Source organism: Carassius auratus, chromosome 6, assembly GCF_003368295.1.
Source record: "Carassius auratus strain Wakin chromosome 6, ASM336829v1, whole genome shotgun sequence".
NCBI lineage: Eukaryota > Metazoa > Chordata > Actinopteri > Cypriniformes > Cyprinidae > Carassius > Carassius auratus.
The window spans coordinates 13,527,313-13,661,444 of NC_039248.1; the positions used below are offsets into that span (position 1 = coordinate 13,527,313).

Genomic DNA, 134,132 nt, shown 5'->3' on the forward strand with positions numbered 1-134,132 from the left:
TTTCCAAATGAAATGCTAAATTTACTTTCATCTGAAAAGAGGACTTTGAACCACTGAGTAACAGTCCAGTTCTTTTTCTGCTTACCCCAGGTGAAATGCTTCTGATAGTTTTCCTGAAGATGTCTGAGTGTGGTGACTCTTGATGCACTGACTCCGGCTTCAGTCCACTTCTTGTGAAGTTCTCCCAAGTTCTTGAATCAGCTTTTCCTGACAATCTCCACAAGGCTGTGGTCATCCCTGTTGCTTGTGCACCTTTTCCTACCACAATTTTTCCTTCTAGTTAACTTTCTGTGAATATATTGTGATACAGCTCTCTGTGAACAGCCAGCCCTTTCACCAATGACCTTCTGTTGCTTACCCTCCTTGTGGAGGGTGTTGATGATTGTCTTCTGGACCATTGCCAATCAGTAGTCTTTCTCATAATTGTGGTTGCATCTTCTAAACTAGCCCGAAAGGTACCCAGTATTTATACTCAAAATTAATCAAACGAATCAAGCTTGAATATTTAAATGTTATTATATTTAAAATATTTACATTTAAACTGATTTTTTTTTTATTATTATTACTAAGCTGTAAATTGTAACCATCAAGATTAATACAAAAATATTTTGAAATATTTCAGTTTGTGTGCAATGAATCTAGTATATAAGAAAGTTATATATATATTTTTTATTAAATTACAAAAAAAAAGACCTTTTCCATGATATTCAATTTTTTTAGATGCACCTGTATATAATTAATATATACAAAATGTATTTATAATGTATTACTCACATACTTTTATAGATTAAATAATTAATTTCAATTGTAATTATGTTAACATTTTATATGATATACTTACATATTTATGGTGGCTTTATATAGTACAATCAAGTACACTATTACTATGTCATTAGTAGCACTTTTTCACATAAAAAATATAGCACTTCAAGTACTTTATGCTAAGTTTACTTGTATACAAATATACTTGTTTTAAAATTTTGAATTTGGGTACACATCTAAACGCATTCTAAAAGATCATGTTCCATGAAGATACTTTGTCAATTTCCCATCGTAAATATTTCAAAACTTAATTTTTGCTTAGTAATATGCATTGCTAATGACTTTTTTTGCTAATGAGCTTTAAAAATGAGTTTCTCAATATTTTATATTTTGATTATAATTATTATTTTTTGCACCCATATTCTAGATATTCAAATAGGTGTATCTAAACCAAATATTGTCCTATCCTACCAAACCATACATCAATGGAAAGCTTATTTATTCAGCAGAAGATGTACCTCAATGCAATCTCACTTTCAAAAGATAGACCCTTTTGACTGGTTTTGTGGTCCAGGGTCTCATTTGCTGGTAGTAACACCTGATTGGAAGTTTCTAGTGATCCTGAAGACTTTGATTAGCTAGTTCAATTTGTTTAAATAGGTTTAAAGCTAAACTCTGCTGAAAGGTTGGCATCCATGAACAGAACTTGACATCCCTGCTCTTCCTTCTTCTTAGCTCTCCTCATATTCCATTCCATCATGAACAGTTTTCCCCAAATCTGCCAATGGTTATCATTACTTGTTCTTTCCCTAATCTCCTCTCTTTCTGCTTTAACTCTCTATTTAACCTGCTACATCTTGTTCACCTGCTCTTCTCTCCACTCCTTTCTTCTACTGCGCTTCCTCTACCCACTCTACCTCTTTTAAGTCTTATCTCTTTTTACAAGTGTTTTTATAAGTCCACCTTGTTTTTACAGTTTATTCACAGTCAGCCATTGTTTCTTTCTTTGCTCTGAATATTCACAAGTTACTACTGCTACACCATCTATTCTATGTAAACTTTAGGTTGGGGAAATATATGTGTAGTGCTTAGAGAAAATAATTTATACATTTTATTTATTTATTGAAAAATGTATGAAGGATCAAATATGCAAAAATGAAAAAAATAAATGCATAAATATATGAATCAATGAGCTAATTATTTTTTGTCATATTTCATTTAATTTTTATACCTTTAATATGTTCAATAATTGGTATGAATTGACAACACTTAATATACTTAAAGGGACATGCAGTAGTTCCCTTTCAGTCGGTCACTTCAATCCCACTGAAACTATTTCAGAAGCTCCTGGGGCATATGGTAGCTGCAGCTGCACTTACACGGCTAGGGCTATTGCATATGAGACTGCTTCAGCACTGGCTTTGTGGCCGAGTCCTGAGGTTGGCGCGGAAGCACGGCACTCACTGGGTCAAAGTTACACCGGCCTGTCACCAAATCTTCACTCCGTGGTCATATCTTACATTTCTGCGGGCAGGTTTGACCCTGGAACAGGTCTCCAGGCATGCTGTGGTTTAAACAGATCCCAATGGCTGGGGGGGGGGGGGGGGGGGCATGTACAATGAGCACACAGTGTCGGGGGTATGGACAGGCCCCCATCTGCACTGGCATATCAATTGCCTAGAGTTGTTAACAGTGCGCCTTGCTTTGAACCATCTCAGAGGGTGCTTCTTTATATGGCAATCACGTGCTGGTCTGAACGGACAACACACCGACCTTTTCGTACATCAACCGACAAGTCGGACCTGGTTCCCTGAACTACTGTCAACTCTTCCCTGGAGGATTTCTCTGAAGAAGGATCTTCTGACTCAGAGACGGGGCACTCTATGGAAACTTCATGTCTGGTCCCTGGACAGGCCGGGGAGGTTCTTGGTGACCTACCCCAAGAGGAAGTGGACACCATCACTTCAGCGAGAACACTGTCTATGAGACATGCTTACGCCTTGAAGTGGAGCCTGTTTGTCGAGTGGTGTTCTTCATGTGAGATTCCCCGGAGATGCCCAACCAGGGTCATAATTTACTTTGTAATAGCTGCAAACCATGGCCCCATAGAAAGGAATTAGATGGGTAAGCATGGCCTGGTCATCAGGTTCCTTAGAGGGGCCAGGAAGTTAAAACCTTCCCGGCCCCCCTCCATACCCTCTTGGGACTTGTTTCTAGTGCTTAAAACACTACGGCAGGGTTGGCTTTGTTGTGTTTGTTTGTAATTTTGTAGTTTTTCTTACTGGTCAAGAGAAAAAACAAAGCCCCATTCTGCAAGATATGTGGCCCAGTTGTAAGTGCTTAGTGACATTTTACCATTCAAATAAGATTGGTATCATGGTTCAGATGTGATCATGGAGTCAGAGTGACCATTCAGTCTAATCAGTTATTTGGTCTCAAGTGGCATTGCCAGGAAAGATAAGCAAAGAAATGTGTAAATACAGCTAACCTAAAATTTGGTTTAAAACATATCCCACAACGGCTTTTAAACAGGGAACAAAAAACACAATGGGAGATGGAGACAGGTCTTCCAGACAGTGAATTATTATGGATGCCTTTGCCTGACTGTGCAAATATGAATGAAAGTGGTAACATGAAGTGGCGCATGTTCACAGATAGCATAGCCAAAGAAATTCTGCCATTCAACACTGTTTAAAAAGAAACATTATTTACAAATATGCCTCAAACAAATGTACATTCTAGCCTTGTATGACAAAGTGAAAGATGATATTCTGAAGGAGATAAAAGACATCTCCTTTTACTCTGCCACTACTCTTTGGTCAAGCTTAAATGTGATACTATATATGAGCTTGACCATACATTACATAACTGTTGACTAGACTGTCAGTCCAGACAGACCAGATACAACCCCCAGAACCATATACTACTGATGTATTTTCCAAAGCCATGAGCACTGGATGAGGGCGCAATTACCTGAATAACTACAGTCAGTGGTGCCAACACTGTCTCTGCAGAATGCCTATGTCAACATCATTGCCTCTTTCGCTCTGCCCACAGATTTCACACATGCCGTAGGAATGGGGGGGGGGGTACAAAAGACATGCAAACACAGGGTACTTGAGTGCTACTTGAGGATTACTTGCCCCCTTCTAATAGCAGTGTTCCAAGCAGGATTTGAACTGGTGTCTCTGGCATCTGAAATATGCACATTAACAAAGACGATAAAGATCACAGCCTCTAATGCCTGTCACTAGCACACCTCTTGAGATCAGGGGAGTGAGGTTTACCTTCACAGCGCTTATTAGCTGACCTCCACTACACTCACCTGCCTAATCCTCACTCACATCCTGGTCATGGCTCCAATGTAACCCCTCCAAGTCTATTTGTCCCACTCGGAGCGTTTCCAGCATGGGAGGCAGGCGTGCTAACAAGGATGCTAAAGACCACAGTCTCTAACATCACTATGGTTTAAGTGCACACTTTTTTCGAATCTTAGCCTGACTGTTACGCCAGCAAGTTTTGTGTGCTTACTCTACTAAGTTACTTTACTCGCACCAGCTGTTGACTTGTGGTGCTTGTGGTAGACAAGGCCAGTGGTTTGCAGATTGTCCCTGATTAAAAATTATCATCAATCTACTAGCAGAATTTCCTTCAAAAGTGGGAGATGAACTGGAGCCCCTGGACACCACATCCTCTAAGCCCTTGAATCCAGAAATGCATGTCTATATCCACTGGGGTATCTTGTCAAGATAGTCTTCACAGTTAGGTACTTCTAACAGTTCCCTAAGCATCAACCACTGACAAATGACAGAGGCATTTTAAATGGCAAATGCCATTGTAGGAAACTGTAAGGTGTTATAGGGGCAGAGAACTTTCCAGAGACTGGGACTTTTGAGTACTTCTCCAGAAGATCCAACTTAATAATGAAACAAGCTGACCCAACCATAACATCATTATCCTCAATTTAAGTAAATGATAAGGGATCAGGCTCACATTATTCACTTTTAATTAATGTTTGACATGGTACAGCACAGAATACTTCCTGATTACCTACTTTATCATATTGTTCTTTGGAAGCAATGGTAGCAATGAACAAACTGTCAAAAAAGGATGTCCCTTCAGCATGCTTATATGACATAGACACATTTTACATCAATTGTAAGGGGTCCAAATGGCATCATTAGCATTACTCAACTTTTTAACAATATAAAGACCAGAAAAAACTTACCTCATATGCAGTGTTGGGTATAGTTACTTTGGAAAGTAGTTAGTTAGGTTACAACGTTACCATCAATTAAAAGTAATCAGTTATGATACAGCGTTACCTATTCATAAAAGTAACGCGTTAGAGTACTCATGCGTTACCAAAAATTAAAAGCAGTTAGCAGCGGCTCACACACGACAGACACAGCCTCCGGCCCCTTTAAATGCACCTAGAAGTCGTGACTCCCGACAATGAATAACGTCAGTCATCCGACTAAATTAACACTGCAGAATAACAATAACAGGAAAGACAGTCAGCGATAGGCTATTCCACATGGCGTTTTATTTATTTATTATCACAGAACATATTATTAATCAAAATTCGCACCTAACGTTACCCAGCCCGGGTAGCCTAGGCTACTGTATATTATGAGCACCACAAGATAACTCCTGATTTTTCTTTAACTTTAAATAATGCAGTTATCAAAGTACAAGTATGCTTACTTGTAAACACAACCTTAAACAGGCTTGCAGATTTAAATCCATTTAGAAATGATGAACAACCAGCCAGCCAATGATCTAACAGAAATTAACAGCTGCCTGTCAAACAAAAATGATAACAAACCGAATTAAATCCTTCACTGCCACACAGGCAAATGACAAATCGCTTAATAGCCGAACTAATTATTATTAAAGTGTCACTCACAGTCACAAGCCTAAATTCGCTTGAACACAGTCCTCTTACATTTACTCTTCAAAGTAGTGATTAAAACGTAGCGTTAAATTTGAGGTAGAATTTTTGCCGGTCGACAGAAGCTTTTCACCAAAGCAGAGTGTGCATTTTACCGTTATGTTCTTTTCTTTTTCGTTGACACATTGAAAATAATGTGCGTACTTCCATAAACCAAACGCTGTCCTCTCTGCTATCTTGCCGGGAGTTCGAAAAAAAAAAAACCCCACACACACACACAGGGTCAGGCGCAGGGCACAGACGCATCACAGCCATTGACTTTACGATCACAGAGCTTCGGCTCCGCTGATACATCCGCAGGTAGCACAGTAGACCTAGGACTACTGTCTGACAAAAAGCAGGCTGCAGTCGGCATTTTCCTTTCCTTAAAATAACGGATTACTTTTTTAAAAAAATAACGAAGTTACTGATTACTTACGCACGAAACTAACGCGTTAAGTTACACATTTCAGGAAAAAAGTAATTAGAGTACTCTAACGCGTTACTTTGTAACGCGTTACCCACAACACTGCTCATATGTGTACCAGGAACAGGAAGAAAGACACATTAACACAGACTGAATTACAAGATTTCAGATGAGACCAACTCTTAATTGCTTTACTGAGCTCATTGTTTCTGCTTAAGTGATCACTTGATGTTAATTAACTGCATGATTACTATAAACTTAGAACTGTACATTTATACTATATGGATTTTACTTTGACACAGCCACATCTGATAATAGATCAACATTAATGTTAGGTAAAGTTATTTTAAAACAATATGTAGCATGAAAAGTGAAATGTGAAATTTGAGACAGTAAAAACATACCGTTTACCTTAAAGGGGGGGTGAAATGCTATTTCATGCATACTGAGTTTTTTACACTGTTAAAGAGTTGGATTGCCATGCTAAACATGGACAAAGTTTCAAAAATTAAGTTGTACAGCACAGACATTTCACTGATCAGAGCGATTCACTGATCAGAGCGAGAGCGTCGCGAAAAGTCACAAAAGAAGTGTGTTTTTGGTTGCCAGGGCAAAACAACCCTGAACAGATTAGCAAAAAAAAAAAAAAAAAAAAAAAAAACAGCATTAAGGGACCAGTGGATGGAGTTTATTTTTACAGAGCATCAACGGAGTTGTGCAAGTGTTTTTGTTTGTTCCCTGCATTTCGAAGATGCTTGTTTTACAAACAAGGCCTAGTTTGACGACGGACGTATCGTTTATTTCTTAAGGATGATGCAATCCCAACGAAAAAGGGTCACGATCGTGTGTTGGAACCGCAGGCGGTGAGTAAAACTGCTTAAAATATCTCTGCCTCCTTGTTAGTGCGTCCCCTCCCATGCCAGAGACCCGGGTTCGAGCCCCGCTCGGAGCGAGTCATTGCTGTTGCTCCTCTCGTTCAGTTTCAGCCTCGGGATCTGATTCTGGATCATAAATAAACGGCTGAATCTGACTGTAAGCCATGGTTTGTTTTGGATGATGGATGATTCCCTCACGGTAATGTCACAGTTTCCACATGCTCTCAACACAAAAGCCTACTGGCGCTCGTGATTTTTTAGCTCCGCCCACACGTCACACCTCCAGCGGCTCGTGTTTTTCCGGGAAAAATCAGTACAGACTATCTTTCTCTTATGAATATAATAAAACTAAAGACTTTTTGGAGTTATGAAGGATGCAGTACTACTCTATAGGTACTCAAGATTAACAGGATATTGAGTGAAAACGAGCATTTCACCCCCCCTTTAAAATATATTGTGATATATTGTAATATATTATTTTCCCTTTTTATTTTCTAATATTTTATATATTTGAATACATTTAATAATATATTGATGATACATATATTATATAATATATTGCAAAATATACAAATGATTGCTGCTTTCAATATATTGCAATATATTGGAAAAAAAAATATATATATAAGAATATATGCCTAATATATTACATGATATTTTCCAATATACTGCAATATATTTTTGTTTCATAAGGGTTGCCAGCAATATTGCACTGGACCATATATCTTATGGTAAGTTTAATTTAGTTACAATACACTCGAAAGCAATGTAATATGCATCAACCTTCCCTTCACAAAAAAAAAAAAAAAAAAAAAAAAAAAAAAATCAGTACCAATTTTAAATACTTACGTCAAAATCTGGCTCAACTGAAACAGGAACACTAGCAGAGGGAGAGCAAGACTGAGGTACCGGAAGCACCTTAGCACCTGGACACTGTGATGTAACCTCTCCAGCTTAATATCTCAGTCTGCCTCTATCTAGCTCCAGTCTCATGTTCCTGTTACTTCAGCTCCAGGTCTTTAATACCAAACACAATCAGGATCACAGTCTGAACTGTCCTCTATTGGAACCTGCTTTTCCTAATGCCTGCTTCCACAAGTTTACTGTACAATTTTTTTTCTCTACAGAAACAGAAATATTTAAAAAGTCTGCAGTATAATCAGATATTTTTTCAACAACTGTTTAATTACTCTATGTTGGAGAAAAAGGAAACATTACCAAATCAAGCCACACACTTTACTCACCAGACAGGTTTGAAGCTAAGGCAGAGCAGACTGGAAAATGATGGCTCTCAAGCAAACCTCTGCAGAGAGAGATGGCATGAGCTCAGGATACAAAGGTTATCACAAGACATGACAGACTGACAGGGAGAGAGGTATAAAAACAATGAGCAGCTGCCTCATGAAGAAATGAAAACAAAAACAACTGGAGAACAGATGGAAAGGATAACTAACAAACTGATTATGCAGTTTATACACAAGATCACAAGTCGACAAATAATGTGTCATATAAATATGCTAAAATAACATATATATATATATATATATATATATATATATATTTATATTTTATTTTTATGGTTATCTGATGTTCTACGCGAACACCGTTCTAAGCTTAGAGCTGCTGAAAGGGTGTGGCACAAGTCCAAAAATACTACTGACCTTATTGTGTATCAGTCCCTCCTATCTTCTTTCTCTGCTAATGTCTCCACTGCTAAAATGACATACTACCATAACAAAATGAACAATTCATCTAACTCTTTCATGCTTTTTAAAACATTTTCCTCACTTCTTTGTCCTCTTACTCCCCCTCCTGCTTCATCTCTAATAGCTGATGACTTTGCAACGTTTTTCATTAATAAAATTAAACACATTAGTGCACAATTTTCCACACCACAATCAGTCAAGCTCTTATCACCAGCAAACTTACATCCATTTACATCCTTCTCTTCACTCTCTGAGGCAGAAGTCTCAAAACTCATCCTTTCTAATCACCCTACTACTTGCCTGCTTGATCCTATTCCATCTCATCTCCTTCAAGCCATTACTCCTTCAGTTGTACCTGCACTCACTCACAACATCAACACTTCCCTCCACACTGGTGTTTTCCCCTCATCATTTAGACAGGCACGTATAACTCCACTGCTTAAGAAACCCAACCTCAACCCATTTCTTTTAGAGAACTACATACCAGTTTCCCTTTTTCCTTTCATTGCAAAAACACTTGAACGAGCTGTGTTCAAACAAGTCTCTACATTTCTCACACACAACAATCTCCTTGACAGCAACCAATCTGGCTTCAAAAGTGGACATTCAACTGAGACGGCCTTGCTCTCGGTTTTTGAAGCTCTAAGTCTTCACAACTTATCCTGCTTGATCTGTCCGCTGCTTTCGACATGGTTAACCACCAGATCCTCCTATCAACCCTACTGGCAAATGGCGTCTCAGGAACCACACTTCAATGGTTTGAGTCTTACCTATCAGACAGGTCCTTCAAAGTATCTTGGAGAGGTGAGGTGTCCAGATCTCAACATCTAACTACTGGGGTGGCTCAGGGCTCAGTTCTTGGACCACTTCTCTTCTCTGTCTACATGGCATCATTAGGTTCTGTAGTTCAGAAACATGGCTTTTCATACCACTGCTATGCTGATGACACTCAACTCTACCTCTCATTCCATCCTGAGGATCCGACGGTAGCTATTCGAATCTCAGCTTGTCTAACAGACATTTCTTCCTGGATGATGGACCATCACCTTCAACTCAACCTTGCCAAGACAGAACTGCTTGTGATTCCAGCAAACCTATCGTTTCATCACAATTTCACCATCAAGTTAGGCACATCAACCATAACTCATTCAAAAACAGCTAGAAGCCTTGGAGTTATGATTGATGATCAGCTGACTTTCTCAGACCACATTGCTAAAACTGTCTGATCCTGCAGATTTGCTTTATTCAACATCAAGAAGATCAAGCCCTTTCTTTTGGAACATGCTGCACAACTCCTTGTTCAAGCTCTTGTTCTGTCCAGGCTGGATTATTGCAATGTCCTCTTGGCAGGTCTTCCAGCCAATTCTATAAAATCTTTACAATTAATTCAGAACGCGGCAGCAAGATTAATTTTTAATGAGCCAAAAAGAATACACTTCACACCTCTGTTTATCAATTTGCACTGGCTTCCAATAGCTGCTCGCATAAAATTCAAGGCATCGATGTTTGCCTACAAAACTACCATTGGCTCTGCACCCATTTACCTAAATTTGTTAATTCAGGCTTATGTGCCCTCTAGAAGCTTGCATTCTGCAAGTGAACGTCGCTTGATTGTGCTATCCCAAAGAAGCACAAAGTCACTTTTACGGACTTTTAAATTAAATGTTCCCTCCTGGTGGAAGGACCTCCCCAACTCAATCCGAGCAGCTGAGTCCTTAGCCATCTTCAAGAATCAGCTTGAACACATCTCTTCCATCTTTATTTGACCCTCTAACTTTAACACTCACTATTCTAATTATATTCTTTAAAAAAAAAAAAAAAATCTAACTACCTTTCTAATCTTTTTGTATTCTATTTTCTTTTCATTTATTATGCAATTGTATGTGTGTGTGTGTGTGTGTGTGTGTGTGTATGTGTAAAGACCTCTAACTAGCTTGTTCTATTCTTTTTTATTTTTATTCTATCCGTTTTCTTTTTATTTATTATATTATTTAAAATCCCATGCTACGTGTACTGTGTTACCCTAACTGAGACTTGTTATAGCACTTATATATATCATTGCTCTTTTTGTTGTTTTTGATTGCTTCCACTGTCTTCATCTGTAAGTCGCTTTGGATAAAAGCGTCTGCTAAATGAATAAATGTAATGTAATGTAATATATTTAAAACCTACATAACCATCATATGCCGTTTTTTTTTTTAACAGGGCTGGCTCTTTGTTCCGAAGACTAATGACATGACTTCTTTCTGCACTTTCTATAGAAAGGTCAATGCAGTTAAAAAGATTCCCTTTCCTTTTCCTCATTTGGAGGACTGAATAGATAGGGTGGCATCTGCTACTTTTCATTTAGAAACTTGACTTAGATAAGGGCTACTGGCATACAATCTCAGTCTTAACCCTCCCATACAGCTGCAAAATCTGCTTTTGTTACACAAAGGCTCTTCAACTCCAGTACAGACAGGCCAGTGTCTCACTCATTTTAGATCTAAAGTTAACCAAACACACCAAAACAAGCTAAACCACGTGTTAAACAGCTGGGTTAAATTGACTGTGAAAGGGGGGGGTGAAATGCTATTTCATGCATACTGAGTTTTTTACACTGTTAAAGAGTTGGATTCCCATGCTAAACATGGACAAAGTTTCAAAAATTAAGTTGTATGTTTGAAGGTGTCACGGCGCTGTAGGGACAGTGCCGTGGAAAGAGCAAATTCTGGGTCCAAATGCAGGGAAGAGACACTTTATTATAAAAAGAACAAAAAGGCCAACAAGGCAAAACAAAACTGGCATAAACACGATCACTAGGAAACCACACACAACTCGAGGAACAAACACTAAAGAAACACAGATCAACATTTGCAAGTACAATTAATCCAGGCAGGCCGAGTGGTGGGAGAGAGGAGAATATATGTGGGTGAACAAATGGGAATCAGCTGTGTGTGTCTGAGTGAGTGAGCGGATGTAAAACAGGTGTACCGAGTGAACCAGGTGTGTAAATGAATGTGTGAGTGGGTGAAGGTGATGAGTCCGGGAGAATGGAAGTGGCACCTGCCGCCTCCTCCTCGAGGGACTTGTGGACGGCACCCTGCGCCTCCTCCTCGAGGGACTCATGAGCGGCACCCGCCGCCTCCTCCTCGGGGGACTCGTGAGCGGCACCCTGCGCCTCCTCCTCGAGGGACTCGTGAGCGGCAAGCCCCGCATCCACTGGGGACTTGTGAACGGCACCCGCCGCCTCGCTGGGAACTTCCTGGGTCAGCACCCCCACCCTGACAGCTGAGCCACTCAACTCCAGAGCCAGGTTCACATAGTCCTCCAGCGTCTCGTCGGGGTGCCAGTATGGCATGGAAGATTTAAAGGGCTCGGCCAGTCCTCCCCAGAAGAAGACCATTAGACAGGTCTTCTCTGTCACTGACTGCCGAGCCGACCCCACAAAGTCCCAAGCATAATCCTCGATACTCCAAACTCCCAGGCGGACATCGAGGATCCTCCCTGCTGGACCCATCTTTGCTGCCTGGATTCTGTCACGGCGCGGTAGGGACAGCACCGTGGAAAGAGCAAATACTGGGTCCAAATGCAGGGAAGAGACACTTTATTATAAAAAGAACAAAAAGGCCAACAAGGCAAAACAAAACTGGCATAAACACGATCACTAGGAAGCCACACACAACTCGAGGAACAAACACTAAAGAAACACAGATCAACATTTGCAAGTACAATTAATCCAGGCAGGCCGAGTGGTGGGAGAGAGGAGAATATATGTGGGTGAACAAATGGGAATCAGCTGTGTGTGTCTGAGTGAGTGAGCGGATGCAAAACAGGTGTACCGAGTAAACCAGGTGTGTATATGAATGTGTGAGTGGGTGAAGGTTGTAGCAGAAATGAGTCGAACCAGACAAATCAAAGAGTCTATCAGAGCTGTGTGCATTGAAACGAGAGCAGAACTCCTCAGGAAGTCATAAATCAGTTCTAGTGCCACAAGAACCAAGCAAGATAACCAACCAACCAACTTGTTCACACAACAGCTTTCAACATTAACACCAATAGAACAATTATTGACAATTTTAATTCGAAGAAGACATTGTCAAATTTATTGTTCGTGATTGAAATGCAACGCTGGACATCACATGTAAACCCAGGAGATCAAGTTAAATACTTGCATTGACTTCACCCCAGCCAGCAGAACCAGACTGAAATTCCTAAGGGGGAAGGGCTTTAAACCTTTATAAAGAATGGCAAAAGAAACTGCTTTTTGTACATTATATATGGACCAGAATGAACTCAAAAAGACTTATAAATGAACCGTTCCATTGCTTAACTCCATATTCATTTATGTGTAACCCACACATTTGACTATCATGTATAATCACTTATTGTGTATGTCTTTTGATAACTATAGGATACATAGTAATGTCTAGTATTGATATAATCGAATTTTCTTGCTTGATGTTGTCCTGACAATCATTTATTTGTAAAATATATCATAATCATGTTATAGGAATCATGTCCAAAATTAGACCCTGTGAGGCAAGAACCACATGCTTGGTAAGATAAACAAATGATTTATGATATCCCAGACCCAAGACCATATCTGATTGGTCAAGGCAACATTTGAGGGGTGGCCAACAAGGAAGTTTAAATACTTTGGACACCATGAAATTTTGCTTTTAGTTCTAGCATTGCTTGTGCTATCAGTCATGCCTTGCTTTTAGTCTGCTTTTAGTCCCTTGCTGCTGCTATTAGCCATGTCTGTTTCTAGTCTCTAGCTATGCTTCTGCTAGCTTGTAGCTTGTAGCCATGCGGTTTAGTCATCACTGTTTGAGCGCGGTTCCTGCGTGCTTCGGCCTGCCTGCTGCTACTATGCCACGATGAGAAGGAACACAACCTAGTCTCGTCAAACTTTATTTCTTTTCTTTTCCGTTTGAGAGTTTCGTGTTCTTAGTTAAGTTTTGTAACGTCGACCTCGTCTGCGCGTTTGAACTCAAACCAGCCACACAACTCCAGCTTCAGCCAACGCCCAAGCACGGGCTCCCCAAGACGTCACTTCAGCCAACTGAACTTCCAGCCAATCAGCGACACCGGGATACCCCTTTCAACGGGAGTCCCTTTCACAGCAAACGAAGGCAACGTATTCCCAGATATTTGTTGTGCTGGTGTATCTAATATAAATTTAACCCCATTGAGGAACTCAATGCGAGCGCTAATTACGTGATTGATGGTTGTTCATGTCTATGCAATTTAACGTATTGCTGTAAACTTGGGACTCCATATTTCCATTCTCTTAAACTCATCTTTTCCTAACTGTTGATCTTCCTGCAACTTGTGTGAATGTGTGAGTGCGTGCGTTTATGTGTTAGATTAGTTTATATGTCTTAGATTTATCTAATAAAGCCTTATATATATTGAAAAGAGAAGTATATTGTGTTTTGTGCTTACAAGTTAATGTCTTAAACTGCCGATCTTGTTACTGTGCTAATTGATAGTGTTTTCACTATAGTTTGGATATTAGTATCCAGCGCAGATTTGATGTTAAACGGCTCGTTCACTGAACCGCAGGTGCGTCTCCGTGAACAGCCGTGAAACAGTGATTCTGTTCAAATTCCCTTTAAAATCTTAAATGATTCCCTTTGAGCTAAATTGACCTGTTTCCCTTACATTAATGGTGGAGAATGCGGGCAGTTTAATCTAAATTGTGAGCATAAACCAAGTTATTTAATCTTTGATTTTGCTAAAGGAATGGAAGATGAGAAGCTAGTGAGACGTGAGTGTGTTTGTGTGACCCGTGACGTAAGCAGCGCACGCCCTCCCGCTTGAATGAAAGGAGCTAGAGGAGACAATGTTAACAGCAGTAAGTGAACTTAAAAGTAAACATCTGAGATCGTACAATAAGGTAGAAATTGAGCGTGTTCCTCATTTGTGTAATGCCTTGTTTTATAGCTGATTTGATTTCACTGCGAGTTCCAGTGTCTCAAACGCTATCTCAGTCACTGTTTGCTGAACGGAGCTAAACTGTTAGTGTTTCAAAAGGGATATAAATCGGTGAATAAAGAATAGTTTTGAGCGTGTTCCTCAATCTATTTATCAAAGCCCCCGTATTCATATTTCATATAGTTTGATTGCCAGTGCGTGTTCCACTGCCAAATCAAATTTGATATTCGACTCCCCTAAGTTAACGTTAAACATTAGAGAACAATGTTTGCCCATTTGTATCCGTTCACAAAGTGAATGCAATCTGAGAGTTTAAGTGCCACATCACAAAACCAACTGAAAGGCGGTGTTGTTATTTGTACAGTGTTGAAATGAGCCGACATTTCATGTAACATGCTTAACTGTATTTGCAACAATGCAACGATTCATGTGCTAATCCACTAGAATGTGTTTTGGTTGCCATAGTGATGACCGTGACCCGGAAGCCTTAACATACTTCCGGAGCAACTCTGAACTGTGCACGCGCAGCGCACAAACTCCGCGGTGTCGCTAAGCTAACGAAACCATTGCATTTACATTGAAGTCTATACTAAAGCCACTAGCCTCAAAGGTTAGCCGTTAGCATTACCATCCAGTGGTAGAATAATGTGTGTTTGGGCAACGCTGACGTGATTTAACCATTTTAAACATCTTAACTAACACTTGTTAGTCTCTTTCTTTTTATCGCTCTCTTTTCTCACTAGACCACTTATTTTCATTTTACTAGAAAGGGAAATACTGACTCACAATTATTAATTGTCAAATTGAAATTTAATTGAAACATTAAATTTATTTTGAATCATTTAAAATTTCCCTCTCAGATCATTTCATATGATCTTTTATTTCTAGTATTCTCTTTTGGGCCTAATTATTTTAGGAATGAATAAGCCTTGAACTTTGGAAGTTAAGTAAACTTATTCTTCCTAATTTATTTATTACCCATCTGAATATATGCTATTCAGACCTTTACTTATTTGAATGCGTTTTACCCCTCTTCCTATTTTGGTTATACACTTAATTTCATTTTTGCATATTTTGCCCATTTATTAATTTTTTAATTTTACTTTTTCTTACCATTTCTTTACTTTGTGTATCCTAGCCTGGGAACGAAAAAACCTGAGCCCTAAAAGGAGACATTGTTATCCCTCACTACGAGTTCAAATAAATTAGAAAGACAACTCTCTTTCACTTAAAGTTTATTTTGTTTGATAAGTTGTGCAGCAACTAACACAACGCTCTCCTTGTAGTTCAGATAACCGCTACTGAGACTTACCATCTCCGTCCTCTCTTTCCTTTACTTTCCTCTTCTCTTTTTACATTTGTAGGACATGTAAGAACCATCAATCAATTCTAAGTGAATTAAATACACAATCGTGCCAAAGACGACGAATCATCCTTATGAATTTGATTGTAATCATCCTCTCCTTTGTTCTTCCTAACCTCCCTACATTTGGAAACGCAATCCAAGTTTTAGCATCTCATCCAAGGTTGAGATCAATTTAATAGAGATACGTGTTGAACAACTGTCGCCTTCGCAGCCTCCCTGGTGAGTGGTCCAACTGAAAGGTGTACGGTGTCAATCCTGTCAGACTAAGAAAAGAGATATCAGAATTATTATTGTATTCTTTTGTCCAAAGCAAGAAATATAATAATATTGTTTACGTTTTTGATAACATTTAATTGGAAAAAAATTTTTTCCTCATTTGAAAAACAGAAATTTTGCTTGTCATTTGAATTTGTTTTTCACCTCTGTCTCTCTTTTCCTCTTCCTCATTAGAGTGACAAAGTCTTCGCATCTCTAGTCTACTTAGACACCCTGAGACCAACACAGTCATCACCACATTTCACTAGTGGTTCACAATCACTGATACAACACTTAGTTGTCCCACCACACATAGGCTTTTACTCCACACAGATCTGTGTCAGTCTCTCTTCTCCCCAGCGTGCCAACATGCCGCAGACTGCAGACCCCATTTCCCATGGGGAAAAATGTGAACATTTGGCTGAGAGGCATGACAGACAGCCTCACTCCAAAGACATTTGAACTGTTATTATTTTTAATAATAATCCTAATCCTGAGAAGATTCCTGACACAAGATTCAAGCCAGAACAACAACCACGAGGAGCTAGTCAAGATCACGAGCTCACTAAGCTATGCCTTCACAACCTAGCTGAAACTGAGCGACAAGCACATCACCCACCTTCAAGAGGAGCTGACACGTGCTCAACGTCGCATAGACAAGCTGGAAGTGAAAGTTCAAAATCAACTCAAAGCACCCAGCGAGAGGGAGCAGGATACAACAGAACAAGTTATGAAGCTCCAAGCAGCCCTGGCAGCAGCTCAGCTCGACCAGCAACATGCAACGGCTGCTCAGAAAGACCTGGTAAACAGACTCCAGTATGCCGAACAGCTACTAGAGAAAGCCAAGCTGGACATCAGAAACAAGAACTCTGAAATCAGTGCTTTGAAAGACCACCTTGAAAGGTACAGAACTGAAATGGACAATCTGACCCAACAACTAGACGATACCAACGATGAGCTCTACATGGTCAGAAAAGAACTCCAAAATGCTTACAAGCACAAACAAGAGCCAAGGAAAGAGAAACCTCTCTTAGCCTCATCACTGCTGAGCAGAGCAGAGTCCCACGTCCAAGAACTGGCATATGACGAAAGGAGCGAAGGGCCACAACCCAAAACCTCACCTGCCTTCGCCACACAACCCGTTCCTGCCAACGAAAGAAAACCTCCCATCCAAGGCCTTGGAGCTGCCCACGGGATGACAATCAAAGACCTCAACAAGCTGTCTAAAAACATCAGCAGGTTCAACCGGGACTCCACAAAGAGCCCCGACATCCAAGCTTACCTGCAAGATATAGAATTTCACCTGGAAGTGAGACCTCATGTGACTGACAGAGACTGGTTATACCTCCTTAGAGCCACTTCCAGTCCCGAGGTACGAAACTTTCTAGATCGACAGCCCAGTCAAACCAAGTCAAACTACCAGCGACTTCGTGAGGTCCTGATTAAAGAGTTTACAGACCCGGAGTCTGAACATGGACTGTTAACTGCCTTGGAAACCAAACAAGGTCGTCAAGAGACTCCACAAGCTTATTACAACCGACTCTGACAAGCCAACTTTGGTGCACACAACAGCCCTGACCTTGAAGAGGATGTGAACTTCAAAAGCCTCTTTCTAAGAAATCTGCACCCTGGAGTCAGCCACCATCTAGGTGTCATGGCCTGTCCGAACTCCATGACCATCCAACAGTTGCGTGACCTAACACAGAAGGCCTATAACAAGCAGAAGTTGGCCTCAAAGAAAGGTAACAAAACATCCACACTCTTGAACTCTGTCAACAAAAACTCAAGCCTTGCACTGGACAACACCCAGTGGCATCACAACACCAGAGTCTTCCATCAAGAGCACAGAGAACGTGACGCCCATATCCACGACCGCTTTCAGCCCAACTGCTGGAAAAATCCATGGGACCAGCCACGCTTCTCAAGAAACCAAAAGGATAAGAACATCTGGAAACCTAACCAGATATCCAAAGGTAATCAGCTGACTCATCCAAGAGCAACTTGTGTGGGTAAGCGACAACAAAACCCACCTCAGCACCACTCAGACATGCACAGTGCTGAGTATGCACAAGAACATAACCGCTTACCATTAGAAGACACGTAACAAGTCATGGAACAACTAAGAGAGTTCCTTCAAGACAATTTACATGCAGGTGACCACAAATTTGAGTCATGCTTGCTGTGACCAGCGACAGAACGGAAGGCCATTGATCACCTGGTGCACCACATCAGAGATGACAAGCACCTGTTCAACAACGACCCAGAACGAACAAGTCTTTCATGGCCAACTGTTGGTGAAAAATCTGAGGTACTAAAGGACATCACCTCAGACACCTAACACAGTCACTAACAAACTGTCAAATTAACTCCAACTCCAAGTACCAAACTCCCTGTCTGTGCAACAGCAACCACCAGAGCACAGAAGGTCAGAAAGTCTGCTACAGCCAGAAAGCATCACAAGAAGAATGCAACATAGGAGACAAAGTTTTGCAACTCAGCTTCACACAGCCATGCCAAACTGCCTCCGACTGTCTGCTAAAGAACTTCCTGCCTTGCTGGACTGACCCTCATTAGACCATGGACACGCCCTCATCCAAGCCAAGGATGCTGAGAGCCAGTCTTCAGTGACATGTTAGAAAAAGGGGGAGACAACACAGACTTGAACAGATCTGACCACACATGCACTACACCAGTAACACACAACATTACCTACACCCAGAGGTAAACACATCTACTGATAACACAGTCAACAAACATATTCTTCCCACAGGTAGAATATCCAACTTTTAGCGTAACAAAGTTACACATACCCACCATGAAGAAACGTGCAGCCATCCTCACAATAGGTAGAACACCTGACACTAAGTTAAGGTTCACAACACACTAGCCGCACCTGACATCCTAGCTCAATAGTAGTTGTAACACATGCTAGGAAAACCCACAGCAGCCTTGTTTTGTTTTGTTCTTCTTTTACCTATCCTTCTCATTCCCCTCTTTCCTGAGTAGGTGAAACGCCTAGACACCCTGCGAGGGTCGAAGGTCTGATATTAGGATTGACTCGCAACACCTAATATCCGCCAGCCACTCTAAACTGAATGGAAGCCAGAAAGCTCCATGCATGATAGGTCAATCCATTGAATTGAAAATGAAATTACTAGAAAACTAATGGTAAACATGTAAAGTAAGACAACCTAGAAGAACCAAACAAATTTGATTGATGAATCAAAATAAAAACAATTTCCAAGACGATCTAAACTATCCTCAATGTGCTAAACTACATTGACTAATTGAACTTAACCACGTGTACCTAAATAACCTGATGCCTGCACCAGTACAGTAACTGTCATGGAGGTGTTGTCTTGCTGTTTGCTGTGTTTGTCTGCTTCTTCTGCCTTTGTTTCTCCAGCGATCGACGATGTCTTCACCTAAACACCTTGCCGATCGAAAGGGGGATATATGTAGCAGAAATGAGTCGAACCAGACAAATCAAAGAGTCTATCAGAGCTGTGTGCATTGAAACGAGAGCCGAACTCCTCAGGAAGTCATAAATCAGTTCTAGTGCCACAAGAACCAAGCAAGATAACCAACCAACCAACTTGTTCACAAAACAGCTTTCAACATTAACACCAATAGAACAATTATTGACAATTTTAATTTGAAGAAGAGATTGTCAAATTTATTGTTCGTGATTGAAATGCAACGCTGGACATCACATGTAAACCCAGGAGATCAAGTTAAATACTTGCATTGACTTCCCCCCAGCCAGCAGAACCAGACTGAAATTCCTAAGGGGGAAGGGCTTTAAACCTTTGTCTCCACAGAAAAGTCCCTTTGCCAGAGAATGGCAAAGAAACTGCTTTTTGTACATTATATATGGACCAGAATGAACTCAAAAAGACTTATAAATGAATCGTTCCATTGCTTAACTCCATATTCATTTATGTGTAACCCACACATTTGACTATCATGTATAATCACTTATTGTGTATGTCTTTTGATAACTATAGGATACATAGTCATGTCTAGTATTGATATAATCGAATTTTCTTGCTTGATGTTGTCCTGACAATCATTTATTTGTAAAATATATCATAATCATGTTATAGGAATCATGTCCAAAATTAGACCCTGTGAGGCAAGAACCACATGCTTGGTAAGATAAACAAATGATTTATGATATCCCAGACCCAAGACCATATCTGATTGGTCAAGGCAACATTTGAGGGGTGGCCAACAAGGAAGTTTAAATACTTTGGACACCATGAAATTTTGCTTTTAGTTCTAGCATTGCTTGTGCTATCAGTCATGCCTTGCTTTTAGTCTGCTTTTAGTCCCTTGCTGCTGCTATTAGCCATGTCTGTTTCTAGTCTCTAGCTATGCTTCTGCTAGCTTGTAGCTTGTAGCCATGCGGTTTAGTCATCACTGTTTGAGCGCGGTTCCTGCGTGCTTCGGCCTGCCTGCTGCTACTATGCCACGATGAGAAGGAACACAACCTAGTCTCGTCAAACTTTATTTCTTTTCTTTTCCGTTTGAGAGTTTCGTGTTCTGAGTTAAGTTTTGTAACGTCGACCTCGTCTGCGCGTTTGAACTCAAACCAGCCACACAACTCCAGCTTCAGCCAACGCCCAAGCACGGGCTCCCCAAGACGTCACTTCAGCCAACTGAACTTCCAGCCAATCAGCGACACCAGGATACCCCTTTCAGCGGGAGTCCCTTTCACAGCAAACGAAGGCAACGTATTCCCAGATATTTGTTGTGCTGGTGTATCTAATATAATTTTAACCCCATTGAGGAACTCAATGTGAGCGCTAATTGCGTGATTGATGGTTGTTCATGTCTATGCAATTTAACGTATTGCTGTAAACTTGGGATTCCATATTTCCATTCTCTTAAACTCATCTTTTCCTAACTGTCGATCTTCCTGCAACTTGTGTGAATGTGTGAGTGCGTGCGTTTATGTGTTAGAGTAGTTTATATGTCTTAGATTTATCTAATAAAGCCATATTCATATTGAAAAGAGAAGTATATTGTGTTTTGTGCTTACAAGTTAATGTCTTAAACTGCCGATCTTGTTACTGTGCTAATTGATAGTGTTTTCACTATAGTTTAGATATTAGTATCCAGCGCAGATTTGATGTTAAACGGTCCATTCACTGAACCGCAGGCGCGTCTCCGTGAACAGCCGTGAAACAGTGATTCTGTTCAATTTCCCTTTAAAATCTTAAATGATTCCCTTTGAGCTAAATTGACCTGCTTCCCTTACAAGGTGATGAGTCCGGGAGAATGGAAGTGGTGCCCTCTGTTGGTGAGAGGGAGGACCACAGAGTCCGGACTCCTGACAGAAGTAGTATTTCTGTTCCAAAAATACTCCTTCCGGTTTGTCACAAGTTTCGGAAAGTTTTTCTCGAGTATGGCTCTGTGTGACGTTAGATGGAGCGGAATTTCCTTATATGGGTCCTAAGGGCACGTCTGCCGTATAGCAGAGTACTGAGAGGCTGAGCACAGACAATCACTGATCAGAGCGAGAGCGTCACAAAATATCACAAAAGGAGTGTGTTTTTGGTTGCCAGGGCAAGACAACCCTGCACAGATTACCAAAGAATAAACAGCATTAAGGGACCAGTGGATGGAGTTTATTTTTAGAGAGCATCAACGGAGTTGTGCAAGTGTTTGTGTTTGTTCCCTGCATTTCGAAGATGCTTGTTTTACAAACAAGGCCCAGTTTGACGACGGATTTGCGTATCGTTTATTTCTTAAGGATGATGCAATCCCAACGAAAAAGGGTCACGATCGTGTGTTGGAAACGCAGGCGGTGAGTAAAACTGCTTAAAATATCTCTGCCTCCTTGTTAGTGCTTCCGCCTCCCATGCCGGAGACCCGGGTTCGAGCCCCGCTCAGAGCGAGTCGTTGCTGCTGCTGCTCTCATTCAGTTTCAGCCTCGGGATCTGATTCTGGATCATAAATAAACGGCTGAATCTGACTGTTAGCCATGGTTTGTTTTGGATGATGGTTTTTTCCTCAAGGTAATGTCACAGCTTCCAAACGCTCTCAATGCAAAAGCCTACTGGCGCTCGTGATTCTTTAGCTCCGCCCACACGTCACGCCTCCAGTCGGTCGTGTTTTTCCGGGAAAAATCGGTACAGACTATCTTTCTCTTATGAATATAATAAAACTAAAGACTTTTTGGAGTTATGAAGGATGCAGTACTACTCTATAGGTACTCAAGATTAACAGGATATTGAGTGAAAACGAGCATCCCCTCCCCCCCCCTCCCCCTTTAAGTCTGCTAGAGACTGGCCCTCCGTGACTGAACCTTAAGAGCCACGTTACACATGAACAACCTGCTTCAGTGTGACGGCTTTTGAAATTGCAAAACATAATGTTTCAGCATTTGGCATCTGGCAAGCTTTCCAAGCTTTATTTTCATACTTAAACATTATTGTAAGTATGACAATATCATATGTGTATTTGTACAATTGGGATGAATATCCAAAAATGCTCTTTACAATGTTTTACCATTTACATGCTTTTTTTTTACATGAAATTAATTTTTATGGAATGCATAATACCCTGGGTGGTGATCGTTCAGGAATTGTACATTTAAGAAGGAAAAAGTCAGTGTTTTAGCAGATAGCTTGTATTTAGTCTGTGCAGACATCCGTGGACCCCTCAATTATGAAAATTACATTATGCAGACAGTGTGGGAGTGTTGCAGCACATGGACAGCCAAAGTATACTACGTATCTTCTAACCTGAGACTATGAAACAAATAAAACCTGATATTTAAAGAGTTCAGTGGCATGGTTTATTCTTGCATTGGCCAGAATTACAGCGGGTCTTATTCTCCATCCCTGTAATGTTGAAGTAGTTGATCTGACAGTTTCCCACTGTCTATAAAGATATTCATAGTTTCAGCTGCTGCACAATGGGATCAGGGAGGGACATACAGTATGGTGCTGGCTTAAAACTTAAAGACCATTTTTCACATAAAAATGCAAAGCATAAATATAAACAATGTCTAAATTTATGAAGTGGACATGGTGCTTAAAATGTAAACTCAATAGTAGCTGCATTATGTGCTATTTATGATTTTTGAAGAATCGAATTATATTGCTGTGACCTTGAGCAGCTAATCTGCAGACAAGTGAGAAATATAACCCCATCAAAAGCTAAAGCAAAACACTATTTGAATTATTAATGATATTGGTAGAAACACTGCTGCAGTCTGGAGAGTAGAAATATCCATGACACATAGTTCTGCCTCCACGATGCAATGAAAGATGATCTTACTCTATGTTCCCATTTGAAATACACATAAATATGATATGGGTTGTAAAATCGTTTACTATATATAGAGACTTTGTTGTGTATATGACAAACTTAATAACTCATTCTTCTGTTTGCCTTCTACCATATTTATTTTCCATTGTCTTTACCATAGATTGTGTTTGTCTTTCTGCTATATAGTATCGTCCCCTTGGAATTATAAGGTTCTATCTGCGTTCTGAGTAGTTTTGAGATATTGAGCTTTAAAGTTTTTGTGTTCCATAGACTTCTGTAGATACAACCTTTTTGTTTTTTCAATAAAAAATCCTAAAATGTACACAACTTAAAATAAAACATCACATAATGTAAATAAATTGTCACAGAATAAGAATATGTGAATAACTCAATTTTGACAAAAATGTCAGATAGAACCTTATAATTCCAAGGGGACGGTATATGTTTAGTAGATTTCAATGACAGAGAAATATGGTTAAGAAAGATGGTATTCTTTAACTAAGCAAGGTTAGGAAATGGATCTATTTTTACCATATTGACCGCTGCAATAAATAGCAATGCTCGTAAATTCTACTCAGGAGCTGCTGGAAGATTTCAAGGCAGCTTAAGTCTATATGAATGACTTTCATATTTATTTGAAAATTTGTTATATGGACTGTGTGTTTTCTGGCTATAGTGATAATGCAGATACTTATTCTCCAAACCAGAAAGTTTACATTATATTTCAACGTGTGAGGACTCTTAAAAATATAATTTCATATACATTGTATATGATTGTGATGCTTTTCATTGGGCACAGCTGAAACCATATGCCTTCCATGTAGTGAACTCTTCTTCACATACTGGCATGTAACCAAAGTCTCTTTCAATGAAAATCTGTTCACTTGGTGGCCATTTTTGCAACGCCTCCGGGCAGCTCAAAAAATGTATAGGGAATCCTTAAATCTCCAAAACTGCTTGCTAAACTCACGATTTAATTGCATTTTTCAAATCAGCAACAAAATCCAAAATGAACTGCCCCATGAATGTTGTTTCTTATGCTCAAATAGTGTTTAAAAAGCGTATTTTTCAGGCTATACAAGCCAATACGCATTTGTCGTTCCAACGCGCTTATGACTGTGCATGCGCGTCGGCTGGTCCAGTCTCAGGATTCTATGGGCACCCAAGCTTCTAACTACCACTGCAGTGACACAATGACTTTACCAATCAATGATTGGCTCTTTCATTCAGAAGCTGGGACTATCCCGCCATATTGTGTGTTGCAGTTTCTCCCATTTATTCATAAGTATCCAACTTTTTCTTCAACGTGAAAGTAAGCCTATGGATGAGAATTCCGGTCTATTAACCTCTATAGGTAAATACCAAGGCGAATAATAAAATGCAGTAAATGGTAAAACTGTTTGCACTAACACCAGTTTGTTCATAATTAAGACAATACATTGTGCAGAAGAATCATCTGTTTCCTGTGATCTGTTCCTGTGGTTGTCCAGGGGATCTATATCTGGGGCTCATCTAGTTCTAACAGAATCTGTTGGCATACTTTAATGAAATAGATAAACACATTATTTTTCAAATACTGTACATTAATGTAATGCCTCGTTCCATAATCACAAGCTTCATCTTTCAAAATAAATGTAAAGACAGTTATTAATGTCCTTAGTTTTACCATCACTTCAAGCTCAAAGGGGAACAGAGTGGCGTGACAGACACAGTTATGAAGCTTGTATGTGTTTGCAGTACAAAAGCTATGGACGGTTAAGACAGCTGACTCCACTATGTGACCCTGTCTCTCTCTGTGTCTCTCACACAGACACACGCACACAGGCACGCACGCACACACACACACACGCACGCACACAAATGAGACACGCAAAACCGCATTTTAACATTCAGCTGCAAATACTTGAACTATTAACTAAACATACTTACAGCAGCTGATTCAGAAGCACCAGATTGCAAAGTCAGAATAACCTCCTCTCCTAGGTTCATGAAACGGTCGTCCATAAAATGCGTTGCTGTTCTGTTATAAGTAATCTTAAAGATTCCTAAATGCGTCTACTTTCGGAAGGCCAAATATAGTGCTATTGCTTTTGCCTAGATACACACAGCATCTCCCTGACATGGCTGCTTCAACACTACTGCGGTTCCTGAAACCACACCTTCTTTCTTTGCGTGAACATTTGGGCAGCATTATGCAGATATTTCCACATAGTGACATGGGCATGTGATTGCTTGTTTAAATGAGCCATTTTAGGAGGGTGTGGGAGAGTCTTAACTTTGATAAAGAATATCTCTTTGGATCTGAGACTTTAGTCTTTTAATTTTACAGATCTTCTTTATGCACCAAGAGCTTAACACTACAAAGAGAGAGGAAAAAATTTAAATTGCATCAAATGACCCTTTTAAGATTGTGGCTGACACTTCTCACCCAGGACACAAACTTCTTGAAGCACTCCCATCTGGCTGAAGACTGCGGTCCATCAGGACCAGGACCTCACCATACACACACGTTGTTTTACGTGTTACATCAACACACACAACTCCAGCTGGTATTTCTTATATTCTCACATTACAGCCTGTAAGCTTTGCACTGGCTCCTCACTGCAAATTTTGCACAATGCTCAGGAATGTACAATTTATGTTTCAGCACTAAACATTTGCACTCCCACACATTACCTATACTGCACAAATGTAGAGTTAATGTTCATGTTCATGTTCATGTTTATTTTGTATTTTATGTTTTTATATTCCTATTTTTTCTTCTCTCCCTCTTTTATTGTTTAGCTTTTTCTTGTCTTATTTTAAAATTGCTTATCTCACTGTTCTATTATTTATTTATTTATTGTTTTTTTTATTCTTTGTCAAGCACCAATTTACCAAGACAAATTCCTCGTACATGTATACATACAATACTTGGCAATAAATGTGATTCTTATTCTGAAAACCAGTGAGCTGTCTGTAGGTCAAAATCAAAGAAATGTGAAGCTGAGAGAAGATTGAAAATCCATAAGAGCCATTGCACAAACATTGGCTATAGCCAGTACAACCATTTGGAATGTTCTGAGGTAGAAAGAAACCACTAGTGTGACAGTAGACCAAGGAAAACATCAGCAGTTGAGGACAGAAACATTGTGGCAGCTGTAAAGTAAGACCCTAAAACAACTGTTAGTGACATCAGCAACAATCTCCAGAGGGCAGGAATGAAGGTACTGTATCACAATATACTGTTCGCAGAAGACTTCATGAACTAAAGTACAGAGGGTACACCAGAAGATGCAAATCACTCATTAGCAAGAAGAATAGGAGACAAGCCTAAAACATTCTGCGGCAAAGTTTATGTACTGATGAGACAAAAATTAATCTTTACCAAATGATGGAAAGTGAAGTGAAGTGACATTCAGCCAAGTATGATGACCCATACTCAGAATTTGTGCTCTGCATTTAACCCAACCAAAATGCACACACACAGAGCAGTGAACCCACACAACGTGAACACACACCTGGAACAGTAGGCAGCCATTATTGCTGCGGCGCCCAGGGAGCAATTGGGAGATCGATGCCTTGATCAAGGGCACTTAAGGTGGTATTGCTGGCCCGAGATTCAAACCCACAACCCTAGGGTTAGGAGTCAAAATCTCTAACCACTGGGCCACAATTTAAATAAAGTACATAAAGAGGCAACCAAACTGATTGCGAGATCCTTCATAATGCAGCAAGATAATAACCCATAAAATAGTGCAAAAGCAACAAAGGAGTTCATCAAGGGCAAAAAGTGGAAGGTTTTTAGACTGGCCAGGTCAGTCTCCAGACTTAAACTCTATAGAGTATGCATTTTACCTGCTAAAGAGAGACCAAAAGGAGTAACCCCCCAAAACTGAAAGATGCTGCTGCGAAAGCCTGGAAAAGCAAGCAAGATTAATTTTTAATGAGCCAAAAAGAATACACGTCACACCTCTGTTTATCAATTTGCACTGGCTTCCAATAGCTGCTCGCATAAAATTCAAGGCATTGATGTTTGCCTACAAAACTACCACTGGCTCTGCACCAATTTACCTACATTTGTTAATTCAGACTTATGTGCCCTCTAGAAGCTTGCGTTCTGTAAGTGAACGTCGCTTGATTGTGCCATCCCAAAGAAGCACAAAGTCACTTTTACGGACTTTTAAATTAAATGTTCCCTTCTGGTGGAAGGGCCTCCCCAACTCAATCCGAGCAGCTGAGTCCTTAGCCATCTTCAAGAACCGGCTTAAAACCCATCTCTTCCACCTTTATTTGACCCTCTAACTTTAACACTCACTATTCTAATTCTATTCTTTAAAAAATCAAACTACCTTTCTAATCTTTTTGTATTCTATTTTCTTTTCATTTATTATGTAATTGAATATGTGTGTGTGTATGTGTAAAGACCTCTAACTAGCTTGCTCTATTCTTTTATTTTTAATTTTTTATTCTATTTGTTTTCTTTTAATTTATTATATTATTTAAAATCCCATGCTACGTGTACTGTGTTAACCTAACTGAGACTTGTTATAGCACTTATATATCATTGCTCTTTTTGTTGTTTTTGATTGCTTCCACTGTCTTTATCTGTAAGTCGCTTTGGATAAAAGCATCTGCTAAATGAATAAATGTAAATGTAAATGTAAAAGCATCACAAAAGAAAAATGCAAAAGTTTGGTGAGGTCAATGGGTCACAGGTTTGATGCAGTTATTGCAAGCAAACATTTTATAAATAATAACTAGAAATGTTATAATTTATATTATTCACTTTAATCTAGTTTAATTCAGTCTATTCCAATACTTGTCACCAGTCACACGAGCAATGGGTCGGTTCAAAAAGGTGCTATCTTCTAAGTTGTGTTTATCAGATCCAGATGAAAATACCTGGAAATAAAAGTCTCATATTCAACTTTTGATTTCAAACCCAAATGTTTTCAGTCTGGAATTGGCCAAACTTCTTCTGGTGGGGATTGTGTGTGTGTGTATATGTGTGTCATATATATATATATATATATATATATATATATATATATATATATATATATATATATATATATATATATATATATATATATATATATATATATATACACAGAATATAAAATTGTATTTTATTTTATTTTTTTATTTCTTTAGTCTCCATAACTAGGGCAACATATATGATGTACAATCTTATACAATTTAGTCTACCAAATTTTTTGCCCCATGACTCTTAACTGCAGCATAATAATTAAAATGTAAAATACGTTTGAAAAGGGAAGTGCTAAAAGATTACATTTTGGTGGCATAATATTAAACTTTAATTAAAAAAATAAAACACTTAAATAGTGTACCCCAAGGAGCTGAAACCTCATTTGGGGTGGCTACACAACCCCCGGAAGCTGGTAAGGAGCTCTACTGTGCCCTCTTCAGCCTGGAGGTGGAACTGCAGTTTTGATCTCTTACCTGAAGCCTTTAACGTCATGGCAATTACATAAAATCTTTGTCTGGTTCTTGAACTGTACTGGTCATCTAAATCTCCGATCGGCAGGTATTTTTTAAGAGGACAGAAATGAACGTTAATGACTGGTTGGATGTTTTTAGTAACTTCCTGTGAGTGTGATGAGGAAGTGTAAACAGCAGACATGGAGGGCGTGTCTCTGATATATGTTCCTGTAACGTTAGCTGTTGTGATCATGGGGATTTCTCTTAAAAATATGTGTCTTTAGTGCTGGATTATGGGGGATGCGGCGGTAGCGAAGCGTCGGGAGCAGCTGACTCGTTGGTCGGGCTCAAGTACGGATAGAGAGCCGGCGGTGCCTCGGAGTCGCTGGAGAGGAGAGACGAGCACCGGGGCTCTTGATGGAGGCAGAACAGACACCAATGAGCAGCAGAAAAAAAACAGGTTTTGAGATTCATGACCACAATAATGACAACCAACACAAAGAGAACGTTTCAGCATGAATTAGTTAATAAATAGTTCCTCGATGTAAACGATCATGTCCGAATAAAGAAGTTTATTTGTTTCTCAGCTTAACTCTTTACTGAAGATCTCTAGATTTAGTTTGCTATTTTGGCTGTCAAGGACCATCTGCCATGCATTGGATTACTATCCCGCTAGAATGTATTTAGTGATTAGTTTTAATTTATAAAGCATTAAAGAACCAATACAAATTGAAAATATTGTTCCTAGAATTGATGGTTGCTAAAGATGAAGGTTGCAGTTGAGACTGTTGAAAACGAATTAAACTATTTGAGTAGGAATGTGCATCCAAAGCCTCCAATACTTATTCTATCTTGCTTCTGATGTTTCATATATTATGTTAGAGTCTGTATATGTTACTAATTAGTTTTTGAGGTGTCTGATGCTAAATACCATTCTAGACAGCCTGTCTCTCCCTCACTCAGGTGGCGAGTGAGATTTGAGAAGACTGCAGAGTTCCTAGCAGTCTGTGCTAGTGGTGACACCGAGGAGGCGAAGGTGATGCTGGGAGAAGCAAGAGTGCAGAATGGAGAGGATGATATGGTTAACTGTGCCAACACAGATGGAATAACAGCTTTACACCAGGTCAGAATCTTACTGCATTTTTAATCCATTTACTGAACATATAATTTGTCTGATGTCTCCACATGCATGCCACACTGTTATTTTGCTCAAATGTTTTCAGGAACTTTAAATAACTTCATAGTCTCTTATATATATATATATATATATATATATATATATATAAGTATGCTCAGTGTATTGGTACTATACTGGGTAATAATTGGTTGATTGGCTGTTATTAGAGGATTTTTGTGTATTTGAAGATATTGGGTATGGCATGCTCCATTTCCCCTGGAAACTGGAACTGGATGTGTTTTCAGTGATCCGATCAAAGGTGGTTAGTGGAGAAGCATTGTTGTTTTCAGCTTGTATTAATTTTTGTCTCAAATGGATCTTTTGTGATCAGACGTATTCAAGATTCCCTCTCAATTATCACACCCTGTTAAAAAAAAAAAAACTATTGAAAAGGTGGTCTTTGATTTTGATCGTAATCTTTATATTTTGGTACAACTCATAAAAGATCACATAGCTATTACACTACCGTTCAATAGTTTGGGGTTAGTAAGATTTTTAAGAAGCACAACCATTTTTAACAAATAATAATTCTTAATAAATAATTCTCTAATTCTAAAAAGAATCCTTCAGTACAAAATCAGCATATTCAAATTATTTGTTATTGATGATGTGACATACGCCCACTGAAAATGGAGCTTTCACATTAGAGAAATAAGAAACATTTATTAAATTAAAAATTTATTTCACAATATATATATTTACATGTATTTTTTAAATATGCAGCATTGATTAACATAAGTCTTATTTTTTCAGAAACATAAAAAACCGTGTGCATTAAATATTAGAAAACTGTAAATACAATGGGGTAATGTGCATTTTTGGCAACCTTGTGTGCCTCAACTGTCAAGGTCCGTAAAGCCAGAATGATAACTATAAAGAGAGTTTTAAAAGTCATTCTCAATATTAAATAATAGCAGAGTCCACACTACAGCTATAATGATAAAGGCACAGAGAAACAATATCATTTGAATCGCTTACAGAATGATTTTTCTCCATATGATGAACTATACAAACATTGATACCAAATCAGAATCCATCCTGCTATAACGAGCTCAAATTTAGAGGGACAGACGAGCATGTGCTTAGAATAAACCAATGATATCGTCTGCTTGTGTGGATGTTAATATAGGTATCTTTGTAGTTATCGTTCTTGGTGTGAACGATAAAAGTAAAAAAATATAGAGACTCAGAGAGCTTGGCATATGTGTTTAAATTTGGTTTAAAAAAAATTTGTTATTTGTTTTATTTGTCATTGACCCATATTATAATACTTACATTTACTTTAAATGTTTTACTTTAAATTTTAGTTTTTGCTGTTTGAATTAGTTTTTGATTTTGCACGTATGACCATTTATTGGTTATCAGCCATAACATGGCTGTAAATGTAGTATTTTAATTGTGGTGCATTTCTATAAAAAATCTGATGGATTGTACGTGGTGTTCTTTTCCAGGCCTGTATTGATGGCAGTATGGAGATGGTGGAATTTCTTCTGTCTCGGGGTGCCAATGTTAACCAGGTGGACAGTGAGGGTTGGACTCCTCTTCATGTGGCTGCATCATGTGGAAACCTGGAGATAACAGAGTATGTTATGACTGAATTTAGGGATGCACAATCGCATGCGATATGTAATGTGCATCTTGTCAGTCAAGTCAAGTCAAGTCACCTTTATTTATATAGCGCTTTAAACAAAATACATTGCGTCAAAGCACCTGAACAACATTCATTAGGAATACAGTGTGTCAATAATGCAAAATCACAGTTAAAGGCAGTTCATTATTGAATTCAGTGATGTCATATTAAATAATAGCAGAGTCCACACTACAGCTATAATGATAAAGGCACAGAGAAACAATATCATTTGAATCGCTTACAGAATGATATGGGAAGTTATGGGAAGTGTTCCCGGTTCCGGTTTACCTAATTAATGCAGCCTAAAAATCCTTTAACGGATTTGCATATTAAAAGCATATTAGCCCTCTCAGGCTCAAATTACGTTTTAGTAACAAGTTTTTAGTATTCCAGATACATAAAATATGTATCTGGAGTAATAAGGTAGTTAGTTTTTAACTGTTGCAAATCAGCAACACCTGCCTTGAGAGTGTTAGTATGTTATGTGTAAGCCAGGTTAAAGAGATGGGTATTTAATCTAGATTTAAACTGCAAGAGTGTGTCTGCCTCATGAACAATGTTAGGTAGGTTATTCCAGAGTTTAGGCGCCAAATAGGAAAATTATCTGCCCCCCGCAGTTGATTTTGATATTCTAAGTTTTGATATTCTAAAATTGCATTGAGTTTTGAGAACGTAGCGGACGTAAAGGATTATAATGTAAAAGGAGCTCCCTCAAATACTGAGGTGCTAAACCATTCAGGGCTTTATAAGTAATAAGCAATATTTTTAAACTGATATGATGTTTGATAGGGAGCCAGTGCAGTGTGGACAGGACCGGGCTAATATGGTCATACTTCCTGGTTCTAGTAAGAACTCTTGCTGCTGCATTTTGGACTAGCTGTAGTTTGTTTACTAAGCGTGCAGAACAACCACCCAATAAAGCATTACAATAATCTAACCTTGAGGTCATAAATGCATGGATTAACATTTCTGCATTTGACATTGAGAGCATAGGCCGTCATTTAGATATATTTTTGAGATGGAAAAATGCAGTTTTAAAAATGCTAGAAACGTGGCTTTCTAAGGAAAGATTGCGATCAAATAGCACACCTAGGTTCCTAACTGATGACGAAGAATTGACAGAGCAGCCATCAAGTCTTAGACAGTGCTCTAGTCTATTACATGCAGAGTTTTTAGGTCCTATAATTAACTCCTCTGTTTTTTCAAAATTTAGCAGTAAGAAATGATTAGTCATCCAGTTTTTTTATATTGACTACAGTATGTAATCCATTAGTTGTTCAAATTGGTGTGTTTCACCAGGACACGAAGAAATATAGAGCTGAGTATCATCATCATAACAGTGAAAGCTAACACCATGTTTCCTGATGATATCTCCAAAGGGTAACATATAAAGCGTGAAGAGTAGTGGCCCTAGTACTGAGCCTTGAGGTACTCCAAACTGCACTTGTGATCGATATGATACCTCTTCATTCACTGCTACGAATTGATGGCGGTCATATAAGTATGATTTAAACCATGCTAATGCACTTCCATTAATGCCAACAAAGGGTTCAAGTCTATGCAAAAGAATGTTGTGGTCAAATGTGTCAAACGCAGCCCTAAGATCCAATAGAACTAACAGAGAGATACAACCACGATCAGATGATAAGAGCAGGTCATTTGTAACTCTAAGGAGAGCAGTCTCAGTACTATGATACGGTCTAAATCCTGACTGAAAATCCTCACATATACCATTTTTCTCTAAGAAGGAATATAATTGTGAGGATACCACCTTTTCTAGTATCTTGGACAGAAAAGGGAGATTCGAGATTTGTCTATAATTAACTAGTTCTTTGGGGTCAAGTTGTGGTTTTTTGATGACAGGCATAATAACAGTCAGTTTGGAGGTTTTGGGGACATATCCTAATGACAATGAGGAATTAATAATAGTCAGAAGAGGATGTATGACTTCTGGAAGCACCTCTTTTAGGAGCTTAGATGGTATAGAGTCTAACATACATGTTGTAAGTTTAGATGATTTAACAAGTTTATACAATTCTTCCTCGCCTATAGTAGAGAATGAGTGGAACTGTTCCTCAGGGGGTCTATAGTGCAATGTCTGATGCGATACTGTAGCTGACGGCTGAATGGTTACAATTTTATCTCTAATAGTATCGATTTTAGAAGTAAAGTAGTTCATAAAGTCATTACTGCTGTGATGTTGGGAAATGTCAACACTTGTTGAGGCTTTATTTTTTGTTAATTTAGCCACTGTATTGAATAAATATTTGGGATTATGTTTGTTTTCTTCTAAAATATAAAAATATACCATGGTGTCATACTGGTTTCCTTATCCTTGTCAGTGAACAATTGCTATGTGTAGTTAATGCTGCTCCATGTGATAGCACGCATGTGATGGAGATTTACAGCTGATTACAGAACTGACTTTACTGATGAGATGCGCATTAAATATTACATGCGATTTATCGTTCAGCCCTAACTGTATTTAATCAACAATATATTTAAATTAATGATATGTGTTGAAAATGTCTAATATGTTTTTTTTTTAGCTGGCTTTGAAGTTCCTGGCTGTTTCAAATGTGATTGTTCTGTTCTGAGATTAATTCACAATGTAGCACAGCCTCAAGGCCATTATTAGTTGTATTAGTCTGTTATTACTATGGCTATAATCAGCTAAATGTAACTATTTAATTGCACAGTATTCTGTGATTCATGAAAAACTGCACCTAATATTAACATTTGTTGTTGTAAAAAATTTGCACATTCATTCCCCAAATTAATTTTACATAAGCAAAATCCTTTCAATACAATTTATTGTATGAAATGCATCATTTTTCCCAGTCCTCTATATATTAAATACACATATTTTGATTGAAACATTTTACTTAACAAATTTCTTAAGTGACATCATCTTTCTGTATATAATTACTGACATGCAAGAACAATACTGTGCAGTGAAAATAATATTCTTTGGTGTGCAGTTATATGGTGAACATATGTCAGCAGTTACTGCACCTCAGCACTGCTTTTTTTGTATTCTACTACTATTTAAGAGTACTTCAGCATTTTAAGGGTTGTAATGACTCTGAGTTGTACCAGCATAATTATTTTTTTATAAGTTGCTTGTGTTGTGACAGTCTTGAAATATATATATATATATATATATATATATATATATATATATATATATATATATATATATATATATATATAATTTATTTATTTTTTATTTTTATTTTTTTTGGACAGAATTGTGTGATTTTGAAGGGTTTACATTTTTTTTTTCAAATATTTCTGCCTCAACAAGTGCTAGAAATACATACACTGCTGTGAATGATATTTTCCCAGTTAGTATGTATTTTACTGTGCTTATTTTCTGGTGCTGTCACTATTAGATTTCTGCTCAAGCATGGTGCATCTCTCTGCTCGGTGAACTGTGATGGTGATGTGCCAATGGATATTGCAGAGGATGAGGCCACAGAGACACTGCTGCAAGAACACACATTGACACAGGGTTAGTCAACAGAACATCTGAAATGTCACATCATAAATACACTTACATGTAAATCAATTAAATTTAGAGGTATCAGAAATTAAAGTATGCTATATTTACTCAGAAATATCACCCAGCCCAAGTTAGTTTGAGTACAGGTGCAGGACAGAATGTGGTAAATATAAAAGTACAAATGTCCACATACTGATTTTATTAAACAACTTGAAAGTAAAAAAAAAAAAAAAAAAATTACCTGATGAAGACTTAAATGTTATTGCATTAATAACATTAAGGGATAGTTCACCCAAAAATGTAAACTCTGTCATGATGCCCTTTGAAAATGGTATGACTTTCTGTACATACATCGGAAGTCAATGATAACCAAAACTGTCTGGTTACCAACATTATTCAAAATATCTTATTACAGGATATAGATTTAAAACAACATGAGGGTAAGTAATCAATGACCGAATTTTCATTGTTGGGCATAATATCCATTTAGTATGTGGACTCAAAACAGTTTGAACTTTTTTTTAAGTCAGACAAAGTTAACAAAAGGTTTTTACACACATTCTATTATTTTTTTACAGTACATAATACAGATTTACCTTCTCACATACCTTAATTTTCATTTATATTCATTCATTTATATTCATAGTTAGATACATTTTTAAAAGTGATTCTCTGCAAAACTGTATGGGACCTTATAATTAGTCCATCTCTCATCAGATGTGGAAGCAGCTAAGCGGGCAGAAGAGGAGTGGATCATGCGTGATGCCCGCCACTGGCTCACAAGGGGGCTGCCTGCTAATCTTTGCCACCCCCGGACTGGTGCTACTCCGTTACATGTAGCAGCAGCTAAAGGATATTTGGAGGCCATTAAGTAAGTGTGAATGCAAAAAGAGAAATGTTTCCTCACGAGTTTCCTCTTGGCTTTCACAAAATGTTTACTAATATGATAACATTAACATCATATAAAGCAAATCTATTTAGTCTCTTTCTCAGCAGATAGTTTTACCCCAGACTTCTGGTATCTCAGTGATTAAACCCTAGAGACCATTCCACCATTATTCAACCAGGTTAACACCCCATGCTCATGCAGAATGTTCCGCTACGCCATTGGGCAGTTCTCTGAGCACAAAGCAACCATTGTTTACTTCCTGTCTCTTTGCAAAGTGGAAAAGGAGTGGAGGCCTGTGCCGATGTTTTTTCAGCACAGTTTCCATCCCATTGAGTTGTTTAGAGCTGAAGTCACATCAGCTTCCTCTACAATGCATGATATTTCACAACTTGACAGAAGGGAAAAACAAATAGTTTGTCAGTGTTTGAGAGTCCCCTCCACCCCAACCTATTTATCACTGGTTGTTCTCTAGATTTAAAAATATCCCTAGAGATCAACATATAGATGAATGTAATGCTGTGAAAATGTTTTATTTTTTATTTTTATGGAATGTTGATTTTTTTATGGAATGTTGCAATGTATCAGAATCTCAATGTCTAACTTGAAAATATGAGCGAAGACAGAGACAAAAGAGTTAAAGGGTTAGTTCACCCAAAAATGAAAACTAGCCGATATCCATAAAATCCATTAAAAAAAAAGTGTCTCACATGGCTCCCCGGTGATCAAAGGCCTCCTGTAGCGAATCGATGCGTTTTTATAAGAAAAATATCCTCCGCGGAGGAGCACAACTGGGTTGCCTGATATACAGAGTCATAATCCCTGAAACAGAGCTACCCACTTGCGCAATATGGAAATATCTGATAAAGGTGATCTTTTCTTTGTCAACCTGGCAACCATGTGTATGCGCGCACTATCCACTATGGATAAACTCCCTGGCTTTCTGAAAACACAGTTAAGCTAGCAGTTTAGCTATCTCCACTTCAAAAAACACATTATTTTCCACATAATGTACATTATTGTTTTTCCTCTATGCCCCGCCTTTCTGAAACGTCGATTTTTTACAAAGCTCTTCAATCTGAAAAGTGAGGTGCACGCTGATTGGCCAGATATCAAGTGCATAATGATTGGCCAAATACCTCAAGCGTGTGACTGAAATGTTATGCCCCTTACCATACTGTAATGTGTCCCCCACAAGACGAGACCAAACCACTAAAACCCATTATAAACGAGTTCAGTGGGGACATTATTAATGATTATAATGACTTGGGGGCCGTTCACATATTGCGTCTTTTGCGCACTCAAGTTTGTTATGTCAAATGTAGATGCGCGGTATGCACGCTCATAATGGAAGCGACGCGCACGCGGTGTGAAAAACATTGCAAGCGCACCGCACATCATGTAGCCTCCTAACTTTTCTCGTAACAATGTTGAAAGCTCAGCCAAGATGAGGAACAGCTGATCATAGCTGTATATGGATTGCAATTTTAAAATGACTTTAGTAGCAGAGCTACTGCAAGCAATTTTTAGTGCTGCAAATCCATTTATCCATTGCTGAAATGTTCGCGTTTTCATGGAGAGAGCAGGACATGGTTGCTTAGCAACAGCAGACGCCTAGCGTTTTCCATGCGTTTTTAGGCACGATATTTGAACGGCCCCTTATATTGTGTCTTTACCATTGCGTTGTGTATCGCCCAGCGTAAACATAAAACCATGTCTGCATTTGTGATCTGAGAAATAACAAACAACAAGCATTGCTCTACACTGATCAGTGGCAAATTCTTTAAATATGAAAACTTACTTGCAGACTTACAGACTGTGTGTCAAAAGTGCCAGACTGTCCTTGCTAAGTTGTTATTGCCCCACCTTTTAGAAATAGACACTGGCATTCACATCTGAATATTAGGTTTGAACTGTTCCGGAACAGTGTTGTAAATACAACTTAACCACACATTTTTTAACCATGTTTATTGTTTATTGTAAAATGGATCCCCATTAGCTGTCACCAAAGTGAACGAGCTAGTCTTCCTGGGGTCCACAACAAAAAGATATCACATAACGTTAATATAAAAACAATATAGCACTACAACATTATATACATCAATACACATCATCATAAATTAGTCTGAATAAATGATTACAGTATTACATTCATAAAATAAATATGTCCTTACTCACAATTTTAAATAGTGCATTCTCAGATGGTACCTAAAAGAGTTTTTGCCATTCATTTTACGTATATTCAATGGGCAATTATTCCAATGATTGATGGGACGATAAATAACAGTTCTCTTTAAAGCATTTGATTGTGGGCGTGGTTACATCATCAGGCCATCATCCACAGACCTAGTCACATGAGAATGTACCTGATCACACCTAACAATTTGGTTATATAAAAAAACTGGTTGAGAAGAATAGACAATTTTTCTAAAAAAACTTAATTGTATTAAAAACCACCCTCTTCTCCACTGTTAACCATGAGAGCTGACAGTGCATACTAATACTATTTGTTCTAATGGGACAATGTAATACTAACCTAGCAGCTCTGTTTTGGGTTGTTTGCAATTTCTTTAGTTGACCTTTAGATATAGATGACCATACAGGGGCACAATAATCCAAATGACAAAAAATTAAAGATTTAGCCACCTGCTCCACATTGTGTGTGGGGACATAAGAAAGACTTTTCCTCACCATAGAGATACCACAACCCATCTTCTTCACTATGGTATCAATATGTTCTACCCATGACCACTTACTGTCCACTATTGTGCCCAGTAATTTTACTTTATCTACCTGTTCTATAGGTTCCCCAGACAAGTTTAAACTCATCTTTGGAATTAATGACAATTTATGACTCGATCCAAAAATAATTGATTTGGTTTTTGAGATATTCAGCACCAACTTATTCTGTTTTATCCAATCAGAAACCTTATTTAACTCAGCTGATAAAACATAATCCAGTTCACTGACAGTTTTTGCAGCATAATGCAATATGGAATCATCAGCATACATTTGTACAGTTGCTTTACACAAAACAGATGGTAAATCATTTTGTGAAGATGGCGTATAAAAGTGGTCCCAGGCAGCTCCCTTGCGGAACCCCTCAGTCCAAGACCTTATAGTGAGACCAGCTGCCAGTGTAATAAACCCGCTGCATCCTACATGTGAGATAACTCTTCATAAAATCAATAGCAGTTGGACTAAATCCATAGCATTCTAATTTATCAATGAGTAGATTGTGATCTATAACATCAAATGCCGCACTAAAATCAAGCAATACAGCACCAGTCATCTTTAAATTATCCCTTTCCTTGAGCCAGTCATCTGTCATTACTGTAAGGGCAGAACAAGTTGAGTGGTTTTGTCTATAAGCATGTTGGAAATCTGTGTTCAAACCATTAGATTCAAAATATTCCTTTACTTGTGAGTGAACTATTCTCTCCATCAGCTTACTAAGAACTGGGAGAATAGTAATAGGTCTGCTGTTCTTCCCAGTAAGTTCTAGTCTGCCATCTTTAGGTAAGGGAATAATTTAATTTCTTTCCAAATAGTGGGAAAAACAACTTATATTAAGCATGCATTTAATATTTGACATAATGGACTGCAAACATAGTCAACTGCCAGGCTAAGTACTTTACTGTCAAGCATATCAGTACCTACTGAGCTGTGTTCGGGCAGAGACTTCAACAACTTTTTTACTTCCGGCTCATCAACATTATTAAACTGGAAAGTACAACTCTTATTCAATTCAAATTTTATTTGTATAGCGCTTTTTACAATACAAATCGTTACAAAGCAACTTTACAGAAAATTATGTTTCTACAGTATTTAGTAATGGCTTATAAGTGGTGACTGTCAGTTTGTGCACGTATGACAGGATTTGTAGAAAAATTAATACAAGACATAGTCAGCCAGATGATGAACATTATTAATATTATTAATAATTAATAATTATTATATGATCCAGTCACACTTGTAGCAATATTTGTTAGTTTCTGTTGTTGATTCAGGGTTAGCATCATTCTGAATTGCTAATGCAACCTTTTCACACCACAGTCTGAAAAAAATGAAGCATTGCTTGGTAATTGGTCAACAAAGTAGTAATAGTTGTGTAAATATTGTCATAATAACAATCTGTAGTTTTGGTTGATTGTAATCCATTACATACATTTCTATCAAAGTTATGACATTATCAAGACGAATTTGTTCTGACATAATTTAACTCTAAATTCTTGTCATATTTTAGAACCATTTTAGAAGCAATAGCAAATAAACTGTAATAATGTGAGAAATGTTCAAGGTGTCTGAATAAATTTTGGTTTGATTGTATATTTCATTTTTACATTGAAGACTATCCAGTGCTATTTTACACTTAATTATTCGGTTTCTGTACCTGGACACCTACAAACTTGAAAAAAACTTAAACATTGTGTAAATAGTAAAAATAAATAAAATTGAACGAACATACAAATTAAACAATTTCAAACAGGGCCCACTGGTACAACCTTCAGCGGGGCCCCGCAAACCCCAGCTACGGCCCTGCCTGTGGGTGTAAGAATATTGTGACCAAACACCAATAACACTTGTTATTTTGGAAAGTAAAGCCATAAAATATTTTCTAATTTACAATGTTACTTTACAATATTACAATTGTTAAGTGTTCCTGTGTTCTTGATACTCAAGAAAAAGAAGGCAAAGGCTTCAGTTTCTTACTCTTAAGAAATAATAGAATAACTCTTTAAATAATGAAACTTGTTACTTTCAATGAAAGTCAATAATAGCATTATATGACCCCTTTTATATATTAGTATGAGTACATTACAATATAATTTTATTAGAATGAGCACATTATTATTTATGGGCTTAAAAACAACCTGCAAACAATCAGAATATTGTATCTGGTGGGGAATGCCCAAAGTAAACATGAAACATATGCCATTATCTATATTGTACTGTGGCACAGTTATGGAGGCCCTTCATAATGCAGAGTTCAGCTGCCTGCTCTGCCTATAGATAGCAACAGCCCTATAGTATGCAGTGTTTAATAAACAGCTGTTATATTAACTTTTACTGAGGTCAAATTCAGTACAGTCCTGTATCATGATGCATATCTTGGCTTCTGTATTGGGATATGTATCGTATCATGACTTTGCAGGTGATACAGTATTGTTCAAAATAATAGCAGTACAATGTGACTAACCAGAATAATCAAGGTTTTTCGTATATTTTTTTATTGCTACGTGGCAAACAAGTTACCAGTAGGTTCAGTAGATTCTCAGAAAACAAATGAGACCCAGCATTCATGATATGCACGCTCTTAAGGCTGTGCAATTGGGCAATTAGTTGAATTAGTTGAAAGGGGTGTGTTCAAAAAAATAGCAGTGTGGCATTCAATCACTGAGGTCATCAATTTTGTGAAGAAACAGGTGTGAATCAGGTGGCCCCTATTTAAGGATGAAGCCAACACTTGTTGAACATGCATTTGAAAGCTGAGGAAAATGGGTCGTTCAAGACATTGTTCAGAAGAACAGCGTACTTTGATTAAAAAGTTGATTAGAGAGGGGAAAACCTATAAAGAGGTGCAAAAAATGATAGGGTGTTCAGCTAAAATGATCTCCAATGCCTTAAAATGGAGAGCAAAACCAGAGAGACGTGGAAGAAAACGGAAGACAACCATCAAAATGGATAGAAGAATAACCAGAATGGCAAAGGCTCAGCCAATGATCACCTCCGGGATGATCAAAGACAGTCTGGAGTTACCTGTAAGTACTGTGACAATTAGAAGACGTCTGTGTGAAGCTAATCTATTTTCAAGAATCCCCCGCAAAGTCCCTCTGTTAAAAAAAAGGCATGTGCAGAAGAGGTTACAATTTGCCAAAGAACACATCAACTGGCCTAAAGAGAAATGGAGGAACATTTTGTGGACTGATGAGAGTAAAATTGTTCTTTTTGGGTCCAAGGGCCACAGGCAGTTTGTGAGACGACCCCCAAACTCTGAATTCAAGCCACAGTACACAGTGAAGCATGGAGGTGCAAGCATCATGATATGGGCATGTTTCTCCTACTATGGTGTTGGGCCTATTTATCGCATACCAGGGATCATGGATCAGTTTGCATATGTTAAAATACTTGAAGAGGTCATGTTGCCCTATGCTGAAGAGGACATGCGCTTGAAATGGTTGTTTCAACAAGATAATGACCCAAAACACACTAGTAAACGGGCAAAGTCTTGGTTCCAAACCAACAAAATTAATGTTATGGAGTGGCCAGCCCAATCTCCAGACCTTAATCCAATTGAGAACTTGTGGGGTGATATCAAAAATGCTGTTTCTGAAGCAAAACCAAGAAATGTGAATGAATTGTGGAATGTTGTTAAAGAATCATGGAGTGGAATAACAGCTGAGAGGTGCCACAAGTTGGTTGACTCCATGCCACACAGATGTCAAGCAGTTTTAAAAAACTGTGGTCATACAACTAAATATTAGTTTAGTGATTCACAGGATTGCTAAATCCCAGAAAAAAAAAATGTTTGTACAAAATAGTTTTGAGTTTGTACAGTCAAAGGTAGACACTGCTATTTTTTTGAACACACCCCTTTCAACTAATTGCCCAATTGCACAGCCTTAAGAGCGTGCATATCATGAATGCTGGGTCTTGTTTGTTTTCTGACAATCTACTGAACCTACTGGTAACTTGTTTGCCACGTAGCAATAAAAAATATACTAAAAACCTTGATTATTCTGGTTAGTCACATTGTACTGCTATTATTTTGAACAATACTGTAAATACAGCCCTAGTACTGAACACTTGTACGAATGACTTCATGTAGTTTTTTTTGTCTGTCAGATTGTTGTGTCAGTGTGGTCTGGATGTGAGTGCTAAAGACTATGATGGCTGGACTCCTCTCCATGCTGCGGCTCATTGGGGTCAAAGTGAAGCCTGTCGTCTACTTGCTGAGCAACTGTGTGACATGGAGGCCCATAGTAATGGGGTGAGTGAGAGAGAAAAAAAATGTGCTAAACATTTAGCACCAAATTCTGTTGTCCAGTAACAAAGCAGTCTTCCTTAGGCATGTGTTTAACAACCTGAAGTAATATTTCAGTGAAAAATGAAAATTCCAAACCAGTATGACTTTCTTCTGTGGTACATAAGATATTTTGTGAATGTATTATTATTATTTTTTTGTATCTTCAACATTGTTAAAAATATCTTCCTTTTGTTTTCGGTATAAAATGTAAGTCAAACAGGTTAGAAAATCAATTTCAGATAAACTACATCTTTAAGAGCCTTATCCTCTGTAGGGCCACATTTATATTTCAGGACAATTTTATCTTATTTTATCTAGACTGTAGAAAAAATAAAATGTCGTGTAATCAGTTGATTCTGAAAAAAAAAAAAAGAAAATACAGGATAAAAGAAATATGGTAGCAATAGCCAATATACTGCAAGTATAAATAAAATAAATGCACTGTACTTGTAAATTGGAATATAAAGGCAAAAGATGAGGCCTGATATGTTAGAGGAATAAGTGCACAGCAGGAGTCATGCACTCTTAAAGCAAGAGGAAGTGTGGAGCTTCTGTTCTGTGTCAAAATGCACCACAGTTCTGCAGCCAACAGCAGCACTGCAGTTAGCCATAGCTCTTTCAATGTGGGTGGGTGGATGTGTGTTTGCGTGCATGTTTGGGAAATTATAATAACTGAAACTGTTGTTGTTTTTTTTTTTTAAGGGTCAGACTCCATTTGATGTGGCGGATGACAGTGTTGCGTCTTTACTGGAAGAACTGTCTCAAAGACAGGCTAATGTGAGAAAACACACACCTTTATCTAAACCAATCTGTCATTTTAGCCACACAAGGAAGAAATTCACTGCTTACTGTATGTAATGAAGCCGACCTATTTAACTAGTGGCCTGCAGGCTGAATCTAGACATTTTGAAAAAGGTTGTCAGTTATTTCTCAAATAACTTTTTTTTAAGTGATTTATATATATATATATATATATATATATATATATATATATATATATATACATACACACACACACACACACACGCACGCACGCACACACACACACACACACAGACAGGTGCATCTCAAAAAAATTTAAAAATTCATTTTTTGTAACCCATTTCAAAAAGTGAAACATTCATATATTCTAGATTCAGTACATGTAAAGTAAAATATTTCAAAAGATTTTTTGTTTTAATTTTCATGATTAGAGCTTACAGTTCATGAAAGTCAAAAATCCAGTATCAAGTTCAAGTTCTTTAAAGTATATTTATTTATGCACTCAATGCTTGGTCGGGGCTCCTTTAGTAAAATTCCAACATCAGTGAGGTATAGAATGGAAGCGATCAGCCTGTGGAACTGCTGAGGCACTATTGAGCCTTCAGCTCGTCTCTATTGTTGGATCGACTGTTTCTCATTTTTCTCTTGAAAATATCCCATAGATTCCATATGGGTTTCAGGTCGGGTATGTTGGCTGGCTGATCAAGCATAGTAATATCATAGTCAGCAAACCATTTAGAAGTGGTTTTGGCACTGCGGGCTAAAGTCCTACTGGAAAAGGAAATCAGCATCTTCCATGATATAAGCTTGTCAGCAGATGGAAGCATAGAGTGCTCCAAAATCTCCTGGTAGATGGCTGCATTGGCTTTAGACTTGATAAAACACCAGCAGATGTCATGGCACCCCCAATTCATCACTGACTTTGGAAACTTCTCACTGGATTTCAAGCAGCTTGGATTCTGTGCCTCTCCAGTCTTCCTCCAGACTCCACACCTTGATTTGCAAATGAAATGCAAATGGACTTTTATCTGAAAAGAGGACTTTGGACAACTGAGCAACGATCCAGTGCCCGGTTGCATAATGCACCGTAAGAATTAGCTTTTGCCTTAAGAATGAGACTGAAGGCGTGATTTCCCCTTACCAAAGGGAATGACTTAAGGTTGTTGCATATAATCCCTTAAACACATACCTTAGCAAAGGGAAACCATTTAGTTCTTTTGGATCATTGCGGGGGAAAATCCTCTCTATGACCAAAATGTATGATTCATAAAAATTTGTTCATCATGAACATCATTATATTCTTCTCAAATGGACAGAACATTTGTGAATTTCTGAAGCCTACATACAGTTGTAGAATACATACAGCTGAAATCAGGTGACTGTGGTGTAGTTATAGCCTTTGTTTAGCAATTGTTAATACCCAAATACACAGACGTCTGTGTATTTGGGTATTAACAATTGCTAAACAAAGGCTATAACTACACCACAGTCACCTGATTTCAGCATCAACATCACCAAGTTTCCTGGAACTCTTTCAGTCTATATTTAAAAAAATTATAATTATTATCTGAGTGTAATTAATAACAAAATGAGGCTGTAAAAAATGGACTAGTGAGTAGATGAGTTTTTAAGTTTGGTGTTATGATGTTTAACATGCTCTCAAACAACAACCTCTGTGGTCTCATTTAGTCATTTGTTAGCAAACGCAATAAAATAAAACAATCCCAAGGGGTATTACCAATTTTATGTCATAGAATAAAACTTATATCTTGTTCTTGTGTTAACCACAGATCTTATTTCAGGCATTTAACACAAAACCCATTGACTTCGGGATGCTGGAAATGGAAGTGTTAAAATGCCATCTTTTTCCTAGGTTTTGGCCTACAAAAATATGTCGTCCATTCAGTACTCTATTATCTGTAAATGTTTGCTGAATTTGAAAATATGAAGTTAATTCAGTGTTCAAGGCCTTTAACCTATAAACACACACTCTCAGAAAAAAGACAAACCTTGAAAGCAGACATACATTATGTAGATGTCTTTAATCAGATGTTTTTACTCACTAGTTAGCAGACAAAATAGAGACATACCTGTGCCTATCTGGGAACTGACAATGTGGAGGTTCTCTTTCAAAAGGGTACCAATATGTACACTTTATGTGCTAATATTTACTTTTAAACAATAATATGTACCTTAAAGATACTAATATGAACCATTTAGGTGTAGCTAACGTATAATAATAATAATTATATATATATATGTATATATATATATATATATATATATATATATATATATATATATATATATATATACACCAATTGCATTTTAACATATTAATCTATTTTACTTATTAATGAATCTATTGACAGCTATAATTTTATTTAATGAGCAATGTTGAGGCTGTTTATTTGTTGTTTTAAACTCATTACTATACTGTTTTAACTATTAATCAGAACAATAATTAAATCTGGGCTATTTAGATCCATTCTAAATGAAGTATGATGATTAAATAATTTTTTTGGATCTGTTTATTTTAGTGGAGGACTGAACAGGCACTTATTGAGCAGCAAAATTCACAGATTTCAAATGCCAACACTGCAAACAAGAAACACAGGTTAGAAAAGTTATTAGTCTTTCAGTCTTTGCAGTCACAAACATCTTCACTCATAATTTTCTTTCTCTAAGGAGCTCTGTGTGCCGAATGAGCAGCAGGGACAAAATATATGTACAGGACCAGTCTAAGGAACGAGGGATCTCAGGAGGCCTGGCACTCAACGATAAGAGAGAAAGCAGCTCAGGTTTGTCTTTGTATATTTCTCTCTCTCTCTCTCTCTCTCTCTCTCTCTCTCTCTCTCTCTCTCTCTCTCTCTCTCTCTCTCTCTCTCTCTCTCTCTCTCTCTCTCTCTTATACAGCAGCATTCAAAATATTCACATATATGAAACATACATGTACAAGACTACAGTCTGTTTGATGATGTTTGTTTTGTTGTCTGTTCTAGAAAGTTCAACAGTGTCGACACCAGAGAGCATTGTTCCCTCTTCAGGGGTCAGACACACAGTCTTCTGCCTCAGCTTTTAATGTCAGAATCTCTCTGCTGGTACATGTGATTTAATCACTGTATGTTTGTGTTCTTCAGACCATAGAGGATAAAGAAGTCAAGGTGAATGATCAGGAGAGAGCGAGTCGCACAGCAGTTGTGCAGCCCACCCCTCAGAGGCAAGAGTCACCTGTTGAGAGCCCCACTAACGCCTCTAGTGATGGAAGGAAGTAAGTTTGATCCCAAGTATTAAATGCTTAAAAAATTACACTTTTATTTATTTTATTGATTTTATGTTACTGTTGTACTCATCTTATGTTATTTTATGTAAGTCTCCATGATTAGGAAGTATTAGTGATGGCATAACGTAGCAGTATTACCAAGTAAAGACTTTTTAATACTGAAATAAAAATTTATAACAAAAATATCACAACCCTCTATGGATGCCTTGGCACTAGAATTGCCATTGGCAAGTCATTTCTTTTGTTTATTTGCTAGACTTAGACTTGTTTTAAAGGCTGTATAATTCCAAATGAGTGAAAACATATCCGTGCTAAACTCTAACGCAAACACCTGGCGAGTGAACTACATAGAACATAGTTTTAGTTTATTATTCAATGGTAATTTTATAATTAAAACTATTAATTAAATCTCTACAGCAGGTAAACTTATAAAGGAGTGTTTTACTGTCTTTTGGTATTGAAGTTTGTATTGAGAATAATTTATTATAATATATATAATAATTTATAATAATTTATTAAATTTTAATATATAATAATATATTACTATTATTATATTTCTAAGCAGTATGTAAAGTAATATATATATATATATATATATATATATATATATATATATATATATATAAATGTTACGGTTTAATGAAATAAGCCTACTCGCTAGTCACAAAGCGGAGTGGAGTGCCTAAACCCCCTTAGCTATACAGTATATATACATTGTAAACCACGGCTACAATGAAGTCTCACATTTCGAAACAGTTTCTTTAGTGCAGTAATACTAATGTTATGAGGTCACAGCTGTATGTGTATATTATAAATTAATTATTAACTATACATTAATGCCATTTATAACATTGTTACTGGTTCTGATCTGTCAGTAATGACATTCAGTTTTTGTAGTATTGTTGCAGTATTTGTTTTGTTTGCTAGGCTGAATTGTTTTGTACATTTGAGAATATTTTTTACACCTAATGACTAATAATTTTTGCAGTTGTGTTTGGTGCCAGTAGTAGTAAAGAAGTTACATAATTCAGAATGTTTTATTGACTCCATACATAATGAAGGACTATCTATTTTATAAACTAGATTTAAGATCTGTTGCTGAAATTGTGTTTTACAGGTATCAGGCTCCAGTGAGAGACGAGGAGTCAGAGTTTCAGAGGAAAGCTCGCTCGCGTCTCATGCGGCAGTCACGGCGATCAACACAGGTGTGTATTCACAACCCTGAATAAAACTCATTCAAAGAAAAGAAAAAAAAATAGTTTTGCTTAATATTTTCTTAACAACATGTTAATAACGTGCCCAAAAAATGTATGATTATTACTATTAAAATAATATTAATAAATATTAAAAAGCATTATTATTATTAAGTTTTTCTTTGGGATTTTGATTGTCAGGGAGTAACATTGACAGATCTTAAGGAAGCAGAACGGATTATTGTTAAGAGCAATGAACCTCAGCACCTCAGTGTTCAGCCTGTGAGCCCCAACATCACACTAACTCCAGCTGAGAAAGGTGAGTCTCATTAACATCCAGTGTGTCTGAAGCACCTGGAGTTGATACTTTTGTTTCAGTTGACGCTAATTATTCTTTGGTGTTTTTAATTCAGCGTGAATTCTGTATAGTTATTGAGAGTTTTCTCTCTGCACTAGACACAGAGCCTGTGAAGGAATTGGGAGATGCAGAGACAAGACTGGGAGTGAGAGATCGCAGGAAAGGGAGGAAAGAGAGACGCTCAACTGGTATCGTTCAGCTGGCTGGAGAGGTGTGCTACAAGCATTCTTAAAAAACCCAGGGCATTCTCGTTCACACTAGGCATTTTCAATACAAACTGACTTTTGGAAGTACACTTCTTTGCAGCTTCACACCTGTATATTACAAAGAGTAATAAAGGATGATGATGCACATGAATTTACATTTTAAGCAAATGTTGCCCAAAACCAGGTTTCCACAGTAGAACGGGGGAGTTTGTGGAGGTTCCCTATTTTATGATAATGAATTTAGCAACATTCATATGCAGACACATACAGTACATGACAAAGGTTCAATAAAGTAGACCTTAACACTATAATGAGATATTTGTCCCAAAACTGGCATGTGATTTGTTTTACAATATTTCCTTGACAGACTTCTTTAAAATATGCATCACCTGGTACTTTGGAAAAATCACCTCTACATTTTTTTTTCTTTCTTACATATTAATCAGGGTGATGTGATGCATCATGAAATCGGGTCATGATTCAGTGTACAATTCATAACTGTTTCCAAAAAAGGCATTAATTTAAAGAGCCAGTAAGATGAAAATTCTAAGCTTCCTACCACTGTTTATAAGTCCTGTACATTATGTTTAAATCCATCCAAGGTTAAAAAACATTGTCATTTTGTCAAAATATCATTTTAAAATTACCTCAATTCTCAGAGATCCCCAAACGGTTCGCGCGAAGCTGTTCAAAAGATTGAGTTTCCTTAAACCCCACCTTTCGGTAGCATACTGTGTTCTGATTGGTCAACTAACATAGTCAGGTTTGATTGGTTGTTCCGCACACACCTCCACGGTAAACTATGTGTTAGCATCTGTTTGGGGTGAATTATGTCTTATTCCTCTCACCGCGAAGCAAACAGTAAAATAAAAAACTTGAACAGTCTTGCTGCTTTTTCTTCTGTGTGGGTGTATTCAAGCCGCACGCTTCAGTTTGAATCTGAATAGCGCGTTCAGCGCGGTGGCGTGGTCACATTACATATAACGAAGGGAGACATGATTACTTTATCACAGAATATCTGTTTTCGGCAGCACTTGTTTAGTTTTAAAGTAGACATGTCAAGCTTTCTATAGATATCTCTGTCATGTCTCTTCGTTGAGTATTCACGGAGTTACACTTCATTTTAATGACGTGTTTGTACATGACGATCAGGGCAGACAGGCTGCAGACAGCACACATACTGATAAGACGCTCGGGAGAAAACAGACACATAACTTAATCATACTTCGCGTTGTGATTCGGAGATGTTCGTTGTTCTAAATTAAGTTGGTAATGAACCATCTTTTATGGCCAAACGCTTTGAAAATCCCGCTGTACTCACCGAGATTAGAAAAGCAGTCATCAGTAAAATGTTGAGAACACAACAAAAGGGATTTGTTGTACTGCTCTGGTATTGTGGTGAAAATGAATTTTATATACATAAATTTCTTCTGATCTTCATTCTTTGGCAGTGAAAATAAAACAAACGGTCTCCTCGACATGATGCTCTCACACCCACCAGAGCGTCTGTGTGGGGGGTGGGGCAGGTCAGAGTTCCGTTTCTCCCAACAGGGTAGGCGGAGATTATTATGCAAAGTGTTCTAGTGACGTACATAGAGATGGGCAAAAGATTTGAAATCTATAACGACTCGTTTCAGCGATTCAGAGTCGACTCCTTACTTTAGAAGCCAATAACTTTATAAATCGTGTTCTTTTTGGTTTAATTACTTTGCACATTGTTTATACTGATGGAGAGCTACATCATACACTGTAATACAGGTAATTTTTGATTTCCCATCTGTGTGGCTCTTTAATACGAGAGACAGTTTGCACTGTAGTCAAATAATGGCAAAAAAATGAATCAAATCATACATTGGCACTATTAGAAATAAAACATGTTTTGTAGTGGACTGTTGAATATGCATCATAGATTTGCACATTGTTAGGGACATTTTAATGAACCAGCAACTAAAATATGTAGGCTAATTATATTAATGTTTTTTATTACCTCTAATTTCTACTTATTTTTGCAGTTGTGTTTAGTACCAAGTAGTAGTAAAGAAATTACATAATTCAGGAATTTTAAATGGCTGACTTTGAAATGGACAGTTATTGACAATTAATGTTTCTTTTGTTCAGATGGATGATATGGATGCAAATGAAGATGCTGAACAAGACAACAGAACCAGGTTTGTGTCTGTTTTATCAAGGTTTTGTACATCGCCTGGTGTGGCACTTTGTTTGAGAGGTATATCCAATATGTACTTAGTGGTTCAACATTTCTTTGTGTCACTGTCTTGTGTTTTTGTTCTTTGTTGCCTTTCTCTGTAGATATGGATGCATTCACATTTGCCTGTCTCTAATCAAGGGATTAATTTGAGAAATATTTTAAATTAGCTGCTTATAAGCTCATGTTGAGAGAGTAATATTGAGACTTTTGTAATGTTATTTTTTTAAAGAGTATTCTTTGTTTTTGTAGTGATCCCCAGTTGAACTATTCCAGACACTCTTCTCTGGATTATAGTAAGGTAATCATTGTTTTTTTTGTTTTGTTTTTTTTTACAAACATTGAACATTCAGCTTGTTCACACTCTTATGTAATATGTGTTTTCTCAGTTGTATCTGCAGGTGTTGCAAGAGAATGGAGATCTAAAAGAGAAGCTTCAAGAAACTCAGATGCAGTTAAATGAGAGTAAAGTTCAGCTGGAGAAACTCAAACAGGTGGGAAGTGTTGTTTTCTTGTCCTGAGACCTTGGTATAGGAAAACAATGTTGAACCATTAAAGTAAGTTAGATTTATTTACATATCGTTGTATTTGTTTGCATGCACACAGAATCAGGAGAATGGATCAAACAGACCAGCCCTGCTAGAGTTGGAGAGATTTGTAAGTTGCCACATTTTCATGCCTCGTCACGGTTTGTGTGTTTTAGGTTTTAGTGGTAACAATTCTGCAATTTGTTTACAATTCAACAGTCTTTGTCAGATTTAGTAGACTAAACACTCTTGTACGTAGGACCAAAATTCTCAAGCACCTGTTTTAGATCATTTTAGCTAATAATATAAACATTTAGGCTAATAATGGAGGTGTCTTTGACCAGTATCATCTCAACAACAGTGTCTACTTATCGCAAAACTGAAATCTAAAAATTTATTTTGAGAAAATGGTTTATTTTTATTGACTTTTTTTTTAATGTTAAGTAATGTATTTAATTGCTTGGTTCTTTTGCCTTCACATTCTGGACCTCAACTGGAATCATTTTCATTGCATATTTAGCTGCAATGCAGACAAGACCTTCCTGAAAAAAATTGCTCACCATAGAATGTTCATCAACCAATCAGAAGCAAGCATTCAACATCCCTGTAATATAACCTAGATTAATAAATGTTATTTCACCTAGTTATCATGTTAACAAATTGAACCCTATTGTAAAATGTTGTTGTTGTTGTTTCTGTAATTCTGCTCTGTTTTTCTTCAGGAAAAGAAACTTCTTCAGCGGAGAGCTTCTGAGTTAGAAGATGAACTCAAAGTAAGAGCTTGTGCTTTACAGTATTTAGAACTGTTTAGAATTTCAGAATAGATTTAAATGAAGTTAAATTAGTTAAACAGAGCTGTGATTACTACTCTTTTGATAACTGAAAACACAAATTAGTAAACATGTAAGAAGTAAGAGTTGTTTAGAACATTGTGTATGATGGAAATGTGAGATCTGCAAAACTTTCTACAAATTTCCATGCATATGCATGGAATCGGTTCCATGTGGCCCTGTTCATCTCACTGTGTATCGTCCTCCTCCTAGGTGCTTGTGGATTTGCGTGCTGACAACCAGAGACTGAAAGATGAAAATGCAGCTCTCATTCGTGTCATTAGTAAGCTGTCTAAATGAATCTCTGGGTTCTTTGGATTTTTTTCCCCTGAATTCCTAGGGAAAGTTGCCGTCCCATTTTCTGCCCAAAGAACTGCACAGCATGTTTCTTTCCCTCTCTCATCTCTGGGACATATGCCCCATGCCTGGGGTGGATAAACTACTGTTGTTTAAAAGGATATGTACATATGTAAGGCCTTGTTTAGCTGCCACTCTAGACTCATCAAAACTGTAATTTCCGATGACACAACTCAAATCCATCTGCTGTTCAGCTGCTCTAGATTATTGTGTTCAGCTCTGATTCAGGGTGCTCTTGTAACCTTTGTAATTTCTTTTGCGCAGTGTGCTTACTGTTTTTTTTTTTTTTTTTTTTTTTTATAGCACAGATAAGGCTTATAGCTTTAATGTTCCTTAAAATTCACTTAGTTAATGCCCTTATTAAGCCCTAGACTGTGCTGCACTTATGAGAATTTTGAGTAATTTGAAGTTTCAGTTCAGATTCACTGTTCAGTTTCACTTAAAGACAGCTACTATTGCAATCTTTGCCTTTCAGCAGGTACCTCTAGAAACCTGCAAAATAGATCAATTAAGATTATATAATATACAGAATATAGAATATTGTTCATTAATAACAAAAATGATATATCACAGATCATAGATATGCAGTGTTAACAGAACAGGGTTAATGTACGTTGAAATAGAAATTAAGTTTTAATATATTTTCATCTACGTTCATATTTGAATGTACATAAAGCACTGTTAAGAAGTATCTAATATTTGTTTAAAGCTTATTACTGAAATTGCAGTGTATATTGAAATTGCAGACTTAATATTTAAATTGTGCTTTTTAATGCCATGGCAATGTCATTATAATTTTAGCTTAAAAAATTATTGTAATATTTCTTGAAATGGTAAGCAAAAAAAGTAAGAACAAATGTGCCAAACTGTAACGGCATGCTCAGGGGTCTCTTAGTGAGACAGTAGAAGGTCTTGGGGTAATGTGTCTCTTTCTCATTATGTATCTGGATTAACACTGTACTTTAGCTGACTACTGTTCTTTGGACCAAACAGGCATTAGTATGGATATATTTCTCTATCATTGCATATTTATGAATATATTATATATGATGAATTTTTATGCTGATGTGTTTTGCCAGTGGTGTAATATTTTTTTTTTAATTATAAAGAGACACACAAGTTTTTCTTTTTTACTGTGACTATGAGTTTTGTCCTAAACCAAACTGGTGCCATAGGTCAAAGCTTTTAAAGGTTTACCACTGTTTATTTGTGTGTGTTTTTTTCTCTAAAATTATTGCTTACAGGACTTAGGCATTTGTTCATCCAGCAAGTGTATTTTGCCAAAAAAAATGTGCCTTTCTATATATATTTAGATAGATAGATAGATAGATAGATAGATAGATAGATAGATAGATAGATAGATAGATAGATAGATAGATAGATAGATAGAATATGTCTCTGTTGCTTTGTTAAAAATATTGAGTCAGTTATTCTCTCTGACCAATAAAGATCATTGCAAATGGTTGGGAAACAACCATTAAAGCAATCTGTGCACAAGTGCTTTTATCTCTTGCATAAATAAATAATGTCTTGCTAGATATAATTATTTCCTGGTCTGATTTCCCATTATTGGCAGTGGTAGGAAAATTAAATTAAACATAAGAAGTTGACAAAAGAGTTTAATTCATAAAATTTCCACCTGGGTAACATCACAGGAAAATGCCAGTCTTTACCGAGTTCTATTACAAACTTAAAATATGGCTAATGGTGTTTTTCTAGTTTCTGTTTGATTCTTAGATGTCAAATATATTTTTATTGTAAAGAAATGAATGGTAAAATGAAATAATATATTCTGAAGACATTTTACCTGTCCTCCAGTTAAACTATAACATGGTAATCTACACACATTATTAGTGGATTTATTTATAGGCTCTTATTACTTTTAGAATGTTTTGGACTGAACTGATTTAACAGACAATAATTTGTATACACAGTAGCTCATTATAGATATTTATTTTCAACATTTACTATATAAAAACTGTACACTGTAAATGTAATATTAATATAAAAATATTTTAAATGACAATTTGTCACTTTTTAGGTTCACTTTGCAAAGTGTATCCCAGCCACGGTCCTAGAGTACCCCTGACAGTACACATTTTAGGTCAATTCCAATCGGAAGTGAGCATTAATATGTGAAGTGACAATAATGCATGAGTATGCCCTACTCACTCCAAAAGTCAGAGCACATGAAATGAGAACTCTTGAGAGAAGGTGGGAATTGTGTCTCATAATGTGACATGCTGACCACATCGTTGAGTTATCTCACCGGTTTGAATGTCATGAGTATAATGCAGTCTCAGTTACTACAGCTTTTCCTAGGCCAGTTAATGTCTGTTAATGTTGTTGCAAATAAATATTTTGCAATAAAGTTTTTTTTAAACACTTTATTTTAAGGACCTGCTGTGAAGAGAGAACTGAAGATGAACACCGAGCCGAGCCAGATAAGGACTCGTTCACGAGTCAAGAACCAGCTGCTGGCTAAGGACTTAGCTGCTCGGATTGAGTTGAGCAGGTCATTCCACCAGGAGGGAACATTTCATTTCAAAGTCCGTAAAAGTGACTGTGCTTCTTTGGGATGGCACAATCAAGCGACGTTCACTTTCAGAACGCAAGCTTCTAAAGGGCAGAGATAAGTCTGAAGTAATGAATGTAGGTAAAGGGGTGCAGAGCCAGTGGTGGTTTTGTAGGCAAACATCAATGCCTTGAATTTTATGTGAGCAGGTATTGGTAGCCAGTGCAAATTGAAAAACGGTGTGACGTGCATTCTTTTTGGCTCATTAAGAATGTATCATGCTGCCGCGCTCTGGATTAATTGTTAAATTAATCTTTTAAAAACAACGTGCACATAAATAATAAAATTACTTTTTTGAAGTGACCATTACTTATATGGCCTTGTGGGAGGGGCCTTATAAAAGTGTAAATTTGTTCACTTTTATTTGTAAGTTCAATTTATCCGCTTCCCACAGTGCTCTTTAAGGGTGCAAAATGGCATTTATAATTGCATTTTGATGTGCCCATTTTAAATCAGGGAGCTTCTACTAACAAGGTGATGATTTAAGGTAGGTATATTTGATTAGGGATCAATCAATCATAATTATTTCTACAGCACATTATAAAAAAATATCATGTTACCCACTGTAACCTTATTTCTCTGAGGGAAAGACAATTCAAGTTGCACCCTCTAGTAAGTGTTCTTGAAGCTCTTCTTAAACATCCCTTTGGCAGCGGGAATTGGTCTATTTATATTTAGGCTGCATGTGAAAGCTAGCTGAATAGTTGCCTTGCTGCCCTATCAGCTAATGATTATGCAGGCAGTGTTTGCAGGGGCGCTGCACAAGATCCAAGGCCCTATGCATAGGCAGTTCTAATGGTCACCCCTCCCCTTGAAAATATATATTCCAGACTTTTCAAGGGCCCTCTCTTCCTTTGGGGCCCTGGTAATTAGTAGTGGTTTTACCCACTGATCTATATATATATGTACTGTATTATAGATCAGTGTTTTTACCTCCAGTCCAGCACCCCTGAGTGTTTGTGCATGAAGATAGCCAGATACTATGGCCTTAGCACCCATCACACGCTTCTCATTAAAAGTGCCCCACTTATAGCTGAATTAAACTCGCTTCAAACTGAAGAACTTCACATAGTTTTTGATCTTAACTGAACCAACACTGAACTGAACAAGCTTGTTAAGTTGGGGTCTGAAAGACACTTCAGGTTCAGTAATTTATCAATATGACCGCAGAGACTGACACCATCGGATGAGGACAAAACTGAACTAAAACTGTAATAAACTGGATGATGGTACTATTGTCTACTGTAGAATTTCTTTATAGCTGAATTGCATTGCAACATTACTGCTTTTGAAGAACTGCTTATAGCTAAACTGAATTTGTTTCAAATGAATAAACTTCACACTGTTATTGATCTGAACTGAACCGAACCAACACTGACTTGCATGAGTTGAATGAGTGCATTGTCTCTTTTACAGCTGCTTTCCAGCATAATTGGAATTGTCTCTATAGTTGAGTTTCCAAAATTGATTCTGATAGTTTCCTGTTTTTTTTTCTTCTTTTTTTCTGTGAAGCTGCTTAGGCCAAACTTGGTTATTGTAAATAAATAAATGTTCCCTCAATATAACATAATAACATATGATGAAGCTTTGAAGTGGTGCTTGAGCAATCAAGAATATACCAATATAGACTACAATTTTTTTCCTTCTATTCCCCCTTTCCTTACGTCCTTCCCTCAACTCCTAAATGTGATGATACATGGGGGCAACCTTTTGTGTACAGCTTTAGGCAATGTTACTGTCAATAGGCAAACAGGAGAGACACAGGACCCACAACCGATCTATAGTATCCAGATAAAAATGTGTTACCCTTTCTTAATGGAAAAGTGCCCAAGAAACATTGCTGTAAAAAATTTTTTCAGAACCATAGTTTTTGTATGAAATTGCAGTTTATACTAATTCATAGGACTATATTCAATTATAAGTGTTTACGCTATTGATTTTAAATTTACTTTTTGAGTTTACTATATTAGATTTAATAAAGGGAAAAACTTAACTTATGTAAATAAATAAACAGGTACATGATTATACTACTGGAAAATGGAATCATAGGTTTGGAAGGACATGAGAGTAAGTGAATAATAAAAGAATTTAGTTTTTTGTGTGTTTGTGTGTGTGTGTGTGTGTGTGCCTTTTAGGCCAGAGCCCATGCCACAAACGGATTTTGACAACTTTTTCTGTTTTAATATTTTGAATGAGTAAAATAGAATTTATTTACAGTTTATATATTTTTAAATAGTTCTTGCTCTCTGTCACCGTTTCACGTGATTGGATGTTTGCCGGAATCGTCACACTTTTGTGCACACGTCCCCAACCATGGATTATAAAGCGAAGAAGAACATCACAGGATCGAAACCTGATCGAAACCAACATGAGTTAACAGAGAACATATGGAGCCTTACAAAACTGCTGCACCAAATCGAAATCTATTTTAATTTCTCAACTCAAAAGCAACTCTAAACACTCTAAGCATTTGTGGGTTTCTGTTTTTGTGAGACTACTTTACTGGATTGATTGTTTTGTATGTTTCGCTTGTGTTACCATAGCAACTAAATTACTCGGCTTCTTTTGCGTTCACTGCTTACTTCTCGTTTAAGTGAGGTAACGTTAACGTGAATAATCCGCTTGTACTATATTGATGCCCAAAATACCAACGTCAGATTTCTTTGTCTATAATACATAAAATTTAATTTTGTTTTGCAGGAATGATGGCCAGCGGATCCAAATATAGGGAGGACAGAGTCAATCACTACAGAACAGAGACACGACAATTAATACAAAGTGTGTGTGTGTGTGTGTGTGTGTGGTAATGCATGTCAGCACTAATGCATGTCTTCTTTTAGCTTATCTTTTCTGTGGCTCCACCTGTGGGTTTGTTTTGTTTCATTGCAGTGATGATGCAGGAGTCTCGTCTAACAGACTTTCAGCAGAGGCAGATCAATAATCAGCTGAAAAGTGAGTTTAGGTGACAGATTTTATAATATACAAATGTCATGACAGCTGACTTCATATTTAATGCCTAGTACAATATTTTCCTTATCGAGCAGATGGCGGCGCTCTTCCACTAACATTTAATCTCAAGCCGCTCGAGCCCAGTGTTCAGTCAGAGCCAAGAGTCAATAAAGTGGCCGCGCTGATTGGTCACCAGAAGAGACGCAGTGCAGAGAAATGCAGTGCTGGAGATAATTATAAACGAGAACAGTTCAAGCCTAGAGCTATACGTAAGTGCAATAAAAAAAAAAAAACAAAAAAAACAACAACAACAATTATTTCCATAAAAAAAAAAAAAAATGTGAATATAGATAAATGGAAAATGTTATTACCTTATCAAAGGTAAACATTTATAAATTATAGTAACTGGGGGGAAAAAAAACTTTGAAAGATCTCCATTGATCAAAACCTGCATTTCTTTTAAGACAATACAATAATTTACAACACATTTAGTGTCAAAGTGGGGTGTTTTCTCTCTCTCTCTCTTAAGTTAGATGGGGGCCTGTTCTTAAAAATGTAGTTGATTTTGTTTTTGTTTGCAACAGGCTTAAATAATTATGAATATATTTACTTAAATCAGCATGTAACACATTTCATTAGTTTAAAAACAACAACGTCTTTTATTCTTAGGTGTGTGAGAGGTTGTCCATTTTTGTACTATTGCTTTTGCTGTCTGTGGTTAGCTTTGCCACAGCATCTAGATATGAGATCATTAACATACAAACATAGCAATGTAACAAAATACTTCCCAAAGATAAATTTAGTAATAATGACATAACTATTTAAGTACATTTGTATAAATATGTCCTACTTTACCCATATTCACCAACAACATAAGAACTAAATAGAAAACAACAGTCCCTTTGTATTACAGTATATTAAAATGTATCCATGGTCATCATCAGTGTGAGCTATCAAGTGTGCCTTGTCCTTTTCACTTGTGTTTTATGCAAGTGTTTTTAAATGTAACAGGACATACTTTTCTATTCATCTCTGATGATTTGTCTATATTTTTAGGAGATCAAGAGAAAGAGAAGAGACAGCTACAAAATCTTTTTTCTACTGGTCAAAAGGATGTTGGGCCAACTCACTCCCAAAGAGATTCCACAGAGAGAAAAGAGAAACAGATAGATCGATTCCAAGAGGGTGAGACAGTATATAGTAGATGTAGTTCTTTCGAATGCATCTCATCTAAGGGACCTAAATGTATATATTTTACTTATAGTGATTGAATATTTAAATAATTTTGTAAGTAATGTTCTTATGTTCTCCTTTCCTTTTTGTGGTGGCCACAAATTGATGTGCTTTCAGTTTATTATAATTTAGAGGGGTTTGGAGAGAGTTGTGTTTATGAAGACATTTTAAAGGGAGCTCAGTATAAGCATATCATGGTAACATGGAAACTATAATGATGTAATTTCTTACCAACAGTCCTGGATGAGATTGAGGAGAGGAAGCAGTTTTTAGAGGACATGACGGCATTGGGAAAAGGTCACCAATACCAACAACTCATCAACACAGAGATTTCCCAGGTGAAGATACAAACACATACGCTAACCAGTAGAAGTCAATACTATCATGCAACATCAACCTTCATCAGTTTTTACATGCACCTGCTTTTTCAGTTTAAAAACCTGAGAAATTTGCAAGTTATTCATTAATGTTTTATGGTACCACACTTAAATGTCCACATTTTTTATTTTATCTTTATATTTTTGTGTGGTCATAAGATGTTTCTAATCCCGGGAACACACTGCCTGATTTTCAAAGCCTTAGGATTGCTGATTTTCTCACACAACATTTGGAATACCATTTTGTTGCTGTTGTGTAAACAATGGATCAGTTAGCGTTTTTGATAATTCTTACTACACGATTGTCATTCACATGAATGATCATTGATTTGCCTCAGATTTCAAGAATTTGTCCACGATTTCCACATAACTGTCAGTGAGTAAAAACCGGGGTTAAAAATATGCAGTCTGTACCTGGCTTTAGTCTTGAATCAAAACTGCTTTGTTCTAAACTGCTGCTAACTGTGTGATATTTTTTATTTTTTACAGAAAATCCGTGAACTTGAAAAGATTGACAAGAAACGCAGTGAAGAACTAACCACATTCAAGCTAGATGGAAAAAAGGAACAAAACAAAGCGAGGGATAGAGAAGGTGAAAATATGAGTTGTTAGACATCAATGAGTATTAAAATTACTTTCAAAAAAGGTCAAAACTTCAGAGGGTTTTCTTTTATTAAGTAGGTTTATTTTTAATGTGTCCTCCATCCTAAAAGCACAGACTGTTTTAGAGAAAACAGAAAGCCCTTGGAGTTGATCATGCACACATAAACCCTGACAGAACAAGCACAATACTGAAATCTGATAAATACAATTAAACACCCAAATACTTGGAGAAGACACAAACTAAAATATCAACAAAACAGTCAAAGACACTTAACAGCCAATGCTAAGACGTATGCATAAATTAAACAGATAAAAGGCACTCCTTCAGAAATACACTCCTGCTTGGTTTTACAGAGATTAAGGCCCAACACACAACATGTGACATTCTACAGTGAAAATAGACCATTTTTAAATTAAAACGTAATATTGCATAATCTTCTTCCAGGGTGTCTGAAGTGTGACTGATATCTATTACTGCTTAACATGAAAAACCTTACAGTTAACATTTTGCGTTTGCATTGAGTTATAGTTTATATATATATATATATATATATATATATATATTTTTTTTTTTTTTTGTATATCTGTCATCAGTTCTTCAGACTGAACAACTGTCTACAAGCAGTTTACAAGTCTGATGGTTTCTTACACTTAGGTTAACCTCAATTTGACACTAAGATTTTGCTAGTATGAAGTAATTCTATGAAATAATACACTGTCAGTAAAAAACATTTCTCATCATAGGGTTATAATGATATAATTTAACAATATTTTAGAAGTTTAATTTTTATATGAATAATGCTACTAAATAATAATAAATTGCCTGCCAAAATTGGAATGTTGCATAAGGTTGTTGAAACAATGCCACAACGAATGCACACAGTAATCAAAGCCAGGTGGTGTATAAAACCAATATTAATCATATTAAAATTTCTTTTTATATTAAAATGTTGTCCAGGGTAGGGTTGCACCAGCTGTTCATGTGTTCTTGATTAAACTGGAACATAAAGTCCACACTCTCTTTGTACTTTGGTTCTTAAAGCAGATGCTAGTAAATTTTAAACTATCCAAAAAAGTAATACATTGTTTACCTTAAATTAATCAACATCAGAGCAGAAGTGAGTTTTTTACTTTATTACTATAGGACAGTGCAGAAGTGACAGGAAGTTAAGTGGGGGACAATGAAGGGGGCGGGATCTGAAAAGGTCCTCGAGCTGGGATTTGAACTCGGGATGCCAGTAACACAATAGCGCTAAATGTTGGCGTGCTGCCCACAAGGCTGTCTGCGTCAACTTCAGTTTATCGTCTTAAGACTGATTCCAACTTCTTTTGCCTCGTGTACCTAATGCTTAAATTATGTTTCTAAGACTAGTCTGTAAATAACATTGTACGTAACACTGTAAATGACAAAATAAGAAGCAATAAATAAATATGGAGGCAATACTGTTTTTTTGGCACAGAGCAATGCACACAGTTGCGCTGTTTAGATCTGGTTAAGTGCTGGAGGGCTGCAAGTCAGTTATTCACATAACATTATCTTTTTTTAAATAAGAAAACAAATGTAAATGTCAACACAAACATGTCTAAAGCATTGTATTTTGTCAGATAAAACATGAGCTTATTGATGCAACATAAAAATCTGCTACGTAGTCGAATGCTTCCATCATTATTCAGTGTATATTCTATCTGTATGTTCAGTTATGTTTGAACCAAGTTTAATGGTGCAATTTTCGAATATATAATACTGCGTAAACTGTAACTCAATGTCCATTTTAAACAAGGCTGCTACTTCTGCTAATACTTCTTTTTTTATTTTTTTATTATTAAGAACAGCTGGTGTAACCAAACCCAGGCAGACAAAACACCAAATCCCTGTTACTCAAGAAAATCACAAAGCATTCATGAGATATAAATGCTTTACATTTATTCTCTTACCAATATTATATACTGTGATAAGTGTTATTAATTTCTGATTTGTGGCCTGAAAAGATTCACTAAAAGTGCTTTTTGTTCACTTTTCAGTGTGAACAGAAACAATTCCGCCATGCCATTTATAAAAAAAAAAAAAAAAAAAAAAAAAAAAACTCAAGAGAACAAGATTAAATTAAGTTTGGCAAAAATGATTGAATAAATGTCATACCATCTAATGGGCTTCCTGTTGAGCACTTCCTATGACTAATAATGAGTTTAAAAGAAAGGTTTGTGTTAAAATTTGCTCAAAACACAGTTTTCTTTCACTTAAAAATGTAGAGATTAAAGTGAGAATATATATTAGTCCTTTCGAAATGTTTTTTTCTATCTATCTATATCTATATATATATATATATACTTATATATATATATATATATATATATATATATATATATATATATATATATATATATATATATATATATATATATTTATATTTTTTTCATATCTGACTCAGACAGTGTTACTTTTTTTACTTTTATATCAGTTCAGCTGCTACTACAGGTACCTCAAAGGCAAATTTAACTCAAATGGCTCTGTTGAATAGCAATATATTCAAAAGCGTCAATTAGACTGAAAACATTTAGTAAATCTTTTTAGTATCTTTTTTGTTTCTTTTTCCTTCAGTAAGTTTACGCTTCAGCTGTTCTCTTTTCTGGGACTGTTGTCCTTTACTCCTTCATTCTTGGTGCTCAGTCTCTTCAAAACCTTCATGGGCTTAAACTTCCCTGCTTTCTTCTTCTGCTCACCATGGCCATGAAACTCTGAAAAGAAATTCAAGAATCAAAACATGAATGAGGTGTAAAGTGTGAGAGTCAGTAAAAAGAGAAATAACACTGACCTTTTTTCTTTAGCATAGCAGCTACTAGTTTGTCTTCCTCCTCCTCCCTAAAGAAGAAATTGATGAATTTAAAAAAAAGAAAGAATCTATACTTGATACTAATGACACGATTACTTCCCATTTCGTATTAAATTTACAGAAACCCATTTTAGCAGACACACTCAAGCTCTGAATCAGAGTGCATTTACAATGAGTGATTACCTCTGTCTGTCCAGATCCATGCTGTTAACAATCTGGTTCCTCTGCTCAATTATCGTGACAAGTTCTGCCATCAATTGCTTTTCCCTGTCTTTGTCTTCAGCTGTCCATTCTTTCTCTATCAGAGATGTAAGCAATTGGGAGAGGTATAAAAGGAGAGATGGCATAAAATTGGCTGTCATTTAAAAGAAAGGAAGAGGATTTAGTCAAAAGAAAAGGCTTTTGTGTTGTTTCATACCTGGCTTGTTAAGTAGACATCTAAGCTCATATTCCACATCAGCCTGCCTCTCCTCCAGGTTCTGCTGCTTGGCTCTAAAATCCAGATGATAATCAGACAGATTTATTCCTGTTTCATATTTAACTTTAATGCAACTGACCCCCATTGTTCTGTGCAGAGATCCTGAAAATATCAGGTTGACATACTGTATATTATTATATTGACTGCTCGATGAACAGAAACTGGCAAGAGGCTGACTGTTAAATTATGGGCAGCAAATCTGGCACCAGTGTGGCTGCACAAAAATTATACATGTACATAACTATTTGAAACATGACTGTTGTGGAATCTTATGTACACAAAAATGAGGATTGAATTAACTTATAATGGTTTTCCTGAATCTGCAACCAGCAGAGTGTTGGTTGTTTCAGTTGAATTGAATACATTCAGAGTTCAAAGTTTTTTTTTCTAGTCTCATGCCATTTTTATTTTCTAGAGTGGTCAGAGCTGCCGACTTCTGTGTGAATGCCGAAACTTAAAGTGCATACTGCTGCTTTGGTACTGGATGCTTCTTAATGCTACTTGGATCTATTAATAATGGTGCCAAAAATTTAAACGTTCACTTGACGCTCATGCATTCTGTCTAAGGTGACAACTTATGAACTATATTTTAAAACAAGCCTAAACGGAAACTTCATTAAACAGATATCAGATATACTGATAGATACACTCTATACAGATATATATAGATATATATATAGATACACTCAATAGATTACAAAATAAATAAATAGCAGAAGAGCCTAACCTGTAAGCTATTAAAAACCATGCAAACTCAATAATATCTCATCTAGGGTGTGCAAATAAGGTAAAGAGAGTCTCAAGCTTCTCTCTAGGACCAGCTGTGAGCATTTGTAGTATCATTAAATTGACGTTCCAACATTCTTTAATGATATGTATTATTCAACTATAAATGAAAGGTTTTTTTGGGGGGGGGGGGGGGGGGGGCAATGTAGTTGTTACAGACGTTACAGCATTTCAAATGTAATAGCGCACTTACGTGTAGACCAGTTCAGCCTCTCTCCGTACCAGTAAGTGCTTTTCATGAATCAGAGTGAACCAGTCAACAAGTAGATGTTCCTCCTCATCATCTAAAATGACAAAACACTGAGTCACTCAATCCAGTATTTCAAACGCAGCCATGCCCAAGATCGCACACATTGTTTTATTCTAACCAGAAATGGGACAGTCTGTTATAACATCGTCTATTTTATGAATCTTAGCCCAAATTTAGAGTTTTTAGTTTGTGGCTCAGTCTCAGATTAATCAACCTCTACAAACTACACAATCTTCTTCTCTCTTCAGGGGAGTCAAAAGTAAGAAAACTTTAGTTTACCTGGCTGAGTGAAATTACTGTTCACAAGATGACAGATGGTAATAATACACCAAGAAACAATTTCACTGAAAACAAAGGAAAACCGTTTTTTTTTTCCACCATTTAATATATAAATGGCCAAAATAATAATAATTTGAATCATTATTAAAAAAATAATAATATTTTATTATTATTTACATGATTAAAAACAAATCAATAAAGAAAAATTAAGATTAATTTAATAATTGAATGTTATAGAACAAAAGTAAAATTTAAATATTTATGTACAAGTGAGCTATAACCCTGGTTATAAAAAAATAAAACAAAACTAACACTAGCTTCTCTAATCTTTTTGTATTCTATTTATTTTATTTTTCATTTATTATACAATTAACAAAAGCAAAAAAAAGCCTCTAACAGAAGCTTTATTCTTTTCCTAATCTGATCATTTTATTTTATTTATTTGTATTATTATTTTTTGATTATATATTTAAAAAAACCTTGCTATGTGTACTGCATTAAGCTAAACTGATACTTGTTACAGAATTGCATATCATTGGTCTTTTGTTGATATTGATTGCTTCCATTGTCGTCATTTGTAAGTCGCTTTGGATAAAAGTAAATGTAAGTGAGCCAAACTCGCTGTGTTTGCAGACAATACATTTGTGTGAAACAGCATTTACTGTAAATTGAGCCACTCGAGGAAACTGGATCATGAGCTACTTGTGGAAACATCTGATCCCTGACTAATTAATATCTTATCAGCAGAGACAATCTTGGCAGTTCTTCTGTAGCATGTAGTTCTCTTACCATTTGAACATTCTCGTAAGCTCTTTTCCAGATCCACCCCTCTATGCTCTAATTCATCCAACCGTTTCTCCAGATCACTCATTTCTACATGGATGTCTTCAACTGGGATATACTGGTCTGACTGTACCTACCAAATACAATGTCAGGACATGGAATTATAAGCATGCTCTCACTAATATATTGGTGGTAAAAGACAAATGTCTGATGATGAAGCTGAATGGCTACAACCAAACAAATTTATGACCTTGTATATAGATTAAATAACATTTTCAAATCCTATTACTACTTTTCATGTGAGACATTACATTAAGACAACAAATGTGCCATAGTTACAGTTCCTTTCTAAAAGCAATCAAAACAACAATATTCATGATTTAAAAAAAGAAAAAAGAAAAATCAAAGCAGCAAGAGGATGTTTCTGTGCCTCACTTTTCGCTTAATGAGAGGAAATCCATATCCAGGAGCAGGAGGTCGTGCAGGACGGGACCCTTTTGGGGGTCTGGATACAGAAGAGCCGGCAGAGGTGGTTGTCTTCCGATTAAATGGATTCTCTTTACAAGTGCGCTGAAGATGACAGTGATGAAAGAGCATTAATCAAAGATACTGAATAAAGATTAATAAAAGAAAGCTCCCGGACTCGGGATGATTTCCTGGAACAAAGATGTGGAAACTTTAAATGAAATCTCTCACAAACACTCTTGATATTACTGCTACCCTTACTTAATGAACTGCAGTTTCAGAGGTTTTTGCAGAAATAAAGGTCCAATCTTTGTAAAAAAAAAAAAAAAAAAAAAACCAAACAAACAAAAAAAAAATTATATATATATATATATATATATATATATATATATATATATATATATATATATATATATATATATATATATATATATTTTTTTTTTTCTTTTTTTATTATTATTATTTATAAGAATGTTTTATAGTAGAGTAACCTCTTTTATGTGTACATACACATTTTGATTCTCCATGTCATGGCCTCTTTAAATATTTTGCTACTAAAAGCACTTTAAGAAGGTAATTATACAAAGTTAATTACACTTCCTTTCTTTGGCATAGTCTAATAACTGCATAAAACATGCCCAGTATCCGTTATTAGTCCTACAACACCACTTATGAATTAGCCTTTGAATTATTAATAGGAGTTTGGATAAGAGCCACATTTTTAGGAGAAATAATGTTTTGGTGTGGTAACTGGTATCAGTGGAAGAATTTACCATTTTAATTATAATATAAGTTATTTTAATTAAAATAATTTTTGACTAATTTTGATCAAGTAGATATACTGTACATTGTTGGTGAACAGAACAGACAACACAAAACAACAAAAATGTCTTGACTGATTCAACCTTTTGAACAGCAGTGTGATCTTGACAGTGAGTCTAACCTTGCCTGGAGTGCTGGGTGTCTGTGAAGAGGGGAACATTGGTGGTCTCACACTGCGGTTGGTTTGGGGAGTAGCTGGTGCTGAGCTGGTATTGGTAGGTGGTGGTGGAGGAGGCAGGTTTGGAGAAGAGTGAGGTTGAAGCTTTTTTTGGGGGGACAGTGCAGGAGCGTTGATTGATGGTTCAGACACACTCTTGGTGAACAAATGGTCCTGTTCATTAGCAGCAGGTTGCTGGGGGACTGCGCTGTGGTCTGAGGAAGAGGAGGACAGGCTCTCTGTGCTCAGAGCTAAAGATGAAGCAGGAGAGGAAGTCTGAGATGAAGGAAAAGCTAAAGAACAGCAGGAAAGAGACAACCCAGAAAAAAATGTATAACAAAAATATGTGAGACATGTGAGTAGTTGCACAAATACAACGTAGTGTAACACAACACAATGGAGCCCCAAACATTCGAGAGGACTAAATTATTATTAATATATTACAATATTATAACTCTAAATGAATAAGAAATATGTTTCCACCAGTGTGGCTGCATAATTTAATATTTTTACCATTCAATAATTTAATATAGAAATACTCCCAGTTCCTGTTAATTAAAACACATCTGAATGTGCACATATAGCAGAAATATAGGAAGTACTGTAGTCAATAATATTAGTGGGGGGGCACCTTTGAATATTATGTTGGACAATTCAAATTCAGTCTTCACCAGCTCTTCAGTTGTGTAAAGCAATCAATGTATTAGACAATGTAAGCAACTAACCTGATAGAGAAGAATTTGGGGCTTTGGGTGCTGGTCGCTTCTTCCTTCGGACACTTACAGGACTTTCAGAAGGGGCAGGACTTTGTCTTTTTGTGTCCTCAGCTGTGATTTCAGCAGCCTGGGTAATCCTATACCAAGGGTGACTAGCCACCACAGGACCAGGGGGATCTTCAGGAGCCGTTTCTGGCTCCTCTTCCTCATCATCAAAGGGATTTGGAGGAGAGGATGGTCTTGATTCCTCCTCCTTGCGAGAAGGAGATGAACCAGTGCAGGGAGGTATGGTTATACCTGTGGGTGGGCGAGGTGCTGGTTTCTTCTTGGTTTCTGATTGGACAAGAGCCAGCCAGGGTGGGTCTTTTGGTTTAGGAGTGCCATTGGCCTTGTTAGAGCTGAGAAAGGAATACATTACAACCACTGAGAGGAATTCACAAAGAGATCAAAGACTGATCAAAAGTTAAGATATATCTTGAGGGTTTTTTGGAAGAAAATCAGTTATACTTTATTTTAAGGTGTCTTTGTTACATTTATAATTATACATTTAAGCACCGAGTAATATCAATTATCTACATGTACTTATTTTATGGTTAGGGTTCAGATTAGTAGAGAACACGGCAGCAATTATCTTACCGAGCAGGTGAGTGCAATCTTTCTCTTGGAACAGGAACTTGAGAAATTTGAGCTTCAGAATTTCCTACAGCCACAATTATCAGATGATTAAAAAATTTAGCAAAAACATTTATGTTTAGTATGTAATAGTATGGCCTGTGTAGTGTTATGAATGCAGACGAGATCAGCATCAGTGCTCACCATTGACAATAGGGCTTTCAGAGGGTCTGGGTGGGCGTGGTCTGGGGACAGGGCGAGAAGCAGGGGTGGGCTCAATTACTCGTCTAGGTGCTGGAACTGGTCGACCCTCTGGTGCTGTACTCTTCACTGGCGTTGTTGGCTCATCACCATTGGCCCCACCAGCGGCTGGCTTGTGGTCTTCTTGTTGTGTGTCCTGATCTTCCTCTTCAGATTCATCAAAGGGATTTGCTGGACTAGAAGGACAAGGCGCTCTGTGCTCTGCCTCGACTTCTGATCTGCTATCTGGCTGCTTATTTGTTACTTTTTCTTTTTCAGGTATTTCCTCTTCATCTCTCTCCACGGTGATCTCAGCATTGTTGTGTGATGCTTTAGATTCTAAACTCCTATTGTTTGGGTCTTCTGGGCTTGTTGAGGTTAGTTTGGCTAGTTTATTGCTCATATCTGAATGACAATTCTGATTGGCATCTGAGGCAGTTCTGGCGAAGTGGTGTGTGCAAACTAATGATCCAGGATCCTCTGTGAACTTGTAAGATCCAGGCAATAAAGTTCTACTGCATTCCCTACATCTGAGATAAAATCAGAAATTCTCACAAAAACATTGAAAACAGCAGAGGGAATAATAAGTAATGTTATTTTTACGCTTTTAATAATAGAACAATACAGATACAGATGTTACACTAGGCAGTTGACCAGTCACCTGAAGCAGTTCCGATGATAAAGTTTGCCATCAACAAGGATCCTCTGAACCAAGTGAACATGCGTTCCACAGATTGAACAGGTGCTGCTCAGAATACTGCGTTTTGGTTGGTTATCTGCACCAGACTACGTAGCACCAAAAACCAGGTTGAGAATGGAAGGTAATAAAAAAAACATGGAAAGGTAGAGGAAAAAATGGTAAGAACTACTGATTTTTATTTGGGACCATATTTCATATTTTTTGTACTTTGCTAATACTTTGGACTGTGTAAATATGTATACAAGACCAACTACATACTTAACATTATGGCATAAGAATATTTGCACAAATTTCTTCAACAAGCAATTAAAAAAAATTACTTTGAAAACACAGTATGATAATACAGATGCTTATGTCAAAAGTAATGCAATGGGAAACTAATTTTACTGATGTCATTTACTGAACCACCAATTTGAGTAACTAGAAACATAGTCCGAGAGAGGAATGCAAAGCAAACAATAAAGAAAAGGAGGGGAATTATTTGAATGGGAGGTATAAGGAGGACAGGGGAACATTTCTGGAGAAGTGACATTCTCTGAACTCCGAGAGATCACAATATCTACCAAAAACCAAATATGTGATTTGGCTCTGATGGCTGATTTCATAAATTAATTAGAAAATATGGCAACAGCAGAGTATTTTGCTCTGTTTACATGGAACTAGGCCAAAATGAGATCTCACTGCTCTCCATCTTGTGTTGTAGTAATAAATTCCACTCCACTCATGGGTGCAACAGCAAATCCATAAATGTGGTTTAATCTGTACATTTTTCTGTGCACATATAGACTGTTGTTAGGTCTACAACCTGCCAGATAACCAGAACAAGAAAACATCTGTTTTAAAAAAAAAAAACAATGCTAATTTCTTTACCTCAGTCTGAGTGTCACAGCCCTCTGGAGAAGCAAATGGCCTTTTTATGGCTGGTTTGATGTGACCTGGACCACCAGGGCTCTTTATGTTTGTGGAGACAGCTAAATAGAGGATAAAAAAAAAAATTGTAGCACGTGTCCAGGATTTTCTACATTAAACGAATGTAATTCAAAGAATATACAATACAATTCAAGTTTTATTGACATCATAGAGGACATACTGTCAGTTACACCAGAACAATAGCTAAGCTAAAAGCAATTCAAACTTGATAAAAAAAAAAATTAATAGGTTCATAACCCTAAATATAAAAAAAACAAAACAAATCTGGACAAGTAATTTGCTAGAACAGCAAAACTGGTTTATTTACTTGCACCACCCAATGGTTAATACAGTGTAAATCAATCCAAACCACGCCATGCTAAACAATGAAAGTCCATGAATCCTAAAATTGCAACCCAGTGTGAGGCATAGTGCAAACCAAATCAATCAGGTTTGAAAATTTTATGTCAAAAAGAACCTAGTTGTTTATGTATTTACTGGATCTCTTCTTTTCTAATTTTTCCAATGTACATTATGCACTGCAATGTGAGAATGCTTAAATTAATCAAGTGTTAAAATACCTCAGCCAATCACTTGTACTTTCAGTCACACTTGCAATGTTCTGTGACATCACATGCATTTCCTGCATACAGAAATATACTGCAGAGAAATATACTGCAGAGAAAAACACTGCAGCACTGAAGTCATTTCCCATCTGCGACTAAGAGTTGTACAAAATGGACATGAATATAATCTCAATGGATTGGCTCATGAGTAATTTGTATGTGACTGATACTTCTCACAGAATGTGCTGGAAGTTTTTGATTTACTAAGCATTGAGGAAGATTATAAAAAGGACCTTAATGCATTGCTGTTGTCTCTCTGTGTTTGTAAATAAAATGTTAGTTTAAGTCAGCATATTATTTGCAGTGCTCAATACTCACTGTGAGATTTGTTGGTGAAGTAGTTGTAATACTGAGATACATATGTGATGATGCTCAATCGGTCAGGCACACTCATGGACACCATGTCTTCTGGATCCAGCAGGGCTGGAATACCCAACTCACTTTCAGCAACCTCAAACGCCTTTAAAAATGAAATAAAAATAAAAATATATTGTATTTCATCATGATGCTGCCCATATGTTTTTAAAATAGCAGATGACAGTGATCAATATCTATTTTATCAATTATAACAACCACCATGATTATTAATAATACACTAGCTACAAGACCTACTTTGAGAGCCACAGCCCTGCAGAGTTTTGCTTCAACCCTAATCAAACACACCTGAACAAGCTAATCAAGGGCTTAACGGTTTTAGGCAAGGTAAGTTTATTTATATAGCACATTTAATATACAATGGTAATTCAAAGTGATTTACATAAAAGTAAAATAATCATATAAAAAAATAATCAAAACAATAAAACAAAGAATTTAAAAACTTTAAAATTTATTTAAAATTTATTTAAAACAGTTAAAAATAGAAAATTATTATACATAAAAATACATAGAACTACATGCATAACCTACAGAACCTACAGAAGCTAACCTACAGAAGCTACAGGCAGGTGAGTTTTAATTTTTGAGCTATAGTCAATGTCAACTTACATTTAAGATGGTTTTATGAACGTCTAGACATCTGTACAAAACCAGTTCTCATATATATATATATATATATAGTGATCGATTACTTCAACCACTAGTCGATACTGTCAGAAACAATCGACTACTCGAGCATGCATTAACCATAATGCATAAACAGTTTGCAATTTTACAATTTTGTGTGTACAGTAGCTGTTACATTATATGACTTTATCTATATTGCATGTAAAATTAAAATATGTAATGTAGTAATTAGGGGTGTGCCGGAAGCCGAATACCTTATTCGTAATGGCACCTATAATGGCTTCAAAAACGAACAACGCACAAGGAATAATTCTGCCTGGATATTCGGCTGAGGCTGGCACAGTCTGGCATATGCTAGATAACAGTTAAACCAGCGGATCAGCATAATATTACACACAAACCTCTAAACTCACGCAACAGAACGTGAAGTGGATGAATGTAAACTTTATGAATAAAAAGAGCGCAAATCAAACACTGCATTGATGTTGCCTCTCTGTGCATCTGTCAGAAATCAGAGCTTGGCAAAAGTAATATAACCTATAATAATACATCATACATGTTCAGCTATTTGTATATATTTAAAAGGCAATGCTTTAAACCTTATAGGCTATGATATGATACGAATGAATGAATAAGCACAGCGCGCTCACCAATCAAACAGCAGTGCTGCGCTTCTCAGTCTCTCAAAAACCAAACCAGTTCTCTCTCAAGAGTAGGCTAATAATAAATTTAGATACAGATACATTTTCTACTTGGTTTACATGTTTGCATCTTTATCTTTTGCTGGTTTGTGTGGCACACACACATTTGTTTAGTGAAGTTCAAAAGACTCGCTTGAAGAGTTCTGTCTAATGAAAATATGCGCATTTAAATAATTCAGTCATGTTCAAATGATCACTAAATGTTTGTCATGACATCTCTGATTGCACGAGAAATTAATAATTATTTTAGTTTAACACTGCATACTTGTTCAGTGATAACTATGAAAAAAAAGATAGTCATTACATCATATCAAGTAACTGTACAATGTTCTACCTGGTTTTATCTTAATGCAGATACGAATAATTTTGTGATTGCTACAGATACAAATACAGAATACAAATACTGGCTGTTACATAAAAATTTTAATATGTAATGTCATAATTATTAATTTACATATATAGTTGTTGCAATAGGCTTTGAATTAATAAGCATTTATTGATAAGAACTATTCATTTTCTTTTCATTTACAGTAGCATGCCATGAACCACGAGTAGTCGAGCAACTAGAGTATTTTTTAAACAAGAAATCGACTAGCAGAAATCCATAGTCGTGCAACCCATAATATATACACACACACACACACACACACACACACACACACACATATATATATATATATATATATATATATATATATATAAAATCTAAGTTAAGTCAGAATACACATTTCCACTGCTGTTTATGCAGTCACAAACAGACAAAAAAAATTGTGATTCATGATTTAAGCACAACCAACAAAAAGCGACTGACACAAACACATAGGAATTTTGCTGCAAACACTTCCTCTTTCAAGAGAAGTACTGAAAAAGAAGACAATTTAAGAACTAACAGCAGTTAACTGTTGATTCTAATAGTACATATTAACAATCTAAATTATAATCATTCCCTCCATATATTTAATTGTTTTTGGTCAATGGTTTGTGTCATACTCACCAGACGGTTGTTCTCAAAGACATTTTCTTTTGAGAGGGAGTCAAAATCTCTAGAGGACAAAGAAACTGTTTAGCATTTTCAAAAGTGCTGAGTCATGCATCAAATCATTTTATTATACATATACATATATATATATATATATATATATATATATATATATATATATATATATATATATATATATATATATATATATATAAATATATTCCAATTCACTCCATTAGGGATACTCCACCACAAAATTAAAATTTTGTCATCAATCCCTTACCCCCATGTCATTCCGAAGCTTAATTTGTCTTCAAAACACAATTTAAGATATTTTGCATAAAAACCGTGAGGGTTGTGACTGTCCCAAAAACTAACAAGTAAATTACACTGTCAAGGTCCAGAAACAATGAGAAGCATCGTCAGAATACTCCATCTGCCATCAGTGGTTCCAACCGTAATGTTATGAAGCGACAATACTTTTTTTATATGAATAAAACAAAAATAATGAAAAATGCAATGTTTTTTTTAATCTTTTCTTTCAAGTGTAAATACAAGTAGAAAATGTGTACTTGTTGCGCGGCTGACACAGAAGAGCATAAACTGCTTGCGTTCAGCTATTATTCTGCACATTGGCGCTATGGTGATGTTGAGAGACAAAGAGGAGACAATTTATATTGTTATTTTTGTTTTATTTGCGTACAAAAAAAATGTCTTGCCCCTTCATAGCATTACATTTGAACCACTGGCAGAAGGAACAAATTTGACAATGCATTTGATACTTTTCTGGACCTTGACAGTGTAATTTACTTTGCAGTCTATGGGACAGTCACAAGCCTCCTGGTTTTCATCCAAAAGATCTTAAATTGTGTTCCGAAGATGAACGAAGCTTTTACGGGTTTGGAACGACATGGGGGTAAGTGATTAATGACAAAATTATCATTTTCGGGTTCAGTAACCCTTTACATAACACAAACCATTTTGTTTTGTGTGTGTGTGCCTTTTGTGAATCTCATTTTATATGCAATTTGGAAAATGTCAGTGAATCAGAGATCAGATAATTAACAAAATCACACAAAGGCAGCGCTGCCATTGATGCTTAAATCGTTTTAATAATGGTATTATTTCCATCAAAATAAGGTACTTATCAGTTTCGTGTCAGTTCGGTGTGTGTTCTTTTCTAATGTGCTGTCTATTTATAAATCACTAGTTCACTGCATAAACCCAAACGATTTATCTAAAAAAAAGCAAGCTTAAAGAATGAGGTATGGTTTTTTGGCAACCTGCTCTGATGTATCAGAAAAGTGTATGTTTGTTAATTTACAAAACACCTTTTTTATCACCTAATCCAACATTTTAAGGTTTAGCAACCAGCAGAGAAGCAAAATGGCGCTGAATGGTCTATTCACATCAAGAGTGAAACAAATTATGTGGTTGGCTTAAGGAAGCTCAAATTCACGCCTATACAATAGAGTGCAAAGTTTGGTGTGTTTTGTTTGAAGAATGCTCAAGTTGGTTTTTTGAGTGAGATAAGAAAAGAACAACTGTTACAGAAATCACCTGTTTGGCATCTATATTTAAGTAACACATACAGTGTATGTTACTGTAGGTGTAATCTGATCCCAATTCACATATATATTTTTTCTTATCTTAAAATGAACAGTTTGAATTAATGTATAAACTAGTACAACAAAACTTCAATTAAGATTCATGTCCTCAGCATACTGACTAATTTTCTTGAACTCAACAGAGTGACAGAGTGTGACTGTCTCCAGCATGACTCCACATGCCCAACACAACATAGAAAAGGTGATCTAACAATCAGATAATGACAGATAGTCTGAGGAGTCTAGAACAAGTCATTAAATCTTAAATTATACGAAACTTTTGGTTTACGTTTTAAAATGAAGCTACATTTATTACAATTACTATATCTTTATTTTCTCATTGTGGACATATTTAAATTCACATACACACTGAAATAAAGCAGAGGTGGTCTGGGTATTGTTGAAATTCTTCATTATGTTCATAATATCTTTCCATCGCACGATCGATAAATAAATTGGACTGGCATGAAGGTTTGTAAATGATGACTGAGCGTCCATTTGGGTTTAACTATTCCCGATGTGAATCAAACTGCGTGTCACTTCCTGTTTACCTAAAGTCACTTCTAACAATAGAACAACACAACCTTCATTCCCATTAATTACGTAAGGAAACAGTGTTTCCATAAGTTAAAGCTGTCCTGAATTAAGATCGTTGAGATTATGACATTTTATATGGTATGTAAGGTATGTTATCTTCAGAGAAGTGGGAAATACAAAACAAATTAAAGACGAAGAGTAAAAAAAAAATGCTCACATGAGATCAGGTCTGTGTCTGTGGATGATGGCACAGAATGCCAGTCCATCTCTGAAGGATGAAGACATGTTTTTAATGTCCACATTACTGTAACTTTCACATTGGTTCCTGCACCAGTCCTGCAAAGCTTTTAGAGAGCCCATGATCGATATTCCAAAATCTCCACACACACCTAAAGCCTGCTCCTGAAATACACATGAAGACCCAAGAGTTCACGAGAGGCTCTCTTGAACATGTCTCTGTCCGGTACAGTTAGATCGATCCTGCTGTCTGAATTCTAGAAGATCTCATTCGATCAAAGTAAACAGACTGTACGTGTCTAACCGTAACGTTACTCCGAAGAAAAAGAAAAAATCAGCACACACCAATGGAGTCAAACTCCAAATTCAGTTAAAGGCTTGAATGCCCGTCTTTTAAAATGAGACACCAATGATACTCTGATTTGCGACATTCGGGTTTAAAAAAGATACATAGTCAAACGCAGGACAATGGCCTGACAGTTAAATATTATTTTAGGCGTAACGTGTACTGACGAATTTGGTGTACAGAAGCGTCTAGACCCAATAATTTCCTTGTCAAAATAAAAGTCATGGCAAATGGCAAAAGCAAAAGCCTAAGAGAGCCTTGCTTAAAATGTTTTTCAGTAATTTTAGTACAACCATTGCATTAAAGTATATTCATTGCCTAATACATAATTTATTTATTTGTTTATATGTATTTTATTACTTTTCATTTTAAAGAAAGGATTCAATATTTAAATAACTGATAGACTAAATCGTATAGGTCGATATTCAGTGAGCTGTATATTTTATTTAGGTCATTGGCTACTGGGTGATTTATAAATAAGTAAGAATACTTTAAAATCAATTACAAATGTAATTGGTAGCAAATGTAAACACCTTAGGACTGGAGTAAAATGCTCAGATTTTTTGGTTCTGGTCAAAATTCTCTATAAGCTGCTGATATGTCAATGCAGTAAGCACTGTTACTGACACCATACTGTTCCTTCCGGGGTTCGCTATCAATTGCTTCAAAATCAGACATAGCAACTAATTTCTGTTGTGAAATTATATAACCTCTCAACTTCTGAGATATCAGGAGGACAAAAGATGATATATCATTAAAAATTAAATACAAGCATGCATGGTGACATAGGAAGAAAAAAATATGATATTTGGTGGTTTAAAATGAGGTAAAACATTTTAAGTTAAATTATTTTAAGTCAACTTCATTATGGTTCAAGTTCAATTGTTATTTATGACACCTTTAAAATTTATTTAGTTTAGCATTTAATGCAGTGACATCACGGTCTTTACTCAGAATACAAAGGCCACCAAAAACTAAAAAACTTCAAGTCCAAGTATAATTAATCAGCTCTAGAGAGGATGATACAGTTTTAGTGAAATAAGTGCTGCAATAGTTTCAATTAGAGTTTCAATTTTACATGGCAAGGAAGGAACCAAAACTCTTCAAGGATGATAGGAGTGATGAAAATAACCTTGAGAGGAACTAGTCTTCACCGCTGGTGTATGTTTAATATAATTGCTCCTCTCTCTCCTCTACACTGTATACCATCTGCATTTATGACCCATTCCACACTGAAAAATATATATATATATATTTGATCCTCCACAAGCATATAATAGAACAGGGGGTATTCTAAAGTAGGTGCCCTTATAGGCTGGAAATTGTATAAAATGGCACCAAACTATTGTAAATAAGGTTTAAAATATAATAACATCTCAGCTGTGGTCACAGCCTATAAAAGTCTTCACTTATAGCCTTGTTGGCTGGGTGCTGGTAGGTGGAGGAGCAATGATGTTGGCTGAGTACTATAATTTTCTTGGAAAATGGATATAGAAGGGTCGCTCATTATAGAAACAGGTCTACGATCTTCCCCTTTGAACAAAGCCCTTTTTTTTATCCATTTCCTCTGTCTTTTACAAGTATCACTCCTTCCTGTGAAACATACAGAACATACACATGTGGTTCAAATAACCAACCACTAGAAGGCGATACTGGCACATTTAACAAATGTGGTACACTTTGGTAGTTGTTTCTTTATTCAGAGGCTCAAATCTTGCCTTAGAAGAAATATTAGATTAATTTGTATCTAACTTAAAATAAGCACATTTTACATCCTTTAAATGTTTTTGGTCCTTCCTACCTCATCTTGACCTTTTTGGCTGTATCCAACAATTAAAGTTAAACAATAAATAATGTTAATCTGATATATTTTATTCAGTGTAGTATGCAACTACATTTATGCATAAACTAATTTATGCATAAACTAATAAATAGTTGGTTTGCCCACTTCCAAACAAACTCCATATGAAAAAAGTTATAAAATTATATGAAAAAAAGTAAAGGATATGAGAATGAAAGACAACAACTAATAGAGGTCTTAGAGATTAGAGATCTTAGAAATACAGCTTTAATCAGGAAAATCTGTTAAATAAAGGTGCAAGAATGTTCATTATACTGTTAAAATATCTAAAGACACAGGATCAATAAACAATATTTAAGAGAGATCATGTATTTTTTTTCCCACCAGCGTCAATGCACCACACTCCATACCAGTAGGTGGCGGAATATGTACCGGGTTTGTCAACCAATCTAGCGTCAAAGAAGAAGAAGAAGAGGACAAGGCGTAGAAGAAGTAGATTAACAGCAAGCTGCCGGGTTTTAGTTATTACATTCACAGTGAATTCTTCCTATTACAAGCAGTAATAATGTCTGAGGACAGAGCTGAACGATCAGATGGACGTATGGTGAAAATGGAGATTGACTACAGTGCTACTGTAGATCAGCGACTGCCTGAGTGTGAGAAAATGGCCAGAGTAAGTGTGAATGAGCGGCTGAGTCATGCTGAGTGCTAAAGCTAACGTTCATCAGATCATTACAGAATTAAACTATATGAATTATGTATTAATTATAAACCTCTATATCACGTTTTATTGAAAACAAAGTTGTTTTTGTTACGTATATTATACATACACTAAGTATGTATTAAATAGACATTTGACTGGGTTTTTCGCCATAGATACTTCACCATTCGTATTTAACTTCTTATAAACATTAAGTTACTGCGAAATGCACAGTGATTTGAATTTTAGCTTTAACATGCGAAGAAAATCCCTAACGTAATGTTTTGATTTTAAGGATGGCCGACTCCAGGAGGCCATCGAAAGCCTGCTGTCACTAGAGAAGCAAACAAGAACCGTAAGTGTCTCACTGTGATAATTTTATCTAGATTTAATTTATTGTCTATTAAAATGCTCTGCATTGTTTGCATGTGTTAATTTTGACCAGGCTTCAGATATGGTGTCCACCTCCAGGATCTTGGTGGCTATAGTTCAGTTATGCTATGAAGCCAAAGACTGGGATGCCTTGAATGAAAACATCATGCTACTGTCTAAGAGAAGAAGCCAGCTGAAGCAGGTAGAAATACTGTTCTGAACATATCATGGAGCCAGTGATGGAGCTCATAATGCCTAATAAAAATGTCCTTTTGACCACCTGTACCAGCCTGTCAGTTTAAAATCTACAAAATGTGTTGTATTATTATTTGTGTAGTATGAATAATATTCAGGGATGTTGTTGGACCATACAGTGTGCTGACATATTTTATTATTACTATTATAATATTTAAGTAACATATTTCATCTTACATTATATAAATTAAATATAAAATAATATCTTAACATTTTTGGTAAAGTGATGTAGTGAAGATGAAGGAGATAGCAAAAAATGTAGAATCTCAGTGATATTTTCATAGTAATGTTTAGCCCATTTCTACTGATATCAAGTTCTCCTTGCCATTATTTTAACCACATGCAGTAGTTGGTTAACTAAGAAAATTTGACAAGTAAAAATATATTTTGTCATTGGTTGACATAGATGGTTAAAACATTCTCCTAATTTTCCTTTACAGGCCGTCGCAAAGATGGTACAGGAATGTTATACATATGTTGATGCTGCGACTGACCTGTCAATCAAACTCCGACTCATTGACACGCTACGCACCGTCACTGCTGGAAAGGTCTCCACTTCCACTGTTTTATAGCTTTATCTGTGTACCAGATCTATTTCTTATGAGCTTGTTCACTTTTCTGCTGTAATGGCCAGCTTTACACTTTATTCTTGTGTATGTATTTTTAGATATATGTGGAGATTGAGCGTGCCAGGCTGACTAAAACATTGGCTCATATCAAAGAGCAAAATGGAGATGTGAAAGAGGCTGCATCCATTCTGCAGGAACTGCAGGTGAGTGTTAGGGAGAGATTTGCTCATCTGCCTCGTCTTTGTACTATTAAAGGGATAGTTCACCCAAAAATGAAAATTTTACATTTATTTGCTTGATCCCAGGGCATCCAAGATGTAGGTGACTTTGTTTCATTAGTAGAATACAAATTATTATTTTTAGCTCCAGTCGTTGCAGTCTCTCAACCGTACAATGCATGGCAAATGGTAACAGAATCTATGAGAGTAAAAAAAAAACATACACAGACAAATCCAAATTATCCCTGCGACTCGTGATGATACACTGATGTGTAAATACACAAAACGATCGGTCTTTGCAAGAAACTGAACAGTATTTATATCATTTTTTTTTGTTTGTTCACAAGAGTTCTAATAGTTCGGACATTGCGTGAATCAGAGGTATAAAAAAAAAACCTATATAAATACTGTTCAGTTTCTTTGCACCGACCGATCATTTTGTGTCTTAACACATCAGTGTATCATCACGAGCCGCAGGGTTTAATTTGTAATTGTGCATGTTTTGTTTTTTACTTTCATAGATTTTGTTACCATTGCCATGCATTGTACGACTGAGAGACTCCAACAAGTGGAGCTAAAAATTATAATTTGTGTTCTACTGAAAAAACTAAATCACCTACATCTTGGATGCCCTGGGGGTAAGCAGATAAACATAAAATTTTCATTTTTGGGTGTACTATCTCTTTAAGTACCTATTCAAACTAAACATGAATATTCATTATATTGAACATAGTGAATATATAGTGAACGTTTCTGTTTTACATTTTCAGATTAAATCTTTCATTTAATATTTGTATTAAATTTTTAAGTATGATGTCGTTTTTCTTTATGTGCAATATTTAATGTTTTTATATATAATCTTGAACTAAAAAGTTATTTTTTATTTTATTTTAAGAACAAGAGCATGCCATGTGTTGATTATGTTACCTTGTTATGTAATCATCATGTTAATGTTAAAAGTGTGCTTTTGGTGTATCTTTTACTTTCTCTCAGCCTTGATTTGTTTCCTTTAACCTGCCACATTCACACTTGGTTTGAATAGACATTTCTTAACATGCTAACCCTCTGCAGGTGGAGACATATGGATCAATGGAGAAGAAGGAGAAGGCGGAGTTCATTCTGGAGCAGATGAGACTGTGCATTGCTGTCAAGGACTACATTCGAACACAGATCATTAGCAAAAAGATCAACACTAAATTCTTCCAGGAAGAGGGCACTGAGGTCGTTAAAATATTAATAATATTATAAAAGTTTAAAATATTTGTGGGTGTTCGTTATTGCATTTTTATAACAGTTTGATTTTCTTTAATGTTTAGGATTTGAAACTGAAGTATTATAATCTGCTGATTCAAGTTGATCAGCACGAGGGCTCCTACCTATCCATATGTAAACATTACAGAGCCATATATGACACTCCCTGTATTCTGGAAGACACCTCCAAATGGCATCAGGTACCTTTATATTGGCATTATAATCATTGTCTTGCTTATTCTTTTTAGCTTTGCTGTTTACTTTAGTAATACAAAAAGCATTGTCACTTCATTTGCAATTTAGTTTTATTTAAAACTGAAAATGTCCCATGTATCTTTCAGGCTCTGAAGAGTGTAGTGCTCTATGTGATTTTGGCACCATATGACAATGAACAGTCTGATTTAGTTCATCGAATCAGCATTGACAAGAAACTGGAGGAAATACCCAAATATAGGTAAAAGATCCAAAACATACTGGTAGTTCCTGCGAGAGTTCAGGGATGTTGGGTAGAAGAGTTTACCTTTCTCATCTCTCCCTTGCAGGGATCTCCTGAAACAGTTCACCACCATGGAGCTGATGCGCTGGTCATCTGTAGTGGAGGATTATGGAAAGGAACTGAGGGAGGGTTCCATGGGAACTCCGGACACTGATGTCTTCACCTGCTCAGAAGAGGGAGAAAAGAGATGGAAAGATCTGAAAAACAGAGTGGTAGAACACGTGAGTTGGTGTTATTTCTTGCTGAAATGGGAAGCCTAATTGTTTATATCTATTATTAGCCTGTCACACTCTTAAAAGAATAATTCAACATCAAATGTAAATTCTCATGAATTATTATTGTAGTTATTCAAATCCCATGACTGACTTCCATGGGACACAAAAGGATGATTGTAAAGTGTTGTACTGGTTGTTCTTTTCCATGCATTTTCACAGAATGGACACTGGGGCTTTCAAGCTTCCAAATAGACATAAAGCATCATTATGTTTGGACTAATGGAGTCTTTATATAAATATAAGCCATACAGTAGCTTTGTATAAGGATGAGACCAAAAAATAAGATCATCATGTTAGAGCTGTATAATGATATTAAACACATTTAAAGGTTGTATAGTTTGCAAATAGTTTTTAGAATAATATTAATACTTTAATATCTTAATCTCAGTGTTATACATTTTTGGCAAAAAGGGAAATAAAACTGGAAATGTACCAATCTAGTTGTATTTTGAGCTATGATTTGTGTTTTCAGTTTAATTCCACTGATAACTGTCTGTCTCTCCATTACCAGAACATCAGAATAATGGCAAAGTATTACACAAGCATCACGATGGGGAGAATGGCAGCCCTGCTCGACCTCTCTATTGATGTGAGTTCTGTACTGAAATAATATGTAACTTACTTGATGTTATTCTTTCTTTCTTTCTTTCTTTTAAAGCTGTTGATCAAGGCTGATCTAAATAATAGCTAATCAAAATGTAAGAAATTCCAACACGTTAACAACTTTAAATATTTATTCTTCTTGTAGGAATCAGAAGAGTTCCTATCTAACCTGGTGGTCAATAAGACCATCTATGCAAAAGTGGACCGCCTCGCTGGTATCATTAATTTCCAGCGGCCTAAGGACCCTAACGATCTTCTGAATGACTGGTCTCAAAAACTGAATTCTCTAATGTCTCTTGTTAACAAAACTACCCATCTCATTGCCAAGGAAGAGATGATCCACAACCTCCAGTAGAGATGGTCAGGGAGTCTTTGGTACACCTTTTTTTTTTCACTGAGTAACATTTGATTAAACAAATGTTAAATAAACTTTTGCTTCTGTTTAAATTCTGTTATTAACAACAACGTGGCCTGCACTCAGACTGAGAACAATGCTAGTCTGTTTCCATAAGATGTTTTACACTGCATTTAAGGTTTTCCCTTACGTTTTGTGTTTGTGACCGCTGGCTGTAGTTTGTCCAAAAAAAAAAAATCACTCTAAACTCCATATGAAGCCTCCCATTCCTCATTCTCCCTCCCTATTGTATTAAGTAAATGGCTTGTATTACATTTAAACATTATTGAAAAATGCACAATATTATTCTGATGTTGCTCCAGCATCCACATTAAACTTTTTTGAAAATAATACTTGGTTTGTTCATTTACCATTCAGAGAAAATCAAGGTAAGGTGATTAAGGTTATTCAATTTTTTATTATTATTTCAAACAATACTTTATTTTTTATAAACATTTTTAATTAAAGAATGCTAGATTTGTTTGTTTATTTGATTCCACAACTTAAAAAGTATTTCCAATAGAGAAAAAGTGTGTGTGTGTGTGTTTATATATATATATATATATATATATATATATATATATATATATATACATACATACATACATACACACACACACACACACACACACACACACACTGTTGTAACCACTGAATGCATTGTCAATTTTCAGTTTACGTCTTTGGTGGAGACCCATTTTTTACGTTCTGCGCATCTAGCCTGACCATGTTTATCATGTAGTTTCATGAAATGTAGTTTAATTTATTAATTAAGCTCTGTAGAGATCGGTCTACAACATAACCTTCCAATTTAAGCAATGCAGGTGTATTTGAACAGTACAAGTTTACAATGGTTATAACACACACAAAAACTGCAAATAACAATTGGGGGCGTTCTCTATGTCTCTTAAAAAATGAAAGGGATAAAAGCTAAGATGATCCCTATTGGGGTAAACCCTTCTGGATTAATATTTATATACAGTTGAAGACAAAAGTATTAGTCCCCTATATAATACTTCATTTATTAATTCTCAAGTACTGTTTAAAAGAGAGTTTTTTTCCAACACAGCGTTGCTAAACATAATCGTTTATTTTGGAAGCTTGGAATGTTTGTAATATAAATAGAAACATAATTATGACGAAGAATAAAAAAGTACAGTTTCACAATTTAGTTTTCCGATCAAGCCTGCGTTCATTTGAGCGGATGAAATAACGACAACAAAAAAAAGTTTGACTTAAGAGCTCATCATGCGTGGTTGAATTTAGACACGCATAAGAGGTATGTGAAATGTACTGTGAAGATGTCTCGACGCGCTCAGTTCAGTCCAGCGCTGTCATGGCTTGGTGTGATCGTGGCGTTCAGATTGTTTTGACGAGCCTGGGCGCCTTCGCAGCGATCAGCCTGATGACTGTTGCGATCGGAACCGACTTCTGGCTTTACTCTAGAGCTCACATCTGTAACACGACCGACGCAACAGATGAACCCCACACCATGCAGCAGTCAAAGAAAACACGAGGGGATCTCACGCATTCTGGACTTTGGAGGATCTGTTGTATAGAAGGTAAATGGATGGGCTACATTTTAATATGTAGACTAGTAGTTGCAAATAGAAATAAAAGTTGTGATTTCTATCATAATGCAGTGGTCTTATTAAATTCATTAAAAAAGCTTTGTAAATTTAAGAAACGAACAGAAGAAGGAAGAATGTGTTGAATAAATACATTCTGTCAGACATCATGCAGCCTACACTCTTAAAAATAAATGTTCCAAAAGGTGGTTTTTTTATTTATTTATTTATTTTTTTTGCACTGATGTCTAGAACCATTTTTGGTTCCCAAAAGAACCTATTAGTGAAAAGTTCATAAAAAAAAAAACTTTTGAAGAACAATTTTAACATCTAAAGAACCTTAAATAAATAAATAAATAAAAAAAATATATATATATATTTTTTTTTTCCTGTATTTCAAGGTTCAGTGGATGTTCCAGGTTCTTCACAGAACCATTGATGCCAATAAAGAACCTTTCTTTTTAACAGTGTACATATTATCGCAGATTCTCTAAACCCTCAAAATACTGGTAATGTGTAAATTTCAAAGCTATATGTTCATATTTATATAATATACTAAAATGTATTTAGTAATGTTGATAGTGCAGTCCAGTTAAAAACCTTTAAGTTCTACATGCTGCAGAAAATCAGTCCTTTTACTTTTCAAAACAAATTTCAGTCAGAAATACCTACAAAACTATTCTTTCTTCTCTTGTGCATTAATGAGAGTCTAGCTTCAAAAGGCAACATTGCATCAAATGACTTTTCAGGTAGAAATACCGAAAAACTATTTTGACAATGCATTTCACACACAATATTGGTTGTTTATTTGAGATAATTAATGGTAATAGTTTATCATTTATTCTGTTCTAGATGTGACTTTAAAGAAAGTGTAAAGAAAATGGAAACAAGAAAATACATTTGGCATAGATATTTAACAAAATGCCATATATTTGCATAAAGTAATATTAATATTAATTAAGATTAAACAAAAGTTTAATAATAAATTAAGAGACATTTTGAAGTAAGGTCACACAAAATTAATATAAAAAAGAAAAATATATGAGCTAAGATAGCTTCTGAATGTTCCTTCTGAAAAGCGGGGTCTAAACAACTGGAATCATGTTTATCTTGCAGTGCAATCTTTAAATGAAATAAATTATGAAAATGTATAGCCTGAATGCACTGTAAGTCACTTTGGATAAAAGTGTCTGCTAAATGCATAAATTTAATTTAATTTAAATAAATTGGTGTGGAGCAGTTCCATCAGAACATGACTAAACAAATTTTATTGCTTTTGGGACAAATGTGTCTGATATTCTTTTAATAGTAAATGTATGAATACATAGAAGAGTGAAACACTCAAGTAAAACATCATAGTTTCAGTACATAAAATTCAGCATCACTTGTTTGGCACAGGAATCAACAATGGAACCTGCTATTGGATCAATCATTTTTCTGTGGATGATGACTATGACACAGAAAGCTCAGAGTATCTCCTCCGTGAGTCCATTTTCTTTATCATAAAGAACTATTCAAAATGGTATCCCACCACTGGTCTGTATGAAAAAAGAAAGAATTAAAGAACAGTTTAATTTATTTACTTGAATAGGCCATTTGTTTCAATATGATGTATAATAATCTTAGCTAATGTGTGAGTATAATGCCTATAATGGTTGCCTATGCCTTTGTGTGTTGCAGGATTAGTGCGAGCATCCAGTCTCTTCCCCATCCTGAGTACCATCCTGCTTCTTTTGGGGGGACTTTGTGTTGGGGTGGGCCAAATCTATAGAAGCAGTAATAACATTCTCTTGAGTGCAGGGATCCTATTTGTATCTGCAGGTACAGCAATTGCCATTAACAGTATCCTTACCTTTTAGGAGGAGTCTTCAATCGCAAATCACAAGTTTCGTAATGATAGCATATCAATGTATTTTTAATTGAAAAAAGCAGGATTGCCATACATACATGGAGGTAAAGAAACAAGACAATAAATATATTATACATGTTTAAGATTAATTAAATTTTGCTAATTAAATTTTCTGCAAAAGTATCTTTGAAATAATGCACACACACACATACAGTATTGTTCAAAATAATAGCAGTACAATGTGACTAACCAGAATAATCAAGGTTTTTCGTATATTTTTTTATTGCTACGTGGCAAACAAGTTACCAGTAGGTTCAGTAGATTCTCAGAAAACAAATGAGACCCAGCATTCATGATATGCACGCTCTTAAGGCTGTGCAATTGGGCAATTAGTTGAATTAGTTGAAAGGGGTGTGTTCAAAAAAATAGCAGTGTGGCATTCAATCACTGAGGTCATCAATTTTGTGAAGAAACAGGTGTGAATCAGGTGGCCCCTATTTAAGGATGAAGCCAACACTTGTTGAACATGCATTTGAAAGCTGAGGAAAATGGGTCGTTCAAGACATTGTTCAGAAGAACAGCGTACTTTGATTAAAAAGTTGATTAGAGAGGGGAAAACCTATAAAGAGGTGCAAAAAATGATAGGCTGTTCAGCTAAAATGATCTCCAATGCCTTAAAATGGAGAGCAAAACCAGAGAGACGTGGAAGAAAACGGAAGACAACCATCAAAATGGATAGAAGAATAACCAGAATGGCAAAGGCTCAGCCAATGATCACCTCCAGGATGATCAAAGACAGTCTGGAGTTACCTGTAAGTACTGTGACAGTTAGAAGACGTCTGTGTGAAGCTAATCTATTTTCAAGAATCCCCCGCAAAGTCCCTCTGTTAAAAAAAAGGCATGTGCAGAAGAGGTTACAATTTGCCAAAGAACACATCAACTGGCCTAAAGAGAAATGGAGGAACATTTTGTGGACTGATGAGAGTAAAATTGTTCTTTTTGGGTCCAAGGGCCACAGGCAGTTTGTGAGACGACCCCCAAACTCTGAATTCAAGCCACAGTACACAGTGAAGACAGTGAAGCATGGAGGTGCAAGCATCATTATATGGGCATGTTTCTCCTACTATGGTGTTGGGCCTATTTATCGCATACCAGGGATCATGGATCAGTTTGCATATGTTAAAATACTTGAAGAGGTCATGTTGCCCTATGCTGAAGAGGACATGCCCTTGAAATGGTTGTTTCAACAAGACAATGACCCAAAACACACTAGTAAACGGGCAAAGTCTTGGTTCCAAACCAACAAAATTAATGTTATGGAGTGGCCAGCCCAATCTCCAGACCTTAATCCAATTGAGAACTTGTGGGGTGATATCAAAAATGCTGTTTCTGAAGCAAAACCAAGAAATGTGAATGAATTGTCGAATGTTGTTAAAGAATCATGGAGTGGAATAACAGCTGAGAGGTGCCACAAGTTGGTTGACTCCATGCCACACAGATGTCAAGCAGTTTTAAAAAACTGTGGTCATACTACTAAATATTAGTTTAGTGATTCACAGGATTGCAAAAAAAATGTTTGTACAAAATAGTTTTGAGTTTGTACAGTCAAAGGTAGACACTGCTATTTTTTTGAACACACCCCTTTCAACTAATTGCCCAATTGCACAGCCTTAAGAGCGTGCATATCATGAATGCTGGGTCTTGTTTGTTTTCTGACAATCTACTGAACCTACTGGTAACTTGTTTGCCACGTAGCAATAAAAAATATACTAAAAACCTTGATTATTCTGGTTAGTCACATTGTACTGCTATTATTTTGAACAATACTGTATATACATGACTTTTTTAACTTGATTAATTCATTAATGATTCACTCAATCAACTTAAAAACCCATATATTTGACATTTATTCACTTATATTTACAACTGTAAAATGCTAGATTTTCAGTAAAAGAATTGTTGCATGACTGTGGTAGACATTATGAACGTGCATTCTATGAGAACTGTCAAGATTCTCATATTGGAATTGATCAGGATTTTACATGATTATGGCTAGATTATGTGAGTAATCCAGTTAGAAGCTTACATACATACATATACATATATATATATATATATATATATATATATATATATATATATATGTATGTATGTAAGCTTATTTATGTATTTGTTACTTTTCATCAGGTCTTAGCAATATCATCGGCATCATCGTTTACATCTCCAGTAATGCTGGAGACCCTAGTGATAAGAAAGGAGAAGATAAGAAAAGCCTGTACAGCTATGGATGGTCCTTCTACTCAGGTGTACTCTCCTTCATTGTGGCCGAGGTCATTGGTGTGTTGGTCGTCAACATCTACATTGAAAAGAACAAAGAGGCTCATTTCAAACACTTTGAGTTTGTTAAAACTGTCCCTTCCCCTACATCCTCTCCCTACACAAGCATTCAAAGTTACCATTACAGACAACAACGGTCCCAGTCCTGTTCACAGTCCAGAGAGCCATCTAAAAACACTTCCCTTGCCACACTGAGCATCACCGGCTCCTCACTGCCTTTAGGGGACATTTTAATGTATACGGTGGGGAGAGAACATCCATTAAAGGCAGGTGCTTTGGCCTCCTATAACACTGATTTTGAACATCCCACCTTTCTGCAAGTTCACAACCGTGTTTCTAAAGATGTGAAGGACAGTCTGAATCGCAGGATTACTCCTGTGTAAAAATGCAGTTTGCAGTTACATGATACATTTATAATTATTTACAGTTTTACTCAATCAATTTGGTTTAGTTCTGAAATGAGAGTTATTGATTTTGTTTGTGCAAAACAAAAGTTGGTCACTTTCGACGTCAAATCAATGTCCAATGAATTAGAATCAACTTTGAGTCTAAACTAAACAAGTCAATGCATATTGTCATGCAATGATTGCATCTGGCTGCCACTTGATTGCAGTACGAGTATAAATAGGCAGCAGGTGCAGATCATGCTCAACCTTCACTTTGAAGCCGAGCGGTGTCAATCGTTCTGTTCTTACAAGCCTCTTCTGTGAAAAGCTGGAAGGGAGCTTCTTTTGTGTTGTTGGAACAGCGCTACAGTGGTGGTTGTTTTCCCTGAGTGGATTGCCCACATCAGGCTGCACTACTCCCTGTTTTTGTTGCAGGCATTTCCCCTGTGGCCATTAAGCATGCTTAGGTTGCGCTCGTAGATGAGTCGTGTTCTCATTGCGGACACACGGCCATCTCAGATTTGTGGTGCCTTTGCCTCAATCTAGTTCTCTTCCTGGCAGAAGTCAGGGGAGGACTACTTCTGGCACTAGCTTGGGCTGTCTGAGGATCACAGTGATGACTACCCCTCTGAGGTTACAGTTGCTGCCTTCACTCATCCACCGGCCACAGTGGGGAGCGGGCAGCAGTGGGCAGTTCAAGAGCACTGTTAAAGGCCCTAATCATGTACCCTCTGCCCAAACATGGAACCTGGTAAGTGTTACTCAGACCCCGCTTTGAATTGCCCACGAGCCGCCCAAGTCGGGTCCCTGCGTTCCACCTCACTGACCCACTGCAGGTACATTGGTGTTTCCGCTGATCCCGCTTGCAGAGTTTCTGGGATCCAACCTAGCACTGCCCTGCATGTATCACAGGCTCCTTTGGATCATCAGACTCAGCTATGCGACTCAGTTCACCCAGCATCCCCCCATGTTCAGGGGCGTCCACTTCACATCAGTAAAGCAAGCTGATGCTCAACTCTTGCATTCAGAGATTGCAGTCCTTCTGGCGAAGGATGTGATAGAGTCGGCCCCACCAACCGATATGAAGTTGGGGTTTTAAAGCACCTTCCTCATTATACTCAAGAAAGGTGGTGAGTTACGACCAATGTTGGACCTGCGTATCTTGAACTGGTCTCTTCACAGTCTACCGTTCAAGATAATGCAGAAACGCATCTTCGTTTGCATCCATCCCCGAGATTGGTTTGCAGCGATCACCTGGAGGTCATGTACTTTCATGTCTCGATCCTTCGGTGTCACAGACCATTTCTGCAGTTCACACTTGAAGGACGAGCATATCAGTAAAAGGCCCTGCCCTTTGGGCTATCCCTGTCTACCTGTGTCTTCACAAAATTTTAGTAGGGGGCTCTTGTTCCCCTGAGAAAGCAAGGTGTTTGCATTCCTTAACTGGCTTATACTGGCACAGTCTCGGGATCAGTTGTGCAAACGCAGGGACATGGTGCTCAGGCACCTCAGCCAGTTGGGTGTTGGGTGTTGGCGTCAACTGGAAAAAGAGCAAATTCTCGCCGATGCAGAGGATCTCTTTTCTCAGTATGGAGTTGGATTTGGTTGAACAGACAGCAAACCTCACAGAGGAACCTATTAGGTCTGTGAATCTTTGGCAAGGCAGCGATTCGATTCAATTACGATTCATAGGTTTTCGATTCGATTCAAAAACGATTTTTGCAAATTTAGAACGATTCGATTCACAATTAAATTCGATTAGATTCGATTATAACGATTCGATTCTGCATTCTTTAAGTGCATTCACGGGATTATTTAAATGCTTCTACTAAATTCTTTAAATGCTTAGTCAGGGGGCAAATTACAGTAGCATTTATGGTTAGAGAACCATAGGTTAGAGGAAAAAAAAAAAAACTTTTGTCCATTGTTAAATGCTAGTTCAATGATGCGACATGGCATACGTAAAAATGTATGTAAGCCAAGTTTTTAAAAAAGAGCTTAAAGAGTATTATGTATAAGCTAAAAAAATTTCACACCAGGGGCATAGCCATAATTTCAGAAGTGACAGAAATTTCAAATACAATCATTTTATGTATGTAGCCTATATAATAATAATAATAATAATAATAATAATAATAATAATAATAATAATAATATGTTATAATTATTATTATTATTATTTTTTTTTACAAGGAATTATCTTATTTTTTAATTACTTTTAATTAAATCAAACACACTGCTGGACAATAATCAATCATTTGTAATCGATATTTTTTCCCTAATGGCAATTTTATGATTGTTTTATATACTAGGCTACATTTAATTAGCAATTATTTAAATTTTCTGCACAGAATTAGGTAGAAAATATACTTTATAGTTTCTGTACTGTAATAAATGTCAATTAGCTCTGCATCATTCATAAATTGTTTGTGGGTTTTTTTTAGTTTCATCAGTTCATTCTGCTTTTTTTCAGTTTAGCTGCAGATAGGGCCTGGCACGTCTATGAGAGTGAGATCCCTTCTCTTTCAGTGTGAAAACGTCTTCATCTCTATTTAACTTTTCCTCTTCTTTAGCGAATGATTCTGAGAGAAACCGCGCCAGATGTCTGTTTGCTAATGAAACAAACGCTACTTTCATGCATCTGATTATCAGATAAATCTCGCGCTCTTATTTCAAGGTCATTGTTAATGCTGTGGTTAATTTTAAAAGTTTCCTTCATATATTCGGTTGATCCGCATTGTTTAAAAACATTTATCATTCAGTGGATCTGTGCGTATGATTTAGACGCTTACATTTCTGCTCCGTCCATGCATTAAATACAGCTGTCGATGGTTTCGGTAACTCCGTCGGTAAGATGCAGAGAGCCATTGACAAAGTACAGAAAACTAAAACTACTTCACGTTAGCATTACTGGCCACGAGTCCAATAGATCACATGTCAGCTGCGTCAGAGACGAACTGAGCACGAGCCCAATCCTGTGACAGTCTCACAGGCGGTAAACAGTGGAGTGGGTGAAGGACAGATAAGAGGCACGATTCATGAACACTCTTCAAGGTTTCCATTAATTTGTGCGTGTAGTAATTTAATGTGTATACATTTTGAAAGCATTGAATCGCTATAGAAATCGCGATTCATTCGATTCTTAGCATTTTGAATCGATTACGTCCAAGATCGGCGATTCACGATTCAAAAAACATGTTTCACGAACGATGCATATGAATCGTCAGGGTTTGTAATTGATGCATCGAGAAATCGATGTTGAAATGCCTGAATTCATTCAAAGGCAGGACAGTGATCCCACTGAAACAATTTCAGAGGCTCCTGGAGCATATGACAGCTGCAGCAGCAGTCAGGCTGCTGGGGCTGCTTCTTATGAGATGGCTTCAGCACTGACTCCATGGCCGAGTCCCGAGGTGGGCAGTCTCAGGGGTGTGGATAGTCCCCCAACTGCAGTGGCATATCAATTTCTTATAGTTGTTAATTGTGCACCATGCCTTGAACAGTCTCAAAGGGTGATTATGAGGCAAGCATGCAGTGGTCTGAGTAGAAAACACTGCAACCATTGCATACACCAACCGAAAAGGTGGTCTGTACTCCTGTCGCATTTTGCAACACACCAGCAACCTCCTCCTTTGGAGTCAGAATCATGGAGAAGAATGGATACTCCATCCACAGATGATCAAGCTGATTTGGAGACATTTTGTAGCCACTCAGGTAGACCTGCTTGCCTCTCTAGAAACATCCCAGTGCCAGGTGTTCTACCGAGAGAACACTCATCATGGACACAATGGCACACAGCTGGCTGCAGGGCCTGCACAAATATGCCTTCCCCCAGTGAGAGCACTAAAGCAGGGCCCATTCTTTGCAGTCTTTGCAGTCAGTCGAGCTAAAGGTTCTTTCAATGAAAACTCTGCTCCTGGTTGCATTGGCCTCCATCAAGAGGGTAGGGGACCTGCATGCATTTTTGGTCGACAAATTTGGCTGACTCCCAGTTAACCCTGAGTTCCCAGCCCGGCTATGTGCCCAAAGTTCCTGCTACCGCCTTCAGAGATTAGGTAGTAAACCTACAAGCGAAGGCCCGGAGGAGGCAGACCCAACCCTAGCTTTGATCTATATGGTTCACAACTTAAGATGGTACGTGGACCAGACACTTCAGTACCTCAGAACAGCTCTTTGTCTTTTACGGAGGCCTGCAAAAGGGCAATGCCATTTACAATCAGATAATGGCCCACTGGATAGTGGATGCCATCACCTTGGCTTATCAGACACAGGGTGTTCCCTGCCCACTCAGGTTGTGTGCTCACTCTACCAGAAGTGGGTTATAAGAGAGTTACAACCATCTCTTAGTATTCCATATGTATCTATCCAGTTACCCCTATGTGTAAGAGCAAAGCTCCTTTGGAAAGGATGGGGCTTCTGCAATGGAATGGGGACATTTTCCCAGTGTTATTCAATCTCACTGAGTGGGTATTGCTAAGACAACAGTGACTGTTCTTCCTGCCTTGAGCCCTAGCTTACATCCAAATGGGTACAGAAGGCTCAAACAGGACACTGGAAGTGGCATCATTCATAGTGCTTTGGTAGGGATCCCCAATTTGTTAGGTATCAACATTGCATTTAAAGTGACCGACTGAAAGGGAACGTCTTCATTCCCTAAATGAGGTAACACAGCTGCTGTACCACTGCTGAGTGGCCGCGTCACCAGCTCGGCTCCTCAGGGAAAACCTGATAATGCATTGCACCTGCTGCCTATTTATACGCATACTGTGACTAGTGGCAGCTGGATGCAATCATCGCATGCCAATATGCTTTGGCTCCTTTAGTGTAGACTCAAAGGAGATTGGTCTTTCTAGTGAGATCTCCAATTTGCCGATGTTATGTCTCCATTCGCACCTTCAGGAAGCGAGAGTAACATACGTAACCGAGACGTTTCTTGTTGACACCAGATTTAAATTTCTAATTCAAGCAATTGTTTTGGCACATGTGTACAAAAGGGGGCAAGACAATTGTCAGTTTACAGTTTATACAATGACTAAATTGTGTTTTTGAAACTGTCATACACTTCACAACTTATAAACATCTTTTTCACTATCACATGCAAAATTCTTCTTCTGACAATTCAAAAATTGTGTCTTCCATAATGTTTTCTGTTTATATGTAACACACTGAATCAAAAATAAAATAGTGTATAAATACAAATGTACTTTTTTTCTTCTGCGTAGTAAATTACTGACCACTGTTTTCAGTAAACTTTTATCTGCTGTTGAAATCTTTATCTCAAATCAGTGTGATACACAATAGCATTCAGCTACACAAAATAGACATGACAAAAAAGAAATTTGTATGTAACAAACATTTCCATGGTTGATGTTGAAAAAACAAGTAAACATTTTGACCAGTGCAGGTCATGTGATGACAAGTTACTACATTTTGCAGACATGCAATACAGTTATAAAATCCCATAAAACAGATGCACTTAGTTTAGAGCTTAAAGAATATTAAAACTGTGGTAACACTTTATTTTAAGAGTTACACTTTACATATACTTAGTAGTATTAGTAATGACAGTAAAGTATGCATTATTACAAGCAACTAATCCTAAACTCTAAATGTAACCATACAGTTAGTACTTTTAGCTAATTACATACTTAATACTTATTTGTATATTTACAGTAAAACGATGCTGAAATTAAAATAAAGTGTAAATCAGATTGTTTAAGAAAATTATTGCTTTTATTATTCAATTATTATAGATTATTATCATTTTAGATGATGATGATGATTATTATTATTATAATTATTACTACATTTTCAGCAAATCTGCAAGTGCTGGAAAATGCATTGTTCTTCACCAAACTGTTGGTGGATTGTTGGAAGAAGTTGCTGTTGGAGGGTGTTTTGGTACCATTCTTTATTCATGGCTGTGTTTTTGGGCAGAATTGTGAGTGAGCCCACTCGCTTGGATGAGAAGCAACCCCACACATGAATGGTGTCAGGATGCTTTACTGTTGGCATGACACAGGACTGATGGTAGCGCTCACATTTTCTTCTCCGGACAAGCCTTTTTCCAGATGCCCCAAACAATCGGAAAGGGGCTTCATTGGAGAATATGACTTTGCCCCAATCCTCAGCAGTCCATTCACTATACTTTCTACAAAAGATCAATCTGTCCCTTATGTTTTTTTTTGGAGAGAAGTGTCTTCTTTGCTGCCCTTCTTGACACCAGCCCATCTTCCAAAAGTCTTCACCTCACTGTGCGTGCAGATGTACTCACACCTGCCTGCTGCCATTCCTGAGCAAGCTCTGCACTGGTGGCACTCCGATCCCACAGCTGAATCCTCTTTTGGAGACGATCCTGGCGCTTGCTGGACTTTCTTGGACGCCCTGAAGCCTTCTTTACAAGAATTGAACCTCTTTCCGTGAAGTTCTTGATGATCCTATAAATTGTTGATTTAGGTGCAATCTTAGTAGCCACAATATCCTTGCCTGTGAAGCCATTTTTATGCCACGCAATGATGGCTGCACACGTTTCTTTGCAGGTCACCATGGTTAACAATGGAAGAACAATGATTTCAAGCATCACCCTCCTTTTAACATGTCAAGTCTGCCATTCTAACTCAATCAGCCTGACATAATGATCTCCAGCCTTGTGCTCGTCAACATTCTCACCTGAGTTAACAAGACGATTACTGAAATGATCTCAGCAGGACCTTTAATGACAGCAATGAAATGCAGTGGAAAGGTTTTTTTGAAATTAAGTTAATTTTCATGGCAAAGAAGGACTATGCAATTCATCTGATCACTCTTCATAACATTCTGGAGTATATGCAAATTGCTATTATAAAAACTTAAGCAGCAACTTTTCCAATTTCCAATATTTATGTAATTCTCAAAACTTTTGGCCAAGACTGTATGTATGTCTTTATGTATGTATGTATGTACAGTATAGACCAAAAGTCTGGAAACATTACTATTTTGAATGTTTTTGAAAGAAGTTTCTTCTGCTCATCAAGTCTGCATTTATTTGATCAAAAATACAGAAAAAAAAATTAATATTGTGATATATTATTACAATTTAAAATTATTGTTTTTAAATTTATTATACTTTAAATTATCATTTATTTCTGTGATGCAAAGCTGAATTTTTAGGATCATTATCACATGATCCTTTATAATTCATTCTAATATGATGATTCATTATCAAAGTTGGAAACAGTGATGCTTAATATTTTTTCAGAACATGTGATACTCTTTTAGGATACTTTGATGAATAAAAAGTAATAAAAAAAAAAAAGTATTAATATTTTGTAATAACAATATACACTACTGATCAGTAATTTTGGGGTCAGTAATTTTTTTCTTTCTTCTTTTTTAAATAAAATCAATACTTTTATTCTGCAAGCATGTGTTAAATTGATAAAAAGTGATAGTAAAGAAAATGTATTATTAGAATATATATTATTGTGGTTTTTTATTTTATTTCGAATAAATGCAGTTCTTTTTAACCTTTTATTCATCAAATGTATTAGACAGCAGAACTGTTTCCAACACTCATAATAAATCAGAATATTAGAATGATTTCTAAACGATCATGTGATAGACTGGATATTACATGTGACACTGAAGGCTGGAGTAATGATGCTGAAAATTCAGCTTTGCATCACATGAATAAATTATTTTTTTAAGAGTATATTTAAATAGAAAACTATTGTTTTAAGTTGTAATAATATTTCACAATATTACTGTTTTTTTTTTCTGTATTTTTGATCAAATAAATGCAGGCTTGATGAGCAGAAGAAACTTCTTTCAAAAACATTAAAAATAGTAACGTTTCCAAACTTTTGGTCTGTACTGTATGTACAAAGTATGTAGTTATGTGTGTTTGTGGCATATTCTGTCTGGCAAAGGTAGCCAACCTTGCTCCTGGAGTCCTACCTCCCTGAGGAGTTTAGTTCCAAACATGCTAATTAAATGGTTTCAATGAATTATATTTTTGGCTACAGATGACAATTTAGTTTTGCATTACTTCATTAAAATAAACCATCTCAGTTACAATGAAACACTAGTTGTTTTCTTTTTGCAATTTTTAAAATTAAAATAAATTAAAAGTTTATTGATGACCTAAAAATATAAATAAAATATATTTTTATGAGGGAAATTTAATGTAAACTTTATAACAATTGTCAGACGAAATACGCTGGAACATACTACCCTTTTTTTTTCTAAGCAGAAAAATGTTGTTGCCTTAAACTACTGTTTACTCCCTCTGTCCATCATTTTCCATGCCAAAATTAAACATCTGGCATCATGGAGAATAAAAAATCCTAAGGGAAATGATTTTGTCACATATGATTAACTTGTCCATCTGGTTTGTAATGTGTCATGGATGACTTGCACAAGGACCCTAGATGCAGAACAGTTCACCGTTGTAAACATTTATTTAATGAAGCAAAACTTTACTGTCGTGCACTCACATTATGCCATTCACAGGATATGCAGCCAGGCAGCTGCTGTCATGATTCTGCCCTCGTGTCCTTGATTTTTCCTAGTCTTGAGGCAGGATCATGACAGACCCGTGTTTTGTGTACAAGCGCATGGCCTTGTCTTTGGGCCATGTGCTTGTGTTGTCTCGTTCCCTTGCCCCGCCCCCCTTGTTATCCTTGTCTTGTCTTGATTGTCCCATCTGTGCCACCTGTCATGTCTTGATTGTTCCCCCTATTTAGATCTCCTAGTGTGCTCTGTCTTGCGTCGGTTCATTGTTTCACATATGTATTCCTACTGGTCAGTCTTGTGAGAAGTTTACCCTTGTAACCCCCTTTGAGAAGTCTTTGTATTAACGTGAGTGTTTGTTTGTAGTTAGTGTTTAAGAGTTTGTTTTTTCATGTCAATCCTGTCCTGTTAAGTTGTTTTGTTTCTGACATAGCCGTTGTTTTCCCCCTCGTGGGTTTTTGTTTTTCCCCTTTTTGTAAATAAACCCCTTGTTTTGTGATTCCCTGTCTGCACTTGAGTTCCTCCTTGCAAACCTTGACAGCTGCAGCATTCTTAAAGCCAAGGACAGAATCCACTAAATGTTTCGAGATGTCAGTCTGGTGATCTTTAAAAAATATATGTTATAATGGAAGAGTAATAATAGAGGCATGAATAGGTGCTAGTCAGGCCAGCAGTGGGTGCTCACCCTGTGGTCTGTGTGGGTCCTAGCGCACTAGTGTAGTGATGGGGACACTATACTGTCAACAAGCACCTTTGGATGAGATGTTAAACCGAGGTCCTGACTCCCTGTGGTCTTTAAAAATCCCTGGATGTCTTTCGAAAAGAGTAGAGGTGTGACCTAGACATCCTGGCTAAATTCGCCCATTGACCTCTGACCATCATGGCCTCCAAACATTCCCCATATCTGCTGATTGGCTTCATCAATCTGTCTCTTCTCCACCAATCAGCTGGTGTGTGGTGGGCATTCTGGCGCAATATGGCTGCTGTCGCATCATCCAGGTGGATGCTGTTAGTGGATGAGGAGATACTTCCTGAAATGTAAAGTGCTTTGAGTGCCTAGAAAAGTGCTATATAAATGTAAGGAAGTATTATTATTATTATTAATATTTGTCAAGCATGTTTACAGTAATAGTCTGAAGCTGCACCTGACTCAATTATGGTGAAGACTGAACAAAAATAGCAGGAGAACAATTACTGAAATCACTTCTGTCAGTTTTGCAATAATATACAGTATACAACTTATCCTTATACTGATCCATAGTCCATGCTATCCGTCCAACCATCCATCTTTCCATTCATCCATCCATTCACATTACGCTTATCCTTTATAGGTCTTTTCATGGAATACTGGAGCACATCTTTGCATATTTCAGAATAAAGTCAGGGATAAAAATAACACAGAAGAAAAGTAATCAGCGTTGGTGGTAACACCTTACAAAGTAATGTACATAAAATATGTACAAGAAACCAATAATGCATTACTTCATTACAGTAATTACAACAATTTACAAGAATATAGAGCCTATATTTCAGTTATTTTTTTAAGTAATTAATGCCAGTTACTTTTTTTCCCATTTATCAACTGACAGCTTTCCTGTCCCAATGTTAAGAGAGAAACTGGGAGAATATGCACAGTTGCTGTGTAAAAATAATTAAATATGTCATTAACCGTGCTGTCTTTTCTCCTGACCATTGATGATCCAATATAACCTATAATACTACTAAGCAAAAATGACTTTATATAAACATAACATTTGTGTTTCTTTTTATTTTTATTGCTGAAGGATGTTGAACTACTTCTCCTGTCTCCTATTCTTCATGCAATCCAGAATGGCAGCACAACTGAAAGGCTTATTTGAGCTGCATCCTCTACTGTACAAATGTGAATTTCAAATGTACACATTTCATTCAGGCTGAGGCTTGTTTCTTTTACTTTTGGTGTAAAATGAGTTTTTACATTTTCCACAAATATAACTTTTTATATTAAAAACAAACGAGCAGGCCCAGCCCAGATTTAAAATGTAACATAAAAGTAATACGAAAGTAATGCACTACTTTCCATAAATGTAAAGCAATTAGGTGCCTTTTTAGGGAGTATAGCAATATTGTAATGCACTTACTTTAAAAAGTATCTTTCTCCAATACTGAAAATAAGGCACTTGTAACTTGATGAATACTCAATTGCCATTTAAAAAACAGCAGCAGACGAACACTTGCTAAAAAAGATTTGACAGATGTGGCCATGACAGATTTGAGAAATGACTCAACTCAACTTGAATTTTGACTTGGACTTAATCTCAGTAACTTGTGAACATGTTTTATTATATATACAAGGCTGTGAAGAGGAGTACATTTTAAAGTGGGGCCCCTTATAAGTTCCAGTTCAAGCCAGTCACATTTTTTAAGGGAATTAACACAATTTCTAACTCATTAACCTATGCGATTACCGCACACAAATGTGGCAGTATCTTCTACACACAACAAATACATGAAAAACATGAAAAATACAACATTATTCTTCCTTGAGAACATTTAGACTGAAGTTGTTACACACATATAATGTTTCGGCATTTGCTAGAGGCGTGGTTTATCATGGTTGACAGAAAATACGAAAGTTACTCAACACTAATTCATTTTGAGGGAGTTTTGGCTGTTTTTGGAAAAAAAACCTTTTATTTCAGTGTATCAGTATTGAGACTTTTTGTCAGTCCAGTTTGCCTCACAAGAATAATTCTTTGCATGGAATTGTCACGCCCTAGTGGTTAATGGCGGATGGAACCTGATCTGTCAACAGCTAGACATTAGACTCACAGCTCACATTTATAGAAGCCCAACTCACCCCACACAGACCTCATGTGAGACAAGTCCATTTGGTCATCAACTTTCCTGACAAGCCCCAACAGCTGCAGTCGAAGTCTGGTCTCTCAGCATAAATGCTAGGACACTGTCATTTGGCTCTTTTTATCCATGCACAAGCAGAGAGCTTCACAGAGACCCTAAGAATCAAGAACATTCTGGACTAGGTCTCTGTACTATACTGTTCTGATATTCAGTGATTCTTTCACTGTTTATCTTCATTAGAGTTATTTTCGTGTAAACGTTTCATTTTATTTGTCCATAAGCAGTGGGTTCTGGACAAAATGAAGAAGGAAACCAAGACAAAAATCTTGTTTTTTGTTATCACGGTGGGCTCAGTGTGCATGTTAACAGCGGTGGTGACAGACCACTGGGCCGTGTTGAGTCCTCGAGTGGAGCACGTAAACACAACATGTGAGGCAGCCCACTTTGGCCTTTGGAGACTTTGTAAGAAACACATCTATATTGAGGACAAGGAATTAATTGGTAAAGTTTGTGGACCTATCAGCTTGCCGGGGGGTAAGTGACAGATTATCTAATTATCTGGTGTTTTTTTTTATGCATTATAATTGTATGCATTATTTATAATGTTAATTTTGTACAAATATAATCAAAATGATCATACATAATTACAATTTATGTTTGACAACAAAACAGATTTTAGCCATGTAAAACACATGTAACAAAGACCTTTAGATTAATAGCTTTTAAGATTAGGAAAAAATATAGATCTAGTGTCTAGTGTTCTGTATAAATTCTGTCCAAATCCTATATGCTTTGCATAATTAATAATTTGTTTGTTGAGAGAATTAATGTGCAGAGCTGTAATCTAGGAAAATGTTAGCTACTTTGAAGATCCCAAAATTAAATATTTATATTTATAAAGTATAAAAAAATCCTCCTTATAAAAATGCATATCCAGAGTAATTATATTAGTGCTATCAAATGATTAATCGCATCCAAAATAAAAGTTTTTGTTTACATAAAATATGTGTGTACTGTGTATATTTATCATGTATATGCAAATACACACATACACATGTACATATCTAAGAAAATATGTTTGGTTTCTATATTAAATTTATATATGATAAATAGTGTTGTCAAACGATTTACATGCAAGTATTTTCTAAATATATTCTGTATGTGTTTGTGTATATATTTAATAAATATACATTACACACACACATATATATATATATATATATATATATATATATATATATAAGCAAAAACTTTTTTTTTGGATGCAAGTAATCACGGTTAATTGTTTGACAGCACTAATATGGTATAATTTATATGAATATATATATATATATATATATATATATATATATATATATATATACACACACACACACACACACACACACACACACACACACACACACACATATAATAAATATACACAGTACCCACACATATATTATGTCAACATAAAACTTTTATTTTGAATGTGATTAATTGCAATTAATCATTTGACAGCACCAAATGATATATAATCAGAGGTTTTCAAAGCGTCTTCACACAGAGAGTTGATAAATCTTTTATCCCTCCCTCAATCCATAGTCTTAGCCCTTAGTCAGGACCCATTGATGGTCTGCAGATCTAATGGGATTTCCCTATCCTTGGGACTTGTATAGGTGCTATGACAACTGCAGCATGGAGATCACTGCCAAAGTGGGAAAGCTGTAAGCAGAATGACAGGAAGTAGCTAATAGGTGTGGTGTGTCAGTGACTCTGAACCTTACAGACAAGATGTATTTTTATAATTAAACAAAGTAATTAAATTTGAATTTAAATTATTAAAATCTGAAATGAATGCTGCCTTTTTGGTATCATATCCCTAAAGCCCAGACACTTAACACTTACCATGTTAAACATACTGATCAGTAAAAGTGTAATATATATATATATATATATATATATATATATATATATATATATATATATATATATATATATATATATACATTGCCCCAAACTTTAAATCAGGCTTATACTTAAGCTTGAGTTTAACAGTTTAATTTAGTGGTTTAAAACATAGCAGCTGTGTGAGTACGTGTGTGATTGCCCTTGTAAATGTAGTCAGTAAAATCTATAATTAGGCCATGTAAATAGTCAGCTGTCCCAAGAGGGGAGATACTCTGAATTTAAGAGTGGTACAATTCCATTACTGTGACTGACGGTCACATCTGAGAGAACAGCATAGATGCCTGCCACCTTTTTCTCAACACAGACATTCCTATTGGCCCTCAGATAATACCACTTTGACTGTGGCCCAAATTCTCAGGAGACCCTATAAGAAAAAAGAGAGGCAAAAGGAGGCATTGATTCTATTTGAACATGAGAGGATGTGGTGGAACTAGCAGGTTGATTTGGAATTACAGGATGACAAAGACCTTTGGAAACATGTACATTAATATCTGCCATTATTACAGTCATTATTTTGAACATAGATCCATATGACAGTTTCAGGGAGTGCGTAATGAGTATTAGAAATAGGGTTGCAATCAGTTTTGGTCTGTGTCATATTAAAAACTATAAACATAAATTATTTTAGACATATGATATGTTTTATCCCTCCTTGCCAATCACTGCATCAATAAAATGCACATGATTCTACAGTTTGTTTATTATTTGGCACAACATGAAAGACTAGCTGAACATGCCATGCTGCATTACAGCAATCTATCAGTCATTTCTCTAAATAAAGCAACACCATCCCATGTGAACATCAGCAGATTGGAAGATTTTGTTAAAAGCATGTTCTCCTCTTTTTTGGACAGTGATTGTCTCATCAAAGCATAGCATACTTTGCCTTCTGCCTCATGTATTCAGTTTTGTCACATTTGCAGTCTCATGGAGCCAACTCTTCAACAGTTGTCAAATATCTCAGCATTTATATTTAGCTGCTCATAAAATTACACGGGACATAAAATAAAAAAATAAAAATAAAAACTCTGCAGTTGCCACTTAAGGCAACAGGTGACTCACACAAGAATTCTTTTGAGGGGCAATAAGCCCTGGCTAATAATTAATTAAAAATGAAATTATATTTATGCATTCAGGCTATCAATTTTTAGCTATCATGTTATCCCGGTGAATCAAACCACCAACCTTGATAGCGCAATGCTCTACCAATTGAGCTACAGGAACATAATAAAACATATTCACTTAAATATTCATATATCAGGTTTATTTAAAAGGTATTAAAAATAATAATGTTAATGTAATTAATATATAATTAATTAATATTTTTACCCTTTAGAAATGAACTGCTCTTACTTCAGACACTTCACACCAGGGGAAGATTCTGAGATCTTTGAAGTTAAAACTCAGAGAGGTGAGTTCAAACCAACGGTGTGCACTGTGCACCATAACGTCTGCTATATGTACTGTAAAGGGTGATGAAATGAAAAATAAACACAGGTGTAGTGAACAGTATATTATACTAGGTTTTATTATATTTGAAAATCATTGTCATTGTAGCTCTTGCTGATTTATCTACTCAGAATACAACATCTCAGCAGCTGCCATAGCTATCTTCAGTCTTCTCTTCATGATTCTGGGCACATTGTGTGTGTTGGGTTCCCTCAGAAAGGGAAAGGACTATCTGTACAAGCCTGCTGGCATGTTCTTTGCTTTTGCAGGTAGGATGGAGCATCTAATCATTCTCTTACAAATAATTTATTTGATACACTGCATTTTAGAAAATTGTATTACCAAAATGTTGTATACAAAAAAGGCATTTAGACACTTGTTAGAATGCCATTGAATTAGATAACAGTAAACATTTATTTGAATGAAAGTTAGTACAAAAACACTTTGCTATTAAAATATTTCAAAAATTAAAAAAAGATACTTTTTGAGGGCACTGTACATTGATTTTCATATATTTTCTGTCCTCAGGTCTTTGTGCCATCATCTCAGTGGAGGTAATGCGTCAGTCAGTCAAGAGGATGATAGAAAGTGAGGAGACTATCTGGATCGAGTATTACTATTCCTGGTCTTTTGCGTGTGCATGCACAGGTTTTGTCCTGCTCCTCCTCAGTGGAATTGGTCTGTTGGTGGTCTCCATGCCACATATGCCTAGAAATCCCTGGGAAACCTGCATGGACACTGAGCCTGAACAAATATAGAGCAGGAATCCCAGATTCCAGCAGGTAAAGCACTGTCTCAAAATATATCTAGACCTCTTTGATACAATGTCAGAGATTGACAAACAGAGGTCATACATCTTAAAAAGCTCAGTAGCTTCCCCCACTGCGTACAGGCATTGAGGAATAAAGGTGTGTAACACACCTTTTATTGTACATTCAACTATGCCAGCAAGAAGCCAAGCTTTTCAATCTTTACATTTTTATTATTTACATATATTTAATATTTAACATCCTTTTTTGTAAAATCTTTGAGATGTAATATGAGGAGTGCAGCTGGCATCGTGCAGCTGGAACTTTTATATAATAATGCTATACATTAACAGAAATACAGGGAAGGTTTATGACAATGGGATGGTTTAAATTGAGAAGTGATTGTTAGCGTGAAGGATTGAAAAATTATTAACATCTGACTAGCATATGTTCAGAAGCTGATGTAACAGGAAAAGTTAATCTGCACTAATTTGTCAGTGAATAGTGCAATGGCATAATGCCACAATATTCTTCTCCAGAAAGCAAAATTCATATCCTGTAAATGCATTTTATTTTATTTTCTAAGATGGTTGGTTTTTTGATTAATTAATCTCATTTTATTGATAGCCATTTTACAATATTTCTCTATTGCTTGGGCACAGTGATGCTTTCAACTGCCCTGAGCTGAATGCAAATGCTTGGTCTGCTGTGGTTACTGAATACTTGGCCTGACATTTTGGAATAATTTCAGATCTTGCAGGTGCAAAGAAAAATGGCATCAATATCACTCTTATGTGAAAAAGTTAAATTATTCTGAGACTTTCCAAGTCTACAGCTTCCTGAAATGTACCCACAAACTATGTTTACAAGCTTGAAATGTATTGGTGTGCTAAGTATTTTTTTTAGAAGAACATGCTTCTGTGATTTGTAATTTATAACCCTCTTAGGAACAGGAAAATTTTTGGGTTTGCACAAATTTGGTTTATGTTTCCAGCTGTAACCTGTAGATCAGAAAAAAGTCTTGACCATATTTTTGGGTGGTGATTCACTCTGTTTAGAAAAAAGATCTTAACAAAAAATGTATTTGGATTCAGCAGGCTTTTCGACAATAAATTAAATTCTATAGAATCTTCTAAACTTAAAGCTTAGTGGGCTTAAAAAGTCTTATTAGACCTGGAACTTTTTTGTAAACTTGGCAACTGGATGTAGAAAGTGGGAATTACTGTCACTGACAAACACCAATAGGGTTTCATAGCCTTGTGGGCAGTTCTTGGACAACAAAAGTTTTAGAGCCTTCTTGCTTGTGGTCCTTTCCTTTTTTCTTTCCTCTCCTATCAATTCCTGTCATTGCCATTGCTAAAAAGAGGGGTGAGCATACTGACAACATTTTTAGTTTTGTAATGGCAGTAAGAGAGTTTGTAGTTGTCTCACCACACGTTGAGGCAAAAACAAACAAACAAACAAAAAACTATTTAAGAAAGAAAAAAAAAACATTTTTAATTTGAAACCTTTGTAATTATGTATTTTGATGTTATTTGCATGTGGAACAAGAGACCGTGGATTTTGGATCATGTTATGCAGCCCAGCAGAATACATGCATTTCTGCTATTACAACCTTATGTCATGCATTTCTAATAAAAAAGTAAGCTAACTCCAATGTTCATGTCAATGTTCATTCTGTCTCCTTTACTGTGATTTATTTAAAAAAAGATTCACTTTAATGTACACCATGCACCAGAGGTTTTGATGTTTTTAGATAAAATAGCAATATTTATTTAGCTGTTTATATACTACATAATATTATCTAGGCATAGTTTAACAGTCACAGTTTAGGTTTCCATTTTATGAACAACAGCTGAAAGATAGCTGTCTGATCTGCCTGCTAATTATTGTCTTTCTTTAAGAAATGCATGAACCACTAATAATGTTTACCATTCATTTTACTACTGTACAAATTTGACGCCATAGCTAAAAAAAGAAAACATTTGTCAACCAGTAATTCATACTTTATGTAAAGTATACTAAAGTCAAATGAACCAGTAATATAATTTGTAATTACTTACAAATGAAAAACAATTTCATAGAAACCAAGTTGATAGTAAGTATGTGATATATTAAAGTGTCTCAAATGAGTAAGTATGTGATATATTAAAGTGTCTCAAATGTATTTAACTCTGGTGAGACTTAATCTTCATCCACTGGCATTTTCTGGCATTTTCCTTGCACATATTAGAGGGAGTAGAGTTTTGGTAAGGGATTCTTGGCAGTACTGTGTGGCAAACAAAAGAATCTGTTCTACGACATTGGTTACTTTCACTTTCATTTTAGCGTGATTTCTGGGTGGAATGTGTCAATTAACGGCGGAAGGGAGTTGTATTTAAAGGGAGCGTGTCATACCTGAATCAGAAGCGGCAATAATGGGGCTACATGAAAATGGATTATGTGATGTGTGTGGTGTATCTGAAAATGTATTTCATGTATTATTTATTTGTAGTAAGTATAATATTTTCCGGGATGTATTGTTCAGTCATCTGAAGAATGGAGAGGATAGAATGAAGAATGAGGATATTTTAGGAAATGGATTAATGGATAGACAGATGTATAGAGCACTAATTACGTTTATATATGATTCAGGTTTGGCATTTAGAATATGATATACTTGAAATGTTGAACCTGCCATGGGGGCTGAGTGTGGACGGAGGAGCTGAACAAGCAGCGCTGGATGAAGTAGGTATTGCAGGTATGATAAATAATTATGATGTATGTGGGATGATAGAGTAGGGTTCAACCTGGAAACATAGTTAATGGTCCAATTGTGAAAGAAGGAAGAGGAAATAGTTTTAAACTTCAGACTTATCACCCAAGGATAATTTGCCACCCAACACAGTATGTGGCGATAATGCTTCTTTGGAGTTAATCGCCATTAAACAAGAAGAAGAAGAAGAATCAGAAGCGTCGACTACGCTGGAACCAAGGGGCAAGGAACTCGACCGGAAGTTGAAGTCGGGTGGGGGCTGCCATCTTTTAGCAGAATTTCACTTGCGTTAGCATTCCCATTGACTCCCATTCATTTTGGCGTCACTTTGACAGCAAATAACTTTACATCTGAGGCGTTTTAAGACTCTGTTTGTCCATTATTTATTTCTAAAGATACACGACAATGCAGACATGGGGACTTGTGACTTGGTGACTTGGACTCGAGTCGACTCGAGTCCCTATTTTTAGGACTTGAGACTTGACTCGGACTTGGAAGTTAAAGACTCGGGACTTGACTTGACTTGAGACACGATGACTTGAATGACTTGAGTGTTAATTACATCATGTTTTCATTTTGAATATAAAATATATAAATTATTTTTTTAAATAAAGTTGATTACTCAGCTGGAGCGCAGGCTGAGAATAGCGTTGTGACTGGATCAGGACAGTATCATCAGTCATGCCCTCTCTACCTTACACACACCACGCCCACTTAAATCAGATATCACATCACATCAACATGTCAGCCTGAGAGGTACCGAGGGTCATCGCTTTTGTCTTCAATAGTTCGCGACTAAAAACGCGTGGAAAACGCTAGTCGCGCCGCTTTCTACTTCTTTCCAAAGCGCTCGGGCAGAAGTGCTCCTGGGGCGTCTGTTGTTGCTAAGCATCAATGACACGCTCTCTCTCAATGAAAACGCGGAAATTTCAGCAAAGGATAAATGGATTTGCAGCACTAAAAATCGCTCGCAGTAGCTCTGCTACTAAATTCATTTCAAAATGACAATCCATATACAGCTATGAACAGCTGTTCCTTCATCTTAAATGAGCTTTCAACGTTGATACGAGAAAGGATGAAGCTGATTGGTTAGTTATTGTCACATGACCTGCGGTGCGCTTGCGGCATTCTGAAAAGTTTAGATGTTGAGCGCGTTGCTTCCATTATGAGCGCGCATACCGCGCGCCTACATTGGAAATAACCAGAGCCATATAGAGAGAGAGTTGCGACAACGGAAGTTCGAAATGTTTAGTTGTCACGTGATTCGTGTAGACTTCAAATAGTTCCAGGAAGTGCGTTGGCGGCCATTCAAACTGATAAGAGTAGAGTGACAGAACTGCGATTTCTGGTAATAAGGAGTCAATAAATGCATTTATTTTATATGTTTATACAACACACTGACATATGTATGTAGCATGAGTATGTAGTTACAGCGATGTTGCTTTTAAAATATCAAATCGGGTAATATTTGAGGATTAGTGTTCAATTACCGTTATTTTAAAAACGTATTTCAGGCTAACGTTAAGTTTTATAAACACGGGTTACTGTTGCCTTTTTACGTTACATATTGTCCATTTTTTCACTGATCTAATGTTAACTCATGTCATATTGATGACTTTCAGGTAGTACAGAGACAGGCTGGTGACAGGTGATTTTCAGCTGGGACCGCACTATGGGTCAATTAACTGTTACCAGCAGTAATTAGCATGTTAAATAAATGTAAAATGAAGCTTACTGTTTATAATTCTTACAATTACATATAGTAATATAATTATGTATTATAAATAATATACCTATTATATCTAGTATAATTATTACAATACTTATTCATGTATACAATATATTCAGGTTTAAAACAACTTAAGCATACTCGTATATAAACATGTACACTGCCATTCAAAAGTAATGATGCTGAAAATTCAGGTTGGCATCACAGGAGTATATTCCATTTTAAAACAGAAAACAGTTATTTTAAGTTGTAATTATACAATTAACTATTTACAGCAATTCATGAATACATTTCTAATAAATTTAATAGCATGACAAGCATTTTGTATGTGTCCTTTCTTTAATGTTGTCCTTGCATAGTCTCCACCATGGTTTACTGTGCTGCATGGGGATGCTCCACTCAGTCAGAGAAAGGTGTGCGAATGTATGGCTTCCCCGCTGACATAGAGAGGAGAAAATAATGGTTGGCTCAAGTCAGCAGGAGCAATCTAAATACAAATAAAAATTACAACAACAAAAAATTGTTAGGTAATTATACTTACATTTATTTGCACTTTTTTACATTGACAATGTTTTACTAGAAATAAGGAACAAGCAAAGCCTTGCAAAACCCAGGGAGCTGAGACTCATGGTGAGACATTGCAGGGAGTCATCAGTGTTACCTATAACTGTGCATTTAACCACCATGTGATATGTACTGTATGTGGGTAGACAAAAAAAAAGGTGTGTGTGGAAACTAAACTGAAGTCAGTATGCAGACAAATTGTGGCAAAGCAATTTGTCATGACCAAAAAATTCAAGAGTAGGCTGAGACCAGATGCTATTCCCACAATCTTTGTACATCGTCCTGTGGTCAAAAAGAGGAGGGCCCTGCTCCACGATGCACCCCTAGACCTGTGAACATACAAGAAATGGCTACTGATTACAGCTATGTTATTTCAGGTGATTCATATATAATAAGTACAAACTCGTACTAGTTGAAGTAAAGTGATGTGATATTTTCAATATTTAACATTAGCAAAACCATGTATTCTACCTCTATCAGTTTCAAAGGTTGAGGAAAAAAGAACGAGGACACTCAGAGAAGGTAAAGTGAGAGTGAAGAAAAAGGACATGGCTAGAGAGGAGAGACAGGGACAGGTGACACTGCCCAGTCAACCAGCAGCCAGTCAGCATTCCTGTGAACCATCAGCCAGTTACCTGGGTCTATTAAAAAAATTTAAGAGACAAGAAAAAAAAAATAAAGATCAAGCAATGCAAAGGCAGCACTAAGAAAAATAATGAAAATTCAGCTATCAAAAAAAAAAAAGGTCCCCTCAGCTCTCCTGACCTGCATCCTCACTGATGCTCCATCACAGAACACTCCAGTGGCACCACTAATCCTCCACCCACCAGAACCCACAGAATGTTACAGTATGTTACTTTTATACACTAACAAGTTTAAGTATATAATACAGTATTATTATATAATATAGACAGGTAATAGTAAATGAATCACAATGACTAAAAACACTCCACCCATGTTTTTGCAAACTCAATTCACTCTAAATGTATATCAATAGGGTGCATTTTATTATTAAGTGATTTAATACGTGTAATAAGGAACAAACTTTATAACCTCATTTTTACCACTTCCACTCACCGCTGTCACACGTTATATTGAACTAACGTAATAGGCTATGTAACGTTAGCTAACTTTCCCCACCCTGCAAAAAAATGTTTATACTCCTTTTTTTCTAATTGCAAACACGATGGATGAAACTGAATTATGAGAACAGATTTTACAATTATTAGGGTGTTCGTTACTAACTTTATTCAGCTCCAGTCCTAGCCTAATCTGTTAGTTATCTGATAACAAACCTTAAATCTACTCATTTAATGAGTGATTATCTGCTAGAAGGTTTTAATTTGCAATTTATTGTTATTAAGATGTACTGATAATATTCAATCTTATTATTTAAACGTCTTACCTGTTAAAAGTGCGTCGCAAACGGTTTGTTCTGCTGCATCTCTATGGCGCGGCATAGGTTTGCTGCTACTTCCGGGAACTATTGAGAGGCTCCACGAGCCGCCATTGCTGTAAAAAAAGCGTTCCATTGGAGTCAATGGAGTTGTCGCAACTCTCACTCTATATGGCTCTGGAAATAACGAACTTGCGCGCACAAAAGACGTGATGTGAACAGTCCCTAATGATCCGCTAGCAGGCCTTCAAAAAAACGTATTCCAGGGGCGGCGCTAGGGTTGGGCTAAGGGGGCATAAGCCCCGAATATTTTGTCACCTTGTCTTTGTCATAGAGCAAAACAATTAATCAGAAAAACAAATGTAGCTGCCGCGATTACCCAATCATGACAAGTGCATATTACATATATATAAATATAAATATATATATATATATATATATATATATATATATATATATATATATATATATATATATATATATATATATATGCAGTGCAGAATATAAATTTTCAGTTGTTTCATACTTTTTTGTTATGTACAGTACAGACCAAAAGTTTGGACACACCTTCTCATTCAAAGAGTTTTCTTTATTTTCATGACTATTGACTATTGTAGAGTCACACTGAAGGCATCAAGGGCTATTTGAGCAAGAAGGAGAGTGATGGGGTGCTGCGCCAGATGACCTGGCCTCCACAGTCACCGGACCTGAACCCAATCCAGATGGTTTAGGGGTGAGCTGGACCACAGACAGAAGGCAAAAGATCCAACAAGTGCTAAGCATCTCTCGGGGAACTCCTTCAAGACTGTTGGAAGACCATTTCAGGTGACTACCTCTTGAACCTCATCAAGAGAATGCCAAGAGTGTGCAAAGCAGTAATCAAAGCAAAAAGTGGCTACTTTGAAGAACCAAGAATATTACATATTTTCGGTTGTTTCACACTTTTTTGTTATGTATATTATTCCATATATAATTCCACATGTGTTAATTCATAGTTTTGATGCCTTCAGTGTGAATCTACAATTTTCATAGTCATGAAAATAAAGAAAACTCTTTCAATGAGAAGGTGTGTCCAAACTTTTGGTCTGTACTGTACATAACAAAAAAGTATGAAACAACTGAAAATACGTCATATTTATATTCTATTCTCTGAGAGAGAGAGTGTGTGTGTGTGAGAGAGAGAGAGAGAGAGAGAGAGAGGAGAAATGTAACAGTTTAATGTTGTATGTAAACTGTGTTTGAGAGAGAGAGAGAGAGAGAGAGAGAGAGGTGTTCAGAGAGGAGTCTGTTGGATGTTTAGTTTTATGGACTCAATGTTGAAAATGTAAAACATTTCAAACACTGTTGGCAGAAGTGAAAAATAAATAATTTTAGGAAGTTGCAATTTTGTTTGATTCCATGATGTATTTTACTGAACATGAGTATTTACAATGCAAATCCAAATTATTTTAATTTACTGACAGTTACTTATATCTTGTCTTTTAACTTTATTAAGATCAGATTCTGCAGGTAAAATAACAATATTAAGGTGACTTGACTTGAACTTGACTTGACATAGCTTGTGACTTGACTTGACTTGCCCAAGAAAAAAATACTTGGGACTTACTTGAGACTTGACAGGAGGAGAAGCTCGCAGGCAATTAACTTAATATGGCGTACTGGCGTTACATTTTAAAATACTATACAAAATAATTAATCAGAATACTTACTCCTGCTCACTCACGACAAAGAACTCCCCGCTCAAGCTCGCCGTCTCTGCAAGATTAACGATGGCAGTTTGCACGCACAGCCACTTAGAAGATTTACATCTGGCAGACAGGTCGTCAAGCTTCGTTTGAGTCTGCGCTTCAGAAACGGAATTCCTTAAAAACGTTAAAACTGGGCTTCATTTGTCCCAATTGAGTTCCAATGGGGTCGCTGTGTCCATTTCTTTTACTGTCTATGGCTGGAACACGGCGGGCGGTGGATAGAGTGGTGACGTGGATAGGCGGCAAGGAGACAGCTGATCTGTGACTGGAGTGTGCATGGTAGGAAGTGGAGTAGAATCCGGTAGCGATCCGGAAATGGAGGATAAAAATTTTGGCGCGGAAGGTGGAGATAGTGAATGGAGTACAGTAGGAAATCGGAAAAGGAAGAAAAATAGAAGAAATGAATCGGAAACTGAAAGTGAGAATGGATTACATGTGACAAGGGAAAGGAAAGAAGGGTTTAAGGTATTGTTGAAATTAGATGCTGGATCTTTCAGTGTCATTAATCCACTGAAATTATCTAAAGTGATTAAGGAAAAAATAGGACTGGTTGAAAGTGTGAAGAAGTTGAGGGATGGTAGATTGATTATATACTGTAAGGACACTAGACAACAGAAAAAGGCTCTAAAAATTAAAACGATCATGGGACAGGGTGTGAATTGTTCAGTTCAAGAAGAAAAGAAATGGGTTAAAGGAGTAATTACAGGGATCCCTACTGATGTAACAGAGGAAAAGATTAAGAAAGGTCTTACGGGAGGCCAAGGGCGTAACTTTGGGTCTACCATTGGGGGGGGGGGGGGGGGGGGGGTTACACTCGCGGCATATGAATAATTTTCTTGTGTAAAAGGTAACATGCTAATTTACACTACAGATTATTTAAAATATGATACTATCTTTCTTGCTGGCAAATGAAATTAATAAAGAAAAAGAACAAAAGTATTCATTCTGAATATTTCATATTATTTTAATCTGAATGATGTTATGATATTAAGGGGGTTATATTAGTTGGATCTGATTTTTGGGGGGGTCATGACCCCCGTAACCCCCCTACAAATTACGCGCATGCGGGAGGCGCAGTAATTGGCGTGAAAAGACTGAAATGTAATAGAAACAATGAAAGGGGAGATAGTTTATCAGTGATGATTCAGTTTGATGAGGATATGCTGCCAAGTAAAGTCTTTTTAGGATTTATGAGTTTCTCGGTTAGGCTTTACGTACCCCCTCCACTAGTTACAAATGCCAAAAATTTGGACATGGAGCGGCTGTATGCAGAGGTAAACAAAGGTGTGCGAGATGCGGTGGAGAGCATGAATATGGCAAATAAGAGCAAGGAGTTGATCCCAAGTGTTGTAATTGTGGAGGGGAGCATAGTGCGGGATATGGAGGATGTGAGGTGAGGAAAAATGCAGCTCAAGTGCAAAATGTAAGAATAAAGGAAGGATTGTCATATTCGGAGGCGGTTCAGGGAAAAACTAAAGAGAACTTTGGGATTAAGAATAATGTGGCATTTGTAACCTTTATAGCTGAAGTGGTGAACTGTTCTGCGCAAACAGAAAGCCGGACTGAAAGAATCAGAATAATAATAAAAGCAGCTGAAAAATATCTAGAGATTGAGGGAATTTCTGTGGAAATGATTAGTGAAAAATTAAAGATGCAGTTAACAAATACGCAAGCAGGATGTGGTGGTTCATAATGGTGATTTTAATATTTCAGTGGAATGCGAGAAGCTTAATTGCTAATGGACAATAGTTTAAAAAATTCATCTCTGATCTTGATAAAAGACCAGATATTATATGTATACAGGAGACATGGCTTAAACCTCAGTTAAATTTTGTTTTGCAAGGGTATCAATTAATTAGGAAAGATAGGGAAAATTGTAATGGAGGTGGGGTAGCAACATTTATAAAACAAGGGGTGGGATACAGGAATGTAGAAGTGAGTGAGGATCAAGAGGTGTTGATGATGGAAGTATGGGAAGGGAATCAAAGTATAAAAATAATTAATTTTTATAATCCATGTGAAAAGCTATGTAAGAATGCAACAGAAAAAATAAGAGGTAATACTCATCAGAAGGTAGTATGGTGTGGTGATTTTAACGCACATAATACATTATGGGGGAGTGTTAAAACAGATTACAATGGGTTAATAGTGGAAGAAATGCTAGATTGGGGACAGTATGTATTAATAATGGAAATATAATAAGAATAGATGTGAGTAACGGGCGTAATTCAGCATTAGATATTACTCTAGTTTCAGAAGATCTAGCTAGAAAATGTGAATGGAGTGTAAGCAAGCAAAGTTCAATGGGAAGTGATCATTTTCCAATATGGTGTCAAATTGGTGTGGATATTGTACAAACTGTGGTGGAGAGAATGCCAAGATGGAAATTTATGGGAGCTAATTGGGAGCTTTTTAAAGAACTGTGTAATAACAATATGAACGAAATGGGAGAAATTGAAGAAATAGAAGAGTTAAGTATGAAAGTAATTAAAGTGTTAAGAAATACGGCAGAGGAGGTAATAGGAAAAAAGAAAACTATAACTAGTAGAAAAGCAGTCCCGTGGTGGAATGAAAAATGTAGTAAGGCAGTGAGGGAAAGAAATAAAGCAATGAAGAAAGCCAGAAAATCTGTATTGTTTACTGATTACATTATTTTTAAGAGAGCTCAGGCTATGGTTAGGAGAGAAATAAGAATAGCAAAAAGAATGTTCTGGAGAGAATATTGCAATAGAATAGGGGAAGACATTGAAATAAATGAGGTTTGGAACACGATTAGGAAGATGGGAGGGATCCAGAGAAATATTAATATTCCAGTTTTAGTAGGACATGGGAAAATATCGATAAAAGATAGTGATAAAGCAGAGATGTTAGTGGAAGCATTTGTAAAGGTGCATAGTAATGATAATATTACAGATAATATGAAGAAGTATAGGGAACAGAAAGTGAAAGAGAATGAGCATATATATGAAAAGAAGATTCCGTCAGGCAGTAGCGTAGACTCAACATTTACTTTATATGAGTTAAAGAGAGCACTTGTAGGGGTTAAACATACTTCCCCAGGAAAGGATGAAATCTGTTATGAGATGATTAAGCAATTGTCAGATGGATCATTGAATATAATTTTAAGACTTTTTAATAAAATTTGGGATTCAGGGAATATTCCTGTGAGTTGGAAACATGGAGTAATAGTGCCAATCTCTAAACCTGGAAAAGATCATTCCCAGCCAGTTAGTTATAGACCAATTGCATTGACATCCAATTTATGCAAACTTATGGAACGGATGGTTATGAATAGGTTGACGTATGAAATGGAGAGTAAAAGTATGTTGTCAGCATGTCAAAGCGGATTTAGAAAAAGGCGAAATACAATGGATTCAATTCTGAGTTTGGAGGCAGAAATTCGAAAAGCTCAAGTTAATAAAGAAATGTTGGTGGGAGTCTTTTTCGATGTTGAAAAGGCTTATGATATGTTGTGGAAAGAAGGGCTGTTAATGAAATTTGAAAGTTTGGGAATTGAGGGAAAGATGTATAACTGGATTTCAAGTTTTTTGTTTGGAAGAACGATTCAAGTTAGAGTAGGGTCTGCATATTCTAGGATTCTCTCAATTGAGAATGGAACTCCCCAGGGAAGTGTGAGCAGCCCTATTCTTTTCAACTTAATGATTAATGATATATTTAGTAATATTGAGACTGGAATAGGAAGATCATTGTATGCAGACGACGGGGCATTGTGGAAAAGGGGGCGTAATAGGCTATTTGTAGAGAATAAAATGCAAAAAGCAGTGAAGGAGGTGGAGAAATGGGCAAATAGCTGGGGTTTTCGATTTTCTGTGGTAAAAACACAAGTAATTTGTTTTTCAAATAAGAAAAATAATCCTATGTTAAATATTAAAATGTATGGTAATCAGCTGGAACAAGTCAAAGTAGTGAGATTTCTGGGTATGTGGATGGATTATAAATTAAACTTTGGAGTTCATATTCAGAAAATGATAGAAAAGTGTAAAAAAGGAATAAATGTCTTAAGATGCTTATCAGGTACGGATTGGGGAGCAAGTTGCCAGTCACTGAAAATAATTTATTATGCAGTGATTAGATCAAATATAGACTATGGAAGTATGGTATACAGTTCTGCGAATAAAACTTTACTTAAAAAAATACAAGTAATACAAAGTCAGGCATTGCGAATTTGTTGTGGAGCATTTAGATCTTCTCCGGTAGTATCATTACAAGTTGAATTAGGAGAATTATCGTTGGAACAACGCAGACTTCAATTGAGGATGAGATACTGGTCTGGTGTATGTGGACATCTGGAAAGTCATCTAGTAAAAGTACTTTTGAAGGAATGTTGGGAGTATGAATACAAAGAAATAGCAAGCTTTGGTTGGGTAGTAGGGAAGGAGGCAAATAGCTTGGGATTGAAAGAATATTTAATAGCCCCTTCTGTTCCAATACCAGCAATTCCCCCTTGGATGTATCCTATGCCATTAATTGACTTACAAATACATAAAGAAATAAATAATCAAATAAGCATACCAACTAAGTTAGTAGTTAAACAGTATGTAAATCGAGAATATTATTCAGTATTACAGGTATTTACAGATGGGTCAAAGGAACCAGAGTCTTGTAGAACAGCAGCAGCAGTATTCATTCCTACATTTAATATAAAAATTGCAAAAAGATTATCGGATCATGTGTCAGTATTTACTACTGAATTACTAGCTATCATATTAGCACTACAGTGGATTGAAGAAGTTCAACCATCAAGAACTGTGATATGTACGGATTCAATGGCTGCTCTCACTAGTCTTATGAGTGGAAAATCGGAATCTCGGCAAGATTTAATATTTGAAGTTTTGCAAGGTTTATTTAGAGCAAGGCAGTTAGGGGTATTGGTGTTCTTCCTCTGGGTGCCAGCACATGTGGGTGTGGATGGTAATGAGGAGGTAGACAAGTTGGCAAAGAAAGCATTAAAGCATCCACAAATAGAAATTAATGTATCATTAAGTAAATCAGAAATCAAGAGATTAATAGCAATTGAAATTAGTAAAAAATGGCAAAAGATATGGAATAATGACTCTAAAGGAAGACATCTTTATCAAATTCAGGAACGGGTTGGAAATGAGAGGAAAAGATATGGAAATAGGAAAAAAGATGTCATTATCACAAGGTTAAGAATTGGTCACACTGCATTAAATTATAGTCTTTATAAAATAGGGAAGCATGATACAGGAAACTGATAATTGCGGGGAGTTAGAAACAGTGCAGCATATTCTTTTAGAATGTGCTGCATATGAAAGGGAGAGACAACAGTTAAGTCAAGAGTTAGGAAGGATGGGAGTTGATACAATTTCAATAAAAGTATTACTAGGAAATGGGACAAGACAATCAAGAATTCATTAATTATTATTTAAATATCTAAATAAAACAGGAATAGTAAAAAGAATTTAATTTTTAATTATTATTATTATTATTTTTTTTATATTTCCTTCCAAAGCCAAGTACACTCCACACTCCAGATCAGTAGGTGGCGGAAATGCACCATTTATGTTGGTCTGCCAAACCGCCATTAAACACTAGAAGAAGAAGAAGAAGAAGAAGAAGAATCAGAAGCGTCATTCGTTTGTTTGCACATGAGGGTAGCCTGTATGAGTGGAAAGACATTCAGCTGTTTCATGGGTATGATGTCATGGTGCGTGACAAGTATTGCACTTCCAGACCAACTTTCATGAGCAATCCTGAAGACAAGGAAAAACTGCTTATTCACCTATCTTGGTGTCTGGTGACCCGCGATACTCATTGGTGCCTTCAATACCTGCAAACGTGGTCAGTACCTTTGCGCCGCCATTACACACACTGCAACACACGCACGCACACACTCACATAGCTTTCATAATCGCACATTCCGTGTGCTTAGTGTTTTGTTTATAATTGTTGTTGCCCATTAAAATTATTGATGCTGTTGATTTAATGTATGTGATTTACCACAAACTTAATGAGATGTTCATCCAATGTTTTCTTTGTTCTCTCTTTTTCTTTATTTTTTTTTTTCTTTATTTTTTTTCACGTTTTTCTGTGTTATGATTTTGAACATACGAAAGAATAAATATCCTGATGACCTTTAGTCTGGGATTATTATTATTTGTTGTGTAACAGGTGGTTATTTTTCTGCTATCCTGGGTTAAGTCAATTTTTGACAGGTTTAATCCTGTCTGTCGCCCGAAGGTTTTTTTTTCTTTAAACTGGTTATTTAAGTTGGGGCGCCTACCACCGTTATAACTGGTCACTGTCAAAGCAAGTCAAGTCATCTTAATTAGTGCATTACTCAAGCATCTGTTTCAAAGCTGCTTCACAGTAATAAACAAGGAGGTAACTGAATCAGTGAAGCCAACATCAATCAATCAATCACCTTTATTTATATAATGCTTTAAACAAAATACATTGCGTCAAAGCACTGAACAACATTCATTTGGAAAACAGTGTCTCAATAATGCAAAATGATAGTTAAAGGCAGTTCATCATTGAATTCAGTGATGTCATCTCTGTTCAGTTGAAAATAGTGTCTGTTTTTATTTGCAATCAAGTCAATGATATCGCTGTAGATGAAGTGACCCCAACTAAGCAAGCCAGAGGCGACAGCGGCAAGGAACCGAAACTCCATCGGTGACAGAATGGAGAAAAAAACCTTGGGAGAAACCAGGCTCAGTTGGGGGGTCAGTTCTCCTCTGACCAGACGAAAACCAGTAGTTCAATTCCAGGCTGCAGCAAAGTCAGATTGTGCAGAAGAATCATCTGTTTCCTGTGGTCTTGTCCTGGTGCTCCTCTGAGACAAGGTCTTTACAGGGGATCTGTTTCTGGGCTCTAGTTGTCCTGGTCTCCGCTGTCTTTCAGGGCAGTAGAGGTCCTTTCTAGGTGCTGATCCACCATCTGGTCTGGATACGTACTGGATCCGGGTGACTGCAGTGACCCTCTGATCTGGACACAGACTGGATCTCGTGGCCACGGTGACCTCGGAACAAGAGAGAAACAGACAAATATTAGCGTAGATGCCATTCTTCTAATGATGTAGAAAGTACGGTGTTATGTGAAGTGTTTCCGGTTCCGGTTTACCTAATTAATGCAGCCTAAAAAATCCTTTAACGGATTTGGATATTAAAAGCATATTAGTATGTTATGTGTATGCCAGGTTAAAGAGATGGGTCTTTAATCTAGATTTAAACTGCAAGAGTGTGTCTGCCTCCCGAACAATGTTAGGTAGGTTATTCCAGAGTTTAGGCGCCAAATAGGAAAAGGATCTGCCGCCCGCAGTTGATTTTGATATTCTAGGTATTATCAAATTGCCTGAGTTTTGAGAACGTAGCGGACGTAGAGGAGTATAATGTAAAAGGAGCTCATTCAAATACTGAGGTGCTAAACCATTCAGGGCTTTATAAGTAATAAGCAATATTTTAAAATCTATACGATGTTTGATAGGGAGCCAGTGCAGTGTGGACAGGACCGGGCTAATATGGTCATACTTCCTGGTTCTAGTAAGAACTCTTGCTGCTGCATTTTGGACTAGCTGTAGTTTGTTTACCAAGCGTGCAGAACAACCACCCAATAAAGCATTACAATAGTCTAACCTTGAAGTCATAAATGCATGGATTAACATTTCTGCATTTGACATTGAGAGCATAGGCCGTATTTAGATATATTTTTGAGATGGAAAAATGCAGTTTTACAAATGCTAGAAACGTGGCTTTCTAAGGAAAGATTGCGATCAAGTAGCACACCTAGGTTCCTAACTGATGACGAAGAATTGACAGAGCAACCATCAAGTCTTAGACAGTGTTCTAGGTTATTACAAGCAGAGTTTTTAGGCCCTATGATTAACACCTCTGTTTTTTCTGAATTTAGCAGTAAGAAATTACTCGTCATCCAATTTTTTATATCGACTATGCATTCCATTAGTTTTTCAAATTGGTGTGTTTCACCGGGCTGCGAGGAAATATAGAGCTGCGTATCATCAGCATAACAGTGAAAGCTAACACCATGTTTCCTGATGATATCTCCCAAGGGTAACATATAAAGCGTGAAGAGTAGCGGCCCTAGTACTGAGCCTTGAGGTACTCCATACTGCACTTGTGATCGATATGATACATCTTCATTCACTGCTACGAACTGATGGCGGTCATGTAAGTACGATTTAAACCATGCTAATGCACTTCCACTGATGCCAACAAAGTGTTCAAGTCTATGCAAAAGAATGTTGTGGTCAATTGTGTCAAACGCAGCACTAAGATCCAATAAAACTAATAGAGAGATACACCCACGATCAGATGATAAGAGCAGATCATTTGTAACTCTAAGGAGAGCAGTCTCAGTACTATGATACGGTCTAAATCCTGACTGGAAATCCTCACATATACCATTATTCTCTAAGAAGGAATATAATTGTGAGGATACCACCTTTTCTAGTATCTTGGACAGAAAAGGGAGATTCGAGATTGGTCTATAATTAACAAGTTCTCTGGGGTCAAGCTGTGGCTTTTTTATGAGAGGCTTAATTACAGCCAGTTTGAAGGTTTTGGGGACATATCCTAATGACAATGAGGAATTAATAATAGTCAGAAGAGGACCTATGACTTCTGGAAGCACCTCTTTTAAGAGCTTAGATGGTATAGGGTCTAACATACATGTTGTTGGTTTAGAACATCTAATATAAGGCAAATTCAAATGCTGCCATAAAGCAGGTATAAATAGACAATAGTGTCAATATTCAGCTCCATTCAGTTCAGGTCAACGTCTGTGTATATTCATCAGCTATCAAACAAATTAAATTCAGCAATCAGCAACTTAACTGTTGACTGTAGTGTAATTATTCAGATCAAATCAGTTCAATTCTACCAGAAAGACTCAGAGGACATGTGAATGTTACATGTTAATGTAACTATGCTTTATAAAGAATTAACAGATGGTAGCAAGCTACACGGATTCATGTCTAGTTGTATTGAAAAGTTCCCTTTCAGTGGGTAACGCTCTATGTTATGTCAGAAAGAGACTGACGAATGGGCTCTCGCATCGTGAGCTCTGCCCCGCAGAGCAGGTATATAAGGAGCAGCGCGAGCTACTCTCATTCAAGCTTTCGCTTCGGAGCCGAGCACATTGCTTTCTGCTTTCACTGGAGTGTTTACAAGTGAGTCAGCTGGTATTGGTGTGACAGCGTGATTCAGCGGTTCATCTGGGTTTCCTGACCATGACCATCTCGGCGTTAAGATCGAGACTTGATTATCTTAAAGGTATAGAGTCCCCTCTGCCACACCCTGTTCTAGCTCCTCTTTTCGTAAGAGAGCTACTTCAGCTGGTAGCCAGGGTGATCTGAGGGTTACCGTGTGGGCTTTCCCTACGAACCAGCCTCCTCAGGCCACCCCCCCTCAGAAACGCCGCAGCTGGTTGAGTTTCTGGATGAGGTCCTGGACCCTCTCAGGCTCCTGACATCTCATTCGAGGCTCAGGAGGAAGACCTTATGTCAATTGCCGCATCACAAGGCAGGCTTGAGTCCTTGGGAGATGAGGATTCGGCTGCATTGCCTCCCTCGGGAGTGCCAGCATTGCCAGAGTCCAATCCCGAGCTGACAGCCGTGCTTTCTCGGGCAGCTGAGGTGATGTCCACTTTGGTGGTCCAGGAGCGCCACCTATGACTACCCTGGCAGACAGCCTGGTCTTCCGGTAGAGAATTTGCCCAGCAGTTTTCTGCCGCCCAGAAGTAGTTTGAGGCCATCATGCCCCCTGCTGCTGCCCTCTGCCTTCTCATCGCCGAGGGTGCTCCCCTGAAGTCTCCACCACTCCCGCTCGGCCACAGCAGCTTTCCCGGGCAGCTGAGAGCATCGGGCTTGACTGGAATCCTCCACCCTGCACCGAGTGCTAGAGGCTGGATGATTGGTTCCTACGGGCTGCTCGTACTGATCGCCAGTACCCCCCGCTCATTCTTTCCAGAAGTGCACCAGGAAGTGACCAGTTCATGGAGGGCACCTTTAACTGTCCGAAACTGTTCTGGTGCTTCCTCCGCCTTCACTGCCCATGATGGCGGAGCGGCCAAGGGGTATTCCCCCAGTGGAGTGTTCTGTTGCGATGCAACTGTGTCCCCAGAGCACTTCCGCATGGTGTGGCGGTCTCAAGCTTCCCTCCAAGGCCTGTAAGTTCTCATCCACGCTGTGGCCAAGGCTTACCAAGCTGCTGGTCAGGCCGCTTCTGCCCTGAATGCCATGGCAACCTTTAAAAACTACTAGGCCAAGCTGTTCAAAGAGCTGCGCAGGGGCAATGCTGACCCAGGTGATGTTCACTTTGGTGGTCCAGGAGCGCCACCTATGACTACCCTGGCAGACAGCCTGGTCTTCCGGTAGAAAATTTGCCCAGCAGTTCTCTGCCCCCCAGAAGCAATCTGAGGCCATCGTGCCCTGGCAGCCTGCTGCTGCCCTCTGCCGCCGGTGCAGCCGCCTCAGCCTTCTCATCGCCGAGGGCGCACCTTGCCCGGCTAGGTCTTCAGGTCAACTCGGAAAAGAGCAAACTCTCCCTAGTGAAGAGGATCTCTTTTCTGGGTATGAAAATAGACTGAGTCACCATGTTCGCTTGGCTTACGAATGAGCACGTGGTCGCTGCTAAATTGCCTGAGACATTCGAGGGCAAGAGAGCGGTTCCACTGAAACTGTTTTAGAGGCTCCTGGGGCATATGGCATCCACGGCGGCAATCATACCACTTGGGTTACTCCATATGAAACCGCTTCAGCACTGGCTTTATGACCGAGTACTGAGATGGGCATGGCAACTGGGCATGCTCCGAGTGACTGTCACTCCGGCCTGCCTCCGAACCTTCACCCCGTGGTTGGACCCCTCGTTCTACAGGCTGGCGTGCCCCTAGAACCTGTGTCCAGATATGTTGTTGTGTCAAAAGATTCCTCTGCCATGGGCTAGGGTGCCATGTGCAATGGGCATGCTGCGTCAGGCTCCTGGAAAGGACCCAGACTGAATGGCCCAGTCACTGGCTCGGCTCCTCAGCGAAGACTTGAATGCGAGTTGCTTGAGCTGCTCCTTATATACCCGATCTGTGGAGCGGAGCTTGCGATGCAAATTTAGCAGACCAAGGTACTGGGCATACCATTGGCTCGTTTTGTAACCACTCGAAGGTGATTGGGCTCTCAGGCTAGATCCCATACCTCAGTGTCTTTCTAACGTAACGCCTCTGTTCCCTCCTTCAAGGAACCAGGATTACATACTTAACCGAGACGTTCTTTGACATTATGCCCTGTCCTTTTTCAAATCCTGGGGATGCAGATTGGCTGTTCCTGCCTGAGGATAACGGTAGGTGCGAAGCCTAACCCTGGCGGATGTACAGTGGTGGTGGTGGGGAGGATGGAGGAACATCAGCATTATCAATTATGAACATAAAAGATAAATTTCAGTTCGTATACATCAAGTGTCAAGCAGTGTTTGGCCAGAATGATGTGGCATTATAATTTTCCTGGTAGAACATTTGCTAAAACTTTCATTTCAATAACATTGTCGATGTCGAAAAAAACCCTAATTTGATTTAGCTATAAAGCAGCTCTACAGAAAAGCAATAGTTTTGTTCTCCTCTGATAGTGTCAGTGCCATCAGATAACAGTAATGGAGGAAAAAAAACAGGCTTAGCCAGGGGACCAGTTCTCCTCTGGCAAAGAGAGCAATCACAGTTTGATTTATGGGGCTGCATCGCATGTGATTGTGACAATGGCTGACCCCCTTTGCAGGAAGAATTTAAAATGTACTCATGTTCTGCATTACTCTTGCATAATTAACTTAATGTTGGACCATTGTTTAAAATTGGAACACATATAGTCAATCCTAAGTTATACTAAATACTAAATATTCAATTCAATTCAAGTTCATTTGTATAGCGCTTTTTACAATGCAAATCATTATAAAGCAACTTTACAGAAAATTACGTTTCTACAATATTTAGTGGTAGCTTATAAGTGGTGACTGTCAGTTTGTGTGCATATGACAGGATTTTCAGAAAAATGAATACCAGACATAGTCTGCTAGACGATGAACATTATTAACAGCAGTTATTATATGATGCAGTCACACTTGTAGCAATATTTGTTAGTTCTGTTTGTTGATTCAGGGTTGGCATCATCTGGGGTCTTCTGAAGGTCAGTATCATGTCTTCTCAGGTGTTCTGGATCCAGACTGGAGCTTGTGTAAATCCTAGTTACCACGGGACGTAAATCCCATGGCAAAACATAGAAACAAATAGAGACAACATTAGCATAGCTGCTGTTCCAACAAAGTAAAATTAATTAGTTTAACCCAAGGTAAAGAGTAAGAATATGCATTTGATATGATGCAACTGCAGTCAGAATTTAAGAGATACATTATTCGAATGCTTGGCGAAAGAGATGCGTTTTTAATATAGATTTAAACAGAGAGAGTGTCTGAATCCCGAACATTATCAGGAAGGCTATTCCAGAGTTTGGGAGCAAAATGTGAAAAACCTCTACCTCCTTTAGTGGACTTTTCTATCCTAGGAACTACCAAAATTCCAGCGTTTTGTGGAGCGTGATAGATTGTAACGTGGTATAAGACTAGTTAGGTACGCAGGAGCTAAACCATTTAGGGCCTAATAATTAAGTAATGATAATTTGTAACTGATACAGAAATTAATGAGTAGCCAGTGCAGAGACTGTAAAATTGGGGTAAGGACTACCTGTAGCTTGTTTATTGAAGATGTTGGACAACCACCTAGAAGTGCGTTACAATAGTCCAGTCTAGAGGTCATGAATGCATGAACTAGCTTTTCTGCATCAGAAACAGGTAACGTGTTTCGTAGCTTGGCAATGTTTCTAAGATGGAAGAATGCAGTTTTTGGTAACATGGGAAATATGATTTTCAAAAGACAAGTTGCTGTCTAAAAGAACACCTAGATTTTTGACTGAAGAAGAAGTAACAGTGCATCCGTCTAGTTGCAAATTGTAATCTACAAGATTCTGTACTAAATATAATTACACTTCTAAATATATTGATTGGTATTAAATGAACTGTTCTTATATATCAGCATATGATTGTAGCAAATGCTGTTTTTTTCCCCCCGAAAGGCTGAAAAAACTCCTTAAATAATTGCATAATTGATATAGTTATGCTAGTTATTTCTAATATAATGTTTGTTTTATTTTTCATAATTATATTTTTGTTCACATTTCAGTGCATAAAGAAAATATGGCACATTAAGCCATATTACAAATGTAATATGTCATTCTCAAGAGAAATGCACAGTGCACCACATCAGTTGTCCCAGCTGTAGACACATCTTTAAAAGGGTATTGCTGTTATTTTTAGGCAGCATTCAGGGAATTCACTGGAATCAAGGCTCTAGGGAGTTCTGAGGTCCTTTTAGACTTGGAGGATGCCAGCTGAGGCATTTTTATTGACAGAACTTTATCATTGTCATTAGCCAACAAACAGTCATAATTTAATTTCAGTTAAAATTAAAATGATACAATTCTACTGGCACTTATTACTGATTTCCCCTGAGCTTGTTGTTAGGCTACAATTTAAGAACATCTTTACTGTTTATTTCAGATTGGCTGATTCTCAACATGCACAGCATTAAAATCTCTGGTAACACTTTCTATGAAGCCCCTATTTATAATACATTATAAAGGTATTCTTAAGGCATTATAGTGAATGCATAATGCATTATAAAAACCTTATAATATATTATAACAAATAATCATAACAACAATTATAATAAAATATAATTCTTACATATTTGTGGTTATAACTTTTAAGATTATGATTATTTATAACACACAGTGAGCACCATATAAAACCTACTTTTAAATGTATAATGGAATATATATATATATATATATATATATTGACTTTGTTTATTTAAGATTTGCACAGTATCACATGTGTGGAGTGTTATTCGAGTGTTCACTGTGAGCTAGTTAATAATTTCAACTGAAAAAAAAATGCAATGTATATGTTTTAGGTTACATTTTATTTTGATGGTCCCCTTAGTCTATTAACTATAAGCAACTTTGCAACTACATGTCAACTAACTCTCATTTGAGTATTAGTAGGCTTAGGTTAAAGGGTTAGTTCACCCAAATATTAAATTTATGTCCTTAATGACTCACACTCATGTCGTTCCAAACCCGTAAGACTTCCGATCATCTTCGGAACACAGTTTAAGATATTTTAGATTTAGTCAAAGAGCTTTGTGTCCCTCCATTGAAAATGTATGTATGTTATACTGTTCATGTCCAGAAAGGTAACAAAGGTAAAGGTAAAAAACATCTTCAAAGTAGTCCATGTGACATCAGAGGGTCAGTTAGAATTTTTTGAATCATCGAAAATACACTTTGGTCCAAAAACAGCAAAAACTACGACTTTATTCAGCATTGTCTTCTCTTCCAGGTCTGTTGTGAGCGCGTTCACCAAATCGAACTGAATCAATTGAAATGGTTCACGTCTCCAATAAGCATTAATCCACAAATGACTTAAGCTGTTAACTTTTTTAACGAGATTGACTTGTTCCCGAGTCAAGAACCGTTTCTGTCAGACGTGTCCGATTTGTGAACCGAGGAGCTAATGATACTGTGCATGTGTGATTCAGTGTGAAGCAGACTGACACACAGTGCATCTGAACCAAACTGGTTCTTTTTGTGATTGATTCTGAACTGATTCTGTGCTAGTGTTATGAGCGCAGGTAAACCGAAGGCTTGAATCAAGGGCAATCATCGCCAATGACATCATCACGTCGAGCACAAAAGAACCGGTAAACTGTTTTCTTCAACCAGTTTATTGAATCGAATTGTCCGAAAGAACTGGTTCGCGAAAAATAACTGAACTTCCCATCACTACTGGTGATCTGAAAGCCGATGCAACCAGTTCTTGACTCGAGAATGAGTCAATCTTTCATTCGTTATCTGGCTCGGCTCAGTGTTCATCTTCAGTTCTCTCTTCACAGCAGTTCAGTCAGTGTACTGTTTGAGTAAATGAATTACTCCGGGAGTATCAGCCACATGAAAAAAAGTTAACAGCTTATGTCATTTGTGGATTAATGCTTATTGTAGAAGTGATCCATTTCAAACGATTCAGTGCGATTTGGTGAACTGGTTCAAGAAGATCCGGTTACATCGTGTGATTCGTTCGCGAGCCAGATATCACTACACTGCAGTGAACACGATCACAACAGACCCGGAAGAGAAGACAATGCTGAATAAAGTCGTAGTTTTTGGTATTTTTGGACCAAAATGTATTTTCAATGCTTCAAAAAATTCTAACTGACCCTCTGATGTCACATGCACTACTTTGAAGATGTTTTCATTACCTTTCTGGGTAATGTCTAGCAGACATTACCATACATTTTCAATGAAGGGATGGAAAGCTCTCAGACTAAAACTAAAATATCTTAAACTGTGTTCAAAGGGTGAACGGAGGTCTTATGGGTTTGGAACGACATGACCGACATAACTTTAATATTTGGGTGAATTAACCCTTAAAGGTTAGGGTAGGTACTATATGTTCACGTACGTGCAAAGTTACTTATAGACAGTTTGTCAACATAAAGTGTTAGCATATATTTAGCAAACATGGTAGTAATACTCTAAAGACTTCTAGTTGATATGTAGTTGCAGATTTACTTATATACAGCTGTCTAAAGCATACAAAATAACCAAATGATAGTACAATAAAAGTAGTTCAAATGTGCAAATGTGTCATATTGCACATTAATCTGATTTGATATATGATCTTATAGCTGTTTGAGAAAAAAAATTATATTCTTTTAAGTGGTCATTGATTGCTTTAAATAAAGTAGCATTAGAAAAATGATAAGATATGAGACTTATAATACATTATAAATATAAGAAATATAATCCATTGTAACTGTATGCAACATGTTCACTGTGTTATAAATCATCATACTCTTAAAAACTATAACCACAAATAAGTCAATATTATAAAACATTAAAACTGTTCTTATGAATATTCTTATATGTATATGTGTGTGTGTGCGTGTGTGTGTGTGTGTTTTATAATGCATTATGAATTCATTATAATTCCCATAATACTCTTATGCTGTATTGTAAATATGGGCTTCACAGAAAGTATTACCAGATATCTCTCATTTTTACAACACATAGATAGATGATTCAGGCTGTGAGTGCAACAAGGAAAACCAACACTCATGTTCTTATCATGTATGTGCACATAACAGAAAATAACAACTATGCAAGTAAAATTCTTTCAATTATGGAGCGATAGCGGATGCAAGGGAGATACAAATTTTGGGTTGTAAAAATATTACAAAAATTAAAGTATGTACTTGCTATGATTGGCCAGTGCAATGTAGTTGTCATCTGGAGTCCAAATTGTGTGCCATGTCTTGACACTATAAATCCACAAAACTGATCTGCAAATGCACATGAAGTGATTCACAAACATGTGCTGTGATCCAAAATGCACATATGAAGGTAAGCCCTCATGAGAAATGAACATCAGCTGTCCCCCCTGCAAGTGTCCCTAATGGTTTGTGTAGGTCTATGGCAGACAATTTCCTGGCCCCCTTTAAATTAAATATATATATATATATATATATATATATATATATATATATATATATATATATATATATATATATATATATATGTATATATGTATATATATATATATATGTATATATATATATATGTATATATATATATATGTATATATATATATATATATATGTATATATATGTATATATATATATATATATGTATATGTATATATATATATGTATATGTATATATGTATATGTATATGTATATATGTATATGTATATATATATATGTATATATATATATATATATATATATATATATATATATATATATATATATATATATATATACAGTTTTGTTCAAAATAATAGCAGTACAATGTGACTAACCAGAATAATCAAGGTTTTTAGTAAATTTTTTACTGCTACGTGGCAAACAAGTTACCAGTAGGTTCAGTAGATTGTCAGAAAACAAACAAGACCCAGCATTCATGATATGCACGCTCTTAAGGCTGTGCAATTGGGCAATTAGTTGAAAGGGGTGTGTTCAAAAAAATAGCAGTGTCTACCTTTGACTGTACAAACTCAAAACTATTTTGTACAAACATTTTTTTTTTTCTGGGATTTAGCAATCCTGTGAATCACTAAACTAATATTTAGTTGTATGACCACAGTTTTTTAAAACTGCTTGACATCTGTGTGGCATGGAGTCAACCAACTTGTGGCACCTCTCCGCTGTTATTCCACTCCATGATTCTTTAACAACATTCCACAATTCATTCACATTTCTTGGTTTTGCTTCAGAAACAGCATTTTTGATATCACCCCACAAGTTCTCAATTGGATTAAGGTCTGGAGATTGGGCTGGCCACTCCATAACATTAATTTTGTTGGTTTGGAACCAAGACTTTGCCCGTTTACTAGTGTGTTATGGGTCATTGTCTTGTTGAAACCACCATTTCAAGGGCATGTCCTCTTTAGCATAGGGCAACATGACCTCTTCAAGTATTTTAACATATGCAAACTGATCCATGATCCCTGGTATGCGATAAATAGGCCCAACACCATAGTAGGAGAAACATGCCCAAATCATGATGCTTGCACCTCCATGCTTCACTGTCTTCACTGTGTACTGTGGCTTGAATTCAGAGTTTGGGGGTCGTCTCACAAACTGCCTGTGGCCCTTGGACCCAAAAAGAACAATTTTACTCTCATCAGTCCACAAAATGTTCCTCCATTTCTCTTTAGGCCAGTTGATGTGTTCTTTGGCAAATTGTAACCTCTTCTGCACATGCCTTTTTTTTTAACAGAGGGACTTTGCGGGGGATTCTTGAAAATAGATTAGCTTCACACAGACGTCTTCTTACTTGTCACAGTACTTACAGGTAACTCCAGACTGTCTTTGATCATCCTGGAGGTGATCATTGGCTGAGCCTTTGCCATTCTGGTTATTCTTCTATCCATTTTGATGGTTGTCTTCCGTTTTCTTCCACGTCTCTCTGGTTTTGCTCTCCATTTTAAGGCATTGGAGATCATTTTAGCTGAACAGCCTATCATTTTTTGCACCTCTTTATAGGTTTTCCCCTCTCTAATCAACTTTTTAATCAAAGTACGCTGTTCTTCTGAACAATGTCTTGAACGACCCATTTTCCTCAGCTTTCAAATGCATGTTCAACAAGTGTTGGCTTCATCCTTAAATAGGGGCCACCTGATTCACACCTGTTTCTTCACAAAATTGATGACCTCAGTGATTGAATGCCACACTGCTATTTTTTTGAACACACCCCTTTCAACTAATTCAACTAATTGCCCAATTGCACAGCCTTAAGAGCGTGCATATCATGAATGCTGGGTCTCATTTGTTTTCTGAGAATCTACTGAACCTACTGGTAACTTGTTTGCCACGTAGCAATAAAAAAATATACGAAAAACCTTGATTATTCTGGTTAGTCACATTGTACTGCTATTATTTTGAACAAAACTGTGTATATATATATATATATATATATATATATATATATATATATATGTATATGTATATATATATATATATATATATATATATATATATATATATATATATATATATATATATATATATATATGTATATGTGTATATATATATATGTATATATATATAATGTATGTGTATATATATATATATATATATATATATATATATATATATATATGTATGTATATGTGTTTGTTTTTCCTAAAATCAACATACAGAGCATTAATCATGAAGTTCCTCTGAAATAACATCACAGATGGTAAATGGCAGTCAACACAATTTTGTTGAACAAGCTAATCATCAAGAGACACCTTTTTGTGCTGGACTTTGACATCTGGATGCAAAAGAAATTATAATATTGTTAACTAATAATCTATAATGTTAGTGCCGCCACAAAATATGTGCTGGGAATGGGCATATCTGAAGACCTTATGTAAAAATCTGCATGGGTATTAGAATTTTCATGTGAAACATTAAGTGCCGAGCATCAGGCAATACTTCAGTGTATATTGCAGAACAGTCTTCAAACTTCTGAGGTTTTATCCACATAGCACTGTGACAGCATTTGCTTTCTTAACACTTCACACTTTTGGAAATCCTTCCATAAGCTTGGTGTCCATAAGTGCCAACACACAACTCCCAAGACATGTAAAGCCAGCCTTGTAAAAATTAGATGGGCTTACCTGGAGCTGGCACAAAAGGAGTTGCGGATAGTGCAAGCATAGCCAGCTTTGCTACTTATATGTTGTATATTTCTTTTTAAAAAAAAGAAAGAAAAGATAAAGCATAAAGGACGGACACACAAGTTCCTGACTCATGGACCAAATCATCCTTTACTCCCGTCTAGTGGCATAAAATTGCAATCACCATTGAACTCCATATTAGGTACAGGTACAGATTGTGGCATAAACTGTGGAAAAGATGAACAGGTAGATGTTTTTTTTATTTATTTTTATTTTATTTCTTATAAAGAAATTAGGTAATGTGGTATCTCTAGAACATGAGCCAAGATTTGATTTAGTGACACATGATTTATGAAATAAAAACATTTCATTCTCTCTCTTTTTTTTTTTTTTTTTTCTATAGCGCGTCCAATTACTATCTTTTTTATCCTAGCAGTCAATGTCTTGGACCTAGATTGTTTGGCCTAGATTTCACATTTGTACCATTTACATTTTTGTCTGTGGATTCAGTTTTAGTATAAAGTGTATAAAAAGAATGATGATAATAAGTACAGCTTGAATAACACAAAGCCCATAATTATTTCTGGTTCTCAAATATTTTTTTTAGATGGTGGGACACTACAGCAGTAAAATTAGCTGACTTTTTAACACCCCACATCTGGGGAAACCATCAACATCAGCAATATGGTAATTGGTGTAAAACTGTTTCCGTGGTGGACATACTAGGCTATGTATTGTCAAATAATGTAGTTTACAAATAGCATGTTGGTTATTTACATCCACTAATACAAAATAAGTTGCTATTAGACGGCCACCAGGACAAGACCACAGGAAACAGATCATTCTTCTGCACAATCTGACTTTACTGCAGCCTGGAATTGAACTGCTGGTTTTGTCTGGCCAGAGGAGAACTGACCCCTGACTCAGCCTGGTTTCTCCCAAGGTTTTTTCTCCATTCTGTCACTGATGGTTTTTTGGTTCCTTGCCGCTGTCGCCTCTGGCTTGCTTAGTTGGGGACACTTAATTTCCAGCGATATCGTTGACATGATTGCACATATACTATTTATTAAACTTAACTGAGCTGGATGATGACATCACTGAATTAAATTACACACTATTTTCCTATTTAATGCTGTTCAGTTGCTTTGACGCAATCTGTATTGATAAAAGTGCTATATAAATAAAGGTGACTTCTGACTTCTTTGGAACAACAAAGTAGCAGCTGTAGAACCCACTCTCTCTCTAGCTCACTCAGTGGGAAGACTTCTATTGCATGTTTCTCAAGGAGGATGAGAACCTCTTGCCTCAGCACTGACTCATTGTGAGCCGGTACTGCAGAATTATTGGATCAGATAACTACTTTAGTATGAAAAAAGTATTGTCTTAATTATCTGTTTTTGCCCACGCAATGAAAGTCAATGGAGTCCA

General features: G+C 36.7%; 6 protein-coding genes across 10 annotated transcripts; 5 read left to right on the top strand and 1 right to left on the bottom strand.

Annotated features, from left to right (window-relative positions):
* The first annotated feature begins 28,940 nt into the window (after positions 1 to 28,940).
* On the top strand, positions 28,941 to 54,441 carry ppp1r12c (protein phosphatase 1, regulatory subunit 12C). 2 transcript variants are annotated; one of them, XM_026262657.1, is made up of 21 exons: positions 28,941 to 29,057; positions 29,236 to 29,411; positions 29,915 to 30,074; positions 31,580 to 31,710; positions 35,154 to 35,272; positions 35,981 to 36,134; positions 42,996 to 43,140; positions 43,879 to 43,953; positions 46,479 to 46,555; positions 46,627 to 46,739; positions 46,941 to 46,987; positions 47,079 to 47,209; positions 48,339 to 48,426; positions 48,616 to 48,733; positions 48,871 to 48,983; positions 51,097 to 51,146; positions 51,437 to 51,485; positions 51,574 to 51,678; positions 51,791 to 51,841; positions 52,434 to 52,484; positions 52,755 to 54,441. In XM_026262657.1, the coding sequence occupies exons 2-21, from the start codon at positions 29,245 to 29,247 to the stop codon at positions 52,839 to 52,841; spliced, it is 2,031 nt and encodes a 676-aa protein (XP_026118442.1). In that variant the 5' UTR covers positions 28,941 to 29,057; positions 29,236 to 29,244; the 3' UTR covers positions 52,842 to 54,441. The 2 variants fall into 2 exon arrangements, with proteins under 2 accessions (XP_026118442.1, XP_026118434.1); XM_026262649.1 differs by lacking the exon at positions 28,941 to 29,057 and having other exon boundaries at positions 29,127 to 29,411.
* A 3,340-nt stretch (positions 54,442 to 57,781) lies between these two features.
* c6h22orf23 (chromosome 6 C22orf23 homolog) lies at positions 57,782 to 62,719 on the top strand. 3 transcript variants are annotated; one of them, XM_026262673.1, is made up of 8 exons: positions 57,782 to 57,945; positions 58,068 to 58,071; positions 58,174 to 58,251; positions 58,363 to 58,425; positions 58,494 to 58,691; positions 59,479 to 59,607; positions 59,893 to 59,993; positions 60,522 to 62,719. In XM_026262673.1, the coding sequence occupies exons 3-8, from the start codon at positions 58,176 to 58,178 to the stop codon at positions 60,642 to 60,644; spliced, it is 690 nt and encodes a 229-aa protein (XP_026118458.1). In that variant the 5' UTR covers positions 57,782 to 57,945; positions 58,068 to 58,071; positions 58,174 to 58,175; the 3' UTR covers positions 60,645 to 62,719. The 3 variants fall into 3 exon arrangements, with proteins under 3 accessions (XP_026118458.1, XP_026118452.1, XP_026118463.1); XM_026262667.1 differs by lacking the exon at positions 58,068 to 58,071; XM_026262678.1 differs by having other exon boundaries at positions 57,783 to 58,071; positions 58,518 to 58,691.
* A 278-nt stretch (positions 62,720 to 62,997) lies between these two features.
* micall1a (MICAL-like 1a) lies at positions 62,998 to 76,889 on the bottom strand. 2 transcript variants are annotated; one of them, XM_026262687.1, is made up of 16 exons: positions 76,333 to 76,889; positions 73,987 to 74,035; positions 71,608 to 71,749; positions 70,625 to 70,725; positions 69,716 to 69,840; positions 69,019 to 69,584; positions 68,839 to 68,902; positions 68,212 to 68,600; positions 67,451 to 67,737; positions 66,478 to 66,612; positions 66,049 to 66,175; positions 64,924 to 65,014; positions 63,885 to 63,958; positions 63,650 to 63,764; positions 63,449 to 63,495; positions 62,998 to 63,371 (listed from the first exon to the last, which is right to left on the bottom strand). In XM_026262687.1, the coding sequence occupies exons 1-16, from the start codon at positions 76,473 to 76,475 to the stop codon at positions 63,247 to 63,249; spliced, it is 2,580 nt and encodes an 859-aa protein (XP_026118472.1). In that variant the 5' UTR covers positions 76,476 to 76,889; the 3' UTR covers positions 62,998 to 63,246. The 2 variants fall into 2 exon arrangements, with proteins under 2 accessions (XP_026118472.1, XP_026118470.1); XM_026262685.1 differs by having other exon boundaries at positions 67,451 to 67,779.
* Positions 76,890 to 78,937: 2,048 nt separating this feature from the next.
* Positions 78,938 to 83,980, top strand: psmd12 (proteasome 26S subunit, non-ATPase 12). The gene is made up of 11 exons (XM_026262696.1): positions 78,938 to 79,172; positions 79,495 to 79,554; positions 79,645 to 79,773; positions 80,267 to 80,374; positions 80,494 to 80,598; positions 81,685 to 81,834; positions 81,930 to 82,064; positions 82,206 to 82,318; positions 82,407 to 82,581; positions 83,147 to 83,224; positions 83,384 to 83,980. The coding sequence occupies exons 1-11, from the start codon at positions 79,065 to 79,067 to the stop codon at positions 83,591 to 83,593; spliced, it is 1,371 nt and encodes a 456-aa protein (XP_026118481.1). The 5' UTR covers positions 78,938 to 79,064; the 3' UTR covers positions 83,594 to 83,980.
* Positions 83,981 to 84,935: 955 nt separating this feature from the next.
* Positions 84,936 to 91,488, top strand: cacng4a (calcium channel, voltage-dependent, gamma subunit 4a). The gene is made up of 4 exons (XM_026262701.1): positions 84,936 to 85,194; positions 86,599 to 86,682; positions 86,881 to 87,021; positions 89,237 to 91,488. Exons 1-4 carry the CDS (start codon positions 84,969 to 84,971, stop codon positions 89,767 to 89,769), a joined length of 984 nt encoding a protein of 327 aa, XP_026118486.1. The 5' UTR covers positions 84,936 to 84,968; the 3' UTR covers positions 89,770 to 91,488.
* Positions 91,489 to 101,145: 9,657 nt separating this feature from the next.
* cacng1a (calcium channel, voltage-dependent, gamma subunit 1a) lies at positions 101,146 to 106,908 on the top strand. Its single transcript, XM_026262707.1, has 4 exons — positions 101,146 to 101,637; positions 104,390 to 104,464; positions 104,634 to 104,771; positions 105,031 to 106,908. Exons 1-4 carry the CDS (start codon positions 101,403 to 101,405, stop codon positions 105,258 to 105,260), a joined length of 678 nt encoding a protein of 225 aa, XP_026118492.1. The 5' UTR covers positions 101,146 to 101,402; the 3' UTR covers positions 105,261 to 106,908.
* The last annotated feature ends 27,224 nt before the right edge of the window (positions 106,909 to 134,132 follow it).

Excerpts from the sequence above, each read along its gene's own strand:
- micall1a (XM_026262685.1), bottom strand. The coding sequence starts at position 76,475 with ATGGGCTCTCTAAAAGCTTTGCAGGACTGGTGCAGGAACCAATGTGAA. Across the intron at positions 70,726-71,607 it reads CTTCACCAACAAATCTCACA|CTGTCTCCACAAACATAAAG; the intron begins GTGAGTATTGAG and ends TCCTCTATTTAG. Across the intron at positions 63,496-63,649 it reads ATGGATCTGGACAGACAGAG|GGAGGAGGAGGAAGACAAAC; the intron begins GTAATCACTCAT and ends TTTCTTCTTTAG.
- cacng1a (XM_026262707.1), top strand. The coding sequence starts at position 101,403 with ATGAAGAAGGAAACCAAGACAAAAATCTTGTTTTTTGTTATCACGGTG. Across the intron at positions 101,638-104,389 it reads ACCTATCAGCTTGCCGGGGG|AAATGAACTGCTCTTACTTC; the intron begins GTAAGTGACAGA and ends TTTACCCTTTAG. Across the intron at positions 104,772-105,030 it reads CATGTTCTTTGCTTTTGCAG|GTCTTTGTGCCATCATCTCA; the intron begins GTAGGATGGAGC and ends TTCTGTCCTCAG.
- cacng4a (XM_026262701.1), top strand. The coding sequence starts at position 84,969 with ATGGCTTGGTGTGATCGTGGCGTTCAGATTGTTTTGACGAGCCTGGGC. Across the intron at positions 85,195-86,598 it reads GAGGATCTGTTGTATAGAAG|GAATCAACAATGGAACCTGC; the intron begins GTAAATGGATGG and ends TGTTTGGCACAG. Across the intron at positions 87,022-89,236 it reads GATCCTATTTGTATCTGCAG|GTCTTAGCAATATCATCGGC; the intron begins GTACAGCAATTG and ends ACTTTTCATCAG.
- psmd12 (XM_026262696.1), top strand. The coding sequence starts at position 79,065 with ATGTCTGAGGACAGAGCTGAACGATCAGATGGACGTATGGTGAAAATG. Across the intron at positions 82,582-83,146 it reads AAAACAGAGTGGTAGAACAC|AACATCAGAATAATGGCAAA; the intron begins GTGAGTTGGTGT and ends CTCCATTACCAG. Across the intron at positions 83,225-83,383 it reads TGCTCGACCTCTCTATTGAT|GAATCAGAAGAGTTCCTATC; the intron begins GTGAGTTCTGTA and ends TTCTTCTTGTAG.
- ppp1r12c (XM_026262657.1), top strand. The coding sequence starts at position 29,245 with ATGGGGGATGCGGCGGTAGCGAAGCGTCGGGAGCAGCTGACTCGTTGG. Across the intron at positions 48,734-48,870 it reads ACTAACTCCAGCTGAGAAAG|ACACAGAGCCTGTGAAGGAA; the intron begins GTGAGTCTCATT and ends TCTCTGCACTAG. Across the intron at positions 48,984-51,096 it reads TCGTTCAGCTGGCTGGAGAG|ATGGATGATATGGATGCAAA; the intron begins GTGTGCTACAAG and ends TCTTTTGTTCAG.
- c6h22orf23 (XM_026262673.1), top strand. The coding sequence starts at position 58,176 with ATGATGGCCAGCGGATCCAAATATAGGGAGGACAGAGTCAATCACTAC. Across the intron at positions 58,692-59,478 it reads GTTCAAGCCTAGAGCTATAC|GAGATCAAGAGAAAGAGAAG; the intron begins GTAAGTGCAATA and ends CTATATTTTTAG. Across the intron at positions 59,608-59,892 it reads GATAGATCGATTCCAAGAGG|TCCTGGATGAGATTGAGGAG; the intron begins GTGAGACAGTAT and ends TCTTACCAACAG.